This window comes from Ranitomeya imitator, chromosome 1 (genome assembly GCF_032444005.1).
Source record: "Ranitomeya imitator isolate aRanImi1 chromosome 1, aRanImi1.pri, whole genome shotgun sequence".
NCBI classification, from domain to species: Eukaryota; Metazoa; Chordata; class Amphibia; order Anura; family Dendrobatidae; genus Ranitomeya; species Ranitomeya imitator.
The window spans coordinates 622,805,954-622,950,132 of record NC_091282.1 but is presented as its reverse complement, the minus strand read 5'-3'; the positions used below and the strand labels follow the sequence as shown (position 1 = coordinate 622,950,132).

The window sequence follows — 144,179 nt, the reverse complement described above, 5'->3', positions numbered from 1 at the left end:
CTCTCCGGCGGCCCCTGGAACATCACCACGAGGAACCGGCGTCCGGCAGGCTTCTTTGTTCAAAATGAGCGCCTTTAGGACCTGCGGAATGACGTCGCGGCTTCTGATTGGTCGCGTGCCGCCCATGTGACCGCCACGCGACCAATCAGAAGCCGCGACGTCATTCCACAGGTCCTAAAGGCGCTCATTCTAGGAATTTATCTGAGGAATGACGTCGCGGCTTCTGATTGGTCGCGTGGCGGTCACATGGGCGGCACGCGACCAATCAAAAGCCGCGACGTCATTCCGCAGGTCCTAAAGGCGCTCATTTTGAACAAAGAAGCCTGCCGGACGCCGGTGACTCGCGGTGATGTTCCAGGGGCCGCCGGAGAGGTGAATATAACAATATTTTTTATTTTAATTCTTTATTTTACACCTCCGATACCGATACCCGATACCACAAAAATATCGGATCTCGGTATCGGAATTCCGATACCGCAAGTATCGGCCGATACCCGATACTTGCGGTATCGGAATGCTCAACACTAATAAACACTTGTGGCAGAGGGACGCCAGGGTCTTCCACGTGCACATTATACCACAGGTAAATCATACCCTATTATAGTTACACTTAATTCCATTCATTTACCAGTTTAGTAGTTTCCTTACACAAGATGGTATAGTTACCGTGTATTTCTAGGTTGTCTTCATATGATATATAGTTTTTTATTATATTCATATATATTCATATATATAATTTTCTTTTGGTAACATATTTTGTGAATCAAATTTAGTTTTTTTTAAGGGATACTCTACCCAATCAAATACGGGTATAAATAATAATGTTTGGACATTAATGTGTGACTTATATAAACACTTGTGTAATATTGCAGAAATGGTGTAAATGGCAAGAGTAGTGAAAGTAACACCTGACACCAGAATGTCTGAGGACAGGGAAAAGAGTCAGGTACCAGACACCGTTTGGGCAAGGGGAAAATCTGAGCTGGGTCGGCTGCCCATTCCCCCTGTCATGATAAATTAAAAGAAGGAACCACTCCTCTTGGTTAAGGCAACACCCCTTTGTATCCCAGTAAGAAAAAAAGGACCCAAGGGTTCCCCTGACACTTACAGAATAGTTCATGACTAACGGGCTAATAATGATGTTACAGTGAGTGTGACCTCAACTGTCCCTAATACACACACCGTACGGTCACAGATCCCCGCCACATCAAAAGGTTTCACAGTCACTGATTTGGCAAATGCATTCTTCACCTCATCCACAGATTGTACTACTACAGTACGTGGATGACCTCTTGCTCTGCTGCCCGGACTAGACGTCCTGCAAGGAAACTACAGTTTCCTTGCTGTGTTTTTTGGCAGAAAAGGGTTGCAGAGTCTCACGTGATTGCAAACAAAAGGTGACATTTTTAGGACATTGTATTGCTGAAGGTACAAGACACCTGACTGAAGACAGAAAACAGGCAATACAAATCTCCCTTTACCAAGATCACACCAGCATCTACGCACTTTTCTAGGTTTGGTGACCTACTGTAGGCCTTGGATAAAGTCTGCTTCACAAATGATGCACCCACTCTATGACTGTTTGCCATCAGACCCCTACAATCTCACTCAAGAAGCAATTGACTCCTTCCACTCTCTCAAGCTGCTCATTGTGTCAGACATTCCAAACTATGATCAGCCATTTTTCTTATTTTGCACAGAGCAGGGTGGACATGCTACCGCAGTACTGACACAACAACATGGAGAGAAACAGAGACCGATAGCTTACTACTTAGCACAATTAGACCCAGTGATTAGAGGGTCTTCTACATGACGTATGTGCGATGTAGAAGCCGTTGATTACTATGCGCACATCGTATACAATATCGTGCACACTTTTGTTACACCATGCGATCATGCCGCCACAGCGGGACACTAGACGACGAAAGAAAGTTTCAAACGATCTGCTACGACGTACGATTCTCAGCGGGGTCCCTGATCGCAGGAGCGTGTCAGACACAGCGAGATCGCTGGAACGTCACGGATATATCGCTGGAACGTCACGGATCGTGCCGTCGTAGCGATCAAAATGCCACTGTGTGATGGTACCCTTAGTACAGCATAGTCCTTGCAGATACTGGGCTGTGTATGCAGATCCAACAGTCTAGCAGTTTTTGTCCTTCCGCGTCTTTTATAAGAAAAGCAAGATGTTGAATAAGTTTGTTAATCCAGTGTCTCTGTAAGGTGCAAACATCCTACCACTGCCAGCAAGGTGATTAGGACAACAGTCATTCTGCTGGTGAAAAGATCTTTTTGCAGTGACTGGCATGGATCCAGGTGGGCTTTCCCTCAAGTTTCCCTGAGGTGAATGTGGTCAGCTGGACTTTAGAATGGGCCGTCAAACCGTGGATCTAGGCTCCTTCTCACTTGTCTGTGTATGACCACCAATCACCATAGTAATCAACGGCTTCTACATCGCACATACGTCATGAAATTATCGCTCCAGCGTCGTACATTGCAAAGTGTGACAGCAGTCTACGACGCTGGAGCGATACTGTTACGATGCTGGAGCGTCACGGATCGTCCCGTCGTAGCAATCAAAATGCCACTGTGTGACGGTACCCTTAGACTTACCCCTGGAGCCAAAGAAGATATTAACACCACACCACATATACAATGAGACTTGGATTCAGATTTTCTAGGTTCCTTAAGGCTCTTAATGAGACTAATACAATATAGAGACTCCTTTTTAAATCCAGCCAATTGGCTTAGCGGCCTAGCGGGATGGATTATTTTTGGTATTTTACAGACTTGTATGCTAATTTTGTTGCTTTGCTTATTGTTTTATGTAGCCATAAAAGCGCTAATATATATATTACCTAAGCTATGGAATAATGTAGGTGTAGAAAAAAAAATCTAAGGCTGAACCTTCTGTAGTGTATCATAGGCCCCGTGTAGCCACTGCTGACGGGGGATGTGAGTGTCCACACTAAGGGTGAATGGGCGAAGCAGGTAGGAAGTGCCCTTGTGGGTACTAGACCCATGAGACAGAAGCTCCTTTGTGGACATCAGCTGACCCCGTAGCAGAGGTTATACCATTTACAAAAGGGGGAAATTGATATAGAAGGGTTAATAGTTTGCCTTTAATTGCCTTTTGCCTTTAATTGTTAGAATTACTAGAATCTGTTGACGCAGTAGTCTGATGGCCTCCTTTCAAGAAGACCATACTTCTTATCAATGTATGTTCTTAATAGTCAGTCACAACATGTTCTGGGTTATGGTAAATAAAGTATGACCATGGGTGATGGTGGGGGCTACATGACTTACATTGAAATGCATTTGTTGTAAATGGTATAAAATATTGCCTCTTGCTCTATTACTTCAGATAAAAGTGACATGCTCACAGGATATGTGTGAGGTGTCTTTTTGTCTCCAAGCGCGCTTGTAAAATGACGGGCGTAACTCCACAATTTGGTCTCACTGGTGATCTGTCAGCTGACATTGGTCAGAACGAAAACAGCTACAACAACTGATATCAAAACGGCCTCATTATCAAAAATTCGTACGAAGTAAATGAGTTATGGCCAGGAGGTCCACGCCACAAATAGAGGTATCAAGAATAATCAAAACATGTTTATTGAGATATCAAATATACATCAAAAATTACATATTCACAAAATATATAGATAAAAAGTAGTGAGTGGGGGGCAGCAATTAAGAACGGCCAGTATGCATAGATAGTAATAGATGGAAAAAATAATACTGGCAATAGAACACACAGAAAATCTGGAAACCCTGCTACAGCATCGCACTGATGTGTGCTAAATGGTCATTATATATATATATATCACTCATGGTGATTCAAAGTTACCTTGGGACATGTTGTCATGCAGTGCCGGCATGCTGTGAGCTGACAAAGACAAAAAGACAACCCATGCGTGTGGAGTAGTGTTGAGCGATACCTTCCGATATCGGAAAGTATCGGTATCGGATAGGATCGGCCGATATTCAAAAAATATCGGATATCGCCGATACCGATACCCGATCCCAATGCAAGTCAATGGGACCAAAATATCGGAATTAAAATAAACCCTTTCTTGCCTTGTAGGTTCATTCTACATGAAGGAAAACAACTAAGAAAAATGCCGGATGTATTTGGGGAGGTGGCGGAGACATTAAAGTCATAGAGGTTTATCCCAATCAAATAGAATAGCATGTTTTTTGGTTTTTTTTAAGACGTTCGGAGTGACAAAGATATTGACTATGTAATTTTTTTTTTTGTCAGATATTGATGTTTCACTATTCCACGCCCTTCCCCTTCTTTTTTTTCTTTTTTTTTTCTTTTCCCACACTTTCATCTTCATCATCATCAGCATCTTTGACATCAACTTCTTCTTCACCTTATTCATCTTCTTCTTCATCCTTTACCTTTTTTTTTTTTTTTTTATTACATTCTTCATATTCATTTTATTCAACTATTATTATTCTTCCTATTCTACATATTCTTTTTATTCCACTGTTATTATTCTTCCTATTCTACTTCTTCATCATATTCTCATTTGTGACAGGCATTCCCGTAGTTGTTATCTATAAAAGTTGGAAGATTACACCTTCCGTTCTGCCAGTCACAAAAGTTACATTTGTCCGCGTTCAGTTTGGCCTGCAGCATCAGGCTTTATCCAGGGGCACCACGAGGAGGAACGGACTCACCCCCATACACTGCTTAGTCTTCTTCTGCATATAATTTAGATAATATCTTTTGCTCTGATATTAAGTCTTATGCTTAATGTTCTTCTGCTCTTTGTTCTGCAGCCTCTTGTTCTTCTGCTTCTCGGTCTTCCATGTCGTCGTCTCCAGGGTCGTCGTCTCCAGGGTCGTCGTCTCCAGTGTCGTCATCTCCGCCGTCGTCGTCTCAGCCGTCGTCGTCTCCGCCGTCGTCGTCTCCGCCGTCGTCATCGGGGTGGTCTTCCGGGTCGTCGTCGTCGTCGTCATCGGGGTGGTCTTCCGGGTCGTCGACTTTAGGGTCTTCAACTTGGAAATGTAGCAGAAGGTACAAGAAGGCTGAGAAAATGCCAAGTACCTGATGATGGAACTGGAACTCGGATGGCTACCCGAAGGTTCAAGAGCCTATGGAACTACCGAGGACCAGCTGACGTTACTGGAACCCGGTTACTAAGCAGGAGGTACCCGTGCTAAAAAGCACTACCAAGGACCGCCTGACGTTGGCGGAACTCGGATACCCAGAAGGAGGCACCTAAGCCAAAGGCTCTGCCCGGAACCAGCTGACGGTACTGGAACCAGGATGGGGAGCAGAAGGTACAAGAGCAAAAGACACTGCCGAGAACCAGCTGACGGTACTGGAACCCGGATGGGTAGCCGAAGGTCCAAGAGCCAATGGAACTACCGAGGACCAGCTGACGTTACTGGAACCCGGTTACTAAGCAGGAGGTACCCGTGCCCGAAAGCACTACCAAGGACCACCTGACGTTGGTGGAACTTGGATACCCAGAAGGAGGCACCTAAGCCAAAGGCTCTGCCCGGAACCAGCTGACGGTACTGGAACCAGGATGGGGAGCAGAAGGTACAAGAGCAAAAGACACTGCCGAGAACCAGCTGACGGTGCTGGAACCAGGTGGTGGACCTGAAAGTCCACAGGAGAGGAGAGAAAAGATAGGCCGCGAGGCAGCCGCAGTTACCGAACCCCAACAGTCCTACAGGGGGAGCTGGGCCTACTGGCACTACAGAACCAGCCTTGACTACCAGTTCACGCAGCCCACATAGGAAGCTCTTAAACTGGAGGCACCCAGGAGTTGGCTAACCCGACCGCAACACGACGGGGCAAGCATAGGCGTCTCAGCGAGTTTGACACAACCCGGAAACAGCTGACGGTGCTGAAACCAGGTTTGGCACGAGGGAGTACCTGTGACAAAAACACTGCGAGAACCAGCTGGCGGTGCTGGAACCCAGATGCGTTGCCCCAGTGTGCAAGAGCCAATGGCACGACCGAGGACCAGCTGGCGGTGCTGGAACCCGGTTACTAAGCTGTAGGTGCCCGCGCTTAAAAGCACTACCAAGGACCGCCTGACGTTGGCGGAACTCGGATACCCAGGAGGAGGCACCTAAGCCAAAGGCTCGGCCCGGAACCAGCTGACGGTGCTGGAACCAGGTGGTGGACCCCAAGGCCCACAGGAGAGGAGAGAACAGCTAGGCCGCGAGGCAGCCGCAGTTACCGAACGCCAACAGTCCTACAGGGGGAGCTGGGCCTACTGGCACTACAGAACCAGCCTTGACTACCAGTTCACGCAGCCCACATAGGAAGCTCCTAAACTGGAGGCACCCTGGAGTTGGCTAACCCGACCGCACCACAACGGGGCAAGCATAGGCGTCTCAGTGAGCTTGACACAACCCGGAAACAGCTGACGGTGCTGAAACCAGGCTTGGCACGAGGGAGTACCTGTGTCAAGAACACTGCCGAGAACCAGCTGGCGGGGCTGGAACCCAGATGCGTTGCCCCAGTGTGCAAGAGCCAATGGCACGACCGAGGACCAGCTGGCGGTGCTGGAACCCGGTTACTAAGCTGTAGGTGCCCGCGCTTAAAAGCACTACCAAGGACCGCCTGACGTTGGCGGAACTCGGATACCCAGGAGGAGGCACCTAAGCCAAAGGCTCGGCCCGGAACCAGCTGACGGTGCTGGAACCAGGTGGTGGACCCCAAGGCCCACAGGAGAGGAGAGAACAGCTAGGCCGCGAGGCAGCCGCAGTTACCGAACCCCAACAGTCCTACAGGGGGAGCTGGGCCTACTGGCACTACAGAACCAGCCTTGACTACCAGTTCACGCAGCCCACATAGGAAGCTCCTAAACTGGAGGCACCCTGGAGTTGGCTAACCCGACCGCACCACGACGGGGCAAGCATAGGCGTCTCAGTGAGCTTGACACAACCCGGAAACAGCTGACGGTGCTGAAACCAGGCTTGGCACGAGGGAGTACCTGTGTCAAGAACACTGCCGAGAACCAGCTGGCGGGGCTGGAACCCAGATGCGTTGCCCCAGTGTGCAAGAGCCAATGGCACGACCGAGGACCAGCTGGCGGTGCTGGAACCCGGTTACTAAGCTGTAGGTGCCCGCGCTTAAAAGCACTATCAAGGACCGCCTGACGTTGGCGGAACTCGGATACCCAGGAGGAGGCACCTAAGCCAAAGGCTCGGCCCGGAACCAGCTGACGGTGCTGGAACCAGGTGGTGGACCCCAAGGCCCACAGGAAAGGAGAGAACAGCTAGGCCGCGAGGCAGCCGCAGTTACCGAACCCCAACAGTCCTACAGGGGGAGCTGGGCCTACTGGCACTACAGAACCAGCCTTGACTACCAGTTCACGCAGCCCACATAGGAAGCTCCTAAACTGGAGGCACCCTGGAGTTGGCTAACCCGACCGCACCATGACGGGGCAAGCATAGGCGTCTCAGTGAGCTTGACACAACCCGGAAACAGCTGACGGTGCTGAAACCAGGCTTGGCACGAGGGAGTACCTGTGTCAAGAACACTGCCGAGAACCAGCTGGCGGGGCTGGAACCCAGATGCGTTGCCCCAGTGTGCAAGAGCCAATGGCACGACCGAGGACCAGCTGGCGGTGCTGGAACCCGGTTACTAAGCTGTAGGTGCCCGCGATTAAAAGCACTACCAAGGACTGCCTGACGTTGGCGGAACTCGGATACCCAGGAGGAGGCACCTAAGCCAAAGGCTCGGCCCGGAACCAGCTGACGGTGCTGGAACCAGGTGGTGGACCCCAAGGCCCACAGGAGAGGAGAGAACAGCTAGGCCGCGAGGCAGCCGCAGTTACCGAACCCCAACAGTCCTACAGGGGGAGCTGGGCCTACTGGCACTACAGAACCAGCCTTGACTACCAGTTCACGCAGCCCACATAGGAAGCTCCTAAACTGGAGGCACCCTGGAGTTGGCTAACCCGACCGCACCACGACGGGGCAAGCATAGGCGTCTCAGCGAGTTTGACACAACCCGGAAACAGCTGACGGTGCTGAAACCAGGCTTGGCACGAGGGAGTACCTGTGTCAAGAGCACTGCCGAGAACCAGCTGGCGGTGCTGGAACCCAGATGTGTTGCCCCAGTGTGCAAGAGCCAATGGCACGACCGAGGACCAGCTGGTGGTGCTGAAACCCGGTTACTAAGCTGTAGGTGCCCGCGCTTAAAAGCACTACCAAGGACCGCCTGACGTTGGCGGAACTCGGATACCCAGGAGGAGGCACCTAAGCCAAAGGCTCGGCCCGGAACCAGCTGACGGTGCTGGAACCAGGTTTGGCACGAGGGAGTACCTGTGACAAAAACCCTGCGGAGAACCAGCTGGCGGTGCTGGAACCCAGATGCGTTGCCCCAGTGTGCAAGAGCCAATGGCACGACCGAGGACCAGCTGGCGGTGCTGGAACCCGGTTACTAAGCTGTAGGTGCCCGCGCTTAAAAGCACTACCAAGGACCACCTGACGTTGGCGGAACTCGGATACCCAGGAGGAGGCACCTAAGCCAAAGGCTCAGCCCGGAACCAGCTGACGGTGCTGGAACCAGGTGTGGACCCCAAGGCCCACAGGAGAGGAGAGAACAGCTAGGCCGCGAGGCAGCCGCAGTTACCGAACCCCAACAGTCCTACAGGGGGAGCTGGGCCTACTGGCACTACAGAACCAGCCTTGACTACCAATTCACGCAGCCCATATAGGAAGCTCCTAAACTGGAGGCACCCTGGAGTTGGCTAGCCCGACCGCACCACGACGGGGCAAGCATAGGCGTCTCAGCGAGTTTGACACAACCCGGAAACAGCTGACGGTGCTGAAACCAGGCTTGGCACGAGGGAGTACCTGTGTCAAGAACACTGCCGAGAACCAGCTGGCGGTGCTGGAACCCAGATGCGTTGCCCCAGTGTGCAAGAGCCAATGGCACGACCGAGGACCAGCTGGCGGTGCTGGAACCCGGTTACTAAGCTGTAGGTGCCCGCGCTTAAAAGCACTACCAAGGACCGCCTGACGTTGGCGGAACTCGGATACCCAGGAGGAGGCACCTAAGCCAAAGGCTCGGCCCGGAACCAGCTGACGGTGCTGGAACCAGGTGGTGGACCCCAAGGCCCACAGGAGAGGAGAGAACAGCTAGGCCGCGAGGCAGCCGCAGTTACCGAACGCCAACAGTCCTACAGGGGGAGCTGGGCCTACTGGCACTACAGAACCAGCCTTGACTACCAGTTCACGCAGCCCACATAGGAAGCTCCTAAACTGGAGGCACCCTGGAGTTGGCTAACCCGACCGCAACACGACGGGCAAGCATAGGCGTCTCAGTGAGCTTGACACTACCCGGAAACAGCTGACGGTGCTGGAACCAGGTTTGGCACGAGGGAGTACCAGTGACAAAAACACTGCCGAGAACCAGCTGGCGGTGCTGGAACCCAGATGCGTTGCCTATTAAAGATTGTCTTCCTAGAGCCCCAACTAGCGGTGCTGGAGCAAAGGGTAAGCAGGGGGAGCAGAGTGTAGGCCGAAGCCTGCACTGGAGGCAGCTTTGTGTCAGCGTTGCGTTTGCAGGACACTTTGCCGGCTACACAGTGTGGGAACAGCTGGCGTTGCTGAACCCCACTAACACAATGGCGGGTGTTTTTCTCTGTGCAGCTAGCACTTGCGGGCAAAAACTTGCGATGTTAGAGCCCGTGGTGAAGCAGGAGGAGGAGGAGAGGAGCAGAGTGTAGGCCGAAGCCTAGTTGAACCAATTTCAAAGGAAACCTTTAACCCCCCCTCAGGTGTTACAAACTACAAGAGACACACCTTGTGCAGTATTAATGCTGCACAAGTGAAAGGTTGCTCTATTAATTTGTCTACTTGCACACGCTGAATGAAAGACGTACACAATTTAGCCCATTCTACAGTCAAACTGTAGTGGATGCGTGACTTGGCTTTTTAAGGAGACGCAGCACAGGTGTCCCAAATAACGCCTTGGTGCTTGGCGCAGCTTCCTGAGCGTTGTTATTTGCTGTACAGGAGTCTGCGCTCTTGTGTTATCCCTTGGCAATGCCCTGTTAGAGCTGCCCGTCTTATGACCTCATTTCATGTTGGCCGGTGCGGTTAACGATGGCCATAAATCCCAGACCCACAGTGCCTTTTCATAAAGTCACACTGCGGTGCTGGGATTCGTGGCCTTGAGCAGTAAATATTTTGGCCGCTCACACACGTCCTTACACCTGCTTCAGACTGGGCGGCCTCTGCTGATCCCTTCTCGCATGCCGCGGCCATGAGGCTGCACAGTCTGAAGAAGGCGGAAGGAGATGAGTTAAGACAGGCGAAGATATGCACTGCTCGTGCCCATCAATCACACCCTCGCAGTCAAAATAAGTAAGACAACGAGGAGCATTGTTTCAGGCAGGGCGGACGCACAGGCACAGGCAGCCAACCAATGATGTCAGAAGACGGGCAGCGCTAACAAGGGGGGTGCTGCGTATCATTAGAAAGGAAAGTTACACCTCAGGGACAGTGGAATGGTCTCTAATGAGACACATTTTGTACGTGTTGAGTTCCACGTGGGCAAGGAGAAAAAGTCAGCCACCTTGTACAAATGCAGCAGTACTGCTGTACTAGGTGGCTGTTATACATAGAAACACCTGGGGGGGTGGGGCCAGGTTCCCTTTAATTTCAGTTCATGTGCCTGCGTGGCGTTTGCAGGTCACGTTGCCGGCTACACAGCAGGGGAACAGCTGGCGGTGCTGAACCCCACTGACACATTGGCTGGTGTTTTTCTCTGTTACCTTTAACCCCCCCTCAGGTGTTGCAAGGTACAAGAGCCACACCTTGTGCAGCATTAATGCTGCACAAGTAAAAGGTTGCTCTATTTAATTTGCTCCTTGCACACGCTGAATAAAACACGTACACTATTTAGCCCACTATACTGTCAAACAGTAGTGGAGGCGTGACTTGTCTTTTTAAGGAGATGCAGCACAGGTGTCAAAATTTACACCTAGCTGCTGGGCGCAGATTCCTGAGCGTTGTTATTTGCTGTACAGGAGTCTGTGCTATTGTGATCCCTTGGTCATGCGCTGTGAGCGCTTCCTGTCTTCTGACCTCATTTCATGTCGGCCGTTGCGGTTAGCGATGGACATGAATCCCAGACCCACAGTGTGTTTTCAAAAAATCACACTGCGTGTCTGGGATTCGTGGCCTTGTGCAGTAAATATGTTTGACACTCACACATGTCCTTACACCAGCTTCAGACTGGGCGACCTCATCTGATCCCTTATCGCCTGCCGCGGCCATGAGGACACCCAGTCTGAAGAAGGCGGAAGGAGATGAGTGAACACAGGCAAACATATGCACTGCACATGCCCATCAATCACACCCTCGCTGTCCAAAAAAATAAGAAACCGAGGGGCGTTGTTTCGAGCAGGGCAGACGCACAGGCGCAGCCAGCTAACCAATGATGTCAAAAGACGGGCAGCGCTAACAAGGGTGGTGCTGCGTATCATTAGAAAGGAAAGTCACACCTCAGGGACAGTGGAATGGTCTCAATGAGACACATTTTGTACGTGTTGAGTTCCACGTGGGCAAGGAGAAAAAGTCAGCCACCTTGTACAAATGCAGCAGTACTGCTGTACAAGGTGGCTGTTATACATAGAAACACCTGGGGGTGTGGGGCAGGCTCCCTTCAATTTCAGTTCATGTGCCTGCGTGGCGTTTGCAGGTCACGTTGCAAGCTACACAGCAGGGGAACAGCTGGCGTTGCTGAACCCCACTGACACATTGACTGGTGTTTTTCTCTGTGCAGCTCGCATGTCCGGGCAAAAACTGGCGGTGTTAGAGCCCAGGGTCAGCAGGAGGAGAAGAGGAGCAATGTGTAGGCCGAAGCCTGCACTGGTGGCAGCTTTTGGTCGGTTGTGCCAGCGTGGCTTGTGCTGGACACGATGCAAGCTACACAGCAGGGGAACAGCTGGCGTTGCTGAACCCCACTGACACATTGACTGGTGTTTTTCTCTGTGCAGCTCGCATGTCCGGGCAAAAACTGGCGGTGTTAGAGCCCAGGGTCAGCAGGAGGAGGAGAGGAGCAATGTGTAGGCCGAAGCCTGCACTGTTGGCAGCTTTTGGTCGGTTGTGCCAGCGTGGCTTGTGCTGGACACAATGCAAGCTACACAGCAGGGGAACAGCTGGCGTTGCTGAACCCCACTGACACATTGACTGGTGTTTTTCTCTGTGCAGATCGCATGTCCGGGCAAAAACTGGCGGTGTTAGAGCCCAGGGTCAGCAGGAGGAGGAGAGGAGCAGAGTGTAGGCCGAAGCCTAGTTGAACCAATTTCAAAGGTTACCTTTAACCCCCCCTCAGGTGTTGCAAGGTACAAGAGCCACACCTTGTGCAGCATTAATGCTGCACAAGTAAAAGGTTGCTCTATTTAGTTTGCTCCTTGCACACGCTGAATAAAACATGTACACTATTTAGCCCATTATACTGTCAAACAGTTGTGGAGGCGTGACTTGTCTTTTTAAGGAGACTCAGCACAGGTGTCAAAATTTGCACCTAGGTACTGGGCGCAGATTCCTGAGCGTTGTTATTTGCTGTACAGGAGTCTGCGCTATTGTGATCCCTTGGCCATGCGCTGTGAGCGCTTCCTGTCTTCTGACCTCATTTCATGTCGGCCGTTGCGGTTAGCGATGGACATGAATCCCAGACCCACAGTGTGTTTTCAAAAAATCACACTGCGTGGCTGGGATTCATGGCCTTGTGCAGTAAATAGGTTTGCCGCTCACACATGTCCTTACACCAGCTTCAGACTGGGCGGCCTCAGCTGATCCCTTATCGCCTTCCACGGCCAGGAGGCCGCACAGTCTGAAGAAGGCGGAAGGAGATGAGTTAAGACAGGCGAACATATGCACTGCTCGTGCCCATAAACCACACCCTCGCTGACAAAATAAATATGACAACGAGGGGCGTTGTTTCTAGCAGGGCGGATGCACAGGCGCAGCCAGCTAACCATGAAGACAAAAGACGGGAAACGCTACCAAGGGGGGTGCTGCGTATCATTAGAAAGGAAAGTCACACCTCAGGGACAGTGGAATGGTCTCAATGAGACACATTTTGTACGTGTTGAGTTCCAAGTGGGCAAAGAGAAAAAGTCAGCCACCTTGTACAAATGCAGCAGTACTGCTGTACTAGGTGGCTGTTATACATAAAAACACCTGGGGGGGTGGGGCCAGGTTCCCTTTAATTTCAGTTCATGTGCCTGCGTGGCGTTTGCAGGTCACGTTGCCGGCTACACAGCAGGGGAACAGCTGGTGGTGCTGAACCCCACTAACACATTGGCTGGTGTTTTTCTCTGTGCAGCTAGCACTTCCGGGCAAAAACTAGCGGTGTTTGAGCCCAGGGTCAGCAGGAGGAGGAGAGGAGCAGAGTGTAGGCCGAAGCCTGCACTGGTGGCAGCTTTTGTTCTGTTGTGCCAGCGTGGCTTGTGCTGGACACGTTGCCGACTACACAGCAGGGGAACAGCTGGCGGTGCTGAACCCCACTGACACATCACCTAGTGTTTTTTCTGTGTAGACAACACTTCCAGGTGGCAACTGACAGTGTTGAAACCCAGGGAATCAAAGAGGAGCAGAGTGTAGGCCGAAGCCTGCAGTGGAGCAAGTTGAAAGGGAACCTTTAACCCCCCCCCCCCCAGGCATTTGTTGCTGAAAGAGCCATCTTGTACAGCAGTAATACTGCACATGGAAAATGGTGGCTCCGAAAATTATGCTCCTTGCAAACGCTGAAGTACACACTCATATAATGTGTCCCCTCACACCGTCAAACCATCCCGGAAGTGGGACTTTCCTTTGTAATGTGACACAGCACAGCCGTCATTCCAACCCCCTTGGTGCCGGGCGCCACCTCCTCAACGTTGTTTGGTTCTGTCACGGAGCCCGCGCTGTAATGTTATCCCTTGGCCATGCACAGTTAGCGGTGCCCGTCTTCTGACATCATGTAGGTGTCAGGCTGGCAGTGCCTGTGCGTCCAAGCTGCCCTAGATCCAACCTTGCAGTGTCATCTAATGTAGTCCCACTGCGGGCCAGGGATCCATGGGCATGCGCAGTGCATATCATCGCCTCTCACTCACCTCCTTCCTGCTTCTTCAGACTGTGCGGCGTCACGGCCGTGGCATGCTATTAGGGATCAGCTGACGCCGCCTAGTCTGAAGAAGCGTGAAGAAGGGGAGTGAGAGGCTAGTATATGCACTGCGCATGGCCATGGATACCAGGCCCACTGTGGGATCACATTAGACGACACTGCGAGGTGTGATTTCGGGCAGCGTGGACGCACAGGCGCAGCCAGGACGACAACAAATGATGTCAGAGGACGGGCAGCGCAAACTGTGCATGGCCAAGGGATAACATAACAGCGCAGGGTCCATGACGGAATCAAACAACGCTAAGGAGGCAGCGCACGGTGCCAAGGGGGTAGCAATGACGGCTGTGCTGCGTCACATTACAAAGGAAAGTCCCACCTCCGGGACGGTTGGACGGTGTGAGGGGACACATTACATGAGTGTGTAGTTCAGCGTTTGCAAGGAGCATAATTTCAAGAGCGACCTTTCCCTTGTGCAGAATTAGTGCTGCACATGGTGGCTCTTTCAGTAACAAACGCCTAGGGGGGGGGGGGAGGACAGGTCCCCTTACATTTTAGTTGTGCCAGCGTGGCGGTCGCATGACACGTTGCCGGATACACAGCTGGGGATCAGCTGACGTTACTGAACCCCAATAACAGAGGAGCGACTGTTGACTGTGCACACAGCACTTCCAGGCACCAACTGGCGGTGTTAGAGCCCAGGGACAGCAGGAGGAGCAGATTGGAGGTATTGCCGCACACACAGCTGGGGATCAGCTGACGTTACTGAACCCCAATAACAGAGGAGCGACTGTTGACTGTGCACACAGCACTTCCAGGCACCAACTGGCGGTGTTAGAGCCCAGGGACAGCAGGAGGAGCAGATTGGAGGTATTGCCGCACACACAGCTGGGGATCAGCTGACGTTACTGAACCCCAATAACAGAGGAGCGACTGTTGACTGTGCACACAGCACTTCCAGGCACCAACTGGCGGTGTTAGAGCCCAGGGACAGCAGGAGGAGCAGATTGGAGGTATTGCCGGATACACAGCTGGGGATCAGCTGACGTTACTGAACCCCAATAACAGAGGAGCGACTGTTGACTGTGCACACAGCACTTCCAGGCACCAACTGGCGGTGTTAGAGCCCAGGGACAGCAGGAGGAGCAGAGGAACAGAGTGTAGGCCGAAGCCTGATTGGAGCAAGTTGAAAGGGAACCTTTAACCCCCCCCCAAGACGTTTGTAGCTGAAAGAGCCATCTTGTGCAGCACTAACGATGCAAAAGGAAAAGGTGGTTCTTTTAATTATGCTCCTTGCAAACATCGAAGTAAACACTAAAAATGTGTCCCCTTATACCGTTAAACCGTCCCGGAGGTGCGAATTTCCTTCGTAATGGGACACAGCACAGCTGACATTCCTATCCCCTTGGTGCCGTGCGCTGCCTCCTCAGCGTTGTTTTAAGCTGTCACGGAGCCTGCGCTGTTCTGTTAGCCCTTGGCCATGCCCAATTAGCGCTGCCTGTCTTCTGACATAATTTGGTGTCAGGCTGTTACTGCCTGTGCGTCCACGCTGCTCCAGATCCCACCTCGCAGTCTCGTCCAACGTAATCCCACTGCGGGCCTTGGAACCATGGACATGCACAGTGCATATCCTCGACTCTCACTCCCCTCCTTCCCTCTTCTTCAGACTGTGCGGTGTCACGGCCGTGGCATGCTATTAGGGATCAGCTGACGGCGCACAGTCTAAAGAAGGCGGAGGGAAATGAGCAAGAGCCCGAGGGGAAGATATGCACTGCGCATGGCCATGGATCCCAGGCCCGCAGTGTGACTCAATCAGAAGACACAGCGAGGCGGGATCTCGGGCAGCGCGGCCGCACAGGCGCAGCCAGCCTGACACCAAATTATGTCAGAAGACAGGCAGCGCAAATAGGGCATGCCCAAGGGATAACAGAACAGCGCAGGCTCCATGACAGCTTAAAACAACGCTGAGGAGGCAGCGCATGGCACCAAGGGGGTAGGAATGACGGCTGTGCTGCGTCACATTGCGAAGGAAAGTCCCAGCTCCGGGACAGTATAACGGTATCAGTGAACACATTTTATAAGTGTTAAGTTCTGCGTGTGCAAGGAGCTAAAAAAAAAGAGCTACCTTTTCCTTGTGCAGCATTACTGCTGCACAAGATGGCTCTTTCAGTAACAAACGACGGGGGGGGGGGGACAGGTTCCCTTACATTTAGGTTGTTGTGCCAGCGTGGCGGTCGCAGGACACATTGCCGGCTACACAGCTGGGGATCAGCTGACGTTACTGAAACCCAATAACACTGGGTCGTATGTTTTTACTGTGCAGCCTGCACTTCTGAGCCGCAACTGGCGGTGTTGGAGCCCAGGAATAGCAGTTCAGGTGGTAGAAAGATGAACACAGCAGGAGACCTGGATGACACCCAATTACTTAATCAGGCAGAGGAGTGGCAAATTCCTGCGAGATCCAGGCCTGGTTCATTTTCAGGAAAGTAAGCCGGTCAACGTTATCGGAGGATAGTCGCATGCGACGGTCTGTTAGTACACCACCTGCGGCACTAAAGACACGTTCCGATAAGACACTAGCCGCAGGGCAAGCCAGCACCTCCAATGCATACTGGCTTAGCTCTGGCCATGTATCCAGCTTAGAGACCCAAAACTTGAACGGGGAAGAGCCGTCTGGGAGTACAGTAAGAGGGCAAGCCATGTAGTCTGTCACCATCTGACGGAACCGTTGCCTCCTGCTGACTGGAGCCGCCGGTGATGGTGTAGACATTTGGGGCGGGCACACAAAAGTGTGCCAGAGTTGTGCCATACTGGGCTTGCCTTGGACAGAGGCACTGCTTCTGCTCCCTCTTTGGGCAGAGCCTCCCCCACTGCCTCGACGCACTGAGCTGCTTTGTAAAGCACTAGCAGCACTCCTCTCAGTTGGACAGGAGAAGATGATGGAATTCACCAGTGTGTCGTGGTACTCCCGCAATTTACGCTCCCGGGTCAACGCAGGGATGAGGTTTTGGACGTTGTCCCGGTAGCGAGGATCGAGGAGGGTGAACACCCAATAATCAGGCATGTTGAGAATGTGGTCGATGCGGCGGTCGTTTCTCAGGCACTGCAGCATGAAATCCACCATGTGCTGCAGAGTGCCAACTGGCCCAGAAACGCTGTCCCCTGCTTGAGACATGATCTCTGCCCGCTCGTCATCACCCCACCCTCGCTGTACACACTGACCACTGGACAATTGTGTCGCTCCCTCCTCTGGACGGAGCTCTTCCTCCTCCATTGACTCCTCCTCATCCTCCTCACAAATTGGCCCCTGCGTACCCCTTTGTGAGGAACCACGTGGCGCCGACTCTCCAGAAGCTGATGGAAAAGGTGACTCCTCATCCTCCACCTCTTCCACAACATCATCCCTTAACCCTTGCAAAGTTTGCTGAAGCAGGCAGATAAGGGGGACAGTCATGCTGACTAGTGCATCATCTGCACTTGCCATCCGCGTGGAATAATCAAAAGGACGCAAAACCTGGCAGACGTCCTTCATAGTGGCCCACTCTGTGGTTGTGAAGTCTGATCGGCGCTGACTGCGACTTCTTTGCGCCTGATGCAGCTGGTACTCCATAACTGCTTGCTGCTGCTCACACAACCGCTCCAACATATGTAACGTGGAATTCCACTGGGTAGGTAGGTCACATATAATGCGGTGTTCCGGAAGGCGGAATCGGCGCTGCAGAGCAGCAATGCGGGATCTGGCCAAGCTGGAACGCCGCAAGTGAGCACACTTTAGGCGGACCTTGTGCAGCAGGGCATCAAGATCCGGATAGTCCCTCAGAAAACTCTGCACAACCAAATTGAGCACATGTGCCAGACATGGGATGTGAGTGAGGTTGCCAAGGGCCAAAGCTGCCACCAGATTTCGGCCATTGTCACACACTACCATGCCTGGCTGGAGATTCGCTGGCAGTAACCACACATCGCTCTCCTGCTTGATGGCATTCCAGAGCTCCTGCGCTGTGTGGCTTCGATGCCCCAATGAAACTAGTTTCAAGACGGCCTGCTGACGTTTGGCCACGGCTGTGCTCATGTCGGTCATAGGTAAACGTTCACGGGTCCATGTGGAGGTGGACTGTGACGGATCCTGCAGAGAGGAATCTGAGGAACTGGTGTAAGAGGAGGAGTCGATGCGTACAGACTGGATTCCTGCAATCCTTGGAGTGGGCAGGACACGTCCTGCGCCACTCGCACGATCTGTACCTGGCTCAACAACATTAACCCAATGGGCAGTGAGGGAAACATATCGCCCCTGTCCATGCTGACTGGTCCACGCATCGGTGGTGAGGTGGACCTTGCTACTGACGGCGTTCAGTAGCGCATGTTTTATGTTTGCCTCAACATGCCTGTGCAGGGCAGGGACAGCCTGCCTGCTGAGGTAAAAGCGGCTGGGCACCTTGTACTGTGGGACTGCCAATGCCATCAAGTCACGGAAGCTGTCAGTCTCCACCAGCCTGAACGAGAGCATTTCCAGGGACAACAGTTTGGCAATGCCTGCATTCAGAGCCTGTGCTCGGGGGTGGTTGGCCGAGAATGCCCGCCTTTTCTCCCATGCCTGTACTACCGATGGCTGTAGAGTAGACTGGGAGTGTGAGGATGACTGGGAAGGTGGTGCTGTGGGTGGAATTACACTAGGTCTCTGGACAACAGTGGAGGAAGAGGCAACACGAGATGAAGAGGTGGTAGCTGCCGCTGTTGGTTGGCCTACGTCTTCACTGTGTTTCTGTAACTCCACCGCGTGCCTGGTCCGCACATGTTTCCACATATTTGTGGTATTGAGGTTGCTGACACTTTTACCTCTTTTTACTTTCTGATGACACAGCTTGCATTTGACAAAACAAATGTCATCTGCAACTGTGTCAAAAAAGGACCAGGCACTGCAAGTCTTGGGAGCGCCCTTTTTGGCTTTGGAAAGAGACAGGCTCCTAACGGGTGCCAAAGTGGAGGCTACAGGCTCCGCAGTCTTCCCCCTCCCTCTCCCTCTTTGGCCCGTAAGGGGAAGCTCTTCCTCAGAGCTGCTCCCACCACCTTCCTGTTCCTCACGCCACGATGGGTCAAGGACCTCATCATCTCCACTACCCTCTGCCACCAACTGCTCCTCCTGGGTAGTCTCGGCAGCACAGTACGCATCAGAAAGCGGCACCTGAGTTTCATCATCAGATGCGTACTGCGCTGTGGTCACCGGAGGCACTGGCCCACCTGCCTCTTCAGAGTCAGAGAGAAAAAGCTGTTGGGCATCACTGCACACTGCCTCTTCTTCCATTTCTCCAATGCTGCTTGGCTGGCCCCCTGTTTCCAAGCCAAGAGATTCAGAGAACAGAAGTAGAGACGGCTCCTGTCCTGGGCTCTCTGACTGCCTGGCCAATTTGGCAGGTGGTGAAGAGACAGATGGCTGCTCTCCAGTGCTCTGTGCCTGAGAGGATGTGGCACTAACTGAAGTCGATGCCGAGGCGTTAGCTGCCATCCACCCGACAACGGCTTCAATTTGGTCTTCACGCAGCAGCGGTGCACGGCGCTCTCCGACAAAGCTGCGCATGAAGGACTGTTCCCTGCTGAAACTGAGTGACGACGAGTCACCGGCGCCCGCAGCAGGCACAGAATCACCACGTCCTCTCCCTGCTCCTCTCCCTGCTCCGCGCCCACGCCCACGTGCCTTACTCCCTGCCCTCTTCATCTTGGTTGACAGATAAAGATAAGCAGAAAAGTACTAAGGCCTTAGCGTGCTTATTCCTGAAATGCTCCTTCTAACAGGTGTAAGAAACACTAATGTTGTAAAGTGTGGACTAAACTTTATTATTTTTCAAATGTGGCCTACACAAGTGTTAAGTTGTGTTTGGTGAACTTTCCTTTTTTTTTTGTGCAGATCGGGCTACAGAGCTAGTTTAAATCACACGGAGACCGTGCAGACAGCCGTAAACGGCGCTGCAAGGCCAAAAAACCCTCCTCTAGGTTATCCTATGTAGTGTTTTTCCACTATTTAGCTGGAGACGGGTGGAAAGACACTAATAGGAATTTTTTTTTTTAAATTTTAAACAGGCTGCACTATTTGAAAAAAAGGAAATTGTTTTTCAAGGTATGAGGCAGTAACGCACCCTGAGCTGAATCCAACCGGCTATGGCTGCACACAGACTACAGGGCGAGCTGTGCTCACACAGAGACCGTGCAGACAGCCGTAAACGGCGCTGCAAGGCCAAAAAACCCTCCTCTAGGTTATCCTATGTAGTGTTTTTCCACTATTTAGCTGGAGACGGGTGGAAAGACACTAATAGGAATTTTTTTTTTTAAATTTTAAACAGGCTGCACTATTTGAAAAAAAGGAAATTGTTTTTCAAGGTATGAGGCAGTAACGCACCCTGAGCTGAATCCAACCGGCTATAGCTGCACACAGACTACAGGGCGAGCTGCGCTCACACAGAGACCGTGCAGACAGCCGTAAACGGCGCTGCAAGGCCCAATAAACCCCCTCTAGGTTATCCTATGTAGTGTTTTTCCACTATTTAGCTGGAGACGGGTGGAAAAACACTAATAGGGAATTTTTTTTAAAATTTTTAAACAGGCTGCACTATTTGAAAAAAAGAAAAATTTTTCTCAAGGTATGAGCCAGTAACGAACCCTGAGCTGAATCCAAACGGCTATGGCTGCACACAGACTACAGGGCGAGCTGGGCTCACACGGAGACCGTGCAGACAGCCGTAAACGGCGCTGCAAGGCCCAAAAACCCCCCTCTAGGTTATCCTATGTAGTGTTTTTCCACTATTTAGCTGGAGACGGGTGGAAAAACACTAATAGGGAATTTTTTTTAAAATTTTTAAACAGGCTGCACTATTTGAAAGAAAGGAAAATTTTTCTCAAGGTATGAGCCAGTAACAAACCCTGAGCTGAATCCAACCGGCTATGGCTGCACACAGACTACAGGGCGAGCTGGGCTCACACGGAGACCGTGCAGACAGCCGTAAACGGCGCTGCAAGGCCCAAAAAAACCCCTCTAGGTTATCCTATGTAGTGTTTTTCCACAATTTAGCTGGAGACGGGTGGAAAAACACTAATAGGAAATTTGAGAAAAAATGTGCAGCAGGCTGCACTATGAGCAGAAAAGGACAACTGTGTGAGGCAGTGTGAACCCCCCCTGAGCTGAATACAACCGGGTATATGGCTGCACACAGACTACAGAGTGAGCTGCACACACACACACACACACAGAGACCTTGCAGAACGCTGTTAAAACAGCGCTGCAAGGCAAGATCAAGGTGAACAGTGAAGAACACACAGCGTTTTGCTAAATTAGCCTTTGGAAAGGAAAATAAAGCAATTAGCTAGCTCAACTGGCCCTCAGTTAGAACACAGCGTCCTGTCCCTAACTGAAATCACAGCAGAGTGAGCGCAAAATGGCGGCAGCGTTTTTTATAGTGCAGAGTGACATCATTTCAGCAGCCAATCACAGCCTTGCCAGTACTTACATGCCCACCATGCTAAACAGGATGTGCCCACACTTCCAATCATTCCTCATTGGCTGCTGCGTTCTGTTTGAATTCTGGGAACTTCCGATTCCGGTATCCGATACGCGGGAAGTATCGGAATTCGGTATCGGAATTCCGATACCGCAAATATCGGCCGATACCCGATACTTGCGGTATCGGAATGCTCAACACTAGTGTGGAGGTATATTGTCGGGGCACTGCGGCCCTGGAAACACGTGTATAGGTTTCTTGGGTTGGCACGGGTCATCACTCACTGTAAACTGAGACCGCCACAAGACGAACGCAGTTTAAAAAAATGATTTCCCTTTATCAGCATGTAGGTCTTCATTATGCCCGCTCACCTTGAATAACGTAAAGGTGCATCCACAGAAATAACACAGGGAACAACTGCACAGAAACTCTGAAGTAGATTTAAATGATGATCACTATAGATGAGCGAATACATTTGACAAATTCCCGCATTCAACAAAATCTCAGCTTTTTTTGTGATCATCTTCATTGTGGATCCAGCAAAATGGCATTTGCTGGCTGCTATTTCTCTGAACTATATTGTGCCATCAAACAGTTTTAAAAAAATAAAGAGATCATTATTCTCACCATTCATTTTTCCAGCCCCTCCTCTACGCCCCACCAGCCATCCGGTCCTTGCAGATCCCCTACAGATTGTGTTGGAATCTTTGGTCCTCTTGCACTGTGCTCAACTTCAGAACTTCATTGTGAGTGTCATGGCACTTGGAACGGTTCTGAGCAGTTGCATGGGGGGTCAGTAATGTTAAAATGATGAGACTTATGCAGTTGACCACAAGTTTACTTATGCAGTACCCTCCTGGGTGCCATGTCATCTGGTCCAAAGATTCCAACGTGAGTGGCAGGGTTTCAGAAGATGGAACGAGGATCGGCTGAATGGCAATGAGTAGCAGAACAGCCACTGAAGTGAGTGGAGGGTGAGCATAAGGATTTCATGTATTTTTTACATATTACATTTATTATGTTCCCTGGTATAGAGAGAATAACTTCTCTGCAAACTGAATTCCTTTTGAAAAAACGTACAAACAGGCAAATTCAAATTTTGCCTCATCAACTCACATTTTTTTATCACTAATAAATTAAAGGGAACTTGTCTTGTCAATAAGCACCATTATCCTTCACACAAAGGGTAAGTCTGCAGGTCAATAGCGTTACATTGCTTCTGGCCACCTTACTGAAAGCTTTTCTGCTTTGAGAAAATGAACTATATTTCTCTTGATAGTTGCAAGATATCAGAAATTCAGTTGTGCCTGGATCAGATCAGCTGTCATGTGTTCGAAAAGGTGCGAGCTCATCGCCGGAGCCTGCACTAAACAGGGGGAGGCATCATTAATGAGTTAACCAGGACCATGTGATGATCACATGATCATGACAACACCGCAGGTCTTGCTAGTACACATGTCGGTGTCGACTTTGCAAGCAGGGATACGGTATACACCCTCCCACCCACTCTATGGGTGCTCACAAAAACCAGCCCATTGTAGCTTTAAGATTAAACCTCTCAGCACTTAGCATACTGGAGGCAAAAAAATCTGGTTCTACATAACTGATTGAAGTATACGCAGTGACACGTATCTCCCTTCATACATTGTGCCAGTGACCCTGTCACATATTCTCCCCTCTGCCCAAAGATGGGGGTTTTGGCACCTTCAGACACTAAGTAGGAAACTTGGGAGAGAGCATCCGCGTTACCATGTAACTTCCCTGGCCTTTTCTCTACGTGGAATATGAAGTCTTGAAGGGCTTCGATCCACCTAGTCACCCTTACCCTTCTTCTCTCTCAACCATCTCAGAGGGGCATGGTCTGATGCTAACTTAAACCTATGGCCTAGAAGGTAGCATTTTAGTGTGTCTATGGCCCACTTTATAGCCAAACACACCTTCTCAACTATGTCATAATTCTTCTCACAAGAAGAGAGTTTTCGGCTGAGGTATTTGACAGGGTGCTCTTCTCCATTGATTTTCTGTAACATCATGGCTCCTAACCCAACTTCTGAAGCATCAGTCTGAACCACAAATTCTTTGCTAAAGTCTAGTGTGACCAAAATAGGATGCTTGCACAGAGCCCGCTTGAGTTCTTGAAAGGTCATCTCTGTATCAGGAGTCCATTTCACCATCGTCGACTTGGTAGCCACAAAGAGATCCATTAATGGTGCGGCAATTATGGCAATGTTCGGGATAAAATGCTAGTAATACTCCACAATCCCAAGAAACGCCTTCACTTGTTTCTTGGGTAGGGGTTGTGGCCACTTCTGAATTGCCTCTATCTTATTTAGCTGGGGCTTTGATATCGCCTCTCCCAACAATGTAGCCTAAGTACCTGGCCTCCTCCTTCCTTATGTCACAATTCTTTGGATATATGGTAAATCCCACTTTCCTCAATGCATCGAGGATCATCTGTACCTTGGGCAGGTGCGAGCTCCAGTCAGGGCCAAATTTGACAATGTCATTCAAGTAGGCTGCGGCATATTTCTTATGTGGAGCCAAGATTCAAACCATCACACTGTGGAAGGTAGCTGGGGCCACCTGTAGTTCAAAGGGCATCCTGGTGTACTGAAAACACCCATATGGCATCGAAAATGGCATCTTCTCCTTGGCACTCTGGGACATGGGGATCTGCCAGTACCCATTCGTCAGGTCGAGGGTTGTGATGTACCTTGCGGGACCCAGATACTCAATGAGTTCATCCATGTGGGGCATCAGTTATGCATCAAAATGTGACACCTCATTGAGCTTGCAGTAATCATTACAAAACCGCCATTCGCCACTGCGCTTTGATAGGAGGACGATGGGACTTGACAAGCCACTTCTTGATTCCTCTATTATGCAAAGGTCCAGCATTCTCTTCATCTCCTTGGAGATTATCTCCCAGTGTGCTTCGGTGATTCTGTAGGGTTTGAGGTTTACCCTTACATGCGGCTCCATTAACACATCATGTTCCGTGACCTGTGTGCACGCTGGCAACTCCCAGAACTGTTCACGGTTCCACTGCAGTAGTTCTCGACATTTTTGCTTCTGGGCCAGCATTAGAATCTCTGCAATCATGACATTCTCAATCTTGGCTTCAAGATGGGCCTCCAGGCAAGAAGCTTCCAGCGGTTCATGGTGCTGCCAAGGCTTGAAAAAATTCATAAGGAATGCCTGGTGCGTCTTGCTGCGACCAGGCTGAATTATCTTGTAATTCACATCCTAGAGATGTTCCACTATCTCATATGGGCCTTGCCACTTGGCCAAGTATTTGCTCTCCACTGTAGGAATAAGTACTAGCATCTGGTCCCCAGGCAGGAATTACCTTGCTAATCGGTTGTATTCACTCACTTTGGGCTCATTTGCCTGGAGAAGATGCTCCTTTACGATAGGCATTACATGTGCTATCCTTTCTTGCAGCTGGGCGACATGCTCAATGACATTCCAGTGCGGCGTGACTTTGGCTTCCCAAGTTTCCTTAGCGATGTCCAGTAGCCCTCATGGATGTCAGCTATACAGGAGCTAGAGGGGCGAGAAGCCAGTGGTGGTCTGTGGAACTTCTCTGATAGAAAAGAGAAAGAATGGGAGCAGAGAGTTCCAATCCCGAAAGTCCTTCTTAACAACCCCCTGGAGCATGGCATTCAAGGTCTTATTGAAGCGCTCCACCAGCCCATAGGTCTGTGGATTGAAAACAGAGGTTTGTAGCTGGGTGGTCTGGAGGACTCTACACAGCTCCCATATCACTTTGCTCATAAACATGGTCCCCTGGTCCATCAAAATTTCTTTGGGCAAACTGATCCTCACAAAGATATGGGCAAGCTCCTGAGGTTTTCCTCAGTGGCAGTGCTTCCGGGTATCGGGTTGCGTAGTCCATGACCACTAAGATATACTGATGGCCGCGTGCTGATTTAACGAGGGGATCTACCAGGTCCATAGCAATCCTCTCAAAGGGGATTTCTATCACAGGGAAGGGCACTAAGGGTCTTCGGTAGTGAGAGGTAGGAGCAGTTATCTGACAGGTGGGACAGGACTTACAATAATTCAGGATTTCTCAGTAACACCCTGGCCAATAGAATCTCTGTAAGACTCTCTCCTGAGTTTTCTCCATCCCAAGATGTCCACCCAAAACATGTGAATGGGCCATGCCTAACACCCTCCGCCGGAAAGGTCCTGGAACTAACAACAGCTCCACTATCTGTCCTCCCCTCAGTTTGGTCACTCGCTACAACAATTCCCTATGTACTGGAAAATGAGGGAACATGGTATTAGCCCACGGCTCTAGAGCAACCCCATTACATACAGTCAAATTTTCAAAAGCCCCTTTTAATGTAAGGTCCCGAAGTTGAGCAGTCCCAAAGTTCTCTTTGGGCATCTCTAAGTCAGGGAAGCTGGGCTCCCCTGTTACCGTCTCACCCTCCTCTCCAGCGAGGATGCACAGGGAAAACTCCTTCACTTGTGATTTTGATGGAATTACCTTCAGAGGAGCCTGGATTTTGACCAGGACACTCTGTACATCCCCATTTTGCTACAAGTTCCAAAACAGAGCAAAATCCCACCCCAGGATGACAGGATGGATTAAGTCCTTTACCACCCCAACCTCAGGGGCTCTATCACAACAGTCTGTTCCCATGGTTATGCGGGCTACAGGATATTCCTTGGTGTCTTCGTGTATGCAGTAAATGCCCACAAACATGTGAGGGACTAACTGGTGAGGCAGTGCAGCACTGATTAGGGTTACCAGAATTCCAGAGTCCAACAGTCCCAGAACCATTACCCATTTATGGACACGGCAGATGACTGGGGACATTCTCTGGGTTGACAGGCATAAGAGCAGCACCTGCCTAGGCTGCAGTACATGGGTTTAGGGGACATATGACACCGGAAGCTATGTATCCAGTATTATGACACCGCCAGACCACCTCCTTCAGCACAGCCTTAGAGGACCCTTCAGCAGTATTGGGACACCCACCCCAGTTGTGGGTCTAGCCACCCTCCATGGTCACCCCGCCCCCTTTTGGGTATCCCAGTACGGCGAAGTAGCGATGTCTAGTTTCCCAAGGGATTTCTCCACAACCTCGTATCTCTCAACCAGGCCCACCAAGCAATCAGCCTGGAGGTGTGTTTGGGGCCATTGTCCTGTTGAAAAATAAATGATGGTCCAACTAAATGCAAATCACATGGAATAGCAGGCTGCTGCAAGATGCTGTGGTAGCCATGCTAGTTCAGTATGCCTTCAATTTTGAATAAATCCCCAACAATGTCACCAGCAAAGCACCTCCACACCATCACACCTTCTCCTCCATGCTTCACGGTGGGAACCAGGCATGCAGAGTCCATTCGTTCACCTTTTCTGCATCGCACAAAGACACAGTGGTTGGAACCAAAGATCTCAAATTTGGACTCATCAGACCAAAGCACAGATTTCCTCTAGTCTAATGTCCATTCCTTGTGTTCTTTAGCCCAAACAAGTCTCTTCTGCTTCTTGCCTGTCTTTAGCAATGGTTTCCTAGCAGCTATTTTACAATGAAGGCCTGCTGCACAAAGTCTCCTCTAAACAGTTGTTGTAGAGATGTGTCTGCTGCTAGAACTCTGTGTGGCATTGACCTGGTCTCTAATCTGAGCTGCTTTTAACCTGCAATTTCTGAGACTGGTGACTCAGATAAACTTATCCTCAGAAGCAGAGGTGACTCTTGGTCTTCCTTTCCTGGGGCGGTCCTCATGTGAGCCAGTTTCTTTGTAGCGCTTGATGGTTTTTGCTACTGCACTTGGGGACACTTTCAAAGTTTGCTCACTTTTTCGGACTGATTGACCTTCATTTCTTAAAGTAATGATGGCCACTCGTTTTTCTTTACTTAGCTGCTTTTTTCTTGCCATGATACAAATTCTAACAGTCTATTCAGTAGGACTATCAGCTGTGTATCCACCAGACTTCTGCACAACACAACTAATGGTCCCAACCCCATTTATAAGGTAACAAATCACACTTATTAAACCTGACAGGGCACACCTGTGACGTGAAAACCATTCCCGGTGACTACCTCTTGAAGCTCATCAAGAGAATGCCAAGAGTGTGTAAAGCAGTCATCAAAGCAAAATGTGGCTAAGTTTAAGAACCTAGAATATACGACATAATTTCAGTTGTTTCAAACTTTTTTGTTATGTATATAATTCTACATGTGTTAATTCATAGTTTTGATGCCTTCAGTGTAAATGTACAATTTTCATAGTCATGAAAATACAGAAAAATCTTTAAGTGAGAAGGTGTGTCCAAACTTTAGGTCTGTACTGTGTATATATATATATATATATATATATATATATATATATTTGGAAACCTTATGATTAATTTTAAAGCCCTGAAGTCTAGCGAGACCTCAGATCATAATGAAGCACATTCGATTAACAGTAGATATTATCCTAAATTTTCTTGAAAGGGACCATACTTCTTAGCCACTGGCATATACTCTCTTTTTTAACACAACTATATATTTCTAAAATTAAATACATTTTTAAAATGACATCCAACTGTTGGACCTTACCTCAAAGGAAAAAACACGTTTGAAAAGTCAGTCAATGTAAAAAATCTGCCCTATAGTCTGCCCCATATTCTCTACTTGTTTAATACTTTTTTTGTTAGCAATAGGATATTTTATCTTCCAATTGCATGGTATTCCCAACTCATTACCACATCCAAATCGTGCAAAGAAAAGGACACAAAGTCACAAGTGTGAAACATTTAATCTCATTATGGATGGATCTCATCTTTCAGTTGTAGTTACGAGCCTGGCAATAACAATGTGATATACATTTACAGAAGAGAATATACAGTTACAGAAGTAAAAATGATAACTCATTAGGGGGAGATTCTGACATTTGACACAAAGTTGAAAAATCATCTCTAAGGCAACAAGATTTATTCAGCTTTTCTTTCTTTGAAATATAAAACTAATTGAAAAGTATTCAAAGTTTGTCACCAAAATCTCCTGAGAAGAATCATGCTGCCTTCTGATTGGTTGAATCTTTGCCTGGATTTTCCATATAAGCAATGCATGTAGACACCAGATTGTATTCCAAAGAAAAGAAGGAAAGCACAAATACTCAAGAGCAAGATGGCTATGAAAATGTATTTTGTTCTTTTGGCCAGTGTGATTTATTTTGCTGCAGGTGTACCAGTACCTTCACAGGTAAGACACTAGCCTACATCATAAATTCTGCTACACATTTCACCTGATTATTTTTCAAGAAGTATCGTTTCTCCTTGTAGAGAGTGACATGTTAAGCATGTCAAGGTGAGGAGACTTGAAGCCGCAATGCTCCTCTGGGAAATATGCAAATTGTCTCTTCAGAGAGGAAGAGGACTAGAACTCTAGTGCCACCTATTGAAAGTAGCAATCCTTTAACCCTTTATCCTAAGTCACCTGACAAGGCTCATTAAAGGGTCGACATTGACTGTTAGGATTGCTACTTTCAATAGGTGGCACTAGAGTTCTAGTCCTCTTCCTCTCTGAAGAGACAATTTGCATCCTGGATCCCTACGTTTGATCTTGGTATCTGTTAATGTCTGCAGTGCTGACTTTATGTTGTCAGCATTGCAGTCAATCAGTTTGGACCAACTGAGATCAGGGGGAGGGTCAAAGACTACTAACATGTATTGTGTGTAGAGTAGTCATACAACTTGACATCCATTTTTTATGTAGGAAAAAAATAAGTGAGAATCATGAGACCTGCAGCACAAAGATTGAAAAGAAGGGCACCAGATATTTTAACTATGCATTAACCCCTTCCCGACCTGTGACACAGCGTATGCGTCATGAAAGTCGGTGCCAATCCGACCTGTGACGCATATGCTGTGTCACAGAATGATCGCGTCCCTGCAGATCCGGTGAAAGGGTTAACTCCCATTTCACCCGATCTGCAGGGACAGGGGGAGTGGTAGTTTAGCCCAGGGGGGTGGCTTCACCCCCCCGTGGCTACAATCGCTCTGATTGGCTGTTGAAAGTGAAACTGCCAATCAGAGCGATTTGTAATATTTCACCTATTATAACTGGTGAAATATTACAATCCAGCCATGGCCGATGCTGCAATATCATCGGCCATGGCTGGAAACACTGATGTGCCCCCACCCCACCCCACCGATCGCCCCCCCCAGCCCTCCGATCTGTCCTGTACACTGCTCCGCTCCCCTCCGTCCTCCTGTCCGCTCCCCCCCGTGCTCTTGTCCGCTCACCCCCGTGCTCCAATCACCCCCCTGTGCTCCAACCACCCCCCCTGCACTCCGATCCACCCACCCTGCAGTCCAATCCACCCCCCTGCAGTCCGATCCACCCCCCGATGCTCCAATGCACCCCCCCATGCTCCGATCCACCCCCCCGTGCTCCGATTTACCCCCCCATGCTCTGATCCACCCCCCGTGCTCCCCTCCCACCCCATCATACTTACCGAGCCTCCCGTGGTCCGTGGTCTTCTTTCCTGGGCGCCGCCATCTTCCAAAATGGCGGGCGCACTCGCAGTGCGCCCGCCGAATCTGCCGGCCGGCAGATTCGTTTCAAGTGCATTTTGATCACTGCCATAAAACCTATCGCAGTGATCAAAATAAAAAAAATACTGAATGACCCCCCCCTTTGTCACCCCCATAGGTAGGGACAAGAATAAAATAAAGATTTTTTTTTTCTTCCACTAAGGTTGGGGTAAGAATTAGGGTTAGGGGTAGGGTTAGGGGTAGGGTTAGGGGTAGGGTTAGGGTTAGGGGTAGGGTTAGGGTTAGGGTTGGGGGAAGGGGTAGGGTTAGGGGTAGGGTTAGGGGTAGGGTTAGGGTTTCGGTATGTGCACACGTATTCTGGTCCTCTGCGGATTTTTCCGCTGCGGATTTGATAAATCTGCAGTGCTAAACCACTGCAGATTTATGGCAGATTTACTGCGGTTTTTCTGCGCATTTCACTGCGGTTTTACAACTGCGATTTTCTATTTGAGCAGTTGTAAAACCGCTGTGGAATCCGCAGAAAGAAGCGACATGCTGCGGAATGTAAACTGCTGCGTTTCCGTGCAGTTTTTCCGCAGCATGTGTACAGCGATTTTTGTTTCCCATAGGTTTACATTGAACTGTAAACTCATGGGAAGCTGCTGCGGATCCGCAGCGTTTTCCGCAGTGTGTGCACATACCTTTAGAATTAGGCCATGTGCACACGGTGCGGATTTGGCTGCGGATCCGCAGCGGATTGCCCGCTGCGGATTTGCAGCAGTGTTCCATCAGGTTTACAGTTCCATGTAAACCTATGGAAAACCAAATCCGCTGTGCCCATGGTGCGGAAAATACCACGCGGAAACGCTGCGTTGTATTTTCCGCAGCATGTCAATTCTTTATGCGGATTCCGCGGCGTTTTACACCTGTTCCTCAATAGGAATCCGCAGGTGAAATCCGCACAAAAAACACTGGAAATCCACGGTAAATCCGCAGGTAAAACGCAGTGCCTTTTACCCGCGGATTTTTCAAAAATGGTGCTGAAAAATCTCACACAAATCCGCAATGTGGGCACGTAGCCTTAGGGTTAGGGTTGGAATTAGGGTTGTGGTTAGGGTTAGGGGTGTGTTGGGGTTAGGGTTGTGGTTAGGGGTGTGTTGCGGTTAGGGTTGTGTTTAGGGTTATGGCTACAGTTGGGATAAGGGTTAGGGGTGTGTTGGGGTTAGTGTTGGAGGTAGAATTGAGGGGTTTCCACTGTTTAGGCACATCAGGGGTCTCCAAACGCAACATGGCGCCACCATTGATTCCAGCCAATCTTGTATTCAAAAAGTCAAATGGTGCTACCTCACTTCCGAGCCCCGACGTGTGCCCAAACAGTGGTTTACCCCCACATATGGGATACCAGCATACTCAGGACAAACTGCGCAACAATTACTGGGGTCCAATTTCTCCTGTTACCCTTGTGAAAATAAAAAATGCTTGCTAAAACTTCATTTTTGAGGAAAGAAAAATGATTTTTTATTTTCACGGCTCTGCGTTGTAAACGTTTGTGAAGCACTTGGGGGTTCAAAGTGCTCATCACACATCTAGATAAGTTCCTTTCGGGGTCTAGTTTCCAAAATGGGGTCACTTGTGGGGGGTTTCTACTGTTTAGCCACATCAGGGGCTCTGCAAATGCAACGTGACGCCCGCAGAGCATTCCATCAAAGTCTGCATTTCAAAACGTCACTACTTCACTTCCGAGCCCCGGCATGTGCCCAATCAGTAGTTTACCCCCACATATAGGGTATCACCATACTCAGGAGAAACTGGACAACAAATATTGGGGTCAAATTTCTCCTGTTACCCTTGGGAAAATTTAAAAATTCTGAGCTAAATAATTATTTTTGAAGAAAGAAAACATATTTATTATTTTCACGGCTCTGCGTTATAAACTTCTGTGAAGCACTTGGGGGTTCAAAGTGCTCACCACACATCTAGATAAGTTCCTTACGGGGTCTAGTTTCCAAACTGGGGTCACTTGTGGGGGGTTTCTACTGTTTAGCCACATCAGGGGCTCTGCAAACGCAACGTGACGCCCGCAGAGCATTCCATCAAAGTCTGCATTTCAAAACGTCACTACTTCACTTCCGAGCCCCGGCATGTGCCCAAACAGTAGTTTACCCCCACATATGGGGTATCACCGTACTCAGGAGAAACTGGACAACAAATATTGGGGTCCAATTTCTCCTGTTACCCTTGGGAAAATTTAAAAATTCTGGGCTAAATAATTATTTTTGAAGAAAGAAAACATATTTATTATTTTCACGGCTCTGCGTTATAAACTTCTGTGAAGCACTTGGGGGTTCAAAGTGCTCACCACACATCTAGATAAGTTCCTTACGGGGTCTAGTTTCCAAAATGGGGTCACTTGTGGGTGGTTTCTACTGTTTAGCCACATCAAGGGCTCTGCAAACGCAACGTGACGCCCGCAGAGCATTCCATTAAAGTCTGCATTTCAAAACGTCACTACTTCACTTCCGAGCCCAGGCATGTGCCCAAACAGTAGTTTACCCCCACATATGGGGTATCACCGTACTCAGGAGAAACTGGACAACAAATATTGGGGTCAAATTTCTCCTGTTACCCTTGGGAAAATTAAAAAATTCTGAGCTAAATAATTATTTTTGAAGAAAGAAAACATATTTATTATTTTCACGGCTCTGCGTGATAAACTTCTGTGAAGCACTTGGGGGTTCAAAGTGCTCACCATACATCTAGATAAGTTCCTTACGGGGTCTAGTTTCCAAAATGGGGTCACTTGTGGGGGGTTTCTACTGTTTAGCCACATCAGGGGCTCTGCAAACGCAACGTGACGCCCGCAGAGCATTCCATCAAAGTCTGCATTTCAAAACGTCACTACTTCACTTCCGAGCCCCGGCATGTGCCCAAACAGTAGTTTGACTTTTGGGGTCAAATTTCTCCTGATACCCTTGGGAAAATAAAAAATTGCAGGCTAAAAGATCATTTTTGAGAAAATAATTTTTTATTTTATTTTCATGGCTCTGCGTTATACTTCTGTGAAGCACTTGGGGGTTCAAAGTCCTCACCACACATCTAGATTAGTTCCTTTGGGGGTCTAGTTTCCAAAATGGGGTCATTTGTGGGGGATCTCCAATGTTTAGGCACACAAGGGCTCTCCAAACGTGACATGGTGTCCGCTAATGATTGGAGCTAATTTTCCATTTAAAAAGCCAAATGGCGTGCCTTCCCTTCCGAGCCCTGCCGGGCGCCCAAACAGTGGTTTACCCCCACATATGGGGTATCAGCGTACTCAGGACAAACTGGACAACAACATTTGGGGTCCAATTTCTCCTAATACCGTTGGCAAAATAGGAAATTCCAGGCTAAAAAAATCATTTTTGAGGAAAGAAAAGTTATTTTTTATTTTCTTGGCTCTGCATTATAAACTTCTGTGATGCAGCTGGGGGTTTAAAGTGCTCAATATGCATCTAGATAAGTTCCTTGGGGGGTCTAGTGTCCAAAATGGGGTCACTTGTGGGGGAGCTCCAATGTTTAGGCACACAGGGGCTCTCCAAACGCGACATGGTGTCCGCTAACAATTGGAGCTAATTTTCCATTCAAAAAGTCAAATGGCGCGCCTTCCCTTCCGAGCCCTGCCGTGTGCCCAAACAGTGGTTTACCCCCACATATAAAGTATCGGCATACTCGGGAGATATTGCCCAACAAATTTTAGGATCCATTTTATCCTATTGCCCATGTGAAAATGAAAAAATTGAGGCGAAAAGAATTTTTTTGTGAAAAAAAGTACTTTTTCATTTTTACAGATCAATTTGTGAAGCACCTGAGGGTTTAAAGTGCTCACTAGGCATCTAGATAAGTTTCTTGGGGGGTCTAGTTACCAAAATGGGGTCACTTGTGGGGGAGCTCCAATGTTTAGGCACACAGGGGCTCTCCAAACGCGACATGGTGTCCGCTAACGATGGAGATAATTTTTCATTCAAAAAGTCAAATGGCGCTCCTTCCCTTCCGAGCCTTACCATGTGCCCAAACAGTGGTTTACTCCCACATGTGAGGTATCGGTGTACTCAGGAGAAATTGCCCAACAAATTTTAGGATCCATTTTATCCTGTTGCCCATGTGAAAATGAAAAAAATGAGGCTAAAACAATTTTTTTGTGAAAAAAAAGTACTTTTTCATTTTTACGGATCAATTTGTGAAGCACCTGGGGGTTCAAAGTGCTCACTATGCATCTAGATAAGTTCCTTGGGGTGTCTAGTTTCCAAAATGGGGTCACTTGTGGGGGAGCTCCAATTTTTAGGCACACGGGGCCTCTCCAAACGTGACATGGTGTCCGCTAAAGAGTGGAGCCAATTTTTCATTCAAAAAGTCAAATGGCGCTCCTTCCCTTCCAAGTCCTGCCGTGCGCCCAAACAGTGGTTTACCCCTACATATGAGGTATCAGCGTACTCAGGACAAATTGTAAAACAACTTTCGTGGTTCAGTTTCTCCTTTTACCATTGTGAAATCAAAAAAATTGTTGCTAAAAGATAATTTTTGTGACTAAAAAGTTAAATGTTCATTTTTTCCTTCCATGTTGCTTCTGATGCATTGAAGCACCTGAAGGGCTAATAAACTTCCTGAATGTGGTTTTGTGCACCTTGAGGGGTGCAGTTTTTAGAATGGTGTCAATTTTGGGTATTTTCAGCCATATAGACCTTGTAAACTGACTTCAAATGTGAGGTGGTCCCTAAAAAAATGGTTTTGTAAATTTCGTTGTAAAAATGAGAAATCGCTGGTCAAATTTTAACCCTTATAACTTCCTAGCAAAAAAAAATTTTGTTTCCAAAATTGTGCTGATGTAAAATATTCATGTGGGAAATGTTATTTATTAACTATTTTGTGTCACATAACTCTCTGGTTTAACAGAATAAAAATTCAAATTGTGAAAATTGCGAAATTTTCAAAATTTTCGCCAAATTTCTGTTTTTATCACAAATAAACGCATAATTTATTGACCTAAATTTACCAATAACATGAAGCCCAATATGTCACGAAAAAACAATCTCAGAACCGCTAGGATCCATTGAAGCGTTCCTGAGTTATTACCTCATAAAGGGACACTGGTCAGAATTGCAAAAAACGGCAAGGTCTTTAAGGTCAAAATAGGCTGGGTCATGAAGGGGTTAAGCTTTTATTATAAACTTTTCATTATGAGTTGAATGATCACTTTAACTGTTTTCTTCGTTTTACCAATGGTTAAATTACTCCTACATTATCTATCCTATAAATTAGGTCATAGATAATATACAAATATAAAAAAAACAGGAATTAACCATAAGACCAGGTAAAATCGCAAAGCTTTATTTAGACAAAATAAAATCAACCTATAAATATATACATATTAAAAGACAAAAAACACAGATGAGGCAATTGGTGAGTAGATCTGGACCATAATTACAGAATTACACAAATATAGAATACACAAATACCATGTAAAAAATATCAGCAATGGTTGGGCGGGACTTAGCATTATTTTGGGACTTGTGGGAGAAAGGGAGGATATCTGGTTGCTCGGACAACAGTCAGGTCCCTCTTTCAGAGGTTTTACTATCCTGGTTGTCACTGTGACATTGTGAATCCCTGTAGGTCCTGTTCCACGTGCCAGCTGATTTTCCCAGTTGCTCACTTTCTTAGCCCTAGAGTGCCATTGCCCATTATTGAGGTTCCGTTTAACTGCATAGCCAAGGATGTAGTGGGACCCCTGTTCAAGTCTGCCAGAGGGCACCCAGTATATCTTGTTGGTGCTCGACTATGCTACATGGAATTCAGGGGCCTTTCCACTATGTAACTCCTCCGCCAAGTGTATAGCCCGAGAGTTGGTCCATATCTTTATCAGAACAGGGTTGCCTAAAGAGATCCTGATGGACCAAGGGACCCTGTTTATGTGACAGGTGATGAAGGAGTTGAGTAAAACCCTGCAAATCACACAACTCTGAACCTCAGTCTACCATTGTTAAAGAAATGGTCGTAGAGAAGGATGGCCGGTACTGGGACTGTCTAATACCGTATCTTTTATTCTCCATCAGAGAAGTCCCTTGGGCCTCTACTGGGTTTTCTCCTTTTGAACTTTTGCATGGCCAACCCCCGTGGGCTCCACTATGTAGCAAAGGAGACTTGGGAGGCATAGTCTACTTCCTACCAGCATGTATACAAGCATGTGGCCCAGATGCAAGATAGATTGCCAAGATCATGTCCATCATGTGAGAACACCTCCTCAAAACACAAGAGGCACAATCCAGGGTGTACGATAGGTCGGTGAGGGTGAGACACTTCGACCCTGGGGAACGAGTACTGTTGCTGGACTGGTATCTACAGTGCAGAGCAAATTCCTGGCCATGTGGCTGGGCCCCTACGAAATAGTTGAAAAGGTTGGAAATATCAATTACAAAGTCCACCAACCAGCTACAGCAAAGCAGAGGTCTGTTCTCAGAACTGCCAGGTTGTACAAAGGTTGAGCATGAGGTTCAGACAAAGCCTAATGTCCCGGTCAACTTAAAGCCATATTGCATCAGAATAAATAATTGCCTAATTAAGTAGCAGTTTCTTAGAATAAGCACATCCAAGACAGAAGAGAAAGGAAGCTACAGTATATGCTATAAAAATATAAATTTTTATTTAAGTATAACTTTTTAAAAAAAACATGACTTAAAAATTCAAAATTCAAATGTAAATGTGGGCGCATAATGTGCAAAAAAATATATGCGCCGCATCTTAAAGGTAAGGTGCTGAAAAATTAGTGTGCCAGAGAAAAGATAAAAGGTATATCCACGCAAATGAATTTATGTATATGGGCAAGTGCGGTTAGTATAGACATATGTATCACCAATAGAAATAGCCACAAAGGTGGATATAGTAATGCTGGCACATTGAAGTATCAGAAAAATGCATCCTAAATAACAGAACAGAAACAATACACCCTAATAAAGCAGGGGGATGTATGGAGAAAGCTATATGTGAAACGCACATCGAGGTATCCGCTGCCACTCCACAGGTAATCTGCCTTTGTTTGCACTCTGCCTTTTTACTCTGTCATTAATCTGCTACATTACCCAGGGCATCCTTTTATACTTATCAGCAGAAACTCCTTCATATATATTTTTTTTATCACATCTTCTCACTTTGTACTAGCAAACTATGCTTTATTAGGGTGTATTGTTTCTGTTAGGTTATTTAGGATGCATTTTTCTGATGCTCCAATGCGCCAGCATTACTATATCCATCTATGTCGCTATTTCTATTGGTGATTCATATATCTATACTAACCGCACTTGCCCGTATACATAAATTCAGTTTCCTATCATCTTTTCTTGTTGTTCGAGTATTCATCAATTTGCATAGTTCATCCTTCAATGTTTGCAGGTCAATAAACTGCATGGCCTGATACAATGGGTAATCAACATATTAGCAAACATCAGTTACTCAATTATGCAGCATCCCTGTCTTCCAAGGATAGCAACACAATAATCAATTCAAGAGTCAATGTTTAGGCTCATATGAACAATGGCCTATCTCTTTACCCACCTAATGCAAACTCATCAATTCAATAGTCAACATTCAGGTTCATATGAACCATGGCCTAAGTCTCTTGACCCATGAAACAAAAACATGTCTGGCCTATCAAAAACAAGTTCTGTGCTGTCACATTCCACCCCCTTCTTAATTAGCCCAAGAAGCTGCTGGATCCTGTAGTGGGTCTCTGTTGATTGGGCTTCCAGACGTGATAGGCTTCTGATGATCCTTCTTCACTTGTCAGGTCAGCCCGTTGGTATTTCCATGATCTATTCTCTTTTTATGGGAGATATAAAAATTATAGGACTGTAAGGCCAGACTCCATCTGAGTAAATGTCTGCTGTCCCCAGCAGTTCGATTTAGCCAACTTAAAGGATTTTGGTCGGAAATTACCATGAATTCCTTGCCACAGTTGTATGGCAGCAATTGCTTTAGGGCCCAGACTATGGCTAAGAATTCTTTTTCTATTGTGGTGTATGCCCTTTCCCAATCCAACAGCCTCCGGGAAACATTGGCTGCCAGGTGTTCCTGACCGTTGGACCTCATTTGACTGAGTACAGATCCCGATATATCTTATGCATCTGTTTAGACAATGCACCAGGGTTTTGAACAGGAGAAATGCGGACTGACATTCTGGGGTCCAGATGAGATTGTGAGCATATCTTTAGATGGTGAGGTCAGTAAGGTGATTTGCTATCGTGCTATAATTGGAGACAAACTTTCTAAAATAGGAATGAGCAGAATAATTTTTGATTGGCTGGGTGTGGCCACTGGATAATGGCTTCTACTTTTGTGGGTTGTGGACAAATACACCATCTTCCCACACAATGTCCCAGGGATAGTACCTCGGCCATCCCCATATGGCACTTGTTGGGTCAGATGGTAAGCTGGGATTTGTCTACCCTACACAGTACCTGGCATGCGTGTTGAAGATGCTCTTCTCTGCTATCGCTGAAGATAGCAATGTCATCCAGTTAGGCCTGGGCATACCCCTGACATCCCCCTAATAACTGGTTTACCATCCTTTGGAAGGTAGCTGGGGCATTCTTCATTGCAAATAGCATACTGGTAAACTCTTTTGTGAGTCGGATCTGCCAGTATCAAATGCTCAGATTGATCAAAGATATGAACTGAGATCCTCCTAATCTGTCTAGTATTTCATCGACCCGAGGCATGGGGTAGGCATCTGTAGTAATGAACTCATTGCGTTCCATATAATCCACACAGAAGCTAGTACTTTTGTCTTTCTTGGGCGCCAACAGTACAATGGCTGCTCATTGTCTATGGAAAGGAACTATGACACCCCAAATTCAACATCTCATTCACATCGCCTTTATCATTGCCAACTCGATAGGTTGCTTGCCTGAGTGGAGTGGCTACCAATGTATTGACATGATGCTGGAACAGGATTGTTCGATCAGGCCAACTTGTGAACAGGAAGCCATATGTTCCAAGCAGTTTTGTTTTCTCTTTTGATTTCACCAATAAGTCTGTGATCTGGTCCATATATGGGTCCTCTAAAGGAAGACAACAAACAGCTAATTTGGTGACCTCTCTTTTCTCATAAGCTTTTAGCCAATTGACATGATAGGTCTGTTCACGAACAGCTGCTCAATCTAAAGCCACAATCTAGTCATTCTCACCACATCTCGTGGGCATGGTGAACGGAACCGCCCACATGGCTTGCAGCTTGCTTTTGCGTACTGTTTCTAGTACTAGAACCTTCTGTCCACAGTTAAATTCTCGGCAGTACTGTTGTAACAAGGCTAAGGTTATGAGGTACCTCATCTTTTTCCTAAAGTTTTGGACATAGTACAGAATGGACACCCCTTCAGTGGGGAAAGCACCTTCCCAACTCTCTTGTACCGGCTCCAAAGGCACTCAGGCAAGCTCTAGGGTGAGGTCTGTGAGTTGGGCTTCCCTAAACTCATTACGTTCTATCTCAACCCAGTTAATGGGCACAGTCTGGTCAGGTGTACTCACAGCCTTTGGATCAGAGGAGGATGATGGAGACTTGGAGTGTGGGTTATCCTTGGGAGGGGTGGAAGAAAGATCCACTTTAGGGTGTTGCTTGGCTTGGTTGCAGGTGATGACAATGACAAATTGACTGGAAAAGCCCTTGTTCTAGGTCGTTCACCAAAATAAGTCATAGGAAATCCAACCATGAGTTCCACTTCGACCTCTCTCTGGTTAATTCATCAGTCCAACTGCACACATACTAGAGGGATATCCAAACTCTGACCTCAAGCCAAGGAGATATTCATTTGGCATCCCGTTAAGCAGTTTTCTGGTGGGACAATATCTGGGCTGACCAGGATAATTGAAGGCCCAGTGTCCCAAAGTCCCTAGGCCAGGATATCACCAACCTTTACTGGCTGGATTTGACAATGGAGGTTGGCTGGTGTAGGGTGGCCAACTCGCCTTAGAGCATGGATGAGATATATCACTTCCTCCGCTGCTGTTATTTCCCAGGGGTAGTGTCCCTCAGACCCTGCTGGTTTGTTTTGGTAGATGTTGACCTGCTGGGCTGGCATACAGTCTCTATGCATGGGGCTCTGGCCAGGGGACAATGTTTGGCCATGTGTCCAAGGCTTCCCGCTAGTATAACTGCCCCATGGTTTGGGCAAATCACAGGTACTGTTGGTAATCCTTTGTCCTGGCGGATTTACTGGGTAGTCTGATAGTCCTGCTTGAATGGCTGGTGGTTGCTCAAATCTATGGTTGAGGGGTTTTCTGGGTTCGGTGGGGATATCAGGTCTTCAGTGGTGTTGGTTGCCTATGTCAGGCTTCCAGTCAGCTACCCTCTCTCATATTTATGGAGCCATTTTGTCCATAAGTTGCTCAAGCATGATAATCTTCCAGAGGGAAGCATTGGAGTGGGCAGCCCTACCATTGAGTCAGTGGTGTCAGTGTCAATGGAGTTGACTGCAAAATTCTACATAGTAAAACCCCTGGGGAGAAAATGTCCGGATCTTGGCGCAACATCTCTCAGGAGTGATAGGAAAAGAGCCCAACACAATGTCCTTAAGAGTACCATAGTCTATGCAGTTCGTAGGCCCAAGTGACCGGACATCATTTCGTGCCCGGCCAGTCAAACTAGTCAACAGGTATTTACCCCAGTCAGGCATGGGCACCAGATGCATCAGCATCAGTGTCTCAAAACTTTGCAGATGTTCATTGACCTTGGTGTTGGACTCATTAAAAAGTAGCAAATCTTTGTAGGGGACATGATTTCATTGGTAGTGGACCATAACACAAGCCCTCTAAGAGTCTAAAGTCTAAAGCCCTTTAAGAATAGGTATCTCCATACATAACTAACAAAATAAATGTGTGTCAGGTACACATAAATTGGCCCATTTTGCTCTAAGTGTTTACAATATTTCATATTTTCTAGAGCAATGATGCAGTTAAAATTTCATATATTTCATGTTTGCATGCTTTAGTGCTACAGAGTACTATTTTATTTTGTTAGCTATGTATGGAGATGGCTACTCTTAGTAAGCACTCTGTGTACAGACACACCTAATTTCTGTAACAAAGTGATGGTATCTCTTTTGATATTTGTATACATAGACTCTTTGACTAAGCACTCCACCCCTCAGGCAGTTTTAGTTTTAGCAAGATCCTACATTCTCATATAAATGTAGGTTATCAGACGAAGAGAGGAGTCTCAAACACGATAGGTCCCAGTAACGAGAATCTTTTATTTGAAATAATAATTTTCTCCTTCAAACTTTGCTGTTGCCAAAGAATGCTCCCTTTGCAGCAGTTATAGCATTGCAGACCACTGGCATTCTAGCAGTTAATTTGCTGAGGTAATCTGGAGAAATTTCACCCCATGCTTTCAGAAGCCCCTCCCACAAGTTGGTTTGGCTTGAAGGGCACTTTTTGCGTACCATACGGTCAAGTTGCTCCCACAACAGCTCAATGGTGCTGAGATCTGGTGACTGTGCTGGCCACTCCATTACAGATAGAATACCAGCTGTCTGCTATTTCCCTAAAAAGTTCTTGCATAATTTGGAGGTGTGCTTTGGGTCATTGTCCTGTTGTAGGATGAAATTGGCTCCAATCAAGTGCTGTCCACAGAGTATGGCATGGTGTTGCAAAATGGATTGATAGCCCTCCTTATTCAATATCCCTTTTACCTTGTACAAATCTCCCACTTTACTAGCACCAAATCAACCCCAGACCATCACATTACCTCATTATTGCTCACTTCCCCTAACGAAGCTGCTGTTGCATCGATACGCGTGGGGCTCTTACCTCACCCCTTACCTCGTCTCTTGTCTCCTCTGGGTGCCTTAGTCTGCCGCATTTTCCTTCAACTTGAGCTGCATTTCTCTATTTTCAGTATAAAAATTTCTTCGACCTTGCTCTTTTCTGTGGTTTTGTGTGCTTTTCATCAATTGGCAGTCCACCTTTGTTCCTCATTGGACCAGGTTACTATAGGTATTATGATATACATCTTTTGGGGGTTTATGCTTTTACCTAAGCTTAACATTGTGATATGTACATTGGGACTAAGGTTTTCTAGGTACTGAGCATGCTTAGATAATACTGCTATTAACTATATAGCCATATTTGTCATATAGGGTCTCCATTATGTTTATACATGACTGCAGGGTATTGTGTGCTACTAGGCCCATGAGCTAGAGGCATTTTTGCATTTATATTTGTACAACCAACTGTACTATTTATATTTATTTGTATCTGTATTTTTTGGCTGTGTTACACCATGTATGTGATATATAAGGGTGATGGTCATTGGTCTTATACTTAGACCTTTTTAAATGGTTTTATTTTGTGTCTGTCTTTTCTGAGGTGTAATAAAAGTACTTTTGATTTTTTCATATTATTCTTGGGTGTGCATACCATCATTAGTCTAGTCTTTTTTTCTTCTGTGTTGTACCAAATTTGCCTTACAGACTAGGTTTTGCACCCTGTATCGCTATTGGCCTAGGGGTGCACCCCTTTTATATATATTTACATCACATTACCTCCACCATGCTTGACAGATGGCATCAGGCACTCTTCCAGCATCTTTTCAGTTGTTCTGCGTCTCACAAATGTTCTTCTGTGTGATCCAAACACCTCAAACTTGGATTTGTCTGTCCATAACACTTTTTTCCAATCTTCCTCTGTCCAATGTCTGTGTTTTTTTGCCCATATTAATCTTTTCCTTTGATTAGCCAGTCTCAGATATGGCTTTTTCTTTGCCACTCTGCCCTGAAGGCCAGCATCCCGGAGTCGCCTTTTCACTGTAGACGTTGACACTGGCGTTTTGTATGTACTATTTAATGAAGCTGCCAGTTGAGGACCTGTGAGGAGTCGATTACTCAAAATACAGACTCTAATGTACTTGTCTTGTTGCTCAGTTGTGCAATGGGGCCTTCCACTTCTCTTTCTGCTCTGGTTTAAGCCTGTTTGTGCTCTCCTCCGAAGGGAGTAGTACACACCGTTGTAGGAAATCTTCAGTTTCTTGGCAATTTCTCACATGGAATAGCCTTCATTTCTAAGAACAAGAATAGACTGTCGAGTTTCACATGAAAGTTCATTTTTTCTGGCCATTTTGAGAGTTTAATGGAACCAACAAATGTAATGCTCCAGATTCTCAACTAGCTCAAAGGAAGGTCAGGTTTATAGGCTCTCTAATCAGCCAAACTATTTTCAGTTGTGCTAACATACTTGCACAAGGGTTTTCAAGGGTATGTTAACCATCCATTAGCCTTCTTACAGTTAGCAAACACAAAGTACTATAAGAACACTAGTGATGGTTGTTGAAAATGGGACTCTATACACCTATGAAGATATTGCATTATAAGCCAGATGTTTGCAGCTAGAATAGTAATTTACCACGCTAACATTGTATAGAGTATATTTCTGAATCTTTTAGTGTTAGCTTCATTGGAAAAACAGTGCTTTTCTTTCAAAAATAAGAAAATTTCTAAGTGACCCTAAACTTTTGAATGGTAGTGTACACACACAGATCACATGTGGCAATGAGGCATAGAAGGGTATCCATAGATTTTTTTTTTTACTTGTTAAAGATAAGTGAGACGTAAGCAGAAGTATGCTACTCAAAAATATACCTAAAGCCAAAGCTATAACATCAGTGCATTCCTTTTATGCATTATGTCACACCAAATACACGTATGTATGTCTATGCGGTAATTAATGCCCATGTACATTGAATAATTACCTTTTAAAAGACGTGATGCTCAGGGACCCACCACACCTATTGTTTGAAGCTCGCTTCACTTTTTTTAATAACCTCACTTTTTTTAAAAAAATTAACACAGTAGAACATTCATGCAACTAGTAAAGTAGAGATGAGAATGTTGATGCGAACTAAAATTTGTGTTGAATTTTAGTATTCGACAAATTAAAGCAATTCAATACTATTCAACTCATGTTAACTACCCACACATGCTCATCATTACATTACATTACATTACATACATCATTTTGCATTTGCGAAAAAAGGTTCATATGTCCTCATGTACAGCCACTATAATACCTTGCAGCTATCATATGACATGGTACAGCACAAACAATCAGGAAACAAGATCATAGAATGTATACTAGTGGGAGGGCATCAGAGCTCACAGCTTAGCCATAGAGATAGTGAAAGAGAAGACGTAAATTAGTGAGCATTACAAAAAATGTGTAACAGGACACCAGTGAAGAACGTTACCATTCATTTAACCCTAGACTTATATGTTGATGTAACTATGAAATTGCTATGGCCGTGTTTGCATTAAAGCTTGAATGGGATTCAATACACACCTCAGAGTGTTATATACATCTTTTCAGGGCTACTAAAAGCTTTGCTTTACTTGTGATTCACATTGAATTAACTAGCTGCAAATTAAACTTTCGGAACATCTTGTCGAAGCTGGCAAATTAAAATATAAAAATTTTCACCAATCTTTTCAGCAAAGGTCGTCAAAGATCTTTTCAGCCAAATGAAAACTTTAATGTATACAGCCACTTTAGTCAAAGCTTCCTCTCTAACTACAATTAAACAGAAAGGCTATGTGCCCACGTTGCCGATTTTTCTGCACCAGTTTTGCAAAATCTGCAGGTAAACTTTACCACTGAATTACTGCGGGTTTTGTGCAGATTCCACCTGCGGTTTGACACCTGCGGATTCCTATTATGTAGCAGCTGTAAACCGCTGCGGAATCCACACAAAGAATTGACATGCTGCGGAAAATACAACCCAGCGTTTCCGCATGGTATTTTCCGCAGCTTGAGCACAGCGGATTTGGTTTTCCATAGGTTTACATGGTACTGTACACCACATGGAAAACTGCTGCGAATCCGCAGCGGCCAATCTGCCGCAGATCCGCAGCAAAATCCGCAACGTGTGCGCATACGCAAACTGAGGGGAACATTGCAATTTTGAGAATTTCTAATTTAGACAATTTACCATATTAAACGTTCAATATTCACGTTTTGCAGGAACCAGGTACAAGGACTGGCAGTGTTGGTAAGTAAATGTGCATAATACTTTTACAAAGGTGTAAGAATTTTTTTAACTCCCATCTTATTTTGTTATATTTGTTCACAAACCAGTAAATGGTAAATGAAAGATAAAATTGCTTTGCACCAAAATATCAAATGATGCACAATGTAGCAGAAAACAAAAAACAATGCACTGCCGTTAACAAATTTTGAAGGCCATAAAATATATTGTAGCTTTTTTTAAAATAAATATTTGAAATAAATTGACAAGGAACTTGGACTTGGTTTTATTTGGAGTTACAATTACAGTTGATAACACCGGTTGTTTCTTGGAGCATTAGAGGAATAAACAAAAACTGTTTTTACACAACATGGGATTTGTGAGTACTTTGCCACCAGATTTCAGATTTGTTTAAAAAAATTACAATTGCAAAGTTGCATAGTTGCTATTTTAAAGTTGAAGAACATCAAAAAAATGTATTAGTGTCTAGCAAATCTTCTGAAATATGAATTTGGCAAGGAAATTGAATTTGCAACAAAGTTATTTCATGCATATCAAATGTTTCTTATTCTGTCCCGTGGTATTTCCAGTGTCCATAGTATATTAAATATAGGGTATAAAAAAAATTCTTACTGCTCAACTGTCTCGTCAGTGCAGCTACCTATTTGGTCCTACTCATGGCTCCTATTTTGTTTACCCTTTCAGCATTTTCTGGGGAATTTTACACCAAGTAGTTTTCTGATGTCATGATATAGTCTAGCTTAAAAGTTACTGCATCATTGCTAGTTGAAGTAGGAGATAGTAGGACTCACTACAGAAGGTGTACTGCCACAGAGCTATAGCAAGCACTACAGGAGCAAAGCAGGATGATCCAACTTTTAATTCTGTCTATGTACTCAGTTCCAATCTAAGAAGACTAGCCCACCGTAATGATGTGACAGAGAGAGGGGCCTCAAACTGTCCCTGGAAATGGGACCCTAATTATCCCTGTCCCAGGGGAACTCTTTATGGTAGAGAGACCTGGCTCTCCAACCTTACCTAGTCTGTCCTCTCCCCCATCTAATGAGGCATGGGACACAAATGTAAGGGAAACTAGAAACAAAGACAGAAAGGGGTAACTGAAAACCACCATCATACAAAACAATTACTAAAAATAGGGAGGAGGACAGGAAAAGGGAAGAACAAACAAACTGAATAGGAATAAGGATGAGGAGATAAACACTCAAGATACTACTGCACACAAAACACTCCAGCAACTACTACTAACTGCAACTCTAGGGAGAAGATTCTTTCACCAGCAAAAAGAAATCTCTAGAGCTAGTAAAGGTAGGGAGAGGAAATGATATCAGCAGCTGCAGATGAGAGTAAGGGTATGTTCACACGTTCAGGATTTCCATCCTTTTTTTTTCAGGACAGTTTTTTTTAAAAAACTGCAGCTCTTGGCAGAAAACGCAGGTCCTTTTTTTGGTCCTTTTTTTGTCCTTTTTTGATGCGTTTTTTGATGCGTTTTTTTATCCTTTTTTATGCAGTTTTCTATGCAGAGACTGTGTGTTTCCTAGGAAGCTTTTTAGGGCTAAAATGGCTGAAAATACCCTAACCCTACCCCTAACCCTAACCCTACCCCTAACCCTCCCCGTAACCCTACCCCTAACCCTAACCCTAACCCTACCCCTAACCCTACCCCTAACCCTAACCCTAACCCTAACCCTACCCCTAACCCTAACCCTACCCCTAACCCTAACCCTAACCCTACCCCTACCCCTACCCCTAACCCTACCCCTAACCCTACCCCTACCCCTATTCTAACCTTAGTGAAAAAAAAAAATTCTTAATTTTTTTATTGTCCCTACCAATGGGGGTGACAAAGTGGGGGGGGGTGTCATTTACTATTTTTTTATTTTGATCACTGAGATAGGTTATATCTCAGTGATCAAAATGCACTTTGGAGCGAATCTGCCGGCCGGCAGATTCGGCGGGCGCACTGCGCATGCGCCCGCCATTTTGCAAGATGGCGGCGCCCAGGGAGAAGACGGCCGGACGGACACCGGGACGCCGGGTAAGTATAAGGGGGGGAGATTAGGGCACGGGGGGGCATCGGAGCACGGGGGGGCGGGATCGGAGCACGGGGGGGCAGCCACACTCCGCCCACGCACTTCCGCCCGCTCCCCCGCACTTCCTGCTGCAGCGGTTCTGCACATCAAATCGCAGTAAAACCCGCAGATATATTTTTGATCTGCGGGTTTTACTGCGATTTTGACCTCACAATGGAGGTCTATGGGTGCAGAACCGCTGCGGTTCAGGAAAAAGAAGTGACATGCTCCTTCTTTTTTGCCGCAGCTATTCTGCGTGGCTTTTTAAACGAAATTACGGATCATGTGCACAGCAGTGACTGTTTTCCATAGGGTTACATTGTTATGTACCCTGCATGGAAAACAGCTGCGGAACCGCAGCGGCAAAACCGCTGCGGTTCCGCAGTAAAAAACGCACTGTGTGAACATGGCCTAACAATTCTGTAGAAAGCCAGCATAGAAAGAGTCCTTAACCATTTCAGCAATTATGGAAAAGAAATCAATTTAAAATAGGACACAAACCACACCGTCTCTAAAGAGGACCTGAGATTCATTACCTGTAGTGACCTTCTAACTCCAGGTCTCCCAGGGGGACTTGACACCCTTGTGACACCCACTTGCATCAGTGCCATTTTTAGAGACAAGGTGAGGACTGTCACTCCAGAGGGTTGCTGATAGGCTTATTCTTGTGGAAAAAGAAACGGACGCACCGAACAAAAAAAGTCAAGAAAATAATGATCACACAATAAAATATGAAAGTATCAAATAATAATTTTATTGGTAGTACATAGGGACAAAAAAAGAGAAAAACCTGGCAATGCGGTACCAAAACACAAAGTGTATCAGTCCACACTTACACACACCTAATCATTATGTCACAAAAATAAATGGACAACATATAAACAAACATCTATCACAGGTATAGCCCATAAAAATTATGAAAATGACCTCTATATAAAGTACAACGGGCATATAAATGTCCATATAGATGTCCATGTAATATACAAATACCGAAATAGGCAACCACTCCACAAAAAAAATACGAAATAAATAAATAAATAGTAATAGGTAAGATGGTATCTGCTAATACACATAAGCGCATATGTACCCAAAAGGGGAAAAACATAGTAATATATATAACATGTCTGCAAGCGGTATTAAATGTGCAAAATACATGTCAGAACAACAGATAGTCAGTAGACATACAAAAATATGCGAGAACAGTGCCCGCTGCACTATGTGGAAAACAATAGCAGCATGACCCTTACAAAAGGTCACAATCACAGCCCATGGAGTGTATGTAAAACGGTGCCAACTGCACTATGTGAAGCCAGATAACAGCGTGACCCACAGCTGAAAGAAAACAAACACAGCATGTGGATCGTCAAAGAGTGGTTTACCTGAGAGGTGTGTGAAGAGTGGACAGACGCGCCCCGACGCGCGTTTCGGATCACAAAATCCTTCGTCAGGGGGAGTGGCGTCCATGTGTAACATCCGGGGTATAAATACAGAGATGTGGCCAATGCAAGCGGATTGCTCATCAAACGACGCATGCGCCGTCAGGAGGAAACCGGCGCCGTGAGCTCCAACGTCACGTCCGCCGGAGCGACGAAGCACAAGCATGTGCTACGTCACCACGGCAACGAAAAGACGCCGGGGCCCGCCAGCAACCAGGAAACACAGACAGCGCATGCGTACTGAGCAATACGGCAGGCATGTATGTAAAGCGAGGATACGTGAGCCAAGAGTGACCAGTGCGTATAATATAAAAGGTGCATGTCAGTGTGAATAACGATGGCTAAGGTTATATAAAGTGACTAGTGCAAACATATTATGTACAAAAAATCAAAAAATTCCCTTTGCATGAGGTAGCCAGTGCAAACATGTACTATACAAAATAGACATATATAACAGATATGCGTGTGTGCAGAACAAACCACACTATTAAGCACATATATATATACATAAAAGGAAGCATAAAACAAATAACCAGAAATTTATCAAATACCAATATAATACAATAAATATAAATATGCCACAACAAATATCCATCGAAATCCAGACATGCTGCCGATAAGGTTAAATCCGCAGTGACCAAAATGCATGGAAGTAGAAGAAGAACCACATCAAGAAATACACTAAAAGAAAAAATAGAAGGAATGTTAAAAACAATTAAAAACAGAATAAAAAACGCATATAAAGATGGACACACACGGTCTACAGAAATGGAATAAAACTAAGATGTTCATTTAGCCCGTGGGGGTGTACTGTCCTAAGAGTCCAAATCCACCTCGCCTCAAGCCTGGCAAGGGGATTAGAGATGGGACCCCCTCTGATATTTGGTTGCATCATGTCGATCCCCCTAACCTGTAAGGCTGAGGCATCGCAATTGTGGTGGATCTTGAAGTGCCGGGGTAAAGTTTTTAGTAGGGAGACATCAGTTATTCCCTGGGCAGCTTTGATACCTAATATATGCTCTCTCACCCTGACCTTGAGTGGTCGGGTGGTTAAACCCACATATATTAATTGGCAGGGGCAAGTGGCATAATACACAACTGCCCTCGAATTGCATGTAATGCTGTGTTTGATGTCATATATTGTTTTCCCATCTGAACTGACAAAAGATTGAGCACGAATAATATTAGGACAGGCCACACAGTTACCACATGGTCTACAGCCAAAACTTGGTTTGGCATTAGATAGAAAGGTGGTTGGTTCATTAACATAATGACTTCTGACCAGAGAGTCGCGTAAATTTCTTGACCTCCTGAATGTAATCAATGGTCTAGGCCCCAAACATTTGGCAAGAATAGGATCCGAGAGTAGAATAGGCCATGATTTCTCCATAAAATACCGCATCAGATCCGTATTGCCATGATATTGTGTGATGAATCTGATATCGGTACTTGAGTTCTTTTTAGTAGAGGAATATAATGCAGACCCCCTGGTGGTATGCCTAGCCCTATTAAAGGCCCTTTTAATACATCGACGGCTATAACCTTTCTCAAGAAACCTCTTCTTAAGGTCCTCAGCTTGAACAAAAAAATCAGCATCTCTTGAACAGATTCGTCGTAGTCGCAAAAATTGACCGAATGGTATCGAACGGATCATGGCAGGAGGGTGTGATGACTCGGCCCGTAATAGAGAGTTTACAGAAGTGGATTTCCGGAAAATGTCTGTCTGTAAGACATTCTCTTCATCACGTCTAATCTTGACGTCCAAAAAGTCAATACTTTCACTATTGTACTGGTAAGTTAAATGAATATTGAAATTATTTTGGTTTAACATAGAAATAAAATCATGAAGCGAATCCACTGATCCCTGCCAGATCAAAAACACATCGTCTATGTACCGCGCCCAAAAAAGGACGCAGTCCATAGACGCATGTCGATCTGACAGGAAGAGGTCCCTCTCCCACAGCCCCAGGAACAGGTTAGCGTAAGATGGTGCAAAAGACGCCCCCATCGCTGTTCCCTGGAGCTGCAGGAAGAAGGACCCCTTAAAAAGAAAAAAATTGTGAGATAACGTAAACATGAGCAAATCTGTCAAAAAAGTGGCCAGAGATGGTATGACCTGTGAGGACCGTAGAAAAAAACTAGTTGCACGCATTCCATCCGCGTGTTTAATATTCGTGTATAGCGACTCAATGTCGCAGGTAACCAGAAGAGTATCAGGACCAATAAACAGGCCATCAATCTTTTTAAGAAACTCACTGGTATCCTTTGTAAAGGATGGTAAAGTTTCAACCAGTGGTTGCAGGAAGGAATCAATGTATTTATTGACTTTCTCCAGATAGTTGCCTTTACCCGAAATGATGGGTCTGCCTGGGGGTTTCAAGTAGTTTTTATGTATCTTTGGCAGCAGATATAGGGTGGGAATGGATGGCTCGACAACTTGAAGGACAGTGTAGACCTCATTTGTAATAATCCCTTCCTCTTTAGCTGCCAATAAGATGGACTTCAGTTCCAATTGAAATTTACTCAGGGGATTAAAGGTCATTTTTTTATAACAATTAGTGTCCCTCAGCTGGCGAAAAGCTTCCTTCTCATACATGGTTTTAGGCCAAACCACCACATTCCCACCCTTATCCGCTGGCTTGAACACCACATCATGCAGGCCCTGTAATTTCTTCAGGCAAGACCTCTCCTCTCGTGTGAGATTGTGAGATGTTGAATACCTAGGGATATTCAAAAAATCATTGCTGACCATCCTAACAAAAATATCAATGGGTGGACAGGATGATAAAGGGGGGAATTTCAAAGATTTAGATTTAATAGAAGATGGTATCTTACCCCCCTGTGGACTATTGTGCTCCACAGCCAGCTCCTCCAATACTGCTAACGCCTCTTGTTCCGTCTCTGATGGAAACAATTGAGCAATTTCGTCATTATGAAAGAAACGTTTAAATAAGATCTTACGAGCAAATAAATGCAGATCTTTCACAGCATTAAATCTGTCAAAACTAGATGTTGGACAAAACAGAAGGCCTTTAGTAAGTACTGCAGTTTCAGTAATGGTAAAATTATGCGCACTAAGATTAATTACCTTCAAGTTGTAATTATTTTCAGGTGTATGGCCCAAGTGTCGTTTATTCGGAAGGTAACGTAAATTGTGCTTCCTTTTAGGAGTGTAACTGGTAGACACAGAGACGGAAGAAGTGGCATCTGAAAGGTCACTACCTGAAGGAATGGAAGAGATGGAGGGAGCACGTTGTCTGTCCTGTGATGGAATAGTTGTAGTCCTCCATCTGTATACCCGACCCGTGGAAAAATCTCGTTGGTCTCTGTTAAGTTTAGTCATTTGTTTCTCCTGAATGTCTTTGACCCACACATCCATATTCTTGTTCATTGATTCATCAATTGCCTTCAGCTGTTCAGCAGTCAGCTCAGCTTTAGCAATAGTATACGTTGACTCCAAATTTTGATCAATCATATTAATAGATTTCAAATTAAACTGAATTAATAATTCCATAAATTTGATCGAAGTTTCATTACATAAACTCTCCCAATCCTTAATAAATTTTTCATCAAAGACATTCAGGAGAAACAAATGACTAAACTTAACAGAGACCAACGAGATTTTTCCACGGGTCGGGTATACAGATGGAGGACTACAACTATTCCATCACAGGACAGACAACGTGCTCCCTCCATCTCTTCCATTCCTTCAGGTAGTGACCTTTCAGATGCCACTTCTTCCGTCTCTGTGTCTACCAGTTACACTCCTAAAAGGAAGCACAATTTACGTTACCTTCCGAATAAACGACACTTGGGCCATACACCTGAAAATAATTACAACTTGAAGGTAATTAATCTTAGTGCGCATAATTTTACCATTACTGAAACTGCAGTACTTACTAAAGGCCTTCTGTTTTGTCCAACATCTAGTTTTGACAGATTTAATGCTGTGAAAGATCTGCATTTATTTGCTCGTAAGATCTTATTTAAACGTTTCTTTCATAATGACGAAATTGCTCAATTGTTTCCATCAGAGACGGAACAAGAGGCGTTAGCAGTATTGGAGGAGCTGGCTGTGGAGCACAGTAGTCCACAGGGGGGTAAGATACCATCTTCTATTAAATCTAAATCTTTGAAATTCCCCCCTTTATCATCCTGTCCACCCATTGATATTTTTGTTAGGATGGTCAGCAATGATTTTTTGAATATCCCTAGGTATTCAACATCTGACAATCTCACACGAGAGGAGAGGTCTTGCCTGAAGAAATTACAGGGCCTGCAGGATGTGGTGTTCAAGCCAGCGGATAAGGGTGGGAATGTGGTGGTTTGGCCTAAAACCATGTATGAGAAGGAAGCTTTTCGCCAGCTGAGGGACACTAATTGTTATAAAAAAATGACCTTTAATCCCCTGAGTAAATTTCAATTGGAACTGAAGTCCATCTTATTGGCAGCTAAAGAGGAAGGGATTATTACAAATGAGGTCTACACTGTCCTTCAAGTTGTCGAGCCATCCATTCCCACCCTATATCTGCTGCCAAAGATACATAAAAACTACTTGAAACCCCCAGGCAGACCCATCATTTCGGGTAAAGGCAACTATCTGGAGAAAGTCAATAAATACATTGATTCCTTCCTGCAACCACTGGTTGAAACTTTACCATCCTTTACAAAGGATACCAGTGAGTTTCTTAAAAAGATTGATGGCCTGTTTATTGGTCCTGATACTCTTCTGGTTACCTGCGACATTGAGTCGCTATACACGAATATTAAACACGCGGATGGAATGCGTGCAACTAGTTTTTTTCTACGGTCCTCACAGGTCATACCATCTCTGGCCACTTTTTTGACAGATTTGCTCATGTTTACGTTATCTCACAATTTTTTTCTTTTTAAGGGGTCCTTCTTCCTGCAGCTCCAGGGAACAGCGATGGGGGCGTCTTTTGCACCATCTTACGCTAACCTGTTCCTGGGGCTGTGGGAGAGGGACCTCTTCCTGTCAGATCGACATGCGTCTATGGACTGCGTCCTTTTTTTTGGGCGCGGTACATAGACGATGTGTTTTTGATCTGGCAGGGATCAGTGGATTCGCTTCATGATTTTATTTCTATGTTAAACCAAAATAATTTCAATATTCATTTAACTTACCAGTACAATAGTGAAAGTATTGACTTTTTGGACGTCAAGATTAGACGTGATGAAGAGAATGTCTTACAGACAGACATTTTCCGGAAATCCACTTCTGTAAACTCTCTATTACGGGCCGAGTCATCACACCCTCCTGCCATGATCCGTTCGATACCATTCGGTCAATTTTTGCGACTACGACGAATCTGTTCAAGAGATGCTGATTTTTTTGTTCAAGCTGAGGACCTTAAGAAGAGGTTTCTTGAGAAAGGTTATAGCCGTCGATGTATTAAAAGGGCCTTTAATAGGGCTAGGCATACCACCAGGGGGTCTGCATTATATTCCTCTACTAAAAAGAACTCAAGTACCGATATCAGATTCATCACACAATATCATGGCAATACGGATCTGATGCGGTATTTTATGGAGAAATCATGGCCTATTCTACTCTCGGATCCTATTCTTGCCAAATGTTTGGGGCCTAGACCATTGATTACATTCAGGAGGTCAAGAAATTTACGCGACTCTCTGGTCAGAAGTCATTATGTTAATGAACCAACCACCTTTCTATCTAATGCCAAACCAAGTTTTGGCTGTAGACCATGTGGTAACTGTGTGGCCTGTCCTAATATTATTCGTGCTCAATCTTTTGTCAGTTCAGATGGGAAAACAATATATGACATCAAACACAGCATTACATGCAATTCGAGGGCAGTTGTGTATTATGCCACTTGCCCCTGCCAATTAATATATGTGGGTTTAACCACCCGACCACTCAAGGTCAGGGTGAGAGAGCATATATTAGGTATCAAAGCTGCCCAGGGAATAACTGATGTCTCCCTACTAAAAACTTTACCCCGGCACTTCAAGATCCACCACAATTGCGATGCCTCAGCCTTACAGGTTAGGGGGATCGACATGATGCAACCAAATATCAGAGGGGGTCCCATCTCTAATCCCCTTGCCAGGCTTGAGGCGAGGTGGATTTGGACTCTTAGGACAGTACACCCCCACGGGCTAAATGAACATCTTAGTTTTATTCCATTTCTGTAGACCGTGTGTGTCCATCTTTATATGCGTTTTTTATTCTGTTTTTAATTGTTTTTAACATTCCTTCTATTTTTTCTTTTAGTGTATTTCTTGATGTGGTTCTTCTTCTACTTCCATGCATTTTGGTCACTGCGGATTTAACCTTATCGGCAGCATGTCTGGATTTCGATGGATATTTGTTGTGGCATATTTATATTTATTGTATTATATTGGTATTTGATAAATTTCTGGTTATTTGTTTTATGCTTCCTTTTATGTATATATATATGTGCTTAATAGTGTGGTTTGTTCTGCACACACGCATATCTGTTATATATGTCTATTTTGTATAGTACATGTTTGCACTGGCTACCTCATGCAAAGGGAATTTTTTGATTTTTTGTACATAATATGTTTGCACTAGTCACTTTATATAACCTTAGCCATCGTTATTCACACTGACATGCACCTTTTATATTATACGCACTGGTCACTCTTGGCTCACGTATCCTCGCTTTACATACATGCCTGCCGTATTGCTCAGTACGCATGCGCTGTCTGTGTTTCCTGGTTGCTGGCGGGCCCCGGCGTCTTTTCGTTGCCGTGGTGACGTAGCACATGCTTGTGCTTCGTCGCTCCGGCGGACGTGACGTTGGAGCTCACGGCGCCGGTTTCCTCCTGACGGCGCATGCGTCGTTTGATGAGCAATCCGCTTGCATTGGCCACATCTCTGTATTTATACCCCGGATGTTACACATGGACGCCACTCCCCCTGACGAAGGATTTTGTGATCCGAAACGCGCGTCGGGGCGCGTCTGTCCACTCTTCACACACCTCTCAGGTAAACCACTCTTTGACGATCCACATGCTGTGTTTGTTTTCTTTCAGCTGTGGGTCACGCTGTTATCTGGCTTCACATAGTGCAGTTGGCACCGTTTTACATACACTCCATGGGCTGTGATTGTGACCTTTTGTAAGGGTCATGCTGCTATTGTTTTCCACATAGTGCAGCGGGCACTGTTCTCGCATATTTTTGTATGTCTACTGACTATCTGTTGTTCTGACATGTATTTTGCACATTTAATACCGCTTGCAGACATGTTATATATATTACTATGTTTTTCCCCTTTTGGGTACATATGCGCTTATGTGTATTAGCAGATACCATCTTACCTATTACTATTTATTTATTTATTTCGTATTTTTTTGTGGAGTGGTTGCCTATTTCGGTATTTGTATATTACATGGACATCTATATGGACATTTATATGCCCGTTGTACTTTATATAGAGGTCATTTTCATAATTTTTATGGGCTATACCTGTGATAGATGTTTGTTTATATGTTGTCCATTTATTTTTGTGACATAATGATTAGGTGTGTGTAAGTGTGGACTGATACACTTTGTGTTTTGGTACCGCATTGCCAGGTTTTTCTCTTTTTTTGTCCCTATGTACTACCAATAAAATTATTATTTGATACTTTCATATTTTATTGTGTGATCATTATTTTCTTGACTTTTTTTGTTCGGTGCGTCCGTTTCTTTTTGCTCTAGTTTTGCCGAATGGTCTGCCATTCCTACAGTTACCCCTTAACAAGCTTGGTGATTTTTCCTCACCTCTAGATTATGTATGTTATACTGCTTGCATAGTGTGCTATTTTCTTATTCTTGTGGGCGAAGAGTGCATCTGCCAGGAAGGCAAAGAATCCTATATTTGCGAAAGAGGCACCTGTATCTAAGGGGGTACAAAGCAGGTAACAACTATGTTGATTTGAACCCTGCTAAAATTTACCATTTTTACTTCTATTACATATACAGTACTTTCTTTTGAAATTTCATAAAAAATACTAAGAAACATTTGCTTTTGTTACCCACAGAAAATAATGAATTTCCTCACTCTTTGGATATCTTCAAGAGAGCAGCGCAAGTAAATAAAGGTAAGATTAATTAAAAATTAGTGATTGTTATTTTTGTAAGAGTTTCAAAGTTCAGCTGAACATTTTGTCTTATTGAAAATCTGATTTGTCTTCTTGATCTTGCAAAACAATATTTTTAAATTGAAATTATTTATAAATACAGAGCACACCTCTATGTCGCTGTTGCATATTTGTTATGGCACCTCCTGAAGTTCTTATGTTTCTGTCTCAGAGTATTCCCTTGAGGTGAAACTTGATGGGAAGATTGACTTAAACCCCAACTATGTTGAAATTTGCTGGAAATTTGCAATAACCCCAGCAAATTCTACTGAGATAAGGATGGTGCAGGACTTTAACCATTTACTTCCCTGGCTGTTGTTGCTGGACCATAATCATGATATACAGTTTCTACTGCTGGTGGCACTCATTCTGCTTATTCAGAAGATTGCAACTCAACAAGTCTACTTGTAGAAAAATTACAGAATCTGTCATTCAATGTGTTGACAATGGCTGTTACTTTTTAGCTGGTTAAATCTCTGGGATGCAGTTTGCTCCCAATCTGGCAGGCTTCAGTGCAAGTACACAGAGGCAAATTTACCACTGCGAACTGTCAATCAAACAGCAATACGCCATACTCAAACAAAGTAGGAAGTTTGGGAAGTGGTATGCTTCTGCAGAAGATTAGACGACCTCTTTAAGGCCATGTGCACATGTTCAGTATTTTTTGCGTTTTTTTCGTGTTTTTTCGCTATAAAAACGTGATAAAACGTGAAAAAAACGCTTACATATGCCTCCTATTATTAAAAAATCGCATTGCGGAAAAAAAAGCAACATGTTTATTAAATTTGCAGAATTGCGGGCATTCCGCACACCTAGGAATGCATTGATCTGCTTACTTTCCGCATGGGGCTGTGCATACCATGCGGGAAGTAAGCAGATTATGTGCGGTTGGTACCCAGGGTGGAGGAGAGGAGACTCTCCTCCACGGACTGGGAGTCATATAATTGGTAAAAAAAAAGAATTAAAATAAAAAATAGTCACATACTCACCTTCGATGGCCCCGGAGTCTTCCAGCCTCTCAGTGGTGCACGTTGCCGCTTCCGTTCCTGTAGATGGTGTGTGAAGGACCTGCGATGACGTCTCCGTCTTGTGATTTTTTGTGTGACCGCTCATGTGACCGCTCACGTGACCGTGACATCATCGAAGGTCCTGCACACACACACCATCTATAGGAACGGACGCCGCTGAGATCGGCTGTCTGCAGGTGAGTATAACCATTTATTTTTTTTTAATTATTTTTAAACATTCCATCTTTTACTATTGATGCTGTATAGGCAACATCTATAGTAAAAAGTTGGTCACACTTGTCAAACACTATGTTTGACAAGTGTGACCAACCTGTCAGTCAGTTTTCCAAGTGATCCTACAGATCGCTTGGGAAACTTTAGCATTCTGCAAGCTAATTTCGCTTGCAAAATGCTAAAAAAAACACACAAAAAATGGGAAAAAAAACGCAAAAAAAATGCGGATTTCTTGCAGAAAATTTCCGCTTTTCTTCAGGAAATTTCTGCAAGAAATCCGGACGTGTGCACGTACCCTCAAAGTATAAAATAAATAATAGTCTTTATTAAAGTAATATGAATAAATGAATATTGACATGACCTTTATTGTTCACAGGAAAGAATGAATCTCTTGACTCAGAGGGCATTTTCAGCAAAATTATTCAAGGAAATAAAGGTACACTATGACACTAGGACAAATCTGCATGATAGATATGTCGCAAAACAGTTTTTGACTTTGTTTTTGAAAATGTGATTCATATTTCAATGGGGCAATAGCTCAAATGCACAGATTTTTACTAGTGATGGGTGAGCACTAAAATGCTCGGGTGCTCGTTGTTCGGGTTGAGCAAATTGGAATGCTTGGGTGCTTGACCCAAACATCAAGCCCAATGTAAGTTTCTGGGAAACTCGAACATTTTTCCAGCGGCCCCCCGGCGGTCTGCAGAGGGACTAGAAATTGGTGAAATCGATGCTCAAATGACATAGGAACAGCATGGGGAAGACCACTGGAAGCATTTCTGACTTCCAGTTCATTGCTGTGAACAATGTTCTCAGAGTATTACGCCACTTTTACAGACTCACAGTAAGGCCGGTCTCACACTAGCGAGTTTTACGGACGTATGAGCGCATTAAATACGTCCAAAAAACACGCATTCCACACGGCCCAATTATTCTCTATGCCCCTGCTCCTATCTGCCGTATTTTACTGATCCGTATTATACGGCTTTCTACGGCCGTAGAAAATCGCAGCATGCTGTGTTTGTCACCGTATGCGCAAAAAAATCGCCAATGCAAGTCTATGGGGGCCCGAAAAATACGGATTACACACAGACCAGCAGTGTGACTTGCGAGAAATACGCAGCGGTGTTAGCGAGAAAAGCCGGCAATTCAGTGTGGTGTACAGTAAAATCACACTGACAGCTTACAATAGAATAGGTGGAATAAATGTGTACACATAGAATAGGTATATATATATATATATATATATATGTCATTGAGGCACATATATGTATATATATTAATATTTCATCCAGCGCTAGATAGCTTAAAAGCCGGTAATTCAATTGCCGGCTTTTGCTATCTCCTTCCTAAACCCGACATGATATGAGACATGGTTTACATACAGTAAACCATCTCATATCCCCCTTTTTTTTGCATATTCCACACTACTAATGTTAGTAGTGTGTATGTGCAAAATTTGGCCGTTCTAGCTATTAAATTAAAGGGTTAAATGGAGGAAAAAATTGGCGTGGGCTCCCGCGCAATTTTCTCTGCCAGAGTAGTAAAGCCAGTGACTGAGGGCAGATATTAATAGCCTGGAGAGGGTCCACGGTTATTGGCCCCCCCCCTGGCTAAAAACATCTGCCCCCAGCCATCCCAGAAAAGGCACATCTGGAAGATGCGCCTATTCTGGCACTTGGCCACTCTCTTCCCATTCCCGTGTAGCGGTAGGATATGGGGTAATGAAGGGTTAATGCCACCTTGCTATTGTAGGGTGACATTAAGCCAGATTAATAATGGAGAGGCGTCAATTATGACACCTATCCATTATTAATCCAATTGTATGAAAGAGTTAAAAAAAACACACACACATTGTTAAAAAGTCTTTTAATGAAATAAACACACCGTTTGTTGTAATATTTTATTGTACGCTCAATCCACTCGCTGAAGACCCTTGCTCTGTGACAAAGAAAAAATAATAAACCAACAATATACATACCTTCCGTAGATCTGTAACGTCCCACGTTGTAAATCCATCTGAAGGGGTTAATTTTTTTTACAGCCAGGAGCTCTGCTATAATGCAGCGCTGCTCCTGGCTGTAAAACCCCAGCGAATGAATGGAAACTAGGTCAATGACCTGTAGTTACCTTCATTCGCGGTGAGGTGCCCTCTGCTGGATGTCCTTCGAGCGTGGGAAAAAATCAGAAAAGTTCCCAGGCTCGAGTTCATATGAGGACAACCAGCAGAGGGCGCCTCACCGCAAATGAAGGTAACTACAGGTCATTGACCTAGTTTCCATTCATTCGCTGGGGTTTTACAGCCAGGAGCATAGCTGACATAGCTTTAGCCTCTGGGAGCGACAATGGGTAGATACGCCCAAGAGGAGGCTCTGCCCCCAGAATGAGGACTATGGGGCAATCATATGGGTAATGGGGAGAAAGAGTCTCCGCGACCCTCTTGGAGAACATGTCGGCATATGGCCAGTAGCGCTTGGGTAGAGAAATTAGATCCTTAGTGAGCTCGCAGGATGCAATCTGAACTTGAGAATGCAAGCATCACCCCTCACACAGCTAACTCCACCCTAGTAAGTTCTCATTGCCCAGTTGATAAAAGTAGAATGGCAGCATAACAAGGCATACCCAGAAGTACGTCATCCATGCCGTCAGAGATGACTAAGAAGGAAATCATCTCTTGATGTGTAGGTGGCATCATTAGTGTAAGAGGTATCTTTTGGTGAGTGATTTGGGTAGGTAGAATGGACCCGTTAACCACTCGAACAGTGATGGGCTTTGGGAGCATCACTAAGGCTGCGTTCACATTCGCGTCTTTGGACGCAGCGTCGTGGACGCAACGAACGACGCACGAAAGACACATGTGAAACGCAGGCTTTTTTGACGCATGCGTTCAACCTTTTTTTATATATATAGGGTCTTTTCAGTGTCTAGACACCGTCTATACACTTTAATTAAAGAACGCATGCATCGTACAACGCACAACAACGCAAGTACTTGCGTCTTCTGCGTTGCCAATACACTTCAATGGGGTTTTTGACGCATCGACGACACAAATGCGACGCAAGTGTGACGCATGCGTTTTTTTAAAAATTTTGGACGCAGAAAAAATGCAACATGTTGCGTTTGCCGCGCCCTGGCGGGTGCGTCGAAACGACGCATGCGTCGCGAAACGCACCAAAACGCATGACAACGCATGCCCATGCATCCCCAATGTTAAAGATAGGGACACATGACGCATGCGTTGTTTTGCGGCGACGACGCTGCGTCCAAAGACGCGAATGTGAACGTACCCTTAGGGAATCATGTGCTGTTAGGCAAAGGTGGAAGACATAAAATTGCCCTCAGCCCCATAATCCATGCAAGCCTTTTTAGTGTGAGTAATCAAGCCATAAGTTAGAGACACTCTGAAGGTTAACTTGGAGGACTCAACCGTCTTATCTAGTGAACATCTCCCAATAGCCACTAGATGCGGCCGATCTCCCTGATGCCTGGGACACCTATTGGCATAATGGCCAGCCGGCCTACAGATAAAGCAAGTTGGTAGTGCACGTACAGGGTGGGATTTAGCTTCTGCCCAAGAGACCTCCATGGGCTCCACCAGATCGCACATCTGAGCCGGAGATCCCAAATGATTGGTAAAGTTTGAAGCTAACCGAATGCTTTGTCTACACTGGGCTCACTCCAATGTTCGTTTAGTGTACCGAAGATCAATGCAAGTGGATATGGATATTAAATCCTCCAGTGTAGTTGGGATCTCCCTAGTGGCTAAAGCATCCTTGATGTGGTCTGCAAGGCCCCTCCAGAAAACAGGAATGAGGATCTTATCTGGCCATTCCAACTAGAACACTAAAGTCTGGAACTGGATAGTGAACTGGCTGGCTGGGGAAGAGCCCTGAATTAAACCCAAGAATTGGACTGCGGCATCATGGGTAACCTGAGGTCCTAGAAAGACCTGTTTCCCAGTGTCCAAAAAATGAGAGGAGCTCCAGACCACCAGGTCCTTACATTCCCATAGCGGCATAGCCTACTCCAATGCCCTGTCCATTAATAAAGACACCACGAATCCCACCTTGACCCTTGACCCGTTCAGATGAGAAACATGAGGCCAGTAGCTCCAGCTGAATCCAGCTGATTGATTTCACGAATCCCCTGCAAGCCTTGCTGTCCCCTGTAAACTTATTGGGTAGCGGGAAATATGGGAAGGACAGAACAGGAGTCGCAGCAGAAACCCTAGTAGTGGCTTCACTGGCTGCCTGTGCTGCTGCTGTGGATAGATCCACAGCTGAAGTTGACTGTTCAAGCATGTACAACCTGCCCTCCAGCTGCTGAATATTACGCAGAAGCTGCTGCTCGTCCGCCATTACTAGCCAGACCCTGGCGCTAGTATACTATTAGAGTTGGCGGATTGCTCTAAATAAATTTAATAGAGAAGTGCAATCGCAACCCGTGGTCCACCGTGCAGAGATGTTAAATTACAGCTAGTGTGAATATTGAATTGATGGAACACACAACATGTGATTGCTTGCTCACAAAGAGTTAAGCGCCACTATGTGAACTGCACCAGAAATAAACATGCAAGCAGAAACAAAACACATGCTCTGCTATGGAAATGTGCCACTCACATAGTTATGGACTAAATAATCTGCAATAGAGAATAGATGCTCTGCAATAGAGCTGTATCATTGGTACACAGTAAACGAATAGATGCTCTGCAATAGAGCTGTGTCACTTGCACACAGTAACGGCATAGATGACAAGTCAACAGGAAAATACTATGCTGACATTAGTTAACTAAAACAAAACCCTGTAGAACTCACAGGGGAGCTAAAAGGCTCTGTGATTGGACTTGCTCTGTAATTCAGCTGTGCTAACCACACACACGACCGGATACAGAAACTGGAAGCCAAGCGGCAAGCAAAATCCCTAACTGGCTCTAAGCTGAGCAAGATCACAACACATACATGTACAGTCAGAGTGGTAGCATATCCACTCACGCCCACCAACACAAATGGTACTAGAGCACCAGCGTGTGCCTCTGAGACCCTTTTATATGTTCAGCTCATGTCCAGTCGGGCAGTACCTTGCTCGCAGACCAATCCGGTGCGGCCACATCATCAGAGCAGCTGACGACTGATCCCCAATGAGACATCACCACATCATGAGCGTGCTCAGTAGGGTGATCTCTGGACTTAGTCTCCAGAGCGTTCACTCATCGCTTCCTACCGCTGGTTACCATAGCCTTGGCAGTAACCAGATGAACAGCCCGACCCTAAGCAAGATGCTGAGACCGACATCTATGCTCAGCAGCACCTGCAGCGGCCACAGCTGAGTGGGAGACTGCTGAAGCAGGCAAGGCTTGAGATGTGCAGTGGGAGAATCCGAGTGCCTAACATACTGACTAATAAATTGTTTCTACAGGCATCATAAACACCCTTTAAAAAATGATGTGGATGTGGCATCACGGACCACGGTCATACTGGTGATATGGTGGTGAAGGATGAGGAGAAGGAAGAGGACAAGAGCAAATAGCCAAAATCAGGAAGCATATCTATATATATAATTGTCTAAGGGTTTTTCCGTCTGTCTGTCTGTCTGTCCTGGAAATCCCACGTCTCTGATTGGTCGAGGCTGCCAGGCCTCGACCAATCAGCGACGGGCATGGTATCGATGAAGAAATCCCGCGTTTCTGATTGGTCGAGGCCACCAGGCCTCGACCAATCAGAGACGGGCACAGCGATGATGATGTCATAAAGGACGTAGAAATCCCACGTTTCTGATTCAGCGACGGGCACAGTATCGACGTAGATGTCATAATGGTTGCAATGGCGACGATGATGTCATAAAGGTTGCCTCGACCAATCAGCTAAGGGCACAATCTGCCGCGAATTCTGGAATCATCATTGTCCATATACTACGGGGACATGCATATTCTAGAATACCCGATGCGTTAGAATCGGGCCACAATCTAGTACCCATATATGAGTGTGAATATGTGCATGGGAATAGTCCTCCAAATAAAAGACACTGGATTTGAGTTTATGATATGCTGCTATCATTCGGTGGTGTTGAGAAGTCTGGCCCAATCCAGCCCTTTTTCATTTTTATAAGAGTCAGCCTGTCAGCATTTTCAGTTGACAGGCAGATGCTCTTATCAGTTATAATTCCACTAGCGGCACAAAAACCTTCTCTGACAAAATGCTAGCGGCAGGCCAGGACCTCCAAGAGAGCCAGTGTGTGTCATGTGTTCAGCTTGGATACCCAACAATTAAGAGACATAGAAGAATCAGGGAGAAGCCAAAAAAAGAAGAAACAAATCCACAGTGCTGCTATACTGACCCTGTTGAACATCTGTCTCATCACCATCCTCCGCTGCTATTGCTTATATGCTTCCAAAAATACGGGATATAGGGTGCAACACCTGTAGCAACATGCAAAGTTCAAACAATAGAAAAAATGGTGTGCACTCACCTTCCCGATAAAAAAATTCCTTTATTGAGACATTAGCAGTTCAGACAGGGAGAACGTGAAGTGAAGTAGGATGACAGCTGTTTCGCGCAAACAGCGCTTCCACAGATCCTGATAGATAGCAGTGGTGTCACCCGCAGACACTGTTCCTGGACCCTGGTTTTCGGCCCACAAAGTCAGGTGCTTTGCTGCCTTGTGCCTGATCATGCTGGAGGTGGTCAGGCTGGTAGTTTTGCTACCCTGATGATGTTGGCCTGGCAGGTGGTGCAAATGGACTTTTTGGGGTTATCCTAACAGTTGAACTGGCATTGATGTTATGGTGAACGGTTGCCCACCTCCTGTCTGCAGCCACCACAGACACTTCTTCCTGCCTGTTGAGGTGCTATGTCTCCCTCCCCCTGTGTGCTGCTGTCCTCGCTCTGCATGTCCTCCTGCCAGCTTCAGTCAGTTACTATATCATCCACCACCTCATCTTCCACTTTCACACCCTGGTCCTCCTCCTGACTTTCTGGCAATTGTGTATCATCTTCTTCCACCTCTTGTGACACTTTCCCACTGTCACCTTTGTGTGACCGTGGCTGCTGAAATATTTGGTCATCACTACATGCGATCTCCTCTTGCCCGCTTCAAGTGGACCAGGCGAGAGGCCCGAATCAATCAATGGAAAAGTGAACAGCTTTTAGGAGTGTCCAAGTGTGGGATCGGTTGTCTCTGGGCACTTGGCATGGTGGGAGGAAGGAGGATCAGGGTGAGGAATATGCGGTCCAGACTCACGGCTACTGACTTTGACCATGTGGAAGATAGGGTGGTGGTGGTCGTGGTGGTGGTGGCAAATTGACTGGAAGCATTATCCGCTATCCAACCAACAACCAATAATGGTGTGCTACGGTCCCCTAGTAATTCGGACAGGAAGGTTGGGTGAGAAGATGTGGGTGTTTGTTGTGGCACAATTTCAGCTTGCCGACAGCCACAGCTTTGGCCTCGCCCTCTGCATGTACCATCACCATCACGTCCAGTTCCGCGTCCCTTTCCATGCGCTTTGCCCATTTTAAATGGAGGACAATATTTTCCACCTTCACTACAAATGGTTGAATTTGGAGCGATCTTATATGTGATCCGTGTGACAGACAAACCACAGTTTTAAATATCTGGCCTGTAGGTACCTATTTTTACCAGCAAACTGGTGTCAATGACTTTGCAAAGGCAGGTTTCACACTTGCATTGGGCAGAACTGCAGAGGGCTGCGTAGTTCCTCCGTTAAGCCCCTCCCACTGGCGCACCTCTTCCATTCAGCTTCGCCTATGTTGTCATGCATCCTGCGTACCTATGTTTAACATTGGGTACGCAGGCCATGCAAATGTATGCAGTTGCCACCTGCAACAAAATGCAACATATTGCGTTCAGTGCAGTTTGGCACAGCATGCGCTGCTCAACGCAAGTGTGAAACAAGCCAAACACATTGTTAGGGTGGTGGAACGCACCAAGTATATATATATATGTGTATTATTAGGTGTGTTTTCAACTCGGGGTCCACCGTGCAGGAGAGGAACCTGCTGCTGGCAAATGGCAGCCCTATATGGTGGTATAAGCAAACTATGTTAACTCCACAGAGTCGCTAGGGACAAGATGCTGTGCCCTGTTAACCTCACAGAGGTACACAGCTACCAACGAGAGCAAACTGTGGTCATGCAGTCAGAGAAAACAGACAAACAACTCCCCACCGGATGTGCCGGTATTGAAGCGGCTTATTTCAGCCAAGGCCCTGAATACACTCATACAAACTCCTCACTGGAGGTGCCGGTATTCTAGGGGCTTATTTCAGTCAAACGCTAACCGCATCCAGACATGACCACACTGGCGCTGAGCTCATAGACATTGGTTTGATACTAGCACATGGCCGTGCGGCCATGCGAACCTTTTATAGCTGCAGCAACTTCAGGACCTTCCTAGAGGACCAATGGGAGCTGCTACAGTACCTGAGCAACTTCAGGACCTTCCTAGAGGACCTATGGGAGCTGCTGCAGTATCAGTGCATGTGACCCCCGACCTCCAATGAGAGGTCTTACCCTGGGCATGCTCAGATGGGGAAAAACAGGACTTCGTCCCAGAGACATCTGCTCACCGCTGACCACTACAGGCTACAAAGGCAGAGCTTGGAAGAACAGCAGTAACCAGTCGCCCAGTATCAGCCTGAGCCAGACGCTGGGACCAACGTCTCTGCTGAGCAGGCTCCTCTGTGGCTGGAGAAGAATGGAAGACCGCAGCGGAGGTGGTTTGAGATTCCCCCTGTGCAGAGGCAGGAGCTCGACACCCAACACACACTGCAACAAAATTAAAATAGAGGCCAGAAATGGCAGATTTTTGACGGACAAACTACAGTTTTAAATAGCTGGCCTGTAGGTAACTATTTTTACCAGCAAACTGGTGTCAATATCTTCGCTAACACACTGCAACAAAATATAAATGGAGGCCAGAAAAGACAGAATTTTGAGTACACTTTTTATATGTGATCCGCGTGATGGACAGACCATAGTTTTAAATAGCTGGTATGAAGAAACCAGATTGTATTTTAATTTCCCAGACAACCATGTTTTTTGCAAACCAAAAGAACTAGCTTTTTATCTGTATATTGGCTTGTGAATTTAAGTGTTTATGTCTGGTGGATCAAGAAGACAGACTTGCCAACTGATATACTATCTAACATACTGTGTAAGTCTGTAATAGTGACTGTACATAGGGTGTGTTAAGCTTTGTTTATTGATGTGTGCTTATATGCTAATAGTGCTACTTAATCCCATTATATTATTTTTTGTCACTTTTTGGCACTAGTCACGCAGCGAAAAACATTTTTTTTCTGAGCTCTGCTAACTGTATTTTATCCATAGTGACATATACCTACTATAGGAATTTACTAATTTTGAGTTTTCTGACAGTGAAAAACTCTTATTTTGCCTATGCGGTGGTTGGTGTTTTCTGTATAGTTTTCCCCATTTTCTTACACTTATTATGGTATGTACAAACAAAAACCAACAAATTCTGGCAAAATGCAAGCATTGATTATGCAAGAGTGGACTGCTATCAGTCAGGATTTGCTCCAGAAGTTGATTGAGAGCATGCCAGGGAGAATTGCAGAGGTCTTGAAGAAGAAGGGTCAACACTGCAAATATTGACTTGCTGCATTAACTCATTCTAACTGTCAATATAACCTATTGGTACTCATAATATGATTGCAATTATATTTCTGTATGTGATATAAACATCAGACAAACACTAATAAAAACCAGAGGGCAGCAGATCATGTGAAAATATAATTTTGGTGTCATTCTTAAATATTTTGTCCATGACTGTACACTGCCTGCCTGCCTAGCACTGATATGTATGCAGCTTGTTAGTCCTCAGAAGGACTGTTAGTTGAGATGGATATGTGTATATTATATGGTATACCCACACTAAGTTAGAACCAAGCAAATCTCTCCCTAGCTCAGCAGCAACTCTTCCTACACTGCCTGATTCCTGAGCAGACTGTGACGAGCATGGTAGTGCCAGGTTGATATAGACCTGATAATGCTGTGTGGCCAGCCAATCACTGTAATGCCACTACCAAGATGGCTGCGGCATTACAGTGTGTGGCAGACAATCCCTGAATGTTCATTAGCTCTCTAAAGATCGCTAAACATGCAGATCTGGAACCTGAGCTCTGGCCAAGCAACCCCGGAAATACTCGGCGAGCTCCGAGCATCTCGAGCAGTGAGATGCTCCTGCGAGTACCGAGTAGTGGCGAGCATGCTTGCTTATCACTAATTTTTACCTATGCAATTTTTAGGTATCAGTCACAGAGATTTTAACAATAAATCTGGTAAATTAAAAGGAATATTCCTACCTTCTTAGATGGGTAAAATTACTAAGTACTTGTAAAAACAAGAAAAATTGTGATTCTTAGTTACAATTCATCTTTGTTCTCTTTAATATCACTCCTTCCTTAATTTATTTGTATATGCTCTGAGGCTTGCCGGGAGATCCATATCACACTTTCGATCATGGCTCGCCTCAGTCTCCCAGCATTTCTGATATTACAGAGCTATGCGTCATATATCAGCATTGGAGTGCATGCAGTTCAGGCTAGCTTTTGACTAAACTGTCAATCAAGCAGGAGTGCATTAATCCCAATAATCAGAAAGTTGGCTGGCTGGGGACAGCTTTTTTTTCCGATGGAATAACATGCAACAAACCAAATAATAAATACAATAATTAAGAAAGCCATATTGGTTTTGAATGTTATGACTTGGGGTGAAATTGTTTTAATCTTCTATTTTTGATACTTTTAGGCAGCAACCTTTTATTGCATGAAGGTGACATCCTCCTACCAAAGGGCCGAACTGCCATTTCTTGCTCTTCGTGCTTATGGCCTAAGTCTTCTCTTGGAACTGTCAATGTGCCTTATGTTCTCTCATCTATCTACAGTAAGTATTTTTCTTTTTTTCTGCCATTTGTAAATTGAATTTTATCTCAAGTCAAAATAATTGCACAAACTTTTATTTCTCCATGGAATTAATTTCTGTAGCTGCTAATTCCAGGGGTAATGTACACGAACATTGAATAGGGCTAGATCAGACTAGTATGTTCTGGCGCCTCTGCAGAAAGGTTGCTGACACAGATTCGGGCATAGTTCAGACACTCTGGTCTAGGAGAAAGGATCAGGGTTTGACCGCACACCGAGTTGGGGACGAGGTTCAGGCACTGGTCAGTCTGGGACCAGGGGACAAAGTCTATGCACTGTCTGCTCCAGGACCTGGGGACTATGGATACAGGACTGGCCATATCGGGACCAGGGGACTTTGCATACAGTACTGGCCACACCTGGACCAGAGGACTTCAGATACAGGACTGGTAAAACCAGGACCAGGGGACTAAGGATACAAGACTAGTCACACCTAGACCAATGATACAGGTTCAGGGCACTGGCCGCATTGGGACCAGGATATCTCACAACTCACTAGTAGCACACCTTACTTACTAATTACTCTACACTACACATTGTTTGGCGACTCCCTAGAGGAAAAGGAGTCTATTATACAAGATGCCTCACAGCTATTGGCCGGAAGTCATCTTGCAGGTGTACACATATGCTAAATGCCTCTCAGCAACAGGTTGAGAGCATTTAGCAAAATGCACTCGCTGCTCCTTTAACCCCTTAACCCTGGAGCTTTTTTCGGTTTTGCGTTTTCGTTTTTTGCTCCCCTCTTTGCCAGAGCCATAACTTTTTTATTTTTCCGTCAATATAACCATGTGAGGTCTATTTTTTGTGGGACGAGTTGTACTTTTGAACAACACCATTGGTTTTACCATGTTGTGTACTAGAAAACAGGAAAATAATTCCAAATTCGGTGAAAGTGCAAAAAAAGTGTAATCCCTTACTTTGACTTTTTTGCTAGGTTCACTAAATGCTAAAACTGACCTACGGCATTGAGCGATCAGGTTAATCCTTTCTTTATTGATAGATCAGGCAATTCTGAATGCGGCGATACCAAATATGTGTAGGTTTGAATTTTTTTATTTTGAATAGGGTGAAAGAGGGCGTGATTTGAACTTTTTTTTTTTTTTTTTTCATATTTTTAAAAACATTTTTTTTTACTTTTGCCATGCTTCAATAGCCTCCATGGGAGGCTAGAAGCTGAAACAACTTGATTGGCTCTGCTACATAGAGGCGATGCTCATATCGCCTCTATGTAGAAGAAATACAGCATTGCTATGCGCGCCGACCACCGGGTGGCGCTCACAGGAATCCGGCATCAAAAACCATAGAGGTCTCAAGGAGACCTCTGGTTGTCATGCCGATGCACTAATGACCCCAGATCATGTGACGGGGGTCACTGTGGCACCCATTTCCGTCCGGATGCCCGGAAGTTCTTGTTAAATGCCAATGTCAGAGTTTGAGTTAAAACTCTGTTAAAAGGCACTGGCAGATCGCAATTCAAAACAGCTGACATGTCCTGGCTTTGATGCAGGTAAGTATCTAGTGGTTGTTTTTTTTACTTTAACGATGGTAACCAGGGTAAACATCGGGTTACTAAGCGCGGCCCTGCGCTTAGTAACCCGATGTTTACCCTGGTTACCGGCATCGTTGGTCGCTGGAGAGCGGTCTGTGTGACAGCTCTCCAGCGACCAAACAGCGACGCTGCAGCGATCCGGATCGTTGTCGGTATCGCTGCAGCATCGCTAAGTGTGACGGTACCTTAAGTCTTCCATTCTGCCAGTTTGCTCGGGTCCTAATGATTGGACGTATCTATAAGTATGTTGTCCCTTTGCACTTCCAAGTAGTCACCATGTAGCGATAGTTTTCTGCATTCTTCACACTTTGTTGTTCTACTGTTACAGACTATTTTTGATAATTTTTCAATACAGACGCTCAACAAATACAGTTGTTTAAAACAGCAATGCAGGAATTTGAAACTCTGACCTGTGTTCGCTTCATTCCAAGAACAACAGAAGCAGATTATGTTAGCATTTTGTCTTCAAGCGGGTAAGATTTTACATTTAACACTATTTCACTATTTTTGAATACTCAAACTCTATTCTTTATCATTGCTACCTATGTTAAGACCTCAGATTCCTCAAAGAAAATTGTTTTCAGTGCTCACCCTCCAGCTATACAGAATTAACACTTTTATTTACATTGTAAAATGTTTTTAACACATACAGGAGAAATAATTAATAGGTTATTTGTGAAACACCCCTTAAAAAATGGATGTTAGTAGTACGTAATTGGCTCAAAAGTGACCTTCAAATAAGGTTGTTATGGAGGCATGAGGGTCAGTGGATGGTCTCGTTCGCTGGCCTGGCTGTCTTTAGAAAGATTGCATGGACCATGGTTGATCCCACTGAATGCCCGCCCTCCTTTCACTTTGGCAGAAAACTACTCAGGCAACACAGGGTAAGGGTAACACACTATGGTAATAATTTATTGGATCACCAACAGTCAACAACATATAATAAAGTCTCAGCAAGTACATAAGATAATGCAAATGACAGAGACTCATCCTTCCACTGGTTCATTGGAAAATAGAATATGTGCGACTTTGGTGCTTCCCGGGCCAACTATCCCAACTAGTAGCACCCTGTTTTTGGTGGGAACCTGCAGAGAGGAAGTAGAGGCAAGCTTAAGAATCTGACAGAGTCCATTTAGTTATGTGGCCAGGTGGCCTGATTGTCCAAACCTGGGTTTTCCAAATATCTTTGAGGGTTCAGTGATGGTCAGTAAACCAAATCTGTATTCCTCCGGTTAGAGCCATTGTGTCTTGGCTGATGTTCTCTATAGTCTCTCTGTAGAAAGAGAGAAATCCCTTTTATATACATAACTGTCCTTCAGGCCATTATACACAGGTTTGAGGAAAGTGGGGAGGAGTACATTTCTCGTTGTTCAAGTGTTCTATAGCCTGCATATTTTGTCCTTCAATGTTTGCAGAACAACAAGGTGCATGGACTGATACAATAGGTGCCAGCAAGCATTCACCAAATTAACAAACATTGATTGTTCAAATAACCTGAGCCTTTGTCCCTTAAGGATAGTAGACCATCAGCAGCCATCCAGCAAATCAACAAATATCAATTCAACTACAACAAGAGTCAATGTTCAGGCTTATGTGAACAATGACTGATGTCTCTTGACCTGCTGAATAATACGTCTGGCATAATTAAGAATAAACTCGGTGTTGTCCACTTGTATCAAGGCATGCACCCAGTGGAAGATCATTTGGCATCTTGCTTATACCCATTTATTTAATTGTGCTAAAGGGTTTATCCACTCCTTATCTTCCAAGACAGGCCCTAACATGGTGTAAAAAAAACATCTCTTCACCAGCCTTTTTTCCGCAATTTCTGACCTGCTGCATCCTGAGTCTCTGCCCGTCTCTGACCTTCCATTTCTGGCATACAACTTATCCATCCGATCATTAGCCACAGGGGTGACTATACTTTATAAAAGTTTTTCACCAAGTTTTCTTGTAAAACTGGACACAAGATGAAAAATTGTCTGCAGAGTAGAATAATATGTTTTTTTTTTCATTTTTAAGTTCACCTCTTCATTGCAGAGATAGTATCAAAGTATTGGCACATAATAGATTAATTTTTTTTAAAGTTCAAGTAGGTATTATCAGATCACAAATCATAGAGGGAAAAGAAATACAAGCCTCTAGTGAAAACGATTTAATAACACCCACTTTGACTTTACAAAAGTTAACTCATTAGGTACCAAATAATTTGAGTTCTAATATTTCTGCAATGGAAAGGTGAAGTAAAAAATACAAAACAAAAAACATTATTTATCTCTGCAGCACTATTATATCATGTGACCAACTCAACATGAAACATTTGGTGAAAGGTCCTTTTAATGTCTTGCTAAGGTCTGTCTAATTAATACAAAAGGTGGGACAACCATTGTTATTGTAGGGTGCAAACTTAAAGCCTAAAAGGTGCCAAGTTCATCATCAAGTGTACTGTTCTGAAGAAGACCACGTGTAAATATAAATCCTGATGTCTATCTATGCCCTAATTGTTGAGAATAGTGAATATGTGAATGCATATACAGTAGATGTGGATGTTACTGTGAATGGTGATTTGGACAGGGACTCTTAACCGCTTCACAAATTTTCCGTTTTTCCATTTTCATTTTTTGCTCCCCAGAGTCATAACTTTTTTTTAGTTTTCCTCCAAGGCTGTGTGGTGGCTTGTTTTTTTGCAGGATGAGTTGTACTTTTGAATACCACCATTGATTTTCCTATATAGTGTACTGGACAACAGGAAAAGAGTGCAATTCCACAGTTGTTTTTTTATTTTGTTTTTTTTTACCATGCTCCACAAATGCTAAAACTGACCTATCATTATGATTCTCGAGGTCATTATGAGTTTGGAGCTACTAAACATATATATATTTTTTTTATTTAAGTGGTGAAAAAATCCAAAATTTGTAAGGAAAAATATATGGTGCCATTTCCAAGACTTTAGGTGTCTTAATTTTTCAGGATCCTGGGCTTGACGAGGGTTTATTTTTTATTCGCTGAGCTGTAGTTTTTACTGAAGCCATTTTGGGGTAAATACGATATTTAATTTGCCTGTTACTGCATTTTATAGCAATGCTGAGGCTGCAAGAAAACTTAATTCTGGCGTTTTGATTTTTTCTCGTTATGTCGTTTACCTAACAGATTCATTTACTTTATATTTTGATAGATCAGGCATTTATGCAGCAATACCAAAAATTTGCATTTTTTAATATTTTTTTAAAAGGGGTGTTTTGAACTTTTATATGTTTTTTTAGTTTTTTTTCAACATTTTACTGGCTTCAATAGTGCCTTATGAGACTTGAATCTGCGATCATCAGATCGCTTGTGCTATGTGTAGCAGACATCATTATCTGCAATGACAAGCACAAGGGTCTTCTACAGACCCCCGGCTGTCATGCCAACCCATGGGCGCCCTACAATCATGTGACAGGGGCACCGATTGCAGTGTTTGCTTTCACTTGTGTTAAATGCTGCTGTCAGTGATTGACAGTGTCATATAACATGTTAACGGCAGCGTGTGGTTGGTGATTCCACCTGCGTCTGTTAGGGGTACATGATAGTTGTTAAAATCAGCTGTCATGTGCCAGGAAAGATGCGATCTCCAGCCCCGAGCCCGCACCTTTCCCGGCACATGACAGCTGATTTGACACAAGGGATGGACACCGCCTATGACGTACCTATACATCTTAGGTCGTGAAGGGTTTAAGCTTGACAGTTAACTTCATAGTTTTACTGGTTAATTCAACATTTCTCTTTAACTCCTCCAGTTGTGCATCCTACATTGGAAAACTTGGAGGTCCTCAACAAGTGTCTTTATCAGTGGATACCTGCATGCTAAGAGGCATCATACAACATGAGTTATCCCATGTTATTGGATTTGTGCATGAACATTCACGAAGTGACCGTGACAACTTTATCACCATTGTAACCAAAAATATTGCAACAGGTATTGTGATTTCTTTTAAAATAAATGCAACTCAAGTCATGGGTTATGCAAGAAACTGGTTCTCCGCTGTGAGTTACTCAGTGGCGGAAAAAATAAAATTAATTTGCCCAACATAAGCATCAAATAGGCATAAACTTTAGTGCATCTTGAATAGTATTCAGGAATTAGTAGGTGCTCTCATTATTCAGAGGTGTGTGAATTAATTTATTTGTAATCAAATTGGTGTTCAATTTTTATATAGGAAAGATATATATCTTGGTACCGTGTTAGCCAGTAGATAGAAAAATATTTAGAATTGAGAGTCCTCAGTGGTTGATACCTTTTAATGGCTAACTGAAATGATGGTAACAAATTGCAAGCTTTCGAGACTACTCAGGTCCCTTCTATGTCTATGCCTGATGAAGGGAGCTGAGTAGTCTCGAAAGCTTGCAATTTGTTACCATCTTTTCAGTTAGCCATTAAAAAGTATCAACCACTGAGGACTCTCAATTCTAAATATTTTTCTGCTTAATTTTAAGGAATTTGCTGAACCAAGCAAATTCGAACATATTGAATAAATAATGGTTACCATTATTTTGCACATTGCAGAAGATTGATCCAGCCGGAAAAGAATCACATGATCTCAGGTATGACTGAACAGGCTTTCCTAAAATGCCTTTCAGAAATTACATCATATGAAGCAGGAAAAGCTGCAGCCATTTTGTGGTGAATCTGGATAGTGAGAGGACATCACATCTTTTGGCTTAGCCAAAAAGAGAAGGATAGAAAGCCATAAAACACTGAAAAAAAACATACAGATATTATGGGACGATTCAGCAGATAAGAAGATTAGTGTATGAGGAATGGAAAATTATGCAGATTTCATTAAAAGGGAGGGAAATTGGAAACTTCAGTCATATATACATTTTCAGGACAATTTGGAATACTTTTGATTCCTGATTCCATGGCTAAATTTGGCAAATTCAGTGGATTAAAATATGAAAAGCTTCACTACTTCTATTGAAATCAATGGTGAATATTTTTATTCTCCTGAAAACAAAAACTCCTTTGAATGCAAGTTGCAATACTGCATGGCCCTTGTCTCTATCCCTGTGCTGGGGCTTTAATAACTAATGCACTGAAAACTAAAAGTAGCCACCCAAAATTGTATTGAAGAATGGTTTTCTAGAAAGATCTTTTTAATGGAAAAAGCGAACATGCATAATATATGATGACAGTAGTTAAGATCTGAACATACTCGTATGTCCATCAGTCACTGGCTGTGATATTCCAGATACAGTCAAAAGTTTTGGCACCCTCGAAATTGTTTGAGAAAATTAAGTATTTTTCTCAGAAAATGATAATTGCAATTGCACATTTTGTTATACACTTTTTTTCCTTTGCATGTAATGGAAAAACAAAAAAAATCTGAGAAAAAAAGGCAAATTAGACATCATTTCACACAAAACCCTCAAAATTGGCCACAAAAATTTGTTGGCACCTTTCCAAATTTGTGGGTAAACAACTTTGTTTCAAGCATGGGATGCTCATTAAAACTCAACTTCAGCAAGTAGTAGGTGTGGGCAATATGAAAATCCTGAAACCTGATAAAAAGTGAAACGTTAACTCGATGGTTGCATTGCGTGCCTGTATGTGCCACACTAAGCTTGGAGAGCAGAAAGAGGAGAGGAGAACTGTCTGAAGATTTGAGAACCAAAATTGTGGAATAATAAAAACAATGTCAAGGTTACAAGTCCATCTCCAGAGATCTTAATGTTCCTTTGTCCACGTTGCACAGCATAATCATGACGTTCACAACCCATGGAATTGTAGCTAATCTGCCTGGACTTTGACGGCAAAGAAAATTTGATGAAATGTTGCAGTGAAGGATAGTTTATATGGTGCATAAGAGGAAAACCAACACCACGGGAAACCATAAAAATCCCAGGCAAGAGTAATAATTAAAATGCATTTATTAATACAAGCAGCAATAGCAATAGAAATAATACATTAAAAGTGTGCACACAACATAGCAACAATAGTAATAATTATAAAGCCAAAATTGTGCTTTTTTCATTATCCACACATTTTTTTAGTCCCTTATTATTAGAAATCATAAATGGAACTGTTGTTCTAGCAGGAGGTATTACATTGGGGTCTAAAGAGTCACCTTTGGTTCTATCATACTCTTTGATTTTAAGTCAGGTATAATTATTACTATTGTTGCTATGCTGTGTGCACGCTCTTAATGTATTATTTCTATTGCTATTGCTGCTTGTATTAATAAAGGCATTTTAATTATTACTCTTGCCTGGGATTTTTATGGTTCCCCATGGTGTTGGTTTTCCTCACTTTATGAGTAATGATTTACTCACTTGCTTTTTAGTACACAGGGTACTTTTAATGTAATATTATATATTTTTATATTGAAAAATTCTTCGTTATCCCGGAAGGTGTTACTACTGTGGTTCTTATATGGGGCATAAGCAGAAATATTCAAGATCCAAAGAAATTAAAGCTGTCCTGCAGGCTCAGGGTGCATCAGTAACAGTGCAAACTAACAGTCAATATTTGAATGAAATAAAACGCTTTGGCAGGAGACCAAGGAGGACCCAACACAGAGACATTAAAAAGCTAGACTTCAGTTTGACGAAATGTATGTGAGTGAGCCAACATCCTTCTGGGAAAGCATCTTGTGGACCCTTGAATTTAAGATAGAGCTTTTTATTAAAGCACATCTTTCTACTCTTTATCAAAAACAGAATGACACCTTCAAAAAAGAACACATAACCTACAGTCAAATATGGTGGATGTTCAAAGATGCTTTGTGGTTTTTTTGGCTGCCTCTGGCACTGGGTGCCTTGCCTGTGTACAAGGCATCATGAAATCTGAAGATTACCAAAGGATTTGGGGTTTCAATGCAGTGCCCAGTGTCCAAAAGCTGGGTTTGCGTCCTAGGTCATTGGTTTTTCAGGAGGACAATGACCCGAAACATACTTTAAGAAGCACCCAGTAATGATGGAAACAAAGCGCTGGAGAGTTTGGAAGCAATTATTCTGGATCTAAATCCCATTGAACACCTCTAGAGAGATCTTAAAATTTCTGCTGGGAGAAATCGCCCTTCAAATACTGTATGAGAGACTTGCAGCAGTTTGCAAAAAAAGAGTGGTCCAAAATTCCATTTGAGACATGTAAGAGTGTAGATGGTTATAGAAAGCGAGTAATTGCAGTTATTTATTGCAAAGGGTGTGCAACCAAATATTAAGTTTAGGGTGCAAACAATTTTGGCCAGCCATTTTTTGGGGCTTTGTGTGAAATGATGTTCTATTTTCCTTTTCTTCTCAGTTTTTTTATGTTGTCTATACACACATATAGGAAATAAACATGTGTATAACAAAACGTGTAAGTGCAATAATTTTCAGGGAGAAATGCTTAATTTTCTGGAACAACTTCAAGGGTGTCAACACTTTTGGACATGACTGTATGTATGTTTTGGAACTTGCTTGCCTAGGATTAGTTATCCAAGATACAGAGTTTTAAAATAAAAAGACATGGTCCACTTTGTTGATCTATCATAAAGTTTGAGCAGACTGTAGCTGGAGTGTAGCTATTCATTTGCTGCATTGTACTTAATACTCACTGTTGCATATCCATGACAGGGATCAGTCTAGATGTTATCTGGTGGAAGGTGCTATAGCAAATAGATGAAGCCAGGCCCAATGTCTTTGATCATCTAACCACCCCCTGGTGTGCTGGCCCAGCTGCCAAATTATCCCCAACCAGTTCCTACAATCCATCTCTCCTGAGCCTGGATTGAGGTCAAAAAATTTAGAATCATCCTAAGGGGAGCACGCATTTGGGGGTGCACGCAAGCATCCCTGAAGCAAAGCATCCTAGAAGATAAGCATCAATCAAAATGTGTGACAAACAGAAATCAGTCCCAGGAGCGCTGAAGGAAACTCAGGCAACATATGTCGTTTGCCACAACGCGTTTCAACGGTAAACACCGTCTTCTTCAGGTGGGAGTTTGAAACTCTACCTGAAGAAGACGGTGTTTACCATTGAAACGCGTTGTGGCAAACGACATATGTTGTCTGAGTTTCCTTCAGCGCTCCTGGGACTGATTTCTGTTTGGCACACATTCTTATCCTCCTTTGGAGGTATTCAGCTGGAGCTGCGGTGGTGCTCGACAACTTCCTTTCATCTCCCCTTCCCTGGGTCAATTCCTCTGCGCTCCCCTCTGACTGCTTTCACTTATCAAGCATCAATCAAAAGGCAGTTAGTCAGGGCTGGAGTCAGGTAATCCACACTTTGCATTCCCTTTATCCATATGCTTTATTTCTATCCTCCTGTGTTCCCTTGCCATACACATTGACTGCCCCATCCCCCTCCACCATGACTCATACACATCAGCCCCTGTATACTTCCCTCTTCCATGTACTGCTCCCGTGCACTTTTCACCTTCCTGAAAAACCTTAGCCAACCTTGCCCAAACACATTGCACAAAAAAACTTCATGCAATTCCAATACCTACTTGCTCTTTATCCTCCTACTCCTTCTGATTTCGGGGGATATCTCCCCCAACCCTGGTCCACCATCCCCTACCTCAACCCCTATCCTACCTCTTATCAAAACCATGCTAATGTTATTAATATTACTTGCACTCCTTCATATCCTTCTTTTAATTGTGCCTCTGGAATCCACGGTCTTTATGTAACAAACTTCCTTTTCTGAACAATTACTTTCTGAACAACTCTCTGAATCTGTTGGCCCTCACTGAAACCTGGACTCAGGATTCTGACACTGTCTCCCCTGCTGCCATTTCCCATGGTGGCCTACAATTCCCCCATTCCCCCAGACCCACAAACAGACCTGGTGGTGGTGTTTGGCATACTCCTGTCCCCACAATGCACCTTCCAGGTCATCCCCCTAGTTCCATTACTCTCATTCCCTTTTTTTTGAGGTCCACACCATCAGGCTCTTCCATCCTCTCTCCCTCAGAGTAGCAGTCATTTATCAGCCCCCAGGCTCGCCCAGCCAGTTCATTGACCACTTCTCAGCCTGGCTGCCACACTTCATGTCCTTAGAACTCCCAACCCTTTTCCTGGGAGACTTCAACATCATCATAAACAGCCCCACTCCCACATCTGCATCCCAGCTTCTATTACTGACCACTTCTCTCGGCCTCCCACAGCTCTCAACCTCTGAAACACACAAAGACGTAACACCCTTGACCTGGTCTTCGCCCAGCTCTGCTGAATCTCTTACAAAGATAACTCACCGCTTCCCCTCTCTGACCACAACATTCTCTCCTTCACGCTCACAATCCCTCCCCCACCCCAGCACACTCCTACCTACCACTCATTAAGAAATCCACACGCCATTAACTCTCACATACTTTCAGACTCCTTAGGCCGGCTTCACACTTGCGAGTTTTACGGACGTAAGAGCGCAGAATCTACGTCCGTAAAACTCGCAAAAAATACGGCACAATTATTCTCTATGCCCCTGCTCCTATTTGCCGTATTTTACTGATCAGTATTATACGGCTTTCTACGGCCGTACAAAATCGCAGCATGCTGCGTTTGTCACCGTACTGCGCAAGAAATACGCCAATGAAAGTCTATGGAAGCGTGAAAAATACGGATTACACACGGACAAGCAGTGTGACTTGCGAGAAATACGCAGCGCTGTTAGAGAGAAAAGCCGGTAATTCAGTGCGGTGTACAGTAAAATCACACTGACAGCTTACAATAGAATAGGTAGAATAAATGTGTACACATAGAATAGGTATATATATATATATATGTCAGTGAGACACATATATGTATATATATTAATATTTATTCCAGCGCTATACAGCTTGAAAGCCGGTAATTCAATTACCGGCTTTTTCCTTCTCCTTCCTAAAACCCGACATGATTTGAGACATGGTTTACATACAGTAAACCATGTCTTCTCTCCATTTTTTTTGCAGATTCCACACTACTAATGTCAGTAGTGTGTATCTGCAAAATTTGGCCGTTCTAGCTCTTAAAATAAAGGGTTAAATGGCGGAAAAAATTGGCGTGGGCTCCCGCGCAATTTTCTCCGCCAGAGTAGTAAAGCCAGTGACTGAGGGCAGATATTAATAGCCTGGAGAGGGTCCACGGTTATTGCCCCCCCCCTGGCTAAAAATATCTGCCCCCAGCCACCCCAGAAAAGGCACATCTGGAAGATGCGCCTATTCTGGCACTTGGCCACTCTCTTCCCATTCCCGTGTAGCGGTGGGATATGGGGTAATGAAGGGTTAATGCCACCTTGCTATTGTAAGGTGACATTAAGCCTAATTAATAATGGAGAGGCGTCAATTATGACACCTATCCATTATTAATCCAATACTAGTAAAGGGTTAAATAAAACACAAACACATTTTTTAAAATTATTTTAATGAAATAAAAACAATGGTTGTTGCAGTATTTTATTCAACGCCCAATCCAGTCACTGAAGACCCTCGTTCTGTGAAAGAAAAAACATAATAAACCAACAATATACTTACCCTCCGCAGATCTGTAACGTCCAACGATGTAAATCCTTCTGAAGGGGTTAAAACATTTTGCAGCAAGGAGCTGTGCTAATGCAGGCTGCTCCTCGCTGCAAAACCCCAGGGAATGAGGCTAAAAATAGATCAATGATCTATATTTAGCTTCATTTGCGGTGAGGCGCCCTCTGCTGGCTGTTCATAGATCGTGGGAAATTACCTAGAAAGCTCCCAGGCTATCATATTCCATTATTAAAGAAACCCTCTCTCGATCCATCCAGCACAAATAACTACAGACCAGTCTCCAACCTCCCCTTCATCCCTAAACTCTTGGAGCACCTGGTCTACTCCCGTTACCTCTCCACTCACTCCCTACTAGACCCTTCACAATCCAGCTTAAGCCCCCTACATTCAACAGAAACTGCACTCATTAAAGTGACCAATGACCTTCTGAAAGCAAAGTGTAATGGTGATCACTCTCTACTCATTCTTCTTGACCTTTCTGAAGCTTTTGACACTATTGACCACCATATCCTACTCTCTAGGCTCCAGTCACTAAGCATTAAGGATATGGCCCTCTTCTGGTTCTCATCTTATCTTTCTGACCTCTCCTTCAGTATATCATTCATTGGCTCCACTTTGTCGCCTCTTCATCTCACTGTCGGGGTACCTCAGGGCTTAGTCCTTAGCCCACTTGTCTTCTCTCTCTACACGGCCCCAATTGGACAGACTATCAGCAGATTTGGCTTTCAGTACTATCTTTGTGCTGATGACACACAACTATATATATCATCCCTTGACCTTACTCCCGCTGTAGCACAGGACGCCAGTGACTGTCTATCCACAGTCTCCGACATCATGTCTGCCCTCTATCTGAAACTCAACCTCTCTAAAACTGAACTCCTTCTGCTCCCACCATCTACTAAACTCCCTAAATCTGACATTTCCCTCTCCGTGGGTGGCACCATAATAACACCCTGGCAGCAGGCACGCTGTCTGGGTGACACATTTGACACCAATCTCTCCTTCACTTCCCATACAATCTCTTGCCCACTTGTGCCACTTACACCAAAAGAACATCTCTAGAATCCACCCTTTTCTCACCATGGAAACAACAAAAAACCCCACTGTCGCATTGATCCACTCCTGCCTGGACTACTGTAGTGCTCTATTAATTTTCCTTTCCCTCACTCAACTTTTACCTCTCTAGTCTATCCTTAAAGTAGCAGCCAGGGTCATCTACCTGGCTAATTGGTATTCAGATGCAGCCGCTCTTCGCCAGTCATTACACTGGCTGCCCATTCATTATGGGATCCAATTCAAAGTACTTGTTATCACCCACAAAGCTTTTCACAGTGCAGCACCCCTTTACATCTCCTCCCTTATTTCTATCTATCGGCCTAACCGACCGCTGTGCTCTGTAAATGACTTTCGACTAACCTCTGCACTAATCTGTACCTCCCACTCCCATCTCCAAGACTTCTCCGGCGCTGCGCCAATCCTCTGAAATGCACTACCCAAAGAAATTAGAACCATCCACAATTTGCATAGTTTTAGGCATGACCTAAATACATCAGATCGGCCTATTACGTTCCCTAATCAGTCATTTTATGTGTAAGGGCGCATGTGTAGCCAATTCACTATCTCCATCTATCCCCCACTCCCTCAAAATGGCTGGACCATCATTGAAAATACATAATTGTAAGTAAGATCCTGTACTTTGTATCTCCCCCGCCTCATTGTAGATTGCAAGCTCTCACTAGCAGGGTCATCTTATTGTGCTTTAATTATTGTATTGTTTGTTAGCTTTGTTACTTATGACTTTGAAACTGTTAAACTGTAAAGCGCTGCGGAATATGGGGGCGCTATATAAATAAAGATTATTATTATTATTAGCTTCACACCAAGGATAATACAATTTTTTCCTTTCTCATCTTAATTTGGTTTCACATTTGCGGTCAGGAGGGCTGCGGATGGCTGTGTACTTCCTCCTTGAAGCTCCACCTACGCTCTTCCCACTCTGCATGCATCCTGCGTACCTATCTTTAACATTGGGTACACAGGGATGTGCGTTGTATGCGGATGCATCCGCATGCGGCGATTTGATGTGTGCGGCGACATACGGTCACGGCACACGTCAAATTGCCGCATGCGGTTGCATCTGCATACAACGCACATCCCTGTGTACCCAATGTTAAAGATAGGTACACAGGGCAACGCAGGATTCATGAAGTAGGCGGAGCATAGGTGGAGCTTCAATGAGGAAAAACGGAGGAAGTATGCTGCTATCCGCAGCCCTCCCGATCGCACACAAATGCGAAACTAGCCTTAATTTGTCACTTTTTATTAGTTGTATGAAAGTATCTTTTTTTTTCTTATGTAGGGAATTTGGTCAACTTTGATAAGTATGCCACTAATAATTTGGGTCTGGAGTATGACTATGGTTCAGTGATGCACTATCCAAGGTAATACCCTGCATCTTTTGCATAGTAAAAAAATAATTACACCCTATTTCAATTATACGTTTCTTTCTATGTAACATTTGTATAGTTTGTTCCAATTTGTATTAACAAATAACAGTAGAGTTCAAAAAGTAGTGTTTTTGTCTCGAAAAAAGTAAACAGATGTTAAGAAAACATGAAGAAATAACTATACCCTTCCAAATTACATGAATTTAAAAAAAGTAAGTAGCAGCTAAGTGTTATGAATGAAAATCATATGATTATTTAAAGGTGTCGTACGGCATTAAAAGTTAGTTTTGTTTAATGGTACAAATAGACTGATAATTGTAAGTCAATGTGTTGGACTAAAGGTACCGTCACACTAAGCGACGCTGCAGCGATACCGACAACGATCCGGATCGCTGCAGCGTCGCTGTTTGGTCGCTGGAGAGCTGTCACACAGACAGCTCTCCAGCGACCAACGATCCCGAGGTCCTCGGTAACCAGGGAAAACATCGGGTTACTAAGCGCAGGGCCGCGCTTAGTAACCCGATGTTTACCCTGGTTACCATCCTAAAAGTAAAAAAACAAACGCTACATACTTACCTACCGCTGTCTGTCCTCGGCGCTCTGCTTCTCTGCTCTGGCTGTGAGCGCCGGGCAGCCGGAAAGCAGAGCGGTGACGTCACCGCTCTGCTTTCCGGCCGCTGTGCTCACAGCCAGAGCAGAGAAGCACAGCGCCGAGGACAGACAGCGGAAGGTAAGTATGTAGCGGTTGTTTTTTTTACTTTAACGGTGGTAACCAGGGTAAACATCGGGTTACTAAGCGCGGCCCTGCGCTTAGTAACCCGATGTTTACCCTGGTTACCAGCGAAGACATCGCTGAATCGGTGTCACACACGCCGATTCAGCGATGTCTGCGGGGAGTCCAGCGATGAAACAAAGTTCTGGACTTTCTTCCCCGACCAGCGACAGCACAGCAGGGGCCTGATCGCTGCTGCGTGTCACACTGGACGATATCGCTAGCGAGGACGCTGCAACGTCACGGATCGCTAGCGATATCGTCTAGTGTGACGGTACCTTAAAAGCGAAGGTGTTTAGTCACCATTCATGGCACCAACAGTGAGGAAAACGCTAAAATAATGGCTTACCATCAGAAAAGACAGCTGTTCTCATAGGTGAATGCAAAATATGAAGAGTTTTATTTACAGTAGTCACCACACTAGAAATGTAGCAAAAGATAATGATTCGGAAGACAGCAGAAAGCAAGCAATGTTTTGACCCAATCCTGAGTCTTTTTCAAGCACTGCTATGTGGCAGGCAACCAGGGGTTAAATGCTGGGTAAATTCTTTCGAGGACTTTGGACCATGAGGCTCATTGCCAAGGTGCTAGGTAGAAGTTCCCCGTAGTGTGGTGGATGGATGATTATTTTGCCTACTTTTGCAAACAAGCCCTCAAAATTGCCATAGTTAAACTCTGCTTTTAAATAAAATAAGCTTAAGAGAAATATTACACCATGTAATCAGCAGCCTAAACTGGGCAGAAATTAGGTAATTCAACATGACAGTGTCACAAGAACAGTACCAAATTGACATCCAATGGGTAAAGATAAAAAATATGAAAGGGCTGAAATGATGTATTCAACACTTTCCCAACATGTTACATACATATGTAGGATAGGGGAGCCAAGGCTGTAGTCATGGCTGATAGCAATCCCCTTATCACTCTCTGGTCTTCCCCCTCCATACAAACATGTGTACCTTTCTGAGTACCTCGGTGCTGTTCCTCAATGCAATCTGGACTTACCCGGTATGGGGATGTATTCCTCCCTGACAGTTCCACAAAACAAGAGTCACAGTCCGGTTTCAACTTCTCAACATCAACTCTTTTACTCCGCTCTTCATCTAGGGCATATTCAATACACACACAGGAATTCTCATCAGGCAATGCTTCCACTTTCCCTTGCCTTCCCTCACGTACTGTATCCTAAGCGTGTCCTCGGGACGGACCACATCTTTCGGTCCCTTAATGTACTCACTGTCCTGTACACTTGCCTCCTGTGGGGGTATTCACCACCTTTTCACCATGGATCTGAAAACGGCTGCCCACGCAAAGATTTGCCACATTTTGTGTGACCTGGCCCCGTGCTGCTTAGCTTCTCCATCTTATGACAACTGCAGACCCCACTAATTCTGCACCGTCAATGTTGCACTTCTGGGAAAACGTTACGGGGCACGATGTGCCCTGTCCTAGACAGCCCTCCTGAGCTCATGGGCGCCCTCGCCCCGACTGACTAAAACAGGAAGCCCTCACTACCTTATTCCCACCATGCTCCTCCTATGTTAACTATTTACTATGATGCCAACTAGGGATACTACTCCCCTAACACAAAACTGGCCCGGGGTACTTGCTTTCCCTAACAAACAGTGTGCATGGCACATATTATACATTAAGACAGAGCAATACACATAAGGTGTAGCAGTACTCTTATACACAGTGGTAACACACTTTATGTGTAGCAGTACCACCATGTATGAACATAATAATGATATGCAATATATACAAACAGGGGTTGGGGAGAAAAAAGGAACAATGTAAATACCACTTCCCTACACATGAAATGGACTCAGAATCTGGACAAGCACTAAACATAAGATATAAGATCAAAAGGGGTTTCTTCAAATCCTCCTCTAAGGGTATCTAACAGCAGTTAATGCATAAAGCTCACTTGAGTTATGAAGGAAAAAACAACAAATATGGTGCAAAATAAAAAATAATGTACAGTTTATTACATCATAAATAACAAACAACACTATACAAGATATGGCAGGAAAGAAGTACGACTAAAAACAAAGTGGGGAAAAAGTATTTAGTCATCCACCAATTGTGCAAGTTCTCCCACTTAAAAAGATGAGAGATGCCTGTAATTGACTTCATAGGTAGACCACAACTATGAGAGTTAAAATGAGAAAACAAATTCATAAAATCACCTTGGTTGATTTGGCCAGAGTTATTTTGCAAATTATGGTGGAAAATAAGAATTTGGTCATTAAAGGGACACTGTCACCTGAATTTGGAGGGAACAATCTTCAGCCATGGAGGCTGGGTTTTTGGGTTTTTGATTCACCCTTTCCTTACCTGCTGGCTGCATGCTGGCTGCAATATTGGATTGAAGTTCATTATCTGTCCTCCATAGTACATGCCTGCGCAAGGCAAGATGTGACCGTCCAGGCTGAGAACTACTGGTGAATGAGCAGCTGCGAGCGCAGCCTCCGTAACTAGCAGTGACATCACTGTGTCCTAAATGGCTAATGAAGATAAATATAATCCACCTGTGTGTAATCAAGTCTCCGTACAAATGCACCTGCTCTGTGATAGTCTCAGGGTTCTGTTTGAAGCACAGAGAGCATCATGATGACCAAGGAACACAACAGGCAGGTCTGGGAAAATGTTGTGGAGAAGTTTAAAGCCGGATTTGGATACAAAATGATTTCCAAAACTTTAAACATCCCAAGGAGCACTGTGCAAGTGATCATATAGAAATGGAAGAAGTATCATACCACTGCAAAGCTACCAAGACCCGGCTGTTCCTCTAAACTTTCATCTCAAACAAGGAGAAGACTGATCAGAGATGCAGCCAAGAGGCCCATGATCACTCTGGATGAACTGTAGAGATCTACAGCTGAGGTGGGACAGTCTGTCCATAGGACAACAATCAGTCGTACACTGCACAAATCTGGCCTTTATGGCAGAGTGGCAAGAGGAAAGCCATTTTTCAAAGATATCCATAAAAAGTGTTGTTTAAATTTTTGCAACAAGCCACTTGGCAGACACACCAAACATGTGGAAGAAGGTGCTCTGGTCAGATGAAACCAAAATCGAACTTTTTGGCAACAATGCCAAACGATAAGTTTGGCTTAAAGGCAACACAGCTCATCACCCTGAACACACCATCCCCACTGTCAAACATGGTGGTGGCAGCATCATGGTTTGGGCCTGCTTTTCTTCAGCAGGGACAGGGAAAATGATTAAAATTGGTGGGAAGATGTATTGAGCCAAATACAGGAACATACTTGAAGAAAACCTGTTGGAGTCTGCAAAAGACTTGAGACTGGGATCATTGTCTTTTCTTCCAACAAGACAATGATCCCAAGCATAAAGCAAAATCTACAATGGAATGGTTCACAAGTAAACATATCCAGGTGTTAGAATGGCCAAGTCAAAGTCCAGACCTGAATCCAATCCAGAATCTGTGGAAAGAGCTGAATACTGCTGTTCACAAACGATCTCCATCAAACTTCATTGATCTCGAGCTGTTTGCCAAGGAAGAATGGGCAAGAATTTCAGTCTCTCAATGTAGAAAACTGATAGAGACATACATTACAGCTGTAATCGCAGCAAAAGGTGGCGCAACAAAGTATTAAGTTAAAGGGCCTGAATAATTTTGCACGCCCCACTTTTCAGTTTTTGAATTTCCACAAAAATTTAAAATAACCAATAAATTTCATTGAACTTAACAATTGTGTTCCACTTGTTGATTCTTCATGAAAATGTACATTTGGTATCATTATGTTTGAAGTATGATATGTGGGAAAAGGTGGAAAAGTTCCAGGGAGCTGAATACTTTCGGAAGGCACTGTGTAAATATATATATATATATATATATATATATATATATATATATACATATATTCTGTGTGTAAAAATGTATTCTATCTTTTCTATTCTAACCTGTGAGTGTGATTTTACTGAACACGGTACATGAATTATCTTTTACTGAATGTTAATGACTTTTTCAGATTTTAAGAAAAATGCTTGTGTTCACGAATCCAAATGTACCATATTTTTGCCAAATTTATGTTTGGCGATCATTTTCCAAACATATTCACTCATCTTTAGTCACAATAAAAGAAAATTATAAAGGATATGGATACAAACGTTTTTGGAATTGCTGCGTGAGATCAGTTGAAAAGGATTACATAGTAATTGCTTAAGTTCTTGTACTTCACTAAACCATTGAAAGTCTAGATCTTTCTAAACAGGGTCAGACTTATGAAATTACAATCACGCAAAACAACAATTATGGAAGGTGTATTTTCGAGTATCAAATTCCTCTGTTTCATGAACAGTTTTAGGAATAAGTGAGAGACTGAAATTTGACCCTAGAAAATAAAGATTAAGCTTTGACATCTTAGACAGTCGTAAAGATATACTATTCTCTAAAAGAACAAAATATTTATTACAGGGAAACTCCATAGTGATAATGATTGATAGCCTTCAAGTGCAACGAAATGAAAGCAGAATCATGAAAATCGAATCAAGATCAATAAATTCAACCTCAAGTTGATGCCCATCCTCGAAAATAAATGTAGAAACGTATACATATCCCACAAAAAAGAAATATATTGGATCGGTTCCATTTCACTGAGATCCACATATAGCATTAGTTATCTTTTTTTGCAGGTAGGGTGAGTGGGTTGAAATAGGGATGAAAAATAGCTTGGCGTTAAATACACCAGCATGGATGAAGAAAGTGCATGCCGGGGTAAGAGTCCCAAAATTTATTAAGAGGTGTGTGCTCCCTAATTAATTTTGTGCATTTTTAAGCTTCAGCCTGCCAATGCAAGAAAAATACAACAGTTTGGAGTATATTTCAACAATAATTTAAGACACTTTTTTAATTTGCTAGCTGCGCTTGACAAAACTCCCTTCTGACAAATCTCCACCCACTATTCAAAAAAGTCTGCAGATCTGGCTGAGACTGGCATAAAACTTGGAAAGGTTGGAAAGTGTTTGCACAACTACAAGGTGCAGAATTTTTTTTACCGTTCTGTGCCAGAATTCTGGAAATATATTTTTGACCATGATTTATAAGGCTAGAAATAAGACAAGGTCATTCACTACAGGCTGATGGTCCAGAGGAAGGTGAAAATCTTTAGAAAACTAAAGGTAATTTATCTTCTCTTAACCCCTCTCTGACATCAGACGTACTACTCCGTCTATGTGACAAGGGCCAATTTACCAAGGACGGAATAGTACGTCTGAGTGATCAGCCGATCGCTGCAGGGTATCAGCTGATTCTGATAGATGGCACCCAGCACCAGGTGCCAGGCGCAGTCATAGACTGCTCTCAGCACTTTAACTCCCGAAATACTGTGATCAAACATGATCACAGCATTCCAGAAGCCGGCACAGGGGCTGACAGCCTCTCCACCTTTGCATCGGAGACCCAACGGCGTGATGCAGGCTCCCGATCGTTGCCATGGTCACCCGATCCGGGTCACCAGAGCTAGGAAATTTGGTGATCATGTGCATGATCACCAAGTCTACCTGTCAGTGCAATGCTGACAGCTTATATGGCATGCAGATGCTACCAAATGTGTCCTTCAGATGCCACCTAGCTTTGGATAATAAAATATGTCTCATGCCAAGCCTAAATCACAATACTGTCAATAACTAATTATCCAATTTCTTAAAATGTTACATTATAATGACAACAAATCTTACAAAGCGATAACTAGACTTTACTGATATAATTTTATTATGATTTTCCTCAGGAATGCATTCACTACATATGTAGGACAAGATACCATCGTGCCAAAACCTGACCCAACTGTGTCTATAGGACAAAGATACGGATTAAGCGTTCTTGATGTGTCTAAAATTAACAAGCTATATAATTGTAGTAAGTAACAAAGATTATTAAGCAAACACATTTATAATACTCTATGTTCCCAATGAAATATGGGAGATTAAACTATTATCAGTGTCACTAAATATTCTGAAAAGGGTTGTCTAGTGGAGCAAGTTATCATCTTTACATCGAATAGGTGAGAACTTCTTGATTGCCAAGCATCTGAACACTGGAACTCACTGTGCTGTCTGTGCTATTAATCAAATAGTGTGCAAAAGTATACTTGCCAGACAGATGGCAAAAATATAAAATTTTGGCAAATGAAGGCCCATGGCAAGGTTACAGTAGACTTTGGGAAATGAGCAGACATACTCTTGGTCATCTAGCTTTAAATCTTGTTTGTCATCCCCAAAACACAATGTAGATTAAGCGTATAGTCATGTGTGGGACTTAGTCACAAGTCATAAACCCTTTGCACAATCCTATTTTTTAATGAATCCATTTTTCTATCCATTGTACAGAAAACACTTTTTATTCCCACAAGTGTGCACCCTTGGAGTGGCCGAGCAGCTTTAGTACATCGTTGTTGAATTTGGATACCTCGCTACTGAAAATGGACAAATGACCTGCCCAGAACCAGTACTGTTTGATAAAAAGCTGGTGCCTGTGCTCAGTCACTGTTGGAGTTCCTAGATCAGAGCTCGCACACATAGCTCACTCCTCACTGCACAGTATACATAGAGAGGGAGGTCATGCATCAAACACCCTAGTTAGCATTCCAGAACAAAGAACTTTATTCATTTATGGGATAAGCCTCCCATAAACTCTGTTACTATAATCTGTGTTAATTTAAACACTATGTTTTGGAGATGACAGACTCCCCTAAATTGAGGTCCTCTGGAAGTCCTTAGAAATGTACAAAGTGTTGCATTCTCATGACACCAGGACAAGGAGAAGGACAATAAGAGGGCGGAGAAATACTTGGAAGTAGTCTTTAGAAAAGATTCACCAAGTTTTCAAGGTGATGTAGCTTCTTCTGAGGCTAGATTTACAGTATATCATGATCCAGTCTGGGGTTTGTTTCTGATTATTCTCTCCCCGGGATGGTCATGCAGGGGTTAATCTTCTCTGCCTCGTTTTAGGATCTGTCTGGCTATTTCAGTCCACTGTTACCTGCAAGCAGCATCAGTTAGGGTATGTGCACACGATGCTGAAAATGCTGCGGATCCGCAGCAGTTTCCCATGAGTTTACATTACAATGTAAACCTATGGAAAACAAAAAACATTGTGCACATGCTACGGAAAAAAAACGCACGGAAACGCAGCGGTTTACATTATGCAGCATGTTACTTTTTCTGCGGATTCCACAGTGGTTTTACAGATGCTCCTATGGAAAACCACAGTTGTAAAACCGCAGTGGAAGCCGCAGAAAAACCGCTGTAAATCTGCGATAACTCTGCAGCAAAATCGCAGCATGTTTGCCCCGCAGATTTATCAAATCTGCTGCGGAAAAATCCGCAGTAGACAGGAATACGTGTACACATAGCCTTACAGTTCCTGTCTCTGGCTTGAGCAGCTGACCCCGTTATACCCTGATTTGTCCTCTGCCCGATTACCTAGGCCCTGTTCCTGTGTTCCCCTGTGACTTCCCTCGTTGTAGTACTCGCTCTCTATGTTGTGACCCCTTGGTATTTGACTCGACTTGTCCCCTGACCTGTTTGACTGTCTTGTGTCTTTGGCTTTCCTGCTCCCAATCGGCTCTGACTTCTTTGGCTTGTTTCTGACCACATGTATTCTGATCTCTCTGTTGCAGACCTGGCTTTATTTGACTACTCTTTTGCCACCTAGTGGTTCCTTCCTGCTGCTCTGTGATTTCATTGTGAGTGTACCTGTTTTCCTTCACCCACAACCCCTTGTGGAAGTTGTATGCTACTGTTCTGCAGCAGGCATTACATTATAACTGACCCATATAGTTAGAGGGGTTTGTTAATTTTTTAGACTTGTTAGTCTACTTAGGGGACTTGAGGCTGTGGTCTTCTGATCTTCTGAGCGCTTGTACTATACAGTGGGGGAAAAGGTATTTGATCCCTTGTTGATTTTGTAAGTTTGCCCACTGACAAAGACTTATTTCCCCCACTGTACATAGCAATGCTACAGTACTGCTATGTATATCGAAAATCATGGTCTCCTATGAACGCAAGCTACAGGCTGGCTTTTCACAGGAGTACTGTCATGAAAAGCCCTGAGATCTTCAGCAGACTCCAGCTGTCATTGGCAACCCATCGGCACCCCATGATCACGTCATGGACATATGCAGTGACGCGACCCCCTGCCGACCTGCGTTAAATGATGCTATCAGAGATTGACAGCAGCACTTAACAGGTTAACATTCACGGATAGAGCTCCGTCTGTGGCTTTTAGAGGAAGATGACAGTTGAGTGACTCGTTATACTATATGATGCAAGTGCACATCATACGTCGCGAAGGGGTTAAATGGATTAATATTTTTTTAACAACATGTTAAACTAACATCTTTCTTTTTCTCATTTTGTAATTGAATTATTTTTCTTTTTCTAATTGTAGACCTTTGTGCTACTTTGCTGAATAGTATGAGTGGAACTTTTACATCAGCCAATTACCCCTCAGCATATCCTCAGAATTCCAAATGTGTCTGGCTGATCAGAACCCCTGCTGGTCAGGTAAACTGTTTCATGGTATATTGTGTCACCTGTGTGCCAGTGAAGGTATAGCTGCTTGTTTTTGAGTTGGGTTCTTGGGGTAATTTTTAAAAGTATTCACATAGTTTGCACCAACTTTGTAATAAACACCTTAAAAAAATTCCACTTCATCTATGAAAACACATTCTAAGATCACAATGGTAAAATCCTTCCTCCGAGTAAATACACAATGTATCATCATTAGAATATGAAGGTTTGTGCTCTACAGTTTGAAGCAGGAAGTTGCTGTCACTGACAGCCATTGCATCTGATCCAAACACCTGGTGACCCAGCATTCACATATGTATTCAGAACCTTCGCTGATGATTGCTAAATAGGTCTTATAGACCTGATGAAGCTGGCGTACTTTTATAGATTTTTTAAAATATATAAAGTAAGTTTTACTACCCAATATGACGAACAATAGCATTAATATTATGTAAAGGATAGAACCATACATAACATTTTTAATATACAGTTTGAGACAAACTAAATTAGGCTTTGAATCTCACAACAAAATTAGGATTTTGCTAAATATGACATTATTTTGTATTTCACTTGTGCAAACTAAATAGAATGATGGAAGAGGGCTTGAAAAATGAGAGAAAAAACACTCAGTTTTGCTCTCACCCTTCTAGCACTCTACTCAGCTTTCTCAGCGCTCAATGTCCTCTTTTGCTCATATGGCACATTCATAGGGCTTATAGTGCTGAGTGGGCTTCTGACATCACACTGTATTAAAATGCTAAGTGAGCTGTGTGTGACCCCACTTCATAGCGACAGTGGCTAAATCAGCACTGGCAGCACCGGTGTAGAATGAAAACGTAAGAAGTGCTCAAAAAGATGTCACATGCATATTGCCAGTAGGAGCTGGGCGAAGGACTAGCATGGCCGCGATGGCCCAGATATGTGCGTTTATTTTCACTCTACGCTTTTTAAGCTCTCGGATCTGGAGAAATAAGTAACATTCAATTTGCATTTAATAACTTTGATGCATATCAAAATGTCAGATCATTTACAAATGAACTGCCTAAAATCTCTGGTCAAATACAAGTGAACAGCCTAAAATATAAGTGAACTGCCTAAAATTCCTGATCAAATACAAGTGAACGCCCTAAAATATAAGTGAACTGCCTAATATTCCTGGCCAAATACAAGTGAACTGCCTAAAATGTTTGGCCAAATACAGATGAACTGCCTAAAATATAAGTGAACTGCCTAACATTCCGGGTCAAACACAAAATGGACTGCCTAAAATTCCTGGCCTAAAACCGGTGACCTGCTTAATTTGAATTTTGACAGATTTGCTCATCTCTATGACAGAATTTTCCTGGGTCAGATATTAATACAAGTATTAAATGCATTATAATCAGTGTAAGATTTTAGTTCCTCTTTTTATAAATTATTTTATGGTCTTTGATATAATCAGAAAAATGCATGAAAAACACAGGCAAAAATTAAAGGGTACTTTTATGTCTGAAAAAATATCTCACTGCAAAAAAATTTGGAGGAAGGAACAGCTAGTGAGGAAATGTCATTTTAAATTTTATTTATTTTTATATTTTATAATTTAGGTGGCCCTGCAGTTTTCCGCCTTTGATGTCCAGTACTCGAGTTTATGTTCTTCTGACTACATGAGAATTTATGATGGCCCCAGTAAATCTTCACCAGTCTTACTTGATAGAACTTGTGGAACAGGATATGTTCCCCTAATGGTTTCTTCAAGCAATCAGATGCTGGTGGAATTTGTTACTGACGGAGCTACAGCTCTAACTGGATTTAAAGCCGTATACTCTGCTGGTATGTCTTATAATATTTAGTTAGAATATTTTCATTTATTACAACATTGAATAGAGAAAGTGAAAATATATAGGCCTGAATTCATCCTTTGAAGGTGTATTATGTTACTTTTCCTTTTTGTCTTGTGGTATTTGCCGCACCATCCTTCCATGCTCAAACCGTTAGAGGTTGAGTAACACAGACTTGTTGATTTCAGCTGACCCGATGGTTGGAGCAGGCCAGAGTAACTCCCATCTCAGCCATGCAGGGGAAAGATAGAAATATTTCTGAAAAATCCTGTGGAAAGAAATAAGAGTATATTCACACCAGATAAAAAATAAAATCCCCTATGCGCATATTTCTCAGGTTTCACCTATACCTATCCAGCCACCACTTCAGAACAACTTCTTCTCTGCCTTCTCCTTCTGGCCACTCCTTGGTCTTCTTTTTTTCTGCCATTGAGTATGAAATGGGTTATTACGCACATGAACGATGTTAATGTCATACATCATGCTCTTAGAGCAGGGGTCCCCAACTCCAGTCCTCAAGGCCCACCAACATGTCATGTTTTCAGGATTTCCTTAGTCTTGCCCAGGTAATAATTGCATCACCTGTGCAATGCAAAGGAAATCCTGAAAACATGACCTGTTGGTGGGCCTTGAGGACTGGAGTTGGGGACCTCTGTCTTAGAGGATACATCATGCTCCCTTAGAGATTGATTCACATCATTGACATCAATGACATGTGTCAAGTCTTACGAGACTGCATGGGGCATAGCCCAAGAGAGGACAATCTCAAATTAGAAGGTCAAAGAGTGAACAATCAGGACACTGAGCAGGAATCAATTATGGTGGACAGATATAGGGAGGGCTAAGGAGAGTTTTTTGTTTTTCTAACCCCTTCCCAAACTTCACAATACAACAAAATGGTGGCTAACTGGCTGCGATTTCTCTGGATTTCAGCCAATTGAACTTTTTTGAATCTGAATAAGCCGTTTCGCTCATCTCTAATTATGATTTTCATCCAGCAGTTTATATGTGCTTTTGCCAGGAGCATTAAAGGAGCTGTCCTAGAAAAATATAAAAAATATAATTAGTATTTAATGACTGGAAGACTTTCAAATAAGTGGTGGTCACTTTTGCCTCCTGCTATTCCATTTGATGTCTATGAAATGAAACTGATGTAGAAAACTGAAATCCAAAAAAGAAGCAGCCAAAACAAATATAATGTGCACACCTTGTATGATTTAAAATGTATAGCAACTTCATTAAACACCAAGAGACATACAACAAGAAGATAAAAACCATTAGTGATGACAAAGTGTACTCGTTGCTCGGGTTTTCCTGAGCACGCTCGGGTGACCTCCGAGTATTTGACTGCTCAGAGATTTAGTTTTCATCCCTGCAGCTGAATGATTTACAGCTAATAGACAACTTGATTACATGTGGGGATTCGCTAGCAACTAGGCAACCCCCACATGTACTTAGCTATAAATCATTCAGCTGCCCTGATGAAAACTAAATATCCGAGGAGTCATTAGTACTCGGAGGTCACCCGAGCAATGAGTACACTCGCTCATCACTAAAAACCATCTAAAACATGTGCATGGGTAAATAATGATATAGCCTTCCCCTGAGCACAGTGGACATGGGGCAACAATAGGAAGCGCAAATCAGGGTAAATGTATCAAAAGTCAATGTGATATATGCATGGACACAAGGGGACTTGTCCATAGACTGCTACAGATAGGAAAATGTGGTCTGTGCTCATGAGGGTACAGACATGTAGAGAAATGTAAAACAAATATCAACCAGAGGTCAATCACCTAAACATGCAGTACAAGATGATCCTCTTGAGAAATATGAGGATATACTTCCACTGACGCAGCTGTTGTGTACGGCAATACGCATGGAGTTCTTTCCCAGAACCCCTGCTTCTCGGGGCAACTACGGAACTTATTAAAGCTCTGTCCTTTTACTTGGAGCTTATTTGGATCCTGGGTTAGCATTTCTAACATGCGCTTTGCAGGACCAGCAGTGAGTATCCCTCACACTGCTATATACCACTTGATATGACTTGCCCTCCATTCTTTCCTCCTCTGGCATCTATGCCATGCACATGTTTTTAGATGTTTTTTATCTTCTTGTTGTATTTCTCAGTTTTTGAATTTCCACAAAAATTTAAAATAAGCAATAAATTTTGTTCAACTTCACAATTGTGTTCCACTTGTTGTTGATTCTTCACCAAAAATTGACATTTGGTATCTTTATGTTTGAAGCATGATATGTGGGAAAAGGTTGAAAAGTTCCAGGGGGCTGAAAACTTTCGTAAGGCACTGTATATGTATCTGTATCTTATTGCATCATTCATTCTGGTGCACCCTGCCCATTGCTTATATGAATGAGAAAACCGACCACTGTATTTCTGCATCAGCAACATAATCTTTAAATGGAGTCAACTATTCTTCTAATATTCCCTATCTTGTGGATAAATATATCTCGTGGCGTAATCACTTTAAAGTGTTTGTCTTAGCTTAGTTTTTATTTTTTTCCCCAAAAAAGGAAAAGTGTATTATTATTATTATTTTATCATATAGCACCATTGATTCCATGGTTCTGTACATGAGACAGGGTTACATACAAATTATAGACATCACTTACAGTTAACAAACTAACAATGATAGACTGGTACAGAGGGAAGAGGACCCTGCCTTTGAGGGCTTAGATTTTACAGGATTATGAAGAAGGAGACAGTAGGTCAGGGGGTTGTAGTGCCTACGGGCGTGTTGGTTTGGCAGCGTGGTCATTGCAGGCTGCAAGCTTCATTGAAGAGATGGGTTTCAGGTTCTGCCTGAAGGATCTGAATGTGATGGCTAATCAAATGTGTTGTTGCACAGAATTCCAAAGAATGGGGGATACTCAGGAGGCGTTTTGGAGGTGATAGGTGAGGAACGAATATGTGTGGAGGAGAGAAGGAGGTCTTGGGAGGACCGGAGATTACGTGAGGGAAAATATTGAGACTTAGTTTGGAAATATATGGAGGAGAAAGGTTATGGATGGTTTTTGTAGGTCAGTGTTAGTAGTTTGAACTGGATATGCTAGTCCTTGATCTAGACATAGATTTATAACTGACTAAACTGAAATACTGGGCATAGTCTAGGGTTAGAGAGGCGCTATTTTTGGAACAAAAAATCATATCCTACATGTATTTTCTAAATTATGAAAATTCTTTACTTAGGGGAAAAAATAGACACTGAAATCTTCTTTCTTATTGATTCTTCTTTCAGTACAATGTGGAGGAGCATATTACTCCTCTTCAAAGACATTTTCCACTCCTGGATATCCAACCAGCTACTACTCAAATCTAGACTGTGGTTGGGTAATTGCAGCTCCCACTGGATACAAGGTGAGTACAAGACTCAGTAGGACATATGAAATAATATGAAAAAAATTATATAAGGAATGAAAAAGAAACATATGAATAGAAACATAAATATAGAAACATATGTATATACCGTATATATACATATATATATATATATACAGTATATATACTGTATATATATATATATATATATATATATATATATACTAGATTGTGGCCCGATTCTAACGCATCGGGTATTCTAGAATATGCATGTCCCCATAGTATATGGACAACGATGATTCCAGAATTCGCGGCAGACTGTGCCCGTCGCTGATTGGTCGAGGCAACCTTTATGCCATCATCGTCGCCATGGCAACCATTATGACATCTATGTCGATACTGTTCCCGTCGCTGATTGGTCGAGGCGAATTCGCGGCAGACTGTGCCCGTCGCTGATTGGTCGAGGCAACCTTTATGACATCATCATCGCCATGCTGAGCCCATCGCTGGTTGGCGGCCTCGACCAATCAGAGACGCGGGATTTCCGGGACAGACAGACAGACAGACGGACAGACAGAAAAACCCTTAGACAATTATATATATAGATGTATCTCACTGATATATATATATCTATGTATATAACTAGATTGTGGCCCGATTCTAACGCATCGGGTATTCTAGAATATGCATGTCCCCGTAGTATATGGACAATGATGATTCCAGAATTCGCGGCAGACTGTGCCCGTCGCTGATTGGTCGAGGCAACCTTTATGACATCATCGTCACAATGGCAACCATTATGACATCTACGTCGATACTGTGCTCGTCGCTGAATCAGAACCGTGGGATTTCTACGTCCTTTATGACATCATCGTCGCTGTGCCCATTGCTGATTGGTTGAGGTCTGGCGGCCTCGACCAATCAGAGACGCGGGATTTCCAGGACAGACAGACAGACAGAAAGACAGACAGACGGAAAAACCCTTAGACAATTATATATATAGATATATAGATATATATCTATATATATAGTGAGTACGGAAAGTATTCAGACCCCTTTAAATTTTTCATTCTTTGTTTCATTGCAGCCATTTGGTAAATTCAAAAAAGTTATTTTTTTTCTCATTAATGTACCCTCTGCACCCCATCTTGACTGAAAAAAGGAAATGTAGACATATTTTGCAAATTTATTAAAAAAGAAAAACTGAAAAATCACATGGTAATAAGTATTCAGACCCTTTGCTCAGACACTCATATTTAAGTCACATGCTGTTTATTTCCTTGTGATCCTCCTTGAGATGGTTCTACTCCTTCATTGGAGTCCAGCTGTCTTTAATTAAACTGATAGGACTTGATTTGGAAAGGCACACACCTGTCTATATAAGACCTCACAACTCACAGTGCATGTCAGACCAAATGAGAATCATGAGGTCAAAGGAACTGGCCAAGGAGCTCAGAGACAGAATTGTGTCAAGGCACAGATCTGGCCAAGGTTACAACAGAATTTCTGCAGCACTCAAGGTTCCAAAGAGCACAGTGGCCTCCATAATCCTTAAATGGAAGAAGTCTGGGACCCCCAGAAGTCTTCCCAGACCTGAACATCCAGCCAAACTGAGCAATCGTGGGGGAAGAACCTTGGTGAGAGAGGTAAAGAAGTACCCCAAAATCACTGTGGCTGAGCTCCGGAGATGCAGTAGGGAGATGGTAATAATCTTTATTTGTATATAGCGCTAACATATTCCGCAGCGCTTTACAGTTTGCACACTTTATCATCACTGTCCCCGATGGGGCTCACAATCTAAATTCCCTATCAGTATGTCTTTGGAGTGTGGGAGGAAACCGGAGTGCCCGGAAGAAACCCACGCAAACACGGGGAGAACATACAAACTCCTTGCAGATGTTGTCCAAGGTGGGATTAGAACCCAGGACCCCAGCGCTGCAAGGCAGCAGTGCTATCCACTGAGCCACCATGCTGCCCAACACTGTTGTGTTGGGTTAGCTTCGGACCCGTTTAATCAAAGCTGGTGGCAGCGATGCCGTGCAGACTTTTGGGTGATGTTGTAGCAACTGCGGCATTGATAATTATTGTTCCTGCCTGAGTGGGAGTAGTTTATCGCGTCGCTGCAGCGTGCCCAATAGCCAGTACATAGCAGGCAGCCTGTCTGGTGACTAATTACCCAGGGTGCAGTACCTAATCTGACCTGAGATTAAAGGGGTGTCGCCAGAGAGCTGCAAGTTTTAAGTGGAACTGTAAGCGGGATATACATAAATCCCTGCAGTTCATGGTATATTGAAGAGCAGTGGGATACCTAGAATAAGCCCCTGCTGTAAACTAAGAGGTCAATAGCCTTGTGTGTGTTTTTTCATCACATTGTGAAGTGGAGGGATAACTAAGATAAGCCCCCCTGCACATGTCATAGCCGTCTGTTGGCCTAAAGTCACCCCTCCGTGACCGTCACCCCTCCACTCCACAATGTGATGAAAACACACACACAAGGCTATTGACCTCTTAGTTTACAGCAGGGGCTTATTCTAGGTATCCCACTGCTCTTCAATATACCACGAATTGCAGGGATTTATGTATATCCCGCTTACAGTTCCACTTAAAACTTGCAGCACTCTGGTGCCCCCCTTACTGGTAGAAAGTTCCACAAAGTCAATTATCACTGCAGCCCTCCACCAGTCATGCATTTATGGCAGGGTGGCCTGATGGAAGCCTCTCCTCAGTACAAGACATATGAAAGCCTGTATAGAGTTTGCTAAAAAAACACATGAAGGACTCCCAGACTATGAGAAATAAGATTCTCTGGTCTGATGAGATAAAGATAGACCTTTTTGGTGATAATTCTAAGCAGTTTGTGTGGAGAAAGCCAGACACTGCTTATCACCTGCCCAATAAAATCCCAACAGTGAAACATGGTGGTGGCAGCATCATGCTATGGGGGTGTTTTGCAGCTGCAGGGACAAGACGACTGGTTGTCATTGAAGGAAAGATGAATGCTGCCAAGTACAGAGATATCCTGGATGAAAACCTCTTCCAGAGTGCTCTGGACCTCAGACTTGGTCAAAGGTTCACCTTCCAACAAGACAATAACCCTAGGCACACAGCTAAAATAACAAAGGAGTGGCTTCAGAACAACTCTGTGACCATTCTTGACTGGCCCAGCAAAAGCCCTAACCTAAACACAACTGAGCATCTCTGGAGAGACCTGAAAATGGCGGCCCACCGACATTCACCATCCAACCTAACGGAACTGGAGAGGATCTGCAAGGAAGAATGGCAGAGGATCCCCAAATCCAGGTGTGAACAACTTTTTGCATCATTCCCAAGAAGACTCATGGCTGTACAAGCTCAAAAGGGTGCTTCTGCTCAATACTGAGCAAAGGGTCTGAATACTTATGACCATGTGATATTTCAGTTTTTCTTTTTTAATAAATTTGCAAACATTTCTATATTTCAGTTTTTTTTTTCAATCAAGATGGGGTGCAGAGTGTCCATTAATGAGAAAAAAATGAACTTTTTTGAATTTACCAAATGGTTGCAATGAAACAAAGAGTGAAAAAATGTAAAGGAGTCTAAATGCTTTTTGTATCCACTGTATATATAAGGCCACATAACAGCCTTAAGGTCTCTCAGCTACAGCGGTCTGTTCAGAAGTTAAAAACATTTAGATGGTAAAAATATTTTCTTCATCCCTGTTATGCCACTTTGCATAACAAATAAATAAATAAATAAACTAACTGAAAGTAATTTTGATTATGTTGAGGGGTGCTGTTTTTAAAATGGCATAACTTTTTGGAGATTCCAATATATAGGACCCCCAAAGTCCCTTCAAAACTAAATTGGTCTCTAAAAAAATAAGTGTTTGTAAATTTCCTTGAAAAAAATAAAAAATTTCTGCTACATTTTTAAACCTTTTAAAATGTTAGCAAAAAACAACATTTTCCAAAAATGTACTGATGTAAAGCAGAGATGAGGAAAATACTTACTTTTGCTCTTTTGTGGTGTGACTATCTGCATTCAGTCATTCAAAGTTTGAAAATTGCTAATTTATAAGAAATTTTGTAAACTTTCTGTAAATTTTAAACACAATCAATTAAACTCAATGAATACAAAACATTTCAACCTAACATTACCATTATCACAGAGTATAATAAGTCGAGAAAAAAAACAAATCAATGGGATATGTTTAAGCATTCCAGAGTTATTACCACTTAAAGTGACAATGGTCAGGGTTAAGATCATGGCATAAGACGTAACACTCCAGCTAGTTTTGATTGACTTTCCGAGTGGTGACATCCACAGGATAGGAGAGCATGAGCTTTTCGGTGGATCAAGCGTATGCTGGCAAGAAGTCAAACAGCATTTTTGGACTTGCAGTGTGGAGACACAGTGTTAGGGCTAGGGGAACTGTTGTGAATTCTGTGGCAGAACTCCCTCCTGTGGTCACAAGTGGTACTTCGGCTGATTCTCTCTGTGAGCTTCTGTTGGTGGAGGGAAGTGGTACTGCGGCTTCTGAGTTTCCTCCCTCAGGTGATCTGGTGAGGTCGTTAGGTGCTTCTCTATTTAACTCCACCTAATGCTTTGATCCTGGCTTCCTGTCAATGTTCCAGTGTTGGACTTGCTTTTCCCTGGATCATTCCTGTGGCCTGCTGCTCTGCATAGCTAAGTTCTTCTTTGCTATTTGTTTGCTATTTTTTCTGTCCAGCTTGTCTAATTTTTTGCTGGAAGCTCTGGGACGCAAAGGGTGTACCTCCGTGCCGTTAGTTCGGTACGGAGGGTCTTGTTGCCCCCTTTGCGTGGTTTTCTTTAGGATTTTGTGTAGACCGCAAAGTTGCCTTTTCTATCCTCGCTCTGTTAAGAAAGTCGGGCCTCACTTTGCTGAATCTATTTCATCTCTTCATTTGTCTTTTCATCTTACTCACAGTCATTATATGTGGGGGGCTGCCTTTTCCTTTGGGATATTTCTCTGAGGCAAGGTAGGCTTATTTTCTATCTTCAGGCTAGTTAGTTTCTCAGGCTGTGCCGAGTTGCATAGGCAGAGTTAGGCGCAATCCACGGCTGCCTCTAGTGTTGTTTGGAGAGGATTAGGGATTGCGGTCTGCAGAGTTCCCACGTCTCAGAGCTCGTTCTATGATTTTGGGTTATTGTCAGATCACTGTATGTGCTCTGACCGCTATGTCCATTGTGGTACTGAATTGCCTTTCATAACAGTACAGGAAGCCAAAAGTACTAATGATTCTCAATAGAGGGAAAAAAGAAGTTCTGAGACCATTTTTTTTTCTTTGCACTGTGTTTTGCCTTTTTTTTTCCCCTAGACATTTGGGTGGTTCAGTACACAGGTGTAGCGATGGACATTAGAAGTCTGTCTTCATCTGTGGATCAGCTCTCGGCAAGAGTACAAAAGATTCAAGACACTATTGATCAGAAATCTATGTTAGAACCAAGAATTCCTATTCCTGATTTGTTTTTTGGAGATAGAACTAAGTTTCTGAGTTTCAAAAAATCATTGTAAATTATTTCTGGCCTTGAAACCTCACACCTCTGGTGATCCAGTTCAACAGGTTTTGATTGTTATTTCTTTTTTGCGCGGCGACCCTCAGGACTGGGCATTTTCTCTTGCGCCAGGAGATCCTGCAGTGAGTAATATCGATGCGTTTTTCCTGGCGCTCGGATTGCTGTACGATGAACCTAATTCAGTGGATCAGGCAGAGAAAAATTTGCTGGCTCTTTGTCAGGTTCAGGATGAGATAGAGGTATATTGTCAGAAATTTAGAAAGTGGTCCGTGCTCACTCAATGGAATGAATCTGCGCTGGCAGCTATGTTCAGAAAGGGTCTCTCTGAAGCCCTTAAGGATGTCATGGTGGGATTTCCTATGCCTGCTGGTTTGAATGAGTCTATGTCTTTGGCCATTCAGATCGGTCGACGCTTGCGTGAGCGTAAATCTGTGCACCATTTGGCGGTATTACCTGAGCTTAAACCTGAGCCTATGCAGTGCGATAGGACTTTAACCAGAGTTGAACGGCAAGAACACAGACGTCTGAATGGGCTGTGTTTCTACTGTGGTGATTCCACTCATGCTATCTCTGATTGTCCTAAGCGCACTAAGCGGTTCGCTAGGTCTGCCACCATTGGTACGGTACAGTCAAAATTTCTTCTGTCTGTTACCTTGATCTGCTCTTTGTCATCGTATTCTGTCATGGCATTTGTGGATTCAGGCGCTGCCCTGAATTTGATGGACTTGGAGTATGCTAAGCGTTGTGGGTTTCTCTTAGAGCCCTTGCAGTGTCCTATTCCATTGAGAGGAATTGATGCCATGCCTTTGGCCAAGAATAAGCCTCAATACTGGACCCAGCTGACCATGTGCATGGCTCCTGCACATCAGGAGGTTATTCGCTTTCTGGTGTTGCATAATCTGCATGATGTGGTCGTGTTGGGGTTGCCATGACTACAAGCCCATAATCCAGTATTAGATTGGAAATCCATGTCGATGTCCAGCTGGGGTTGTCAGGGGGTACATGGTGATGTTCCATTTCTGTCAATTTCGTCATCCACCCCTTCTGAGGTTCCAGAGTTCTTGTCTGATTACCGGGATTGTATTTGATGAGCCCAAGTCCGATGCCCTACCTCCGCATAGGGATTGTGATTGTGCTATCAATTTGATTCCTGGTAGTAAATTCCCAAAAGGTCGACTGTTTAATTTATCCGTGCCTGAGCACGCCGCTATGCGCAGTTATGTGAAGGAATCCCTGGAGAAGGGGCATATTCGCCCGTCATCGTCACCATTAGGAGCAGGGTTCTTTTTTGTAGCCAAGAAGGATGGTTCGCTGAGACCTTGTATAGATTACCGCCTTCTAAATAAGATCACGGTTAAATTTCAGTACCCCTTGCCATTGTTATCTGATTTGTTTGCTCGGATTAAGGGGGCTAGTTGGTTCACCAAGATAGATCTTCGTGGTGCGTATAATCTGGTGCGACTCAGGCGAGGAGATGAATGGAAAACTGCATTTAATATGCCTGAGGGTCATTTTGAGTATCTAGTGATGCCATTCGGACTTGCCAATGCTCCATCAGTGTTTCAGTCCTTTATGCATGACATCTTCCGAGAGTACCTGGATAAATTCCTGATTGTGTACTTGGATGACATTTTGATCTTCTCGGATGATTGGGAGTCTCATGTGAAGCAGGTCAGAACAGTTTTTCAGGTCCTGCGTGCTAATTCTTTGTTTGTGAAGGGATCAAGGTGTCTCTTTGGTGTGCAGAAGGTTTCATTTTTGGGGTTCATCTTTTCCCCTTCTACTATCGAGATGGATCCTGTTAAGGTCCAAGCCATCCATGATTGGACTCAGCCGACATCTCTGAAAAGTCTGCAAAAGTTCCTGGGCTTTGCTAATTTTTATCGTCGCTTCATCTGCAATTTTTCTAGTATTGCCAAACCATTGACCGATTTGACCAAGAAGGGTGCTGATTTGGTCAATTGGTCTTCTGCTGCTGTGGAAGCTTTTCAAGAGTTGAAGCGTCGTTTTTCTTCTGCCCCTGTGTTGTGTCAACCAGATGTTTCTCTTCCGTTCCAGGTCGAGGTTGATGCTTCTGAGATTGGAGCAGGGGCTGTTTTGTCGCAGAGAGGTTCTGATTGCTCAGTGATGAAACCATGCGCTTTTTTTTTCCAGGAAGTTTTCGCCTGCTGAGCGAAATTATGATGTGGGCAACCGAGAGTTGCTGGCCATGAAGTGGGCATTCGAGGAGTGGCGTCATTGGCTTGAAGGAGCTAAGCATCGCGTGGTGGTATTGACTGATCATAAGAACTTGACTTATCTTGAGTCTGCTAAGCGGTTGAATCCTAGACAGGCTCGTTGGTCGCTGTTTTTTGCCCGTTTTGACTTTGTGATTTCGTACCTTCCGGGCTCTAAAAATGTGAAGGCGGATGCTCTGTCTAGGAGTTTTGTGCCCGACTCTCCGGGTTTGTCTGAGCCGGCGGGTATCCTCAAGGAAGGAGTAATTGTGTCTGCCATCTCCCCTGATTTGCGGCGGGTGCTGCAAAAATTTCAGGCTAATAAACCTGATCGTTGTCCAACGGAGAGTCTGTTTGTCCCTGATAAGTGGACCAATAAAGTTATCTCTGAGGTTCATTGTTCGGTGTTGGCTGGTCATCCTGGAATCTTTGGTACCAGAGAGTTAGTGGCTAGATCCTTTTGGTGGCCGTCTCTGTCGCGGGATGTGCGTACTTTTGTGCAGTCCTGTGGGATTTGTGCTCGGGCTAAGCCCTGCTGTTCTCGTGCCAGTGGGTTGCTTTTGCCCTTGCCGGTCCCGAAGAGGCCTTGGACACATATCTCTATGGATTTTATTTCTGATCTTCCCGTTTCTTAAAAGATGTCAGTCATTTGGGTGGTCTGTGATCGCTTTTCTAAGATGGTCCATTTGGTACCCTTGTCTAAATTGCCTTCCTCCTCTGATTTGGTGCCATTGTTCTTCCAGCATGTGGTTCGTTTACATGGCATTCCAGAGAATATCGTTTCTGACAGAGGTTCCCAGTTTGTTTCAAGGTTTTGGCGAGCCTTTTGTGGTAGGATGGGCATTGACTTGTCTTTTTCCTCGGCTTTCCATCCTCAGACTAATGGCCAGACCGAACGAACCAATCAGACCTTGGAAACATATCTGAGATGCTTTGTTTCTGCCGATCAGGATGACTGGGTGTCCTTTTTGCCTTTGGCTGAGTTCGCCCTTAATAATCGGGCTAGCTCGGCTACCTTGGTTTCGCCATTTTTCTGCAATTCTGGGTTCCATCCTCGTTTCTCTTCAGGACAGGTTGAGTCTTCAGACTGTCCTGGTGTGGATACTGTGGTGGACAGGTTGCAGCAGATTTGGACTCATGTAGTGGACAATTTGACCTTGTCCCAGGAGAAGGCTCAACGTTTCGCTAATCGCAGACGCCATGTGTGGGTCCCCGACTTCGTGTTGGGGATCTGGTTTGGTTATCTTCTCGTCATATTCCTATGAAGGTTTCCTCTCCTAAGTTTAAACCTCGTTTCATTGGTCCGTATAGGATTTCTGAGGTTCTTAGTCCTGTGTCTTTTCGTCTGACCCTTCCAGATTCTTTTTCCATACATAACGTATTCCATATGTCATTGTTGCGGAGATACGTGGCACCTATGGTTCCATCTGTTGATCCTCCTGCCCCGGTTTTGGTGGAGGGGGAATTGGAGTATATTGTGGAGAAGATTTTGGATTCTCGTGTTTCTAGACGGAAACTCCAGTATCTGGTTAAATGGAAGGGTTATGCTCAGGAAGATAATTCCTGGGTTTTTGCCTCTGATGTCCATGCTACCGATCTTGTTCATGCCTTTCATGTGGCTCATCCTGGTCGGCCTGGGGGCTCTGGTGAGGGTTCGGTGACCCCTCCTCAAGGGGGGGGTACTGTTGTGAATTCTGTGGCAGAGCTCCCTCCTGTGGTCACAAGTGGTACTTCGGCTGATTCTCTCTGTGAGCTTCTGTTGGTGGAGGGAAGTGGTACTGCGGCTTCTGAGTTTCCTCCCTCAAGTGATCTGGTGAGGTCGTTAGGTGCTTCTCTACTTAACTCAACCTAATGCTTTGATCCTGGCTTCCTGTCAATGTTCCAGTGTTGGACTTGCTTTTCCCTGGATCATTCCTGTGGCCTGCTGCTCTGCATAGCTAAGTTCTTCTTTGCTATTTGTTTGCTATTTTTTCTGTCCAGCTTGTCTAATTTTTTGCTGGAAGCTCTGGGACGCAAAGGGTGTACCTCCGTGCCGTTAGTTCGGTACGGAGGGTCTTTTTGCCCCCTTTGCGTGGTTTTCTTTAGGATTTTGTGTAGACCGCAAAGTTGCCTTTTCTATCCTCGCTCTGTTAAGAAAGTCGGGCCTCACTTTACTGAATCTATTTCATCTCTTCGTTTGTCTTTTCATCTTACTCACAGTCATTATATGTGGGGGGCTGCCTTTTCCTTTGGGGTATTTCTCTGAGGCAAGGTAGGCTTATTTTCTATCTTCAGGCTAGTTAGTTTCTCAGGCTGTGCCGAGTTGCATAGGCAGAGTTAGGCGCAATCCACGGCTGCCTCTAGTGTTGTTTGGAGAGGATTAGGGATTGCGGTCTGCAGAGTTCCCAGGTCTCAGAGCTCGTTCTATGATTTTGGGTTATTGTCAGATCACTGTATGTGCTCTGACCGCTATGTCCATTGTGGTACTGAATTGCCTTTCATAACAGGGAACGCACCGAGTAAATATAGATGTTTATTATTATTGGTTCATTCGCAGCCCGAGGTCCACCGTGCAGGAGGAACCTGCTGCTAGTGAATGGTGGCACTATTTGGCGTTATAGGCTAGCTCTGTTACTTCACAGAGTAGCCGTGAAAGGAAAGCACTGCGCTCTGTTAGACTTACAGGAGCACAAGCTAACTGCCGAACTGATAGCAGTCAGTGGTCATGCAAGCACACAATCTCCTCACCAGAGGTGCCGGTATTCTAGGGGCTTATTTCAGCCGGGTCCCTGAATACAATCACACATAACCACAATGGCGCAAAGCACATAACTTGGATTGATACTAGCGCATGGCCGTGCGGTCATGCGAACCTTATATAGCTGCAGCAAGTACAGGACCTTCCCAGAAGGACCAATGGGAGGCTGCCACAGAAGTTGAGCACCTTCAGGACTTTCCTAGAGGACCAATGGAATTAGCTGCAGTATCTAAGCATGTGACCCTTGATCTCCAATGAGAGATCTTACCCTGGGCATGCTCAGAAAGTGAGAAGCAGGACTTAGTCCCAATAACATCTGCTCGCCGCTGCCCAGTACTGGCTACAATGGCAGAAGCTGGAAAGGGAGCAGTAACCCTTTGCACAGAGTCAGACTGAGCGAGAAGCTGGGACCGACGTCTACGCTGAGCAGACTCCACTGCAGCAGGAGAAGAATGGGAGACTGCAGTGGAGATGGTCCGAGATTCCCCCTTTCCAGAGGCGGGAGCTCAACCCCTAACATTACCCCCCTTCTAGGGCCCCCCACCTTGGACCTCGCTACGTTTGAAGGCAGCAATGAGCTGCGGAGCCTGAATGTGCTCAGCAGGCACCCAGGACCTGTCCTCAGGACCATAACCCTTCCAGTCCACCAAATAAAATTTTTTGCCACATACCACCTTGCACCCCAAAATAGCGTTCACCTCGTAATCGTCCGTAGACGAACCCGATGTCCCGGCAGATGACTCGGAAAACCGGGACATGTATACGGGTTTCAAGAGGGACACATGAAAGGTGTCGGTGATACCCAGGCGTGGCGGAAGAGCTAAACGGTAGACCACAGGGTTAACCTGTTTGAGGACCTTGAAAGGGCCCAAGTAGTGAGGTGCAAGCTTAGTAGGCTCAACTCGCAGCCTGATGTTACGGGCGGAGAGCCACACTAAGTGTGCATCAGTGGAGGACCTCATTCTCTCCTTCGAGGACCGAACGGCATCCTGAGTGCGGTCCCAAATGTCCCGTGCCTCCACAGCCCAGTCAGCCACCCTGGAGTCGGCGGAAGACACGGGCATAGGCACAGGTACCCGCTGATGCTGACCATAGTTAAGGAGGAATGGGGTCTGACCAGTGGAGTCAGCTACGGCGTTGTTCAGCGCAAACTACACCCACGATAGCAAGGATGCCCAGTCATCCTGCCTGGCTGAGACAACATGTCGCAGATATGTGACCAAGGTCTGGTTGGCCCTCTCTACCAACCCATTCATCTCGGGATGATATGCAGAAGAAAGATTCAACTCAATGCTGAGAAGATGACAAAGCTCTCTCCAGAACCAAGACGCAAACTGGGGACCCCCGTCACTGACAATTTTGTCTGGCATTCCGTGTAGGCAGAAGATGTGTTTTATAAACAACGCTGCCAAGGCCTGTGCAGAAGGTAGTCGTGGAAGTGGCACCAAGGGCACCATTTTAGAAAAATGATCGGTGATAACCCAAAGGATGGTACAGCCACGAGACTTGGGCAAGCCCACCACAAAATCCATCCCGACCATTTCCCAGGGCCTGTCTGCCACTGGCAAGGGATAAAGTAACCCAGCTGGCCAATGTCGAGGATACTTATTTTTGGTGCAGGAGACACATGCCCGAATATAATCTCTGACATCACGGACCATATGCGGCCACCAGTACGTCCTCGCCAGCAGCTCAGATGTCCTCTTTGTCCCAAAATGTCCACCCACCCTGGACGAATGAGCCCAAGAGAGAACCTCCGGTCACAAGTTAATAGGTACAAAAGTCTTGCCCGGAGGCACTGACTCTAGCGATACCGGAGCTACGGTTCTCAGGCTCTCAGAAGGGAAAATAAGCCGAGGCTCCCCTTCCTCCTCCTCAGAAGACACAATGGAGCGAGAGAGGGCATCAGCACAAATGTTCTTCTCCCCAGCGAGATAATGGATTGTGAAGTGGAACTGGGAGAAGAACAAGGACCATCTGGCCTGATGAGAATTTAGCCCCTGGGCTTTTTGCAAATAAACCAAATTTTTGTGGTCCGTGAAGACTTGGAAGGGAAAGCGAGCCCCCTCCAAAAGATGTCTCCACTCCGAAAAGGCCAACTTCATTGCTAGTAACTCCCTGTTCCCGATGGAATAATTCCTCTCCGCTGGTGTGAAGGTCTTGGAGACGAAGAAGCAAGGATGCTTCCGACCTTCAGCATCCTATTGGAAAAGGACTGCTCCAGCACCAACAGATGAGGCATCCACCTCCATTATAAACGGCTTATCAACAAAGGCACGATGTAGGATGAGAGTGCTAGCAAAATAAGACTTAATAGAAGAGAAAGCCTTGGAGACCTCCTCAGACCACAATTTGGGATTTGCTCCCTTCTTGGTGAGGGCTACCAAGGGAGCTACCAAAGTTGAGAAGTGGGGAATGAACTGGCGATAGTAATTAATGAAGCCCATAAAGCGCTACACCGCTTTAAGAGAATCGGGTTCTTGCCAGTCCATCACAGCCTGTAGTTTGGCAGAATCCATAGCCAAGCCCTGGGCGGAGATGATATAGCCCAGGAAAGGTAAGACTTCTGCTTAAACATACACTTCTCCAACTTTGCATAGAGGAAATTTGCCCGTAAGAGGTTGAAGACTCTGCCAACATCTGTCCGGTGGGAGTCAATATCGGGAGAGAAGATGAGAATATCATCCAGATAGACTACGACCGAGGTAGAGAGCATATCCCGGAAGATATCGTTAACAAAGTCTTAGAAAAGGGCTGGGGCATTACAGAGCCCGAAGGGCATCACCAAATACTAATAGTGCCCATCCCTGGTATTAAAAGCCGTCTTCCATTCGTCCCCCTCACGGATGCGAATCAGGTTATAAGCACTCCGCAGATCTAATTTGGTAAATACCATTGCTCCCCGTAGCCTAGCAAAGAGCTCAGAAATCAAGGGCAACTGGTACTTATTCTTAACGGTGATGGCGTTAAGTCCCCTGTAATCTATGCATGGACGTAATTCTCCGCTCTTCTTCTGCACGAAGAAGAACCCCGCCCCTACAGGTGACACTGACTTCCTAATGAACCCTGTTGCCAAATTCTCCTGGATGTATTGGGACATAGCCACCATTTCCGGTAGAGAGAGGGGATAGACCCGTCCCCGAGGAGGTTCTGCTCCAGGCATGAGATGAATAGGACAGTCATAGGGGCAATGAGGCGGAGGGGTCTCCGCAGCCTTTTTGGAGAACACGTCTGCATAGGACCAATAGCACTTGGGAAGAGAAGAAAGATCTGCGGGTGTCTCGGTAGTGGAAACCTGAACGCACTCCCTCACACATCTGTCCTTACATAATTCACTCCAACCCAATATCCTCCCAGAGGTCCACTCAATATGTGGGGAGTGGAAATGAAGCCAGGGTATTCCCAGCAGAATCTCGTCCATTCCCTCGGGAAGGACAAGAAGGGAAATAATCTCCTGGTGGGAATTGGACATGGATAACGTGAAAGGGACAGTCTGGTGTGTGATTTGTGAGGGAAGTGTCAACCCATTCACTACTCTAACAGTCACCGGTTTGGTGAGCATCACCAGAGGTATTGCATGGTGCAGAGCAAAAGCAGAGGAAATGAAATTCACCTCTGCTCCAGAGTCCACACAAAGCTCGACTGTAAGAGTGGATGAGCCTAACGTGATTGTCCCTTTAAAGGACAGCTTGGAAAAAAATGCCTCTGTGTCTAGTAAACCTCCTCCAATGGTTACTAGACACGATCGTTTTCCCGACCGCCGTGGATATTTATTGGCATAATGTCCTAGCTGTTAGCAATTTGTACAAACCACGGGTACTCGAATGGTCTGAGACTTTGGTCCCGCTCGAGAAACCTCCATGGCCTCATGGGAGTCGGACGCCTGAACGGAAGATTCTAGAGGTCTGGCGAAGGTGGGAGCCAGCCGAAACCTCTGCCTACACTGGGTCGGCTCTAACCTCCGCTCGTTAAAACGGAGGTCGAAGTGGATATATATTGAAATGAGTTCCTCCAGTGTGGCGGGAATCTCCCTGGTGGCCAAGGCATCCTTTACATGGTCTGCCAGTCCTTTCCAGAACACCGGAATAAGGACTTTATCCGGCCACTCCAGTTCAGAGACGAGATTCCAGAATTGGATGGCGAACTGGCTGACCATGGACGAACCCTGAGTAATTGCCAACAATTGGAGCGCGGTATCATGGGTGACACGAGGTCCTAAAAAGAGCTGTTTCAGAGCGTCCAGGAGAAGAGGAGCACTCTGCACCACATGATCAATACTTTCCCACAGCGGCTTTGCCCACTCCAGCACCCTGCCCGACAAAAGGGATAAAATAAATCCCACTTCTGCCCGTTCCGTAGGAAAACGTGCAGCCAGGAGCTCTAGATGTATGGAGCACTGACTCACGAATCCCCGACATAGCTTACTATCACCAGCAAACTTGTCTGGAAGCGGGAGACGGGATAAAGTCGGAGCAGGGGTGGCAGAGGACAAACTAGCTGCAGCTACACTCGCAGCCTGAACAGCGACTGCGGTAACATCCACAGCTTAGGTTGTGTGTTCTAGAGCCACTAACCTACCCTCCAGCTGCTGGATGTACCACTGTAGACACTGATCGTGCACCATTTACTAGCCAGACCCTGGCGCTAGTATTCTGTTAGGGCTAGCGGAACGCACCGAGTAAATATAGATGCTTATTATTATCAGTGTGTTTGCAGCCCGGGGTCCACCATGCAGGAGGAACCTGCTGCTAGTGAATGGTGGCACTGTTTGGCGTTATAGGCTAGCTCTGTTAATTCACAGAGTAGCTGTGAAAGGAAAGCACTGCGCTCTGTTAGACTCACAGGAGCACAAGCTAACTGCCGAACTGATAGCAGTCAGTGGTCATGCAAGCACACAATCTCCTCACCGGAGGTGTTGGTATTCTAGGGGCTTATTTCAGCCGAGTGCCTGAATACAATCACACATAACCACACTGGTGCAAAGCACAAAACTTGGATTGATACTAGTGCATGGCCGTGCGGTCATGCGAACCTTATATAGCTGTAGGAAGTACAGTACCTTCCCAAAAGGACCAATGGGAGGCTGCCACAGAAGTTGAGCACCTTCAGGACCTTCCTAGAGGACCAATGGGATTACCTGCAGTATCTAAGCATATGACCCTTGATCTCCAACGAGAGATCTTACCCTGGGCATGCTCAGAAGGGGAAAAGCAGGACTAAGTCCCAAAAACGTCTGCTCGCCGCTGCCCTGTACTGGCTACAATGGCAGAAGCTGGAAAGGGAGCAGTAACCCTTTGCACAGAGTCAGACTGAGCGAGACACAGGGTCCGACGTCTCTGCTGAGCAGACTCCACTGCAGCAGGAGAAGAACGGGAGACCACAGCAGAGATGGCCAGAGATTCCCCCTGTGCATAGGTGGGAACTCGACCCCTAACACACAGGGGGAAGTGCTGGATCATGAAAATAGCAAGAGCCAACTATGGATGAATGGAGTTAAAGGGAATCAAATTTACAAAGAAAAATAAAGGTTTCCAGGGGTGTTGTCCAAACATTACAAGGACTGCATAGTTTTACTTATCGCTTTGTGCCCAGAAAACTCCAGTAAGATCTTAGTTGCCAACAGTCCCAACTTTGCCAGTACTGCCCTGATTTTTTAAAAATATTATCAACAAATTTAGGAATATCCAGTGTCAAGATGGGTCAAGTTTATATAAGCTAAACCAAAAGTTTTTGTTCCTTGTTTTTTATGTGGCGGTACTGCTGATGAGACGTAAAGTTTGAAGTCTCAACTTCTTGTGTAAGAGCCCACAGCATCCAGACTCCCAGACACTTGCATGCCATAGGGTGGTCTGCTCCTACTTTCATCGACAGTTTGAACCGGTGGCATTGTGATCTCTTTGAACTGTGCGCTCTCTCTGAACTGTGCGCTCTCTTTGCTGCAAGCAGAGGAAATTGCCCTGAAGCTGGTAAAATTAGAAGCTAAAAATGAGCAGCTTCAGCGCAACACTTACAGGTTGTATGGGACAGAACTCGTAAGCGCTGTTGTATGATTGGTCACTACTGTCAAACTGCAGCTGTGGCCAACAAAATGGCCAATGAGCAGTAAACAATAACATTAAAAATCACTCAGTACTTTAGAATGGAGAATAATTTTAATAACATGAAATTTGCTATTTTTTCCATCTACGGTTAGATTAACTCTTGAAAAGTCCCCATTTTACCAACGGTGATGTTAGTAAGTATAACAATAATATAAAGAACATGGATTATTTTGTCCCATTAATGTTACATTAAGGAAAAGAGAACTTATAAAAATGGGTTGCATTATGTGGTGTTAAGAACAATGAAAAAAAATATTTTTCTATGTTTTCTTTTTTTCTAGATCACTCTTACTATGAATGACTTTGCTGTTGAAAGTGAACCTTCATGTGCTAACGACTACCTGTTAGTTTATGATGGACAGTATACCACTGCTCCCATAATAGGAAAGAAATACTGTTCGTCATCCCCTCCTCCTCCTCTGGTGTCCACTGGGAATATCATGCTGGTGTTATTCCACAGTAATAATGTGACCGAGATGAGGGGTTTCCAGGCCAAATACATTATGTGTAAGTATGAAAGACTTAGAATAATTCAGAAACATGTCAGCAATACTTGTTGTTAGGGCTAGCGGAACGCACCAAATACAAAGACAGAGTATGGTGCGTTCGCAGCCCGGGGTCCACCGTGCAGAGATGGAACCTGCTGCCAAGTAATGACGGACTATATGGCGGTAATCATAAGTATACACACGTGAGTTAAACTTCACCCAGCGTGAAGGAAGCGATCCTGTTGCGTCACAGGATCGCGGTACCGCACATAGAGCGCGAGCAAGTAGTCAGCGAACTCAACCCCAACTAGGATTGAAGTCCGATTAGACCCTTGATGGCACAACACCGCAACTGGGTGTGTAAAGAAGCTGAATAACAATATTAGGGCACAAGAGTGCATGCGGTGCCGCACTGACGAACGCCACTAACCACCCAGGCTTGGGTAAGGAAAGCACAGAGGAAGTGCACGGCGCCGTACTGGCGGTCACAGCAACTGGACGCTGTAATGTGTGATTCGTGCTGTGGATAAGTCGGGCGCTAGATAGCAACCATACACCTTCCGCGAACAGACATTCAATAGGGAAGGGGTATCCAAGGACGACTTGCACTCACAACAAACACACATATGCAAATGTACACTAGCGCATGGCCGTGCGGTCATGCGCAGTTTATATAGTTGCAGCACAGGAAGTGGCCACAGAAACTTTGCCCTTTCAAGACCTGCCAAGAGGACCAATGGAATGTGCTGCAGGGCCTGAACACATGACCCTCGATCTCCAACGGGAGATCTTGCCCTGGGCATGCTCAGTGTGTGCAGACAAGGACTTAGTCCCAAAGAAGTCCGCTCGCTGCTGACCAACACTGGCTTTAATGGCAGAAGCTGAAGAAGCAGCAGTAACTCTCTGTACAGAGTGAGACTGAGCAAGACGCTGGGACCGACGTCCCTGCTGAGCAGACTCCACTGTGGCTGGACAAGAATGGGAGACCGCAGCGGAGATGGCTCGAGATTCCCCCTGTGCAGAAGCGGGAACTCGAGACCTAACATTACCCCCCCTCCTATGGCCCCCCCTCCTTGGGCCTCGCTACGCTCGAAGGCAGCAATGAGCTGTGGGGCCCGAATGTTTTCAGCAGGCTCCCATGACCTGTCCTCTGGGCCATAACCCTTCCAATCCACCAGATAGAACTTTTTGCCGCGTACCACCTTGCACCCCAAAATAGCGTTCACCTCGTAATCGTCCGTAGACGAACCCGATGTCCCGGTAGATGACTCGGAAAACGGGGACATGTATACTGGTTTCAAGAGGGACACATGAAAGGTGTCGGTGATACCCAAGCGTGGAGGAAGAGCCAAACGGTAGACCACAGGATTAACCTGTTCGAGAACCTTGAAGGGACCCAAGTAGCGAGGAGCAAACTTAGTGGACTCAACTCGCAGCCTGATGTTACGGGCGGAGAGCCACACCAAGTCGCCAGGAGCAAAGGTCGGAGCGGGGCGCCGATGAACATCGGTGGAGGACCTCATTCTCTCCTTGGAGGCCCGAATGGCATCCTGCGTGCGGTCCCAAATGTCCCTTGCCTCCACAGCCCAGTCTGCCACCCTGGAATCAGCAGAAAACACAGGCATGGGCACAGGAACACGCGGATGCTGGCCGTAATTTAGGAGGAATGGAGTCTGACCGGTGGAGTTGGCTACGGCATTATTAAGTGCAAACTCTGCCCACGGTAGCAAGGATGCCCAGTCATCCTGCCTGGCAGAAACAAAATGTCGTAAATATGTGACCAAGGTCTGGTTGGCCCTCTCTACCAACCCATTCGTCTCGGGATGATATGCCGAAGAGAGATTCAACTCAATACTGAGTAGACGACAAAGCTCTCTCCAGAATCGAGACGCAAACTGGGGACCCCGGTCACTAACAATTTTGTCTGGCATACCGTGTAGGCGAAAGATATGCTTGACGAACAAGACAGCCAACGCCCGTGCAGAAGGTAGCCGTGGAAGAGGCACCAAGTGCACCATTTTGGAAAAATGGTCGGTGATCACCCAGATAATGGTGCAGTTACGAGACTTGGGTAAGCCCACCACAAAGTCCATCCCGACCATCTCCCAGGGCCTGTCCGCCACCGGCAGAGGATAAAGCAAACCAGCTGGCCGTTGCCGAGGAGTCTTGTTCTTGCCGCAAGAGACACACGCCCGAACATACTCTGCGACATCACGAGCCATATGCGGCCACCAGTATGTCCTCGCCAGTAACTCAGATGTCCTTTTGGTACCAAAATGTCCACCCACCCTGGACGAGTGTGCCCAAGAGAGAACCTCCGGTCGCAAACTGGATGGTACAAAAGTCTTGCCCGGAGGCACAGATTCTAGCGAAACCGGGGCTACAGTTCTCAAGCTCTCGGTGGGGACAATAAGCCGAGGCTCCTCCTCCTCCTCCTCCGCAGATGACACAACGGAGCGAGAGAGAGCATCGGCCCGAATGTTCTTCTCCCCAGAAAGAAAATGGAGGGTGAAATGAAACCGGGAGAAGAATAAGGACCATCTGGCCTGGCGAGAATTCAACCGCTGGGCTGTCTGCAGGTACACCAAATTTTTATGGTCTGTGAAGACTTGGAAGGGAAAACGTGCTCCCTCCAAGAGATGTCTCCACTCCGAGAAAGCCAACTTCATGGCTAGCAACTCCCTGTCCCCGATGGAATAATTCCTCTCTGCTGGTGAGAAGGTCTTGGAGAAAAAGAAGCAAGGATGCTTCCGACCTTGAGCATCCTTTTGGAAGAGGACTGCTCCAGCACCAACAGAAGAGGCATCCACCTCCATGATAAACGGCTTATCAACATCGGGGCGATGTAGGATGGGAGCGCTAGCGAAGTGTGACTTTATAGAGTTAAAGGCCTTGGAGACCTCCTCAGACTACAATTTGGGATTCGCCCCCTTCTTGGTGAGGGCAACCAAGGGAGCTACCAAAGTTGAGAAGTGCGGAATGAACTGGCGATAATAATTAATGAACCCCATAAAGCGCTGCACCGCTTTAAGAGAATGGGGTTCCTGCCAGTCCATCACAGCCTGTAGTTTGGCAGGATCCATAGCCAATCCCTGGGCAGAGATGATGTAGCCTAGGAAAGGTAAGGACTCCTGCTCAAACATACACTTCTCCAACTTGGCATAGAGGGAGTTTGCCCGTAGGAGGTCGAAGACTTTGCAAACATCTCTCCGGTGGGAGTCAATATCTGGAGAGTAGATGAGAATATCATCCAGATAGACTACGACCGAGGTGGAAAGCATATCCCGGAAGATATCGTTTACAAAGTCTTGGAAAACGGCTGGGGCATTACAGAGCCCGAAGGGCATCACCAGATATTCATAGTGCCCATCCCTGGTGTTAAAAGCCGTCTTCCATTCGTCCCCCTCACGGATGCGAATCAGGTTGTAAGCACCCCGCAGATCTAGTTTAGTAAATACCCTTGCTCCCCGAAGCCTATCGAAGAGCTCAGATATCAAGGGCAAAGGATACTTATTTTTAACGGTGATGGCATTAAGACCCCTGTAGTCTATGCATGGACACAATTCCCCATTCTTCTTCTGCATGAAGAAGAACCCTGCCCCAGCAGGTGACACTGACTTCCTAATGAATCCTCTTGCCAGATTTTCCTGGATGTACTGTGACATTGCCTCCGTCTCCGGGAGAGATAACGGATAGACTCGACCCCGGGGAGGCTCAGCACCAGGCAAGAGATCAATAGGACAGTCATAGGGGCGATGGGGCGGAAGGATCTCCGCCGCCTTTTTGGAGAACACGTCTGCATAAGACCAATACTGCTTGGGGAGAGAGGAAAGATCTGCGGGTACCTCTGTAGTAGCAACCTGAACGCACTCCCTCTGACACCTACCCCCACAAGATTCGCCCCATCCCAGGATTCTGCCAGAGGACCACTCAATATGAGGAGAGTGGTACCGTAGCCAAGGTATTCCCAACAGGACCTCATCAATTCCCTCAGGAATGACGAGCAGAGATATAATCTCCTGATGAGATGGCGACATGGACAGAGTAAAAGGGATGGTCTGGTGTGTAATCTGTGAGGGCAGTGTCGACCCATTCACCACTCGTACTGCTACTGGTTGAGCTAGCATAACCAGGGGTATTGCGTGACGTTGGGCGAAGGCAGAAGACATAAAATTGCCCTCCGCCCCAGAATCCACGCAGAGCTCTACCGAGTGGGAGAATGAGCCTATAGTAATTGTCCCCTTAAAGGACAATTTAGAGGCAAACGTCGCCGGTGCTAGTGTAATGTTAGGGCTAGCGGAACGCACCAAATACAAAGACAGATAGAGTATGGTGCGTTCGCAGCCCGGGGTCCACTGTGCAGAGATGGAACCTGCTGCCAAGTAATGACGGACTATATGGAGGTACTCATAAGTATACACACGTGGGTTAAACTTCACCTAGCGTGAAGGAAGCGATCCTGTTGCGTCACAGGATCGCGGTACCGCACATAGAGCGCGAGCAAGTAGTCAGCGAACTCAACCCCAACTAGGATTGAAGTCCGATTAGACCCTTGCTGGCACAACACCGCAACTGGGTGTGTAAAGAAGCTGAATAACAATATTAGTGCACAAGAGTGCATGCGGTGCCGCACTGACGAACGCCACTAACCACCCAGGCTTGGGTAAGGAAAGCACAGAGGAAGTGCACGGCGCCGTACTGGCGGTCACAGCAACTGGACGCTGTAATGTGTGATTCGTGCTGTAGGATAAGTCGGGCGCTAGATAGCAACCATACACCTTCCGTGAACAGACATTCAATAGGGAAGGGGTATCCAAGGACAACTTGCACTCACAACAAACACACATATGCAAATGTACACTAGCGCATGGCCGTGCGGTCAAGCGCAGTTTATATAGTTGCAGCACAGGAAGTGGCCACAGAAACTTTGCCCTTCCAAGACCTGCCAAGAGAACCAATGGAATGTGCTGCAGGGCCTGAGCACATGACCCTCGATCAATGGGAGATCTTGCCCTGGGCATGCTCAGTGTGTGCAGACAAGGACTTAGTCCCAGAGAAGTCCGCTCGCTGCTGACCAGCACTGGCTTTAATGGCAGAAGCTGAAGAAGCAGCAGTAACTCTCTGTACAGAGTGAGACTGAGCAAGACGCTGGGACCGACGTCCCTGCTGAGCAGACTCCACTGCGGCTGGACAAGAATGGGAGACCGCAGCGGAGATGGCTTGAGATTCCCCCTGTGCAGAAGCGGGAACTCGAGACCTAACACTTGTAATATGAACTGAGAAGAAGTCATTATTTTACAGATGTAAGCCCTAAACCTTGTGCACATCACATAAGTATGCTTTGTTACGATTTTTGCTTCCTCTAGATAGTCAAGATCGATCGTCTTCTTGGCTCTTCGCCAGGGTCTTGGCGGACCCCGGCGTGGCCGATAAAAGGACCTCACTAAACCATCCAAACAAATAAATAGTTCCATGTGCCTCCATGGATATCTGAGACACATGAAGGTATTCCTAGTTCAGATGTGTGTGACATGAATCCCAATTAAGTATTAGTAACTAGTTTGCTTTGATAGAAATAACATTTTTTATAACAATCCTCAAAGTATTGCAAAATCATGATTATTTTGTAGCATATTTGATTTTCTAATTGTGTCTCCTTCCCTTCCAAAACCATGTTACAGTGTGTTTCCAAAGCCTAGTTTATGCTCCTTTGGGATCTCCTTTTAACTGCTTCCCATCAAGTATCTGCACAATAAATTCAAATAGTCTGTATATTGGATTTCCTCTGTCTGAGTTTCTCTACTCCCAACCTCCTAACTCAGCAGAACTGTGCTCCCTAGCACAGAATATTTGAATGCAGTGTACAGATATTGCTGAGCAGCAATTTAAAGTAGCTTCTAAAGGAGCATAAACTGAGCATTGAGACATCATTATTGCATGGTTTTCAGAGAGAAGGAAGCAAAGGGTAATAAATTATATTACAAAAAGTCATAACTTTACAATGACGGAGGAAAATTATGAAAAAAAAATTTGTAGTTACCATTTAAATTTTCAACCCCATCCAAACAAATGAATTGTCATCATGGAAGCTAACAGCATCATATGTATCCAGCTGCCAAATAAGCATCTATAAACCTATAAACAGGGCACCAGAGGTAAAAAGCTCCGCCATAATAACTAATATAGTAACCCAAGAGAAAAATGGACACAATGAGCTAAAATATAACAATTTTATTGAAAGAACCATATATATCAATTTAACAAATGTAGAGAATAAAAACCAAATGACAAGATGCAAAAATGAGATAAAAGAGGCGACACTAGTACCACACATGGCACAAATGATATATAAATAGAGCAAAAAGAATATTATTGCAAACAAATATCTTGATACAAAAACTACCAATACAAAACAGCCCTAAATAAAGACCATATACAATGCAAAATGCAGATAGTGAAGGTCAAGCTGTCAAATTAAGTATGCAAATATATGGCAGGAAAAGTAATCAGTGTATGATATACATGTTCACATAATGAGTACTAATACAGGACGATAAACACTATGAAATGCGGAGAATAAATTAGAATAAAGTGCCTAGTGCAGATATATATATACTGAGAAGTAACCAATACCATCAGTGGAGAGCTCAGTATATATTGAAAGTGGCAAAGTGTACTATATGGCATAAGTAAGCCAAGACCGAAGGTATGGGTAAAGATAGGTCATCTAGGGAGAATCCCATATAATAGAATAGGACCTAAGGTCTGCCACCAGAATATATAAAAAATGAAAATGCATACATAGAGTACCGACCTGTAGCCGTGTGCGGGAGAGGGAGCACTAGGCACTTTATTCTAATTTATTCTCCGCATTTCATAGTGTTTATCGTCCTGTATTAGTACTCATTATGTGAACATGTATATCATACACTGATTACTTTTCCTGCCATATATTTGCATACTTAATTTGACAGCTTGACCTTCACTATCTGCATTTTGCATTGTATATGGTCTTTATTTAGGGCTGTTTTGTATTGGTAGTTTTTGTATCAAGATATTTGTTTGCAATAATATTCTTTTTGCTCTATTTATATATCATTTGTGCCGTGTGTGGTACTAGTGTCGCCTCTTTTATCTCATTTTTGCATCTTGTCATTTGGTTTTTATTCTCTACATTTGTTAAATTGATATATATGGTTCTTTCAATAAAATTGTTATATTTTAGCTCATTGTGTCCATTTTTCTCTTGGGTTACAAATAAGCATCTAACCTTACTTTTAAATAATCACAATATACTTCTCAGAACCATTAATATCTCTATGAAAATTACTTGCTGCCCCACTGGACCAATAATATGTCTATGGTAGACACAATATATAGAATCGATTTTCACAATGTTCTCTGAAGAAGGGGTTCTCTAGGAGGATAACATTGATCTTCTTTTTCAAACAATTAGTGTTTAATTGGTCGACTTCACAACTATTTGGGACAAGGAGCAATTACCAGGTATTGCCACTGTAGGTGAACCACAGACCCTATATGAGTTAAAAAAGCAAATAACCTCTTCATAGTGCAAGTGAACAGGGTCTCAGGTGCCACTTATAGGAGACAGCAATCCTATAAATCAATATTGACCTTATAAATAGCCTTACCACATGACTTCCAATTTCAAGCCAAGCTGGAATCACAGAACCATCCTCAAAAGGAAAAGACCTAAATTGCAGACAGTTGTTTCAGGGTTCTTGCAATATTGGAGATTGGATAAAAGGTCTTTGATGGAGGATCTAATAAGATTGTAAATCTGACGTAAGAAGTCATAATATATCCAATGCTTCCCATGGAAAAAAAAAACAAAAACATGCAAATAGCCTCTTCACAAAACAAGAAACCATGGTCTCTAAAGCTACCAATCCGAGAAGACAAAAATCTTATCCCTTAAAACCTCCATCAAAAGCCTTTCACCCAGCCAAACGGTCAAAAGTTCCCTGAATTGCACTGATGAGGGGCAAGAAGTCTGAAACAGCTGTCTGTAATTGGAGCTCTTTACATGTGTCTATTGGAAAGGAATCAAAGGTAAATTAAGTGTTGTTTCAGCGGGAGATCGTCCAATCACTTGTTATGAGGTCTTATACATCTTGTTAAAGAGTTTGTTAATAATTCCTATAAGTGACGATGTTTTTAAGTGAATACATAAATGGGAAGAGCCTAAGGTACAATGTATTGTGTTACCTTGGGTAAATCCAGCGAGGTTTATATTCAACAGACACTTTATAAAATTATCCATATGATTTCCTCTGACAAGCCAGTTGATTTTTTTGTCCTGCCTACTTTTATTCTATTCTTATTCTTTTATGACAGCACTAAAATGAAGAGACAAGATGAGAAACCGCAAAAGCATCAGTTTTGGAAAATATCATATCATGAAAGGATGAAGACTATATTTCCTATTTCCGGGGATAAATGAAGAATATTGCATTTCAGTGGTTGAGTTTGTTACCCTAGATTGCATTCTCAGTACTAATATTGATAACAAAGCTTTATAAACACATTGTCATATAGAAAATCACATTATTACAGTGCATTATTCCTCATTTAAACTTTTCTTTAATCTTTGGTGAATTTATAGTAAATATAATAGGGTTTATTTCTTCACTGTGTGCCAATAACAGAAGAAATTCTGGATCTTATTTCCTACTTTGCTTGACTTCTAATTACTTATTTAAAAAGTTCTTATCATATTTCATTCCCTTGTTTATTGTCAATATAGTTTTAAAAAGTAATGGTATTTGAGCATAGAATATAAGTCACATTGGAGCTATTTGCTGAAAAAAGACTGTGCTGATATGAGAGGTCTCGGTTCTTGAGGGCAGAAATAGCAAATGTATAAAAATACTAACTAACCTTGGCACAGATGTAATTGTACGAAGAATAAAATCTCCTTATCATGTTTATCGCACAGTGAACAGCGTAAAATGGCATGAAAAAAGTAAAGACAATTCCTAAATTAATTTTTTTTGTTCATACTATTTCTCAAAAACTGGAATAACAATCAAATAAAAAAATGTAATGTATCCCCAAATGGCACAAAAAAAAAACTTAATCTCATCCTTCAAAAAATAAGCCCCTACTGAGATCTGTCATCTGTCAATGGGAAAATAGAGTTATCCATGTTCCTAGTAGGTCAGAAGTGTTTGAAAAACAACATGGTTCCAAAAAACAATCCAGTAAAAATCAAGCTCAGAAAGCCAAATGGCTCTCTCTTCTGAGCTCCTCAGCATGCCCAAACCACACTTACCATCAACATGTATGGCATTAGTACAGTTGGAAGAATGCAATTAAAAGGCTTCTCAAGGTCTAATCGTTGATTATCTATCCACTTTATATAAGATCGGTGTGGGTTCACACCAGTGCACCACCTATCAGCTGCAAATTGTTCCGGCAGTGTTGTAGAGGTAGAGCACAGCAGACCCACACAGTGCTTTGCAGATGAGTACTGAGCTTTACCTCCCATTGAAGTGAATGTACTGCAGGATTCAGGCAGTGGCCATCAGGCAATGAATGGAGTTGTAGTATATAACCCGTTCATCACTTAGGTCACACTGCATCCATGCACTTAGCCTACAGTATACGAAACATTTCCAGGAGCATACTGTAATGTTCCCATGATGCGACGTGGCATCCACTATCTATTCCAGCCAATTTTGCAAGTCTGTGGCCCAAACTGTTACTTTCCACACATATTGGGTATCGGCGTACTCAGGAAAACATGTACAACAAATTGTATGATCCACTTTCTCTTGTTATTCTTGCGAAAATGAAAAATGAAAATGAAAAAGGTGGGGCTAAAACAACATTTTTGTTGAAAAAATTAAAATGCTATTTTTTATTTCTACATTGCATTAATTCATATGAAGCATCTGAAGGGTTTATAAATGTCTTGACTGTGGTTTTTGAGCACTTTGAGGGGTGCAGCTTTTAAAATAGTGTCACTTTTGTTATTTTGGCAAAATGGAAACTGGCAGGTCTCAGACTGGCGCCATTCTCAAGGTATAAAAATCAATGACACTTGATTTTTTATACCTTGATAAAGGTGCCGATTCGACACAGAAACGCATTGGTGTTAATGAAAACCAATTTGGACTCCAATGTTCTTCTATTGGGTGCCCACCTAAACTTGCCAGTTTCCATTTTATCATTATACATATGGAAGAACCCTGTCTTCCAGCCATGGAGAAACAGCAGCAATACGGCCATCGCTTTCATTTGGTCTTTACCAGATGGTACTGCATTATTTTGTGTATGCTTTTGTCCCTCTCTGGAGCTTTTAGCTTCTGGTATTTTGTGTTACATTGAACCCTCAAATTCCCTTCGAATATGATGTGATCCCTAACAAAATGATGATGTTGGAAAAATTTTTAAAAAATGTTTTCATTATAACCCTGCCTTCCCCCCAAAAATGTATCAAGAAATTCTAGATGGGTAGGTACACTAATAGAAAGTGAAATGTGGCAACAAGCCATAGTATTGGTTTGACTTGTATGAGTGTTATATTGCACAAGTAAAAGCAAATTGTGCAAAATCAGACATGCAAAGGTAAAGATAAAGGTTGGTGTGAAGGATGGCACTGGAGAGTAGAAAGCACAAGGGAGTAAGAAGAGGTGGCCTACACAGTCACTGACGCGGTTGAGAGGCCCCCTTCACTATCCCCAGTGAAACAGAACCTTGGAGCTTGGAGGAACAACCACCAGTTCTTTGTTCAATATAAGCCCAGTTCAAGTGAATTATAATGGGCCAGGAACCAGCCCAGACAGCATGAAAAAGTAAACAGAGAAATGGACATGTGGATCAAGATAAAAGAGAACTCCCAAGGTTAAATTATATATTTAAGCACCTTAAAGGCACACTAGACAATACTAGGGTTGAGTGACTTTTACTTTTTTAGGGTCGAGTTGGGTTTTGCGAAACCCGACTATCTCAAAAGTCGAGTAGAGTGAAATCGGCTGATTATCGGGAAAAGTTGGGGTCGGGGATCGACCGAAACACGAAACCCAATGCAAGTCTTTGGGGAAGCTTAGTCGGCAGTGAGTGGAGGCCAGGAAAACACCTACAGTGCCCATTTTAATGGCAAAAACATCCATTCTTGTTACTGAAGCTTGTCAATCTTAATTTACCTTATAATAATAGTTAGGCATTGGAAATTGGGGGTCATTTGGCTAAAGTTGTGGGGGATATGGTTGGTTCAAGTATTTAGTGGGCCCATGAAACGTGGACCACGTCACGGCAGTGGAGCAGGGAGAGGTAAGTATTTCAACTTTGCAAGTGCTGTGATCCTGAGCAAGCAGGGGGGGCCCACTTGTTCGCATTGGCACTGGCACAGGGCCCCTCAAAGTACGGCGGTGTGTTTGCACGGCGGGGGCGCCTCCCACCGGCAGCGACACTTTAGCGTACTATGAGGGGCCCTGTGCCAGTGACGTCGCCAACGAGTATCCCCCCCACACCTGATGATGGAACCTGCACTTTCATCTAGCACTGGCTGGGCAATGGGCAGGATGAGGAGGAAACACAGATATAGCCCCAAATACAAAAGTAGGCTAAGAGCAGTTCAGTCAGCATTGGTGTGGTCAGTGGAGGACTATTGGAAGGAGGGATCGCAGACAGACTTAGTAGGCCTAGCATAAAAAATTAGGCTCTATGCACTTTTAAATAGGTTCCAGGGGTACACAGGCAGCATTGGTGTGGTCAGTGGAAGACTATTGGAAGGAGGGACCGCAGACAGACTTACTAGGCCTAACATAAACAAAAGTAGGCTCTATGTACTTTTAAATAGGTTCCAGGGGTACGCAGGCAGCATTGGTGTGGTCAATGGAGGACTATTGGAAGGAGGGACCGCAGACAGACTTAGTAGGCCTAACATAAAAAAGTAGGCTCTATGCACTTTTATTTAGGTTCCAGGGGTACACAGGCAGCATTGGTGTTGTCAGTGGAGGACTATTGGAAGGAGGGACCGCAGACAGACTTCGTAGGCCTAACATCAAAAAAGGAGGCTCTATACACTTTTAAATAGGTTCCAGGGGTACACAGGCAGCATTGGTGTGGACAGTGGAGGACAATTGGAAGGAGGGACCGCAGACAGACTTAGTAGGCCTAACATAAAAAAGTACATTTCAAAAACCTGACCGGCACATCCAGACATAGACTCAGTGTGAACAGGTGCTGAACCTAGAGTCGCCAACTCGTATATAGTTAAGTAAATAAGGCAGCACACTGCAGTGCTAGAACATACAAACTTGAAAAACAAAATTTGAACTGCATTACTGCACTAGAAATATGAAAAATTTGAGCTTTTAGCGCATAAAAATGGCCAATTTTATGTGTACCTGGTAGCCCCTTTACGGCATCTCTCTTATATCAGGTCCTACACTTGCCTTACCTCGCTGAGAATAAACGTCTCCATCTGAATGGGTACATGTGAAACCTCTTCTTAGACTAAAATTCTCTCTCTCTGTGGAGGGGTATTGGACCTGCTGTAATTAAAACACCTGTGGCTAGGAGGCGGAGTGCACGATCAGAAGGCTAGAGAATACATTTCAAAAACCTGACCGGCACATCCAGACATAGACTCAGTGTGAACAGGTGCTGAACCTAGAGTCGCCAACTCGTATATAGTTAAGTAAATAAGGCAGCACACTGCAGCGCTAGAACATACAAACTTGAAAAACGAAATTTGAACTGCATTACTGCACTAGAAATATGAAAAATGAGAGCGTTTAGCGCATAAAAATGGCCAATTTTATGTGTACCTGGTAGCCCCTTTACGGCATCTCTCTTATACCAGGTCCTACACTTGCCTTACCTCGCTGAGAATAAACGTCTCCATCTGAATGGGTACATGTGAAACCTCTTCTTAGACTAAAATTCTCTCTCTCTGTGGAGGGGTATTGGACCTGCTGTAATTAAAACACCTGTAGCTAGGAGGCGGAGTGCACGATCAGAAGGCTAGAGAATACATTTCAAAAACCTGACCGGCACATCCAGACATAGACTCAGTGTGAACAGGTGCTGAACCTAGAGTCGCCAACTCGTATATAGTTAAGTAAATAAGGCAGCACACTGCAGCGCTAGAACATACAAACTTGAAAAACAAAATTTGAACTGCATTACTGCACTAGAAATATGAAAAATGAGAGCGTTTAGCACATAAAAATGGCCAATTTTATGTGTACCTGGTAACCCCTTTACGGCATCTCTCTTATACCAGGTCCTACACTTGCCTTACCTCACTGAGAAAAAACATCTCCATCTGAATGGGTACATGTGAAACCTCTTCTTAGACTAAAATTCTCTCTCTCTGTGGAGGGGTATTGGACCTGCTGTAATTAAAACACCTGTGGCTAGGAGGCGGAGTGCACGATCAGAAGGCTAGAGAATACATTTCAAAAACCTGACTGGCACATCCAGACATAGACTCAGTGTGAACAGGTGCTGAACCTAGAGTCGCCAACTCGTATATAGTTAAGTAAATAAGGCAGCACACTGCAGCGCTAGAATATACAAACTTGAAAAACGAAATTTGAACTGCATTACTGCACTAGAAATATGAAAAATGAGAGCGTTTAGCGCATAAAAATGGCCAATTTTATGTGTACCTGGTAACCCCTTTACGGCATCTCTCTTATACCAGGTCCTACACTTGCCTTACCTCGCTGAGAATAAACGTCTCCATCTGAATGGGTACATGTGAAACCTCTTCTTAGACTAAAATTCTCTCTCTCTGTGGAGGGGTATTGGACCTGCTGTAATTAAAACACCTGTGGCTAGGAGGCGGAGTGCACGATCAGAAGGCTAGAGAATACATTTCAAAAACCTGACCGACACATCCAGACATAGACTCAGTGTGAACAGGTGCTGAACCTAGAGTCGCCAACTCGTATATAGTTAAGTAAATAAGGCAGCACACTGCAGCGCTAGAACATACAAACTTGAAAAACAAAATTTGAACTGCATTACTGCACTAGAAATATGAAAAATGAGAGCGTTTAACGCATAAAAATGGCCAATTTTATGTGTACCTGGTAGCCCCTTTACGGCATCTCTCTTATACCAGGTCCTACACTTGCCTTACCTCGCTGAGAATAAACGTCTCCATCTGAATGGGTACATGTGAAACCTCTTCTTAGACTAAAATTCTCTCTCTCTGTGGAGGGGTATTGGACCTGCTGTAATTAAAACACCTGTGGCTAGGAGGCGGAGTGCACGATCAGAAGGCTAGAGAATACATTTCAAAAACCTGACCGGCACATCCAGACATAGACTCAGTGTGAACAGGTGCTGAACCTAGAGTCACCAACTCGTATATAGTTAAGTAAATAAGGCAGCACACTGCAGCGCTAGAACATACAAACTTGAAAAACAAAATTTGAACTGCATTACTGCACTAGAAATATGAAAAATGAGAGCGGTTAGCGCATAAAAATGGCCAATTTTATGTGTACCTGGTAACCCCTTTACGGCATCTCTCTTATACCAGGTCCTACACTTGCCTTACCTCGCTGAGAATAAACGTCTCCATCTGAATGGGTACATGTGAAACCTCTTCTTAGACTAAAATTCTATCTCTTTGTGGAGGGGTATTGGACCTGCTGTAATTAAAACACCTGTGGCTAGGAGGCGGAGTGCACGATCAGAAGGCTAGAGAATACATTTCAAAAACCTGACCGGCACATCCAGACATAGACTCAGTGTGAACAGGTGCTGAACCTAGAGTCGCCAACTCGTATATAGTTAAGTAAATAAGGCAGCACACTGCAGCGCTAGAACATACAAACTTGAAAAACAAAATTTGAACTGCATTACTGCACTAGAAATATGAAAAATGAGAGCGTTTAACGCATAAAAATGGCCAATTTTATGTGTACCTGGTAACCCCTTTACAGCATCTCTCTTATACCAGGTCCTACACTTGCCTTACCTCACTGAGAAAAAACATCTCCATCTGAATGGGTACATGTGAAACCTCTTCTTAGACTAAAATTCTCTCTCTCTGTGGAGGGGTATTGGACCTGCTGTAATTAAAACACCTGTGGCTAGGAGGCGGAGTGCACGATCAGAAGGCTAGAGAATACATTTCAAAAACCTGACCGGCACATCCAGACATAGACTCAGTGTGAACAGGTGCTGAACCTAGAGTCGCCAACTCGTATATAGTTAAGTAAATAAGGCAGCACACTGCAGCGCTAGAACATACAAACTTGAAAAACGAAATTTGAACTGCATTACTGCACTAGAAATATGAAAAATGAGAGCGTTTAGCGCATAAAAATGGCCAATTTTATGTGTACCTGGTAGCCCCTTTACGGCATCTCTCTGATACCAGGTCCTACACTTGCCTTACCTCGCTGAGAATAAACGTCTCCATCTGAATGGGTACATGTGAAACCTCTTCTTAGACTAATATTCTCTCTCTCTGTGGAGGGGTATTGGACCTGCTGTAATTAAAACACCTGTGGCTAGGAGACAGAGTGCACGATCAGAAGGCTAGAGAATACATTTCAAAAACCTGACTGGCACATCCAGACATAGACTCAGTGTGAACAGGTGCTGAACCTAGAGTCGCCAACTCTAATTACAGCAGGTCCAATACACCTCCACAGAGAGAGACCAGTCTAGTCCAAAAGCAAGACCTTTTTAAAGGAAAGCTAGGTGTCAGCTGGGAAAGTTGGGGCAAAATAATTAGAAATCCATGAGTGGTTCATTTTAATGAAGGTTAGATCATCAACATTTTGGGTAGCCAGACGAGTCCTTTTTTCGGTCAGTATTGAACCAAGCAAGCTCCTGCAATGCATATTCGGACAATTCAGGCCAGGTGTCTATTTTGGATGCCCAGTAATCAAATGGGAATGACGGGTGAGGGAGAACATCGATAGGGGAGGAAAAATAATTAGTAACCGTACTGGACAAATGTTGTCTCCTGTCACTTTGAATTGATGCTGCAGTACCTGTCCTGTCTGCGGTCATTGCGAAATCACTCCACAACCTGGTCAGAAAACCCCTCTGTCCAATGCCACTTCTGATTTGTGCACCTCTAACACCTCTGCCCTGTTGCCCCCTGCAGCTTGTGTGAGAACCATCACCGGCGCTGTGTGCTGGGAATGCCTGAATCAAACGGTCAACAAGAGTTGCTTGTTTGGTTGCCAATATTTGTTCAAGGTTCTCATGTGGCATGATGTTTTGCAGTTTCCCCTTATAGCGTGGATCCAGGAGGCAGGCCAACCAGTAATCGTCATCGGTCATCATTTTTATAATGCGGGGGTCCCTTTTTAGGAAACGCAAGGCATAATCCGCCATGTGGGCCAATGTTCCAGTTGTCAATTCACTGTTTGTGCTGGGTTGAGGAGCACTTTCGGGCAAATCAACGTCACTTACCTCCCTCAAAAACCCTGAACCTGGCCTTGCAACGCCACCAGTTTCTATTGCCCCTGAGAAGCTTCCTCATCCAAAAAATACTCATCCCCATCATCCTCCTCGTCCTCCTCCTCTTCACCCGCCACCTCGTCCAGTAGAATTCCCTGACCAGACAATGGCTGACTGTTATCATGGCTTCCCTCGTCCTCGGCTGCAGACGCCTGCTCCTTTATGTGCATCAAACTTTGCATCAGCAGACGCATTAGGGGGATGCTCATGCTTATTATGGCGTTGTCTGCCCTAACCAGCCATGTGCATTCCTCAAAATACTGAAGGACTTGACAGAGGTCTTGTAGCTTCGACCACTGCACACCTGACAACTCCATGTCTGCCATCCAACTGCCTGCCCGTGTATGTGTATCCTCCCACAAATACATACCAGCATGCCTCTGTTCGCACAGTGTCTGAAGCATGTGCATTGTGGAGTTCCACCTTGTTACAACGTCGATGATTAGGCGATGCTGGGGAAGGTTCAAAGATCGCTGATGGTTCTGCATACGGCTGGAGTGTACGGGCGAATGGCGGATGTGCGAGCAAAGTCTGCGCACCTTCAGGAGCAGGTCGGGTAACCCCGGATAACTTTTCAGGAAGCACTGCACCACCAGGTTTAAGGTGTGAGCCAGTCAAGGAATGTGTTTCAGTTGTGAAAGGGCTATGGCAGCCATAAAATTCCTTCCGTTATGACTCACTACCTTGCCTGCCTCAAGATGTACACTGCCCAGCCATGACTGAGTTTCTTGCTGCAAGAACTCGGACAGAACTTCCGCGGTGTGTTTGTTGTCACCCAAACACTACATAGCCAATACAGCCTGCTGACGCTTGCCACTAGCTGTTCCATAATGGGACACCTCGTGTGCAACAGTGGCAGCTGCGGATGGAGTGGTCGTGTGACTGCAGTCTGTGGACAAGCTGTCGCTTCTGCTGGAGGACGAGGAGGAGGAGGAGGGGGGGCGAACGCCTACAGCCAACTGTTTCCTAGACCGTGGGCTAGGCAGAACTGTCCCAATATTGCTGTCCCCTGTGGACCCTGCATCCACCACATTAACCCAGTGATGGACACGTAACGCCCCTGGCCATGCCTACTGGTCCATGCATCTGTTGTCAGGTGCACCTTTCTACTGACAGATTGCCTGAGTGCATGGACAATGCAGTCTTTTACGTGCTGGTGGAGGGCTGGGATGACTTTTCTCGAAAAGAAGTGTCGACTGGGTAGCTCGTAGCATGGTACAGCGTAGTCCATCAGGGCTTTGAAAGCTTCACTTTCAACTAACAGGTAGGGCATCATCTCTAATGAGATTAGTCTAGCAATGTGGGCGTTCAAACCCTGTGTACGTGGATGAGAGGATGAGTACTTCCTTTTCCTAACGAGAGTCTCTTGTAGGGTGAGCTGGACTGGAGAGCTGCATATGGTGGTACTAGCGGGGGTGCCGGTGGACATGGCAGACTGAGAGAGGGATGGTGATGGTATTCTTGCTGTTGGCCTACATACAGTTTTCCTACCAAGAACTTGGTGATTCCCTGACTGCATTGGCCTTGCGATGAAACCTCCACATTTGCTGCAGGTGGTGTGGTAAACGTTGGGCTTACAGTGAGGGAAGGGATGTAGCATTGCTGACTAGCTTCATTGTGAGAGGGTGCAACAACATTAAGGGACATTTGGTAGTTAGTCCAGGCTTGCAAGTGCATGGTGTTTAAATGTCTACGCATGCAACTTGTATTTTGATTTTTAACATTCTGACCTCTGCTGAAGGTCCTTGAGCATTTCTTACAGATGACTTTGCACTGATCATTTGGATGTTGGTTAAAAAAATGCCAGACTGCATTCTTCCTACTATCGGATACCTTTTCAGGCATTGCACACTGAGCTACTTTACCCGGATGGTCACGCTGTCCTACAACTGATTTTGGTTTTGCCACACGTTTTTGGCCAGATACGGGCCTGCCAGATGGAACCTGTTGCGATGTTGATGCCTGCTGCGGCTCCTCCTCCTCCGCTTCAGAGCTACTGCCGTAGCACCCTGTTCCCCCAAAGGCTGCCAATCGGGGTCAACAACTGGGTCATCTATGACCTCCTCTTCTATGTCCTGTGCACCTTCCTCTGTGTCACCGTGTAAGCCGGTGCTAAAGTGTTCATGACAGGGCTCCATAGTCTCATCTGGGTCAGATTTTGGATCAGTACCCTGCGAGGGCAATGTTGTGATCTGAGTCAAAGGAACAGCATTAGAATCTGGCTATGGCTGTGCATCTGTGCACTCCTTGCCCAATTCATCTTGTAATGGGCAGTTAACAATTTCCCATTCTAACCCAGGAACGGTATGTGTAAAGAGCTCCATGGAGTAACCCGTTGTGTCGCCTGATGCATCCTTCTCTGTTGTTCTGGGTGAAGAACACAAGTAAGCGACTTGTCCCTGACCGGGAAAATCCACTGACGACGTGCTGTTTTTACATTTTGCACTTTCCAAGAGGAGGCAAAAGAGCTAGAGGCAGAGTAAGCAAGGAAAGCCAAAACTTGTTCCTGCTGCTCCGGTTTTAAAAGCGGTTTTCCTACTCCCAGAAAAGGGAGCGTTCGAGGCCTTGTGTTGCCAGATGATGACGGTGGCTGAACAACTCGAGACTTAGGTGCTATATTGCTTTTCCCATGACCATTTGATGCTCCACCACCACTACCATCATTACCAGCTGGCAATGACTGCCCACGGCCACGACCTCTTCCACCAGACTTCCTCATTCTTGGAAATATGTAACCAAACTAACAAACGGTATTTGGTACTGTAAAACCAGTTACAAGGTGGACGCAAAATTGTTGTGAATTTAAATCTCCCTTTATAGGTGTGTGAGAGTGCAGGGAAAATCAGGCCCACTGTATTACAGTACACAGTTCCAGTGGCAGACAGTGGCTGACAGATATGCCACTAACAGAACTGACGCAGATGCACAGATTTGCCAATATTAATCTCCCCTTCTTTTTTTTGATGGACTAGTGACTAGTGAATCAATCTGGCCCACAGTTTTACAGTAGTGTTTCAGTGGCACAAAATGACAAACCGATAGCACAAACTGGACTGGCACAGATGCACAGATTTGCCAATATTAATCTCCCCTTCTTTTTTTTTGTGATGGGAGACTAGTGAATCTGGCCCACAGTTTTACAGTTGTGTTTCAGTGGCACAAAATGACAGACTGATACCACAGACTGGACTGGCACAGATGCACAGATTTGCCAATATTAATCTCCCCTTCTTTTTTTTTGTGATGGGAGACTAGTGAATCAATCTGGCCCACAGTTTTACAGTAGTGTTTCAGTGGCACAAAATGACAGACCGATACCACAGACTGGACTCGCACAGATGCACAGATTTGCCAATATTAATCTCCCCTTTTTGTTTTTATATTGAAGACTAGTGAATAAATCTCGCCCACTGTTTTACAGTATTGTTTCTGTAGCACAAAATGACAGACAGATACAACAGACTGGACTGGCACAGATGCACTGATTGGCAATATAAATCTCCATTTTTAGGTGTGGGACTGTGCAGAAAAATACAGGCCTTCTGTTTCACACTACACAGTTTCAGGGGCAGAAAGTGTCTTGAAGATATATATATAAAAAAAAGGGACTGTACTACAACTATTATCTCCCTACAGTAATCTCAGAAAAGTATGGCAGGCAGCAATAAAAAGGACTGCTGCACACAAAAGTGTGGACAAACAAACAAGATAGCTGTGCAGAAAGGAAGGAACAACAGGATTTGTGCTTTGAAAAAAAGCAGTTGGTTTGCACAGCGGCATACAAACAGCAATGCAGCTATCAGGGAGCCTTATAAGGCAGCCTAATAAGCTACAGAGCTGATACACAGAAATCTAGCCTCCACTGTCCCTGCAAGGAAAAGGTGGTGTTGGACAGTGGAAATCGCTACAGCACAAGCGGTTTGTGGGTTTATATTCCCTGCCTAACGTTATCCCTGCATCTGACGAAGCTACAGCAACCTCTCCCTATGCTCAGATCAGCAGCAGTAAGATCTCAGATCAGCACGCCCCTTTATAGCCCCTGTGACGCCGCAGAAAGCAAGCCAATCACTGTAATGCCCTTCTCTAAGATGGTGGGGACCGAGAACTATGTCATCACGCTGCCCACACTCTGCATCCTCCTTCATTGGCTGAGAAATGGCGCTGAATGCGACTTTGGCGCGAAGATCGCGTACCGCATGGCCGACCCCACACAGGGATCGGGTCAGGTTTCATGAAACCCGACTTTGCTAAAAGTCGGTAACTTATGAAAATGACCGATCCGTTTTGCTCAACCCTAGACAATACAGTATATGCACAATGGTTAAATATATGTAATGGTCAGGTAAGTAAATACAAGGTATAGGACAAAAGATATAAGCTGAATATATGGGTTAGTTACAAGTAGATGAAAGGCCTGGCTTGTGGTGGATTGGCTGTCGCATAAGAGGCTTGTGGTCCCCTCTGTTCCTTGACTTTTACCCATATGATATGTCGTCATGACCTCCCCAGAGAAAAAGCACTAGGCCATGCTCTACACAAGCATTTAATCCCTCTGAGTCACTCCCCTCCTGCCCTCTGAGCTGACCCTAAATCCCTTCCCCTCTGCCTTTTCAGCTGTAAGCTCCAAAACTTATGAAAGATCAGAACTCCTTTCTGGACAGCCCTATGGTGGTGACTTCCTACTAGCTAGCTATTTCCTACAAGCTATTCTACATATCTCCCCACCCTGCAACTCTAGAATGGATTGGATTAAGGCCTTGTAATGTGTTCGGTCCGGTCTGGGGTCTCGTAAATATACATGATGTAAGACTAGGACTTATAATATCTCCATAATTCCTTATGGAATCATAGCTGATTTAAAGCAATTTTGATTGTATGTTATCCACATGATGAGCAAGTCTTTTGTTAAGCTCTGAACTGGACAAAGTGTGAGTTCTGTTGCTCACAGCCCTTTGATTCTTGACCCCCTGCTACTATGTTTTAAGTAACAACTGCAGACCGAAGGGGTTTTATTATCCCACTTCAAATAGGATACAAATGATTGACATGGAATTATATATCCAATATTCTTTACAGTCAGGATTTAAGAAAGAAGCTGTGTGGCTGTGTAGTCAAGAGGTTAGAGATAAAAATCCAAGAGGGTCCGGCAGAGACAAAGGAGTAATACAAAAGCGTTGTCAGGAAACAGTCCAAGGTCAGGAGTCAATGACGGTAGCAAGCAGGTCATGACAAAAGGTCTAAGCAAATGGATGGTCAAGACAAATCCAAGGTTGATCAGCAAAGATCAGAATACCAGACTAGTAGTAAAGAGCAACATACACCTCTTTAGCAAAGCTAAAATTGACAATGACCTAACATTGCAAGCCTTCAAAACAATCTGGCAATTATCTGGAAAGGAAAACACCTGGAGAAAACTATATTGATAGCCCGGCATGCTCCTGCTATCCATAGGGTGACTGAGCTGTCACTCACAACTCTGACAGCCCAACACATCCCTGCTATCAAATGAACTGTCACTCACAGTGTCCCTAGTATACAGCAAGTGGGGTGATCATGACACCCCTTTTCCAGAATGGACAGAACAAGAAATGTAGGGTAGATAAGGAGAAAAGCCATCAACTGCAATAGGCTGCTCTTTTAGTGGGTTACAGATGTGAAATTGGACAAGTAAAATTATTGTGCCTAAAAAGCAAAAAAAAAAAGTTTGTGACACACACACACATCACCTAGGAAGGTAGAAAATTGCAGTTAAATGTCTAGTGCTTGGTTAATTTTCTTTTTGAAACACAGTTATTCTCCCCTTGGCAAAAAAGATTGCACAAGAAAATGTGAGTGCAGTCGCGTGAATAGTTAAGACAAAATTGTTTACTTCAAATGCAGCACGAGAAGCTGCCAGCCCAGCTAAGCTATATCACTGATCAATCACACTGGCACTAATTCTGGCACCTTTCCTATCTTGCTAGTTTACTATCAACTGAATCTGTGTATGTGATGCAGTGATGCATTTGTAGAACACCACTGTCTGAAGTATTTTTCTAATGTTGTAGGGCTTTCTCTATCTATCACTCTTGATAAACTTTGAGCACTGAAGTCTTCTCACTATCCTGAATTTCACTAAATGGCTACTGCATTCTCTGCCATGACTTTTACACAAGCTCTGATATTTCCTTCTGATTGGATCTACTATACCATGTCATGTAATAGCTGCAATGTATTATGAGGAAACAAATGTGGCCACGCTTGTAATCCTTCTCTGCCTGATGTACACTTGACTCTTGCTATTTTTGGCTTAAAAAGGTCCTATGTGGCCGAAATTTTGTACTTTTCATGCTTTATAGGCATTATTTAATAAAGAGATCTTTTGGACCACAACGTCTGGTGCCTTGAACTTCCTTTGATCCTTTGTGTTTCGCTAGTTATTTACTAATTTGCTTGAAAAAAAATATGGCTTATCCTACTCATCACAATGTCTTCCATGTGCTGTCCAAGATTTGTACCAACCTGGTAGGGCTGCTTTAGATCCATGACTTGGATTTAAAAAAAAAGATATCTCCATTGTTTTCGTCCTCGGTTCACTCAACTTTAGTGATATGCGAATGTGCTTGGACAATGTGTTATTCAAACATGCTCAGGAGATATCCAAGCATTTTTGGTGTGCTCGGATAATATATTCGAGCCCCTGCAACTGCGTGTCTTGTGACTGTTAGACAGCCGCAAACAAGCGCGGATTTCCTAACAAACCGGGATAACATATATTCTCACCCGGTGAACTGGTTCCTCTGTTTCATCTTACATACATATCTCATATAATAGAAACATATGCACCACTTCTGCATTTATCACCCACCCCTGGTTTTGGCTTACAAATACTGATGTAAAATACTGACCAAATACTGCTAGTGTGACGGCAGCCATATGCTTTGGAAAAAAAACACTATTTTAGGCCTGTTTCACACGTCAGTGGCTCCGGTACGTGAGGTGACAGTTTCCTCACGTACCGGAGACACTGACTCACGTAGACACATTAAAATCAATGTGTCTCTGCACATGTCAGCGTGTTTTCATGGACCGTGTGTCCGTTTGAAAAACACGGAGACATGTCAGTGTTCGTGGGAGCGCACGTATTACACGGACCATTAAAGTCAATGGGTCTGTGTAAAACACACGCATGGATGCTGTCCAAGTGCAGTCCGTGTGCCATGCAGGAGACAGCGCTACAGTAAGCACTGTCCCCCCAGCGTGGTGCTGAAACCCCATTCATTTCTTCTCTCCAGCAGCGTTCGCGTGGCGCAAATTGGGTGGGAGGGGGTTGGGGACAAGCATCTTTTTTTAAGCACCAAAAAAAAAAGATTTTTTATATCTTCTCTCCAGCGAACGCTGCTGGAGAGAAGAAATGAATGGCGGCTTCAGCACCAGACGCAGGGGACAGCGCTTAACTGTAGCGCTGTCTCCTGCACGGTGCGTGTGGTACCCAGTCGGCACACGGGCGGCACACGGATGCTGCACGTGTGCCACACTGATGTGCCACGTGAGCACACGGACACGGATAATTCTGGTACCGATTTTTCCGGTACCGGAATTATCTGGACGTGTGGGACAGGCCTTAAAGTAACAGCAAAGTGAATGAAATTTCTGAAATCTCCGGCACATTACTTACTGGTAATTTTTCCTTGCAGACCTGAAGCAGTCTGCAGCATTTCAATTCTTTCAGTGTTTTTGCAGTACTTTCCAAGCATTTAAGTAAAGGAGAAAAATTCATTTAAAAAAGCACAAAAGAAACAAGCCAAAAATGTGGCAAAAAAAGCAGACTTTATCTACCTCCATTTCCTTAAGTTTATAGATGAGCAAACGTGTTCGGAAAAGTTCGCCAATCTCAAATTCGGCAAATTCGGCAGGAACATAGCATATTCGGATTCGTGTTCGGTTTCATGAGCATTTTCACTCAAAGTCGGCAAAAGACGGTTACACTTCAGTAAATCATCGAGTTTCCGCTAATGCTTTTGTTATAACTTTGGCTAGGATTGTGATGCTGTACGCGATGAATGGGGGGACAAGTTTGATGAGGGGAGGGGATGTGGAGAGGATAGAGGAACGTGTGAAGAGGTTAACCCCGTCACGCCGCAGCCCTTTTCCGTTTTTGCGTTTTCATTTTTCGCTCCCCTCCTTCCCAGAGCCATAACTTTTTAATTTTTCCGCCAATATGGCCATGTAAAGGCTTATTTTTTGCGAGACGAGTTGTACTTTTGAACGACACCATTGGTTTTACCATGTCTTGCACTAAAAAACTGGAAAAAAATTCCAAGCGTGGTGAGATTGCAAAAAAGTCCAATCCCACACTTGTTTTTTGTTTGGCTTTTTTGCTAGATTCACTAAATGCTAAAACTGACCTGCCATTATGATTCTCCAGGTCATTACGAGTTCATAGACACCTTACATGACTAGGTTATTTTTTTCTAAGTGGTGAAAAGAAATTCAGATCTTTGCTAAATAAAAAAACGTAGCGTCTCCATTTTTTGGAATCTCGGGTCAGGTGAGGGCTTATTTTTTGCGAGCCAAGCTGGTATTTTTAATGATACCACTTTTGTGCAGATACGTTCTTTTGATCGCCCGTTATTGCATTTCAATGCAATGTCGCGGAGACCAAAAAATGTAATTCTGGCGTTTTGAATTTTTTTCTTGCTACACTGTTTAGCGATTAGGTTAATGCTATTTTTTATTGATAGAGCGGGCGATTCTGAATGCGGAAATACTAAATATGTGTAGGTTTGATTTTTTTTTTATTGTTCTATTTTGGATGAGGCGAAAGAGCGAAACTTTTATATATTTTTTATTTATTTCATATTTTTTAAAAACATTTTTTTTTAATTTGCCATGCTTCAATAGCCTCCATGGGACGCTAGAATCTGGCATAGCTTAATCGGCTTTGCTACATAGCAGCGATCATCAGATTGCTCCTATATAGCTGAATTGCAGGCTTGCTATGAGCGGCGACCGCAGGGGGGCGCTCACAGCAAGTCGGCATCAGTAACCATAGAGGTCTCAAGGATGATCATGTGACGGGGACAGCGATGCAGGCATTTCCGGCCGCGCGGCCGGAAGCAGTAGTTAAATGCCACTGTCAGTGTTTGACAGTGGCATTTAACTGGTTAATAGTGGCGGGCGAATCGCAATTTCACCCGCCGCTATTGCGTGCACATGTCAGCTGTACAAAACAGCTGACATGTCGCGACTTTGATGTGGGCTCACCGCCGGAGCCCACATCAAAGGGGGAGACACGACATGCACCGTACTAGTACGGGGTATGTCGTGAAGGGGTTAAAGGAGCTGTGGTTTTTTTTGTTTGTTTGTTTTTTTTCCCCTTAACCCCTTAGCGACCGCCGATACGCCTTTTAACGGCGGCCGCTAAGGGTACTTAAACCACAGCGCCGTTAATTAACGGCGCTGTGGAAAAAGTCAATAGCGCCCCCCAGAGGCCGATTTTCTCCGGGGTCTCGGCTGCCGGGTGTAGCCGAGACCCCAGAGAACACGATTCGGGGGGGTTTTAACCCACCCCGCATTTGCGATCGCCGGTAATTAACCGTTTACTGGCGATCGCAAAAAAAAAAAAAAAACGCGATCTCTTTTTAATTTCTCTGTCCTCCGATGTGATCGCACATCGGAGAACAGAGAAAAAGGGTCCCAGGTGGCCCCCCAATACTCACCTAGCTCCCCTGATGCTCCTCGTGTCTCCCGGTGGGCGCCGCCATCTTCAAAATGGCGGGCGCATGCGCAGTGCGCCCGCCGGCCGGCACTGGGATAATCTTTGGGGTCTCGGCTGCCGGGGGTAGCCGCGACCCCAAAGAGCATGATCGGGGTCGGTTTTACCGACCCCTGTTTTGCAATCGCCAGTAATTAACTGTTTACCGGCGACCGCAAAAAAAAAAAAAAAAGTAAAGTGTAATTCTCTGTCCTCTGATGTGATCGCACATCAGAGGACAGAGAAATAGGGGGATTCGGGGACCCTACAATACTCACCTGTGTCCCTGGATCCTCTTGCTGCTCCTCCTGGCCGCCGGCAGAAGAAAATGGCGGGCGCATGCCCAGTGCGCCCGCCATCTGTCTCCATCTGCCGGCCGGCAGGAGAACAGCAGTTGGGGCTAAAATTAGGGTTAGGGGTAGGGTTAGGGGTAGGGTTAGGGTTAGGGGTAGGGTTAGGGGTAGGGGTAGGGGTAGGGTTAGGGGTAGGGTTAGGGGTAGGGTTAGGGGTAGGGTTAGGGGTAGGGTTAGGTTAGGGTTAGGGGTAGGGTTAGGGATAGGGTTAGGGGTAGGGTTAGGGTTAGGGGTAGGGTTAGGGGTAGGCTTAGGGGTAGGGTTAGGGGTAGGGTTAGGGGTAGGGGTAGGGTTACGTTAGGGGTAGGGTTAGGGTTAGGGCTAGGGTTAGGGCTAGGGTTAGGGCTAGGGTTGAGGCTAAATTTAGGGTTAGGGTTGAGGCTAAATTTAGGGTTAGGCTTCTTTCACACTTACGTCGGTACGGGGCCGTCGCAATGCGTCGGCCCGACATACCGACGCACGTTGTGAAAATTGTGCACAACGTGGGCAGCAGCTGTAGTTTTTCAACGCATCCGCTGCCCAATCTATGTCCTGGGGAGGAGGGGGCGGAGTTACGACCACGCATGCGCGGTCAGAAATGGCGGATGCGACGTACAAAAAAACGTTTCATTGAACTTTTTTTGTGCCGACGGTCCGCCAAAACACAACTGATCCAGTGCACGACGGATGCGACGTGTGGCCATCCGTCACGATCCGTCGGCAATGTAAGTCTATGGCCAAAAAACGCATCCTGCGGGCACATTTGCAGGATCCGTTTCTTGTCCAAAACGACGGATTGCGATGGAATGCCAAACGACGCAAGTGTGAAAGTAGCCTTAGGGCTAGGGTTAGGGTTGGGGCTAAAGTTAGGGCTAGGGTTGGGGCTAAAGTTAGGGTTAGAGCTGGGATTAGGGTTAGGGTTTGGATTAGGGTTGGTATTAGGGTTAGGGTTGGCATTAGGGTTACGCTTGGGATTAGGGTTAGGTTTGGGATTAGGGTTAAGGTTAGGGTTGTGATTAGGGGTGTATTGGGATTAGGGTTAGGTTTGAGGTTAGGGTTGAGATTAGGATTAGGGGTGTGTTGGATTTAGGGTTTTGATTAGGGTTATGGTTAGGGTTGACATTAGGGTTGTTTTGGGGTAAGGGTTGTGATTAGAGTTGAGCGACCTTGACCTTTTTAGAGTCGAGCCGGGTTTCGTGAAACCCGACAATCTCAAAAGTCGGGTCGAGTGAAATCGGCCGATTATGACGTAAAGTCGGGATCGACCGAAACACGAAACCCAATGCAAGTCAATGGGGCAGCATAGTCGGCAGTGAGTGGGGGCCAGGAAAACACCTAGAGTGCCCATTTTAATGTCAAAACCATCCATTCTTCTTAATGAAGCTTGTCAAGCGTAATTTACCTTATAATAATTGGAAGGCATTTGAAATTGGGGGTCATTTGGCTAAAGTTGTGGTGGAAACAACCACAACAACCATGACCTCGAACGCCAAAAGGAGTGGATCCACACAGAAGATAAATATCAATTAGCCTTTATTACAGTGAAGTGGCAACAAATTTACATAAATAAAAGATATATATCACATAAAATTATAATAAAAACAAGTACGCGATTCTATGACAGGACAAATTAGAAAAAAATTTTTTTGTTTACAATTATATTGCTAAATATACAAAGGTGACCTCCAATCCTGGTTACTACAGATAAAAAACCGATTAAAAAATGGTAAATATGCCCAGAAACGAAAAACAGTGCCCTAATATATATGTGCAAATTTACAAAATTAGAAAAAAAATATTTTTGCAATAATAGAGTTGATACAAAAATATACCCTATGGCGAAAAAAGATGTGCAGAGCCTCACCATATATGAGATCCAAATTGTGGGCACAAAAGCACAGATTAGAGTGCAATAGTGCAAAAAAGTATTGTTTATTTATATATATTTATATATATATATATATATATATATATATGTATATATATACATATATACATATATATATACAGAAAAATGGGCTAATAATGTGAAAAAAATATATATGTGAAAAAATATTCAATGACAATTGTAAAAAAATATAATAAATAATACTGCAAAACCCAAATTCAAAAGAAACCAAAATATAGTGTTAAATATGAGAGTCTAACCTTGTGCTATATCTGTATTAGTGTGCTGACTTCGTCAGGAAAGTGTTTTCCGAAACGCGCGTCGGGGTGCGCGGTATCAGGACCTGGCGTCTCTCCTTACAGGTAGTTTACAGATAAAATAACCTTATATTATTTCTGTCTCTTTGCACTTTGCACTTTTTTGGTGTGATATCTTTGCAGCGGTGTGCTGCCCTCACGTGTGGCTCTGCATTTTGTTCTTACTCTGATTACCCATGGCATATTGCACACTATAGGGGTGTGCTTTTATATTTTGTGGCTCAGCACACTAATACAGATATAGCACAAGGTTAGACTCTCATATTTTACACTATATTTTGGTTTCTTTTGAATTTGGGTTTTGCAGTATTATTTATTATATTTTTTTACAATTGTCATTGAATATTTTTTCACATATATATTTTTTTCACATTATTAGCCCATTTTTCTGTATATATATATGTATATATATATATATATATATATATATAAATAAATATATATAAATAAACAATACTTTTTTGCACTA

The 144,179-nt window shown here is 44.5% G+C and overlaps 1 protein-coding gene across 1 annotated transcript; it reads left to right on the top strand.

Annotated features, from left to right (window-relative positions):
* Window positions 1-28,694: 28,694 nt before the first annotated feature.
* Window positions 28,695-123,687, top strand: LOC138637822 (embryonic protein UVS.2-like). Its single transcript, XM_069726752.1, has 14 exons — window positions 28,695-28,796; window positions 45,107-45,134; window positions 56,668-56,727; window positions 58,384-58,443; window positions 68,795-68,929; window positions 70,872-70,989; window positions 74,293-74,471; window positions 83,354-83,435; window positions 89,970-90,097; window positions 92,630-92,745; window positions 94,338-94,563; window positions 97,829-97,947; window positions 114,761-114,986; window positions 123,326-123,687. The coding sequence occupies exons 1-14, from the start codon at window positions 28,722-28,724 to the stop codon at window positions 123,334-123,336; spliced, it is 1,563 nt and encodes a 520-aa protein (XP_069582853.1). The 5' UTR covers window positions 28,695-28,721; the 3' UTR covers window positions 123,337-123,687.
* Window positions 123,688-144,179: the final 20,492 nt, after the last annotated feature.

Bases quoted from the DNA above. Each gene is read 5' to 3' on its own strand.
- LOC138637822 (XM_069726752.1), top strand. From the start codon at position 28,722: ATGGCTATGAAAATGTATTTTGTTCTTTTGGCCAGTGTGATTTATTTT. The intron at 28,797-45,106 runs GTAAGACACTAG...CACGTTTTGCAG, and splicing joins GTGTACCAGTACCTTCACAG to GAACCAGGTACAAGGACTGG. The intron at 45,135-56,667 runs GTAAGTAAATGT...TGTTACCCACAG, and splicing joins TACAAGGACTGGCAGTGTTG to AAAATAATGAATTTCCTCAC.